We start from the raw sequence: 121,896 nt of genomic DNA, 5'->3' as shown, positions 1-121,896 counted from the left end.
GCTATTCACTGACTATCTGAAGGCATTTTAATGCAATTTTTGCAAATAGCTTAGAAGAATCAAGAACAGAAAACCACTTCTTCCTAATTAAAATATGCATTTTGTGAACATACACATATGCCACTGAAATTAAGATAAAGCAATGCATCATATTTCTGAGGTAAGACCATTGGCTAGCTACTCAACCACAATAATTCACACATCTACAAAATTAGCTCACCTTGTCCACAACTAAAACAAAAAAATTGCATTGTAAAAAAAAAAAAAAGGGGGGGTTGAAACCAAATGCAGGCTTAATATATATGCAGAGCTAAATTGCTTTATGAAATAAGGTTCTGTCATCAAAAGGACATTAAGGAGCAATATAGTACGTTTCTGGGCCAGATTCTCATCTCAAACTCGACAGGAGTTGGTGTTGTTGAGTTTTGGAGACTGTAAATATCCATAATGATTTTTCTGAATTAAAGATGTCATAAAATGTAAAATAATTCTTCATTAGGTTTCCATTAAAAGAAAACATGAGCTGAAATTCTGGTCTTTTATATAAGATTGTTTCTTTTGTTATCATCAGAATCCATTTCATTCACCAGTTGTTCTATAGACAACTGAATGGCATTCTTGACAAGCGAGGAAGCAGTTTCTATTAAAAGCTTCTCATACTGTTCAGAAGTTCTGCCCTCAAAACCATTAACCCCTTTGGATGACACAGCATTAGAAAATGGCTCACTTTGCTGATTTTCCACCGATATGAAGAATTTCTTAGGGACATTTTTGGATTTCTTTACGTCAAATTCGCTGACTTCAGTGTCTGTGACAATAATAGCAATCGGTTCCATCCTTCTGCTTTCTTCTAATGGGGGCATCTTCGGACCTCCTGTATTTTCTTCAAAAGCGGATTTCCTGAAGCACAATATGGTGTCTTTTGACTTGTTCTTTTCTGAAGCAGTCACTCCATCTTCATGTTCTTTCTCTTTTGGCTTCTGTTCTGTGACATCCTTCAATGTTTCTTCTGTGATCTGTGTCTCTGGGGTTGCAGGTGCCTCAGTGGGGGTTTCATTGGGTGCCACAACGCTACCAACCTCCGTATTCTCCTTAGGTAGCTGGTGTCCCATTTCTGAAATCTCAGGGAGGCTTCCTCGATGGAGGTTTACAACCTGTTTCTCTTCTGTCTCCTCAATACCTTTTTCAAGGATTAACGCTGCTGTTTGAATGGCACAAGATTCTGTATCAACGCCAAGTTCTATGGAAGCCACGTTCTCCCCAGAAGAGCTGATGTGACTAACTTGTGGCACGCTTACACTATCTGCCTGGGAGCTACCACCACTTACGTCTGCAATTAATTTATCCTTTACAGCTGGAGCATCCTGAGGACTCTGAATCTCTGTACCTAAACTGTCTGTAACTTCCTTTACTTTCATATTGCATTCAGATTCTTCAATAATTTGGGAATGGCTGCATTTTTTCTTGCTTCTCGAGAGTTTTATGCAGGGGATTTTAATCCTGGATCGAGCCGTTTTCTTAGCAAGTTTGGTGTCATAAGTGTTTTCTGTAGGTTGTGCTTTAGCATCTAAGGGGACTTCTTTCTTTGAAGATTTTGACCTTTTCCGACGAGTGACCAAGCGTCTGATTGCTGCCCATGTCCCCCCTGGTGACTGAAACTGATCTGAAGCTTCCACTTCTGTGGGATCCTTGGCGCCACACGGACCAGTGTGACGGAGTGCTTTTTCGGAACAATTCTTTGACTTCAAAGCTTTGGCTGATTTCTTTCTTCTTTTAAAACAAATCATGGATGCTTTTTCAACCTGCTCCTCATGCTGAGGACTTATCTCTATAGACTCCTTCTCATCCTTGCTTTCTACCTGAATTTCCGCCACCGTTGATTCCATTTTTTGCAACACACTCTTTCAGTCTCTAGAAAACAATATTTGCTCTTCTTTTATAGCCTTTTATGGGGAAAATATTGATACAAATATCATCCCAAAGGGCAGGGGATTCTTTTGTTCGTTTTTTATTTTATCCCTTTTATGAGTAGACGTGGGCTTGTTTCCACACAGATGTTTTTAGTGGTTCTTTCTGGGTAAAAAAAGTCCAGGTCCTCTTTTGTTGGTAGTTCTACTTTCTCCATGAAAGCAAGACCTTTCTAGTTGGGCTTCTTTGTTTCTTTCTTTCTTTTTTTTAAAGAGCTCTCTTCTGTACTGGTATGATCAGCCTGAAAAGGAAGAGAAAGTAGTATTTCATTTCACTGTTTTCTGTAGATGCTTCTGTTAAATAGCTCTATTTCTACCATATGGTTCTATTGTGAAAGCTGATGGCAGTGATGGAAAAATAAAAACAAATTGTCCCTTTTTGCCATGAACAAAAAGTTTTTCCCTGTTCTTTAAAAAAAAATTCCTTCCTTTTAATATGTTATACAAAATTTAGTGATGTATAGTGGCATTATTCTAATTATTTAATTTTCATGAGGTGGATGCTGATAGACATATAGAAAAGATGGCACTCAGACTCATTTCCTTATGAAATGTGTGTTCCCTAATGGAGATTATAAAGGCCTTATTTTTCTCTGTGAAAAAAAAAGGACTATTTTTAAAGGAAATTAGAATTCTTCCCTTTCTCCTAATTCTCTACTCCTGCTTGGTTTTGAGTGTGTATATATAGAAAAATCAAACTTTTCTACCATAAAGAACATAATGAAATTCTAAGTAGGTTCTGGGCAAAATGACCTGTTTTGAAGAATTAATCTGTTTTTGTTGTTTGGTCATTTCTGACTCTTTGTGACCCCATTTGGGGTTTTCTTGGCAAAAATACTGGAGTGGTTTGCCATTTCCTTTTCTAGCTCCTTTCACAGATGAGGAAACTGAGGCAAACAGGGTTAAGTGGCTTGCCTAGGGTCACACGTTAGTAAGTGCCTGAGGCCAGATTTGAACTCAAGAAGATGAGTTTTCCTGAGTTGTCCCTCATTAATCTGTAGTAGCCCTGTTAGTATAAATCTTACATGCTTGCTTGGGGCTACCTCCATTATAGAGTAATCATAAAATAGCTGTCAATGGTGAGGGAAGTACGTTTTTTAAAAGCAGGTTATTTTGGACCACCTCTTTCTGGGTATAAATGGGTTGGTTCTTCATTGTTTTTTTTTCTTCCTATTTTATTATTAGCATTTTAAAGTTCAATTCTGATGCTCACTTGAAAGCCGCCCGCTGAAATAATGCACTAGAAACAGAACATTTAAGAGTGATTCCACTCCATGAGAATAGTGTGACACAAGTAAAGAGAGAAAGTGTGCAAAACGTTCATCAAAATTTGAACTCAGAAAGATGGGTCTTTCTAGTTCCAAGCCCAGCACCATCCGCTGTGCTACCTAGCTGTCCTATCACTATGGTAATACATGTATATAATTTACAAATAAGTAAACATACACATACTGCATGATCAAAAAGGTTTTGCCGGTAGAGGTGTGTGAGCATAGAAGTCAAGAGACCATTGTGCTAAACAACCTCATAATTTGCAGAAAAGGTGCCACCTGCACCGTAGACTTTCCCCATCCAGGAGTTCCTTTTATCACTGAAATCACAGGTTCAGTCCTATCCAGTTAGTAAGTTCATGATTTTTAAGAAATTTTAAAAGAAGTCTTACGTGATCATGGATTTGGAGCTGGAGGGGTTGTTAGCGATTATCTGCTCCAACCCTCCCGTTTGACAGAGTAGGAGACTAAGGCTCCGATTGTCTGTCTTGTCCCCGGTCACAAAGGCAGTCGGCAGACATTTGTTAAGTGCCCACTTTGTGACAGGCAGCGTGCTAAGTGCTAACGATACCGAACAACAAGGACGAAAACCAACAGCCAAAGACGCCCAAACCCAGTGCCAGCTTCTCAAGAAGCTCAGTCTTTTAGGAGAGACAGCATGCAAACAACGATACAGAGCCAAGATACACATGGGATACACATCAAGGGAGGCTGAGAGGAGATCAAACCCCGGTACCGTCGATCCAAACTTGAGTATGCTTTCCACTAGATCACACACTGTTCCTTTCTTTACCTGCTATTTAAATTATTTTTGAAAATCTTCTTTACAGAAAGGCAATAACCTTGCAAGCTGTATCTTCCCACTGACACAGTAAGCAATCCCCCTTTTCCTTGTACAGTGTGCTGCCTGTAGCACTGCATTAATCAGAAACCAGTTACAAGGTTCAGAAAGATGTCTCAGCATGAAGAGATCCTATAGCTTCCTGGCTTTCTTACCATTCATTCTGGTTAGCCTACTGGCTGTCATTTCTCTCTTTCTTTTTTCTTCAAATAATCAGTTTATCAGCAGCTTTTTGTGAAACCATTAACTATCTGAACTGGCAAGTGACGTTGGAGGTCATTTAGATCATTTCACAGGTGAAAGCATGGTCTAATGAAAAGAGACTTAGGGTCAGAAGACTTGAGTTCAAATCCTACTCTCGACACCACCTATTCAACCTTAGACTGGTATCTGAGATCCCCTTCTACTCTAGCTCTGTGATTCTACAGCTTGTGTAAAGTCACAGAGCCAGTGTGATACACAGCCAGGAAATCACCTGACTCTCAGCCCAGTGCTATAACCACTCTATCACATTGTTTCTTATGGGAGCTTTGTTTTCCATTTACTCTCTGGAAGAAAATGTGTTCACACCTGCACAAAGTTTCCCTGCTTCACCTCCCCCCCATCCCTTACTTCCTTCAAACAAAGAGGGTGAAGATGGTGAAGAATCTGTTTTTCTTTTTCTTTCTTTCTTTCTTTTTTTTTTTAAAGATAGAACCTCACTGATCCATAGGGAAAAAATAGTGAAAGCACTATTAAAAGGCAAATTACAATTAACCTTGTGGAAAGAAAAATATGAAGCATTATAGGATCACAGATTTAGAACCGGAAGGGACTTCACCTTGGTCCTTCCAAAGTCAGAACAGAGGGCCTAAAACTCCATCCAACAAACACAAAAAACATATTACAATGCACAGTAACAGGTGTTCTCTTCCGATGCTACTAAAGAATTCTGATCAAAATGAATTTCTATCTAATGATGTAATTATAATTTTCTCAGTTCCAGTCAACTCCACCTGAACATGAGTGTACAAAATAGAATACACTTTTAAAAATGAGATGCAGTACAACACAGCTGATCAAGCATTGCCCTGCAAACTAGCTACAGTGACAATGTCACATATTTTCCAAAAAGAGGATTGTGGTAGAGGGAATCCCAATCAAACAGACAAAGATTCTACAAAGCTGTGATAAAATGGAGGCAGGTCCAACAATCTGGGGTCTTTTCTAGGGGCAAAATTCCTACTGGGTAGGAGGGCATTTACCCTTACCCATAGAGGGGGGCCTCTCTAAGGATATTTCACCATCTCCCTCATTAACTCTATATAGCCTGGGAAGTAGAACTCCCCACCCACTCTATCTCCCACAGGAAGACCGTCACATGTATTCTTTGCCACCCGCCCCTGAAACCTTTGGTGCCCTCAGCTCCTTACTTACCTACTCAAGGGTGGTCATGGTCCTTGGAAACTCACGTTTCAGAGCCCGGCCAGCGCACGGTGGGCACACGCCGTCTTTGAATCCAGATTTTCTGCTGCCACTTCAAACTCCTGGATCCTGGAGAGCTGCACTTGAGAGTACCCGGAGAAACACCCCGGGGCTCACCCCTTTTGCCTTTCCCAAGGCTACAGACGCCTTTCCAGTGGGAGCGGGAAGCTGAACCCACCACCGTACTGCAGCCCTGGACAGATGTGCAGCTCGAAAACGGGTTACGCCCCTTCCCCAGCTCGCTGCCGCGGAGCTAGCCCAGGCAGACTGGCAGGAGGCAGCTCCAATAGATGGGGAGCCTGCCCAATTGGAGGGGGCGGCAGCCTCAAGTGTAGAGGCGGCAGGGCTTGCAGCAGGAGGGTAGGACGAGGGAGGGAGAGAAGGAAGGAGACAAGGAGGGAAGGACGGCAGAGGGTGGGAGAGCCCTTTTTTCGGGGGCTAGGATCAGCTCCGGCAGAGGGGGAGTCAAGGGAGCGCTGGTGGTGATGGGGTTGAGGATGGGGATGGGGATGGAGGTAAGGATGAGGCTGGGGATGACGAGGGGCCGAGACTTCTCCCCTGCACTAAGAAGTCACCTCAGACTAGTGAGACTGACATTCAAGTCATCTACAGGGGAGACAGCGGACACTAGAGAAGGGGCGTGGAAAGAGAGCCTCCATGAGAACATGAGAACGCCCCTCAAAACAAAGAAATGGAAAAGACCCTTCTGGGAGGCTGAATTTATTGCTCCTTTCCATATAGGCTCTCTAAGGGAGGGGGAAAAAGATAAGGTGAGATGAAGACGAAGGAAAGATGTGGCAGGAAGGTGAGATAAAACTGGATGATGGATTTGTACAGGCGCCTGGCACTTAACATGCCGCAAGAGCATGTGACTTGGCAAGAAATAGAGAGCCCCTGAGAGCTCAGCAGGAAAGTGGTCTGTACTAATATAATCAGGAAGGTAGTTGTAGGCAACAGAGAATCCATGCGTGCCATATTCTTCTGCTGTCACTTAACCAACCAAGCAGCCAGTCAACGACCAGTAAGCATTTGTTACGTACCAGGTACTGTTCTAGGCGATGTAGATACAAGTATAAAGAAGGAAACATTCCCTACTTTCAATGAGCAAGTCATTTTTTTTATATGTACAGCATAAGCACAAATATATTCCAAGTCACTAAATACCAAGTAGTTTGGGAGGTGAGGCAGTAGCAGTCAGCTGTCAGGAAAGGTTTTATGCAGAAGACAGTGCCTGAGCTGAGTTTTAAAGACAGAGACAGGTAAGGAGGAAGCATCTTTTAGATACGCAGCATGGTCAACGCAAAGGGGCTGAGGGAGGAGATGGAATGTTATGAGCAAGAAGCAGAAGGAAGACCAGATTGGCTGGATTGCATTTACTGTCAGAATTGCTACCGAAACCCCTATCTTCTGACTCTGAAAGCATCTTTCTTCCCACTACACCAAGTGCTGTGTGATAGCTTCTTGAAAAGCTGAAGCGCCCTGGGGCTGAAAGCATCAATTCCCATTTTTGTTTTATATAAGATCCACTGGACTGCGGACAAGAAACACAGTCTAAAGGGTCATCCGTAGATTTCACGGGCCATCCATTCCCAACTCCTCATCCAAGTCCCATCCTGATTATCATTTAGCAAAATGGGAACTACAAACCCTTGCTAAGCTATTCTGCAAGGAGGGCATCTTCTGTGTTGGGCTCTGAGATTCAAGAAGGTATGAGACACAGCACCTGTCCTAGAGGCATCCTATGGCTTTGTTAAGAAAGCTAAGGATACTCTACTGAGTGGAACGGGGAAGAAAACAGGCCCAGAACTGTAATTAGGGAAAGCAGCTGAGGCTTTCCCCCAGGGCCATCTGAAATTTAGGGGTTGCTGACAGTTCTTGCTTGCCTTTCTTGTCTAGTTAGTAAGAGTAATTAAAATAGGATGCTACCAGGTCAAGATTTCCTGCCTTTTGGCTGTATCCCAGGTGAACATCTCTGCAGCCTGCTCCCCTCCCCTATGGGCCTCCAAGCAAATTCCTGGAATCTTTTTCCTCTGTCGCTGCATGGGATGGTACCCCTGGCTTTATCATCCTTTCCTCCAAGAGAACTGGCCTTGCACTAAATTTTCATCTGGGATTTAGGGCTTGGAATGGTACCCACCCTTTCAGACAACCTGTGCCAAGGACAGGACTTTCCCACATTCTGCACAAGGCAATGAAACTAATAATCTTCAAATGAGGTAGCTGAAGGGCCGACACAGTTAACTTTAATACTCTGACTTACAAGCAATAGTTCCCCACTGCATTTTCTTACTCTTTTCTTGGATGATCTATGATTTCATCCAAATGAATATTTTTTTCCAACAGCGCGGATGGCAAATCATCCACGCTGTCATCCGTACAGCTAGTGTCCATGTCATTCTATAAATCCTTCATGGGGGAAGGGTAGAGCACGAACAAGAGAATACGAGCACCGTCCACGGGTTATACTGAGTTCTTATTACGTGACTTTCTTGCCTTTTTCTCATAATTTTCACATATCTCCAAGGAGCTATCCTTGATGTTTCTTTTAGCTTGCAATTTTTCATTAGCACCATGTTGCTGCCCACTCATGCTCACCACGTACCTCTCCATTACACTCGGGTTGGCTTGCAACTAATTCTTCAAAGACTGTGGTATATTATGACTCATAGGCATATAGAATCACTAGAAGATATTAATTTTAAAAGGCCTATTTCAGGAAGAAGCTTACGGCCATTAAGTGCACCCTACAATTTCTCAAATGTAATATACCCTGATCTAATGAATTCTGGGTGCAATTCACGATTTCTATCTGCTTTCAGTCAATTAGTCTATCAACCAACAAGCATTTCTTAAATGCCTGTGTACCAGGTACTGTGCCAAAGCACTGGGACTACAAAAGAAAATTAAGCAGCCCCTGCCCTGAAGAAATTTACACTCCGTTTAGGGGATGAGGATGAAACGTTAAGTATATGCAAAAGAAATGAAGTATGATGAAGGATAGCAGGGTGGGGAGGATGATGGTCAAAAAGGCCTCATCTAGGAGGTGAGGCTTGAGATGAGCTTTGAAGGAAATTAGGTATTTCTAAGACGTGGGGCAGCTAGGTGGCAAAGTAGATAAGAGTGCCAGGCCCAGGGGCAGGAAGACTCATCTTCCTGAGTTCAAATCCGGCCTCAGACTAGCTGTGTGACCCTGAGCAAGTCACTTAATTCTGATTACCTCAGTTCCTCATCTGTAAAATGAGCTAGAACAGGAAATGGCAAAACACTCCAGTATCTTTGCCAAGAAAACCCCAAATGGGGTCATGAAGAGTCAGATACGACTGAAACAACTGAACAAGAAGGTGAGGAGGGATGAATTCCAGGGAGGGAGGGCAGCCTGTAAAAAGGCAGAGACATGAAATGGACTATCCTGTGAGTGAAACATCTACGCCAACTTCACTGGCTTGGAGTGTGTTTTTTGTATTTTTGTTTTGTAGGGGGGGAGGCTAGGCAATGGGGTTAAGTGACTTGCCCAGGGTCACACAGCTAGTAAGTGGCAAGTGTCCAAGACTGAATATGAACTCAGAAGTCTCCCTGACTCTAGGGCTACTGCTCTATCCACTGTGCCACCTAGCTGCCCCTGGAGTGTGAATGAAGGGGAGTGAGGTGTACTAAGTCTGGAAAGGGTAAGCTAGGGCCAGATTATGAAGGGTTATGTAAAACACAAGAGGTTGCATTTTATCCTAAAAGCAAGAAGAAACCTGCTGAGGCTTAGGCAGCTTTAGACCTGTGTTTGGCTGTTGTGTGGAAAATGATTTGGAAAGAGAAGACGCAGGGGCACCCGTGAGGATTTGGCAGTAGTCTAAGAGGTGAAGGGTCTCAGAAGAGGCAGTGGGCATGTGAGTGGAGTGGTGTCACATGAGATGTGATGGAAGTAGAACTGACAAAGAGGGTCTAAAGTAAGGTTCAAGTTGGCATCATATAGAAGATGGCTCCAAGGTTGTGAACCTGTATGATTGGAAGAATAACGATGCCCTCAACTGAAATAGGGAAGTTTGGAGAACTAGGGGAAACATTTATTGGACATGTTGAGTTTGAGAGGCCTAACCTAGTCAGGCAGTTGGTGATGCAAAAACAGAATTTAGGAAGAGGATTGAATATTCATAATTTGCAGTCATAATTGAACCCATGGGAGTCGATCAGGTCACTGAGAGAGAATGTGGAGACGAAGGTCCAGTATAGAGCCTTGGGTTTTAATGACAGGGGAAAGAAGAATGGATGATAATCCAGAAAAGAGAGGGCACTGAACGTAGACAGCTTTTCCTACAAGTCTGGCGGTGAAAGGGAGGCGAAATATAGGATACTAGAGAATCCAATCCACAGAGTCTTGGGGGCAGCAACGTATTTGGGCAGGCACAACAAATCAAAGCCTCAGCACAGCCCTCATGGAAATGAGAGGAAGGGAGCTAGGCTGTACCTCTGAATTAGACAAATTTAAGAATTTATATAAATACTAGCTATTGTTATTATTCTTTACTAAGCGTATAACTACTCAGAAAGCATCGTGTTATTAGTGCTTTTTGAGGCAAATGTCATCAATGGCAACACTCATAGCAAAAGCCTGCATACTTTGTGTTCGAGGTGAAATCCAAATGTTTTTTGGCATTCCCCATGTTTGGGGTTACCTACGAGCTTCTGTGACATGAACTGGCAGCTAGGTGGTGAATGCAGAGAGTACTGGACTTCAAGTCAGGAGTAAGGAAGACCTGAGTTTGAATCTTGCCTCAGACGCTTATTAACTCTGTGACCTGGCAGGTGTCCTCATCTGTAAAATAAGGATAAATAATAGCACCTACCTCCCAAGATGGTTATGAGGATCAAATGAGGTCACATGTAAAGTGCTATATAAATGCTATCTCTTATTAGATTTTTATTATGTATTAAAAGTGTTACAGGGCACCTGGGTGTTACAGTGGATAGAGCCCTAGCCTTGGAGTTAGGACCAGTCTGAGACACATAACATTTACTAGTTGGGTGACCCCAGAGCAACGGGTTAAATCCCTGACTGCCTCACCAAAAATATAAAAAGTTATTCTGCAGATCTGAGGCTATTTGGGCATCTCTTCTACAATGTTTCTGACCCTGATAACTTCAGTGTCATTTATTTTGAGAGAGATGAGAAGCTGCAGATAAATTATGGGCGTCAAGAGTTTCTCTGGCAATGCGTGGTATGGTGGAAAGAATCCTGGACTCAGGAGACCCAAGTTCTAGTGATGGCTTTGACCCTAACTCTATGTATGATCGTGGACAAGCCACGTCTTCTCTTGAAGCCTCAGTTTTCTCATTTGTAAAATGAGGGAGTTGGGTCAGATGATCTCAAAGGTCCTTTCTAATTTTAATATTTTGGTTATGAGACAAAAATAAGTAATAACAACTTTAAAGATATTAAAATTATTTTATTTAATTGCATTTCATAAGGACTGATAAAGACACTTCCATGATTTAAGCAAATCTATACATGATAATTAATATTAAGTCAGGCACTACAAATGCAGGTTTCTGGGTAAACTTCCAATGTAGCTCCTGGAAGATACACCTAATCTGTAGAGGAAAAGAGAAATTAAACTAATAATAATCATTATTCATTGTTGCCGAACATCACAATAAGAAATCTTTAATGTTCAAGAACCTTCATAAAAATGGAGGACTCCTCTTTGAGTATAACTTACCAATTCAGAACAATCCATTCACTTGTTCCGATACAGGATCCAAGTCAATGTCATAAAAACAGGGCCTCGTCGGGAGGCCAGGCATTGTACTCATCTAAGGAACAAGGCAGAATTGCAAAAATGAGCAATCTAACCTTAACAACCCTGCCTTTACCTTCCTCATATAGAGCAGAACCAAGGCACAAAGTCATATGGTGATTTTTCTCATTGTCAGTCAAGGGAGCAGACATAACTAGTTATGGAACTTCCCCTAAGAAGCCATTAGATATCATACCACTTAAAAAGTCTACATCATAGAATTACGAATATTAGAACTGGAAATGACCTTCAAGTTCATCAAGTCCAATGCCCTCATTTTTTAAGTGAGGAAACTGGAGGGTTTCATAACCAGTTAGTAAGAGCCAGGGCTGTGATTCTGGTTTCTTTACTTTTAGTGCAATGTTCTTTTTATAACACCAGACTGGCTTTTTGCTTTATATTTGAGTATTTTAGTAATGCCTTTTGCCTTTACAGAACATTAATTTCTGAATATATTCCCCCATCTACCCCTACACCTTGCAAGCCTTTTCTTGTAACAAAGATGAAGAACAACAACAAAAACAGTTCAGCAAAACCAACCAACACATTCCATACTAATAGTCCCCTATTCCCTCACCAAAGAAAGGAGGAAAGTACATTTTATCTCTTCTCTGGATCCAAGCTTGGTCATAAAATCCAATTTCATTTTACTGTTCTTTCCATTTACACAGTTGTACTCATTGTATATACTGCTTTCCTGCTTTTGTTTACTTTGTTCTGCACTGGTTCATTTGTGTTTTTCCATGTTTCTCATATCTGTCACTTCCTATGCCACAATAATGTTCCCTTACATCCATGTACTACCCCAGTATCTAGCCATTCCTCAATCAACGAATACAGTTTTTAATTTCCAGGTCTTTTTGACCACAAGACCTACAGTTGGGAATATTTTGGTATGTAGGGGACCTTTCTTTTGGCCTTTGACTTCCCTGGTGTATATGCCCACCGGGGGAATCTCTGGGGATGGATATTTTAGTCACTTTTTTCTGGATTATTCCAACTTGTTTTTGAGAATGGTCGGATCATAGGCTAAGAGTATGTCACGTGTGTCTTCCAGAAATGCCATCAACATCAACTACAACTATCTTTTATCTTTGCCATTTCTGCCTCCTATCACTTAAAAGGAAAAAACACTGAAAGCCCTCCACCCTATATAAATTTGTAATTCTTATAATTAACCCAATCAGCATTAGACCTGTAAGTAAGACTGCCTTTCAGGTTTTCAACAAAATTAAAGAACTGGATTCATGAAACTGTTCCGTGTAATGGTTTCTAGCATGGAAGTGAACAAAGATATCGGCTCAACAAGAGTTGAATAAGCAAAGTCTGAAAAGGATTCAATTGTCTTACTTAGTTTAAACAAAGTGGAATGAGAAGGGTAAAAGGTTTTTTTGTTCCCTCCTTTTTTTTTTTTTGAAGAATGGATTAGTCTCAGTAGGCAGATTTTCTAATTTACTTCCAAAACTGAATATATACCTTGGCAATAATTCTTCAAGACTTATGTGTATTTGAGCAAAAGCCTTTTTTTTTTAACAGAACATATAGTTTTACTGTCAATGATCTTACTAGTTTAAAGTGAAGAGATGCCATACCATAAATACATTATTAAAGCATTGAGGCTTTGCTTTTATTTCCATTTAATAATAATAATACCTTTTTTTGGTTGGATAGGCAGGGAAATCAGGTTAAGTGAAAATCAAAGAAGCTTGGCAAATCCAACTTCTACACAGTACATTTTGATTTTTATAATTTTTTGTATAATGACAAAATATGCAAGTGCTACTTTAAATACAGATTTGAAAACAAGACATTTGAAGAGGAATTTCTTAAAACTGACAAGTGGGAAAATATACTTAAAGTTGAATGATCTTCTATAATACAATGCAATTTAAAAACTATCATCTAATGTTGACATTTCTAAGCACAGCTAGGTCCCGATTACTGCTGATAATGAATCCTGGGAGGTGGTCACGTTACTGGAATTTGTACTACTCCAAGATATAATTAAGTAAAATATGGCAATTGGTTCCAACCCAATGGAAATATGCAGTGCAAATTCAAATGATGAGACCGCTCCATGGGATTCATTATTTGAACTAACTGGGATCCAATGGGATCAGCTATACTAATCAGCAATTCCTGAAACACAATCTAGGAACCCAAGAGTCCTCCAAAGTTAGCATCTGGTGCCAAATGTTATGACCAGAAGTTAAAATGATATGAAGCTGGAGTTTAAGGTGAAAGGGGGAAAACAGCACCAATCAGAAAATAAAGCTGTAAAGATCAGCAATTATATAAAGACAGGAAAGACACAAAGATGTTACAAAAGTAAAACTGAAAGAGAACAGCTCATATAAATGTCAAAACATATAACAGTATAAATGTTAAAACAATCCACAGGACTTTGTGAGGTACCCAAGACATCCCTCTGGTAAAAAGTAGTCAATCTGAAGAATAAAGGACAGGAGTTCTGATGGAACCACAATGGCTGGAAGAAGCCTTTCTGGGAAGTCTGTTACTTGATATCTTCACGAAGTGTTCCTAGGTGACAGGTAATTCCATAATGGAATTCTCTGAGTTGTTGCTAAATATTGTACACATGTGAATTTTGGAAACAAAATTACTGCTAACTCTGTGTGTGTCCAAGCAGATGAAAAGTTTATAGTCAGTTATAGTCACTACTCACTTAAAGTTTTAAAGTGTATTTGTTGCTACAGCTCTACTGACTTAGACATATAGGGCAAATGGTAAATCTGAAGCAAGGGGTTGCGCAGGCTGTTGTTACTCTTTCCCATCTGGCAGAAGGCTATTTTTACTGGTTTAAACTTCTTTTATTTTATGTCTTTATCTTTAATTCTCCATTAATATTTATATCTTATCTCTAACAATGCAAAATAATATAGTTGCAATAGTTTCATAGCTACTAACCTGAGTTACTTGAAAAGGAAAAATAAAATATATTATTGAGGGTGCCTGCTATTTAATATTCTTATTTTAAAAGATGCTAATTTGAAGCAATTTGGGATTAGGTAAAAAAACAACTAAAATATTCATACCCTTTGATCCAAAGATCCCACTGCTAGGCATGTATCCCAAGGTCAAGGGAGAAAGAAATTTCCCATATATACCAAAATACGCATAACACTAATAGTAGCAGAGACCTGGAAACAAAAGAGTGCCTATCGACTGGAGAATGGCTAAACAAATTGTAGTACATGAATGTAATGAAATTCTATTTATTGTACCACAGGAAACGTCAAATATAAAGATTTTTCACAGAATCAAGGGAAACCTTGTATGAACTGAAGAAGGAAGTAAGATGAAGCAGAAAAACAATATATAAAATGATCACAATATAAATGGAAAGAATAATTCACAAAATTGAATGCTGTATAATTATAATGACCAAGTTTGGCCCAGGAGAAGAGTTGAGAAAATGTACCTCTTTCATTTCATTGCAGAAGTAAAGAACAGCATATACCATCAGAAACGGTTAATATTTGGTTCGTTTTAATGAACTGCTTTCCCCACCCCCCCTTAAAACCTTTTTTGCTGCAAAGAATAGCTTACTGGGTGGTGGGGAGGAGGGATATATTCAGAAATGAATGTGAGCAACTAAAATATGATTAAATTTTATTTTAAAATGTCCATTTAAAATCACCTTCATTTGTTAATACAATTAACTGGCTCAAGCCATTAAGATGGGGGTTAAGCTTGTTAATTCCAGGAGAGGCATCAACACTGTCAGGATATGCCAATGAAAAAAATTCAGTCATCTCTTCCATTTAAAAGTTAATTTGTCTTCTAAAACAGAACTTCTTACCTTTCACTTGTATAATTTAAGTTGACTTAAATATGTCAACTTTTTTGTACAATGTGCTTTATAAATGTGTAAAAGAACTGAATGCATGCTGTGTGGTACCCAAAGGCAGTATGTTCAACTGTGAGACATCAGACATGGCACACAGAAACAGCAATTTAAACCAAGTTAGCTTCAGGCACAATTGTGAATCAGGACTGTGTATTAAGCACCCTCTTTCCCCTCAACCCCTAACTCCCTTTATAAAAAGTTCTCAACTGCTTCCAAGTTAGAAAGAACCAAGAAGACAAACACACTAAAATATAAGTAACTAATTTAATGCCTTATCCCTCCTGGGGTACCTACATTTCAACAAGGACAATTCCCCAATCCAAACGAATAAAATTCTAATGATAGAATTTCGGACTCCTGCCAAGAAACTCAGAGAGATACAGGTAGGGGGTAAGAAATGGAGCCTTCCTGGTGCTCCTAAATAATGCGCCACACCTACTTCTTCTGTGAATAAGGCCCATCTCGAACTCAATCAAAGTCACAATAGAAGTGTGGAAACTGGAAACACACTCCAGGTCACTATTCAGCAGAGGCAGTACTTGCAGCAGCTTAAATAACACCAAACGGAGTACCTCAGCAGGACTAATCATTCTGATAGGTCTAATTCCCATTTCCTCCTCTGGCAACAATGCTTTGGCCCATTTAGCCACTTACTGGTGACTACAGGAACAAACTTCAAATAGGAAGCATAATTACGAACAGCACACCAAGCATGGTTCTCTGTGCAGCACTTACCGTCCCTACCAAAGGGTACAAGAAGCCAGCGCCAACACTGGCCCGGATGTCACGGATTGGCAGAACAAAACCTGTGGGTACACCTTTCTTCTCTGGGTCATGAGATAAGGACAGATGTGTTTTAGCCATGCAGATAGGTAGGTTTCCAAATCCCTAGAGAGCAAGGAGGAAGGTGCGAAGGAATAACCAAGAAAAGAAATGTTGATATGAACTGAACAAAACAATCATTTAAGCACTGTAACTGTAATGATCTTTACATTTCTTTCTAAAGCCAAATGACTTTAATTTCTTTTGTATTTATCTGGCAGGACAGAAATAATTTCTACCTCAATGACAAGTATCTTCTGCCTAGTTATCAAAGACTAAAAATATCTCAGGCACTAGTTGGACGAGAGATTAAAACACTTAGAAATCTAAAACACGGCTAAAGAGTTTTGTTTCAAGTATTTAAATGATATAGTTTGGAGCAGCTGTATTGATAAGGCAAAAGATACAACATTTTGCCAGTGCTTTCCATATTTTTCTGACACACATCCATAATACATAGTGTGCCCACCATGGGGAAAACCTGAATGACCTTTCAATTAAAGCACAACACTCTTAAGAAGGAAGACATTTCAGGGCAGAATTGGCCAGGGGGGCGAGGATTGAAGCAGAGGAGGAAGGAGGGAAGTCTCAAAGATGATCTCATCTAAATCTCTCATTTTATAGCTGAAAAAACTGAGGCCCAGAAAAAACAACAACTTCCCCAAGGTCATATAGATACTGGTAAAGCTGGAGCCAGAATTTCTAGTTCAACGCTCCTTCTGCTTTCTCATCAAAGTAGCAAAAAGAAGAATAAAAACCATAAACTCCTACCTGCTTTGTGTAGACTTCGACTTTATGCTGAGCCTCTGGCAATAATTCAACATCATCGGCTCCATAGATTTTCTGTGCAATTATCCTGATCTTGTCTACAACAGGGAGCTGAGGGTGGGTGTATTGGTGAGGAAGGAGAGAGAGAGAGAGACAAGGGAATGATTGTCATATAGTCACTTATAAGAACATTCACATATTGAGGAGAGAGTAAGGCACAAAATATTCCTCTTTTCCAGATATGTCAGATTTTCCAATACTGTTCTACTATTACAGACATTTCTTTTGATACTGAACACAGGAATTACAAGCACAGTAGATGGCATGGAAAATGTCCACCAGAACAGGGGAGGCAATATGGCTCTCTATTCTCATAAGTGATGGAGAACTATAAATACCAAATGTTACATACAAATGAAGTGGCTTTGCTCAACTGGTTTTTAAAAAATTCTTTCTTGGTGACAAGGAAAGGTTCTATGGGATGAGGGCGAGAGACACTGGGGGAAATGTCTGTGGTGTAAAAAAACCCAAAGGCATCACTAAAACTTAAATCCATTAGCACCCTCTGGCTTTTTATTACATCAAATATCAGGATCTCCTAGCCTGCCCAGCCTGCCAATTGCCATCCATCATACTCACTCCATAGGTAATTTGCCTAAATCTGCCCTCAGGTGGGTACCTAGCCTGACCCCTTCCAGTTATACATCTTGAGGCTAAGCCCCTAGAGATGTTGATAACCTACCAGAACTTACTCCTCAATGACAAATAATCTCCATCCCACCATACCCTCTCCATCTCAATGATTCATTCCCCCTTTCTATTCAACCTTTTTTTCTCTCCCCACCTGACCTCTAGCTTACTCCCAATTCCCTTCAATACCTGCCCCAGGCCCCTCCCCACCCCATGCAATGTCCCATTCAAAAGCTCTCCATCCCTTCCACTGTACAATCTTGAATTCCAGCTCCGTAAGTAACAAACTTGCTTTCACCTTAAAACCTTTGTTATCTCACTCCTTCCATCTTCTGGCTCTCACCAAGACCTGGCTCCCTTCTGATGACACAGACACCCTAGCCACACTTTTCCAGCACTGGCTAGAGGTGGGGGACTTGGCATATTCCTTGCTCACCACTGCCACCGAGGTCTTCTCCTTTGAGGTTTACTCAATCCAAATTTGTCACCCCATCAAGATTCTGGCACCTGTTATCTAATCTCCAGGACACTTACGACTTCTTTTGTCAGTGAATATAGTGCCTGGCTCAGTCTTTCTCTCCCGCCTTCACATCAGCCTCCTTCATTTCCCACCTCAGCCACACACGGGGATCTTGATCTTGCCATTACCTAAAATCATTCCACTTCCACGTTCCCAGACCCTGAAATTCCCATGTCTGATGACATCGGTTGTCATTTCACCTCTCCCTCTCCTATGCAACCCCAACTTTGTTCTTCATCTTCCCCATGATTCCCAATCCCTCCACCCTTCTTCCCCGGACATCACCCCTGAGCTGGCTACACTGTCCTCCCTTCTCCATCCATCATGACCCCTTGGTAAACCAGTTGTGTTCTCTGGAGGCCCCAACAAGCCTCAGCCTTGGATTAGTCCCACTATCCACTACCTTCTCTCTTACTCACATGCTGGAGAAAAATCACAAAACTGTGCCCACTGGGTCCACTACAAATTTAGATTACATGATTTCAACTAAGCCCTCACTGCAGCAAGACAGTATTTTCAGTCCTTTATCCCTAATGACGAACTCATCACAGTGGCTTTTCTATACTTTTTACCCTTCTTCAAACCTCTCTTTCATGGCTTTTCTCTCCCCACCTTCCTACGTTGAGACCTCTGCCTCATGTTTTCCTAAAACAAAACAAAAACGATGTCATTTTCCAAGAGCTTCCTCTTTCTCCCTCCTCCTCCTCTCACATCACTCAGAGGCCTTTGGATAGCATTTCCTTCTTCACCCCATCTCACATGAGGAGGGGGTGTTGCACCTTGCCAAGACAAACCTCAGAAGTGATTCTAGTGCTTCCCGTTTTACTTGTCTTCAATCTTTCCCTTTCTACTGACTTCTTCCCTACTGCTTACAAACATGCCTGTGTCTTCCTTCCATCCCTGCTAGCTATCACTCTATTGTTTTTCCTTGAGAAGGCTGTCTACAATTGGTGCTTCTTCTTCTGTTCCTTACATTTTCTTCTTAACTCTCTACAGTCTCTCTTCTGACCTTATTAGTCAATCAAAATTGCTCTCTCCAAAGTCACCAATGATGTCTTAATAGTCAAATCTATTAACTTTTTCTCAATCCTCATCCTTCTTGACTTCTCTGAAGCCTCTAACACTGTAGCCCTAACCTTCAGACTTGCATTTCCAATTGCCCCCTGGGACATCTCAAACAAGATGCCCTGCAGACATCTTAAATTTATCATGTTCAAAATTGAACCTGTCTTTCCCTAAGTCCTCTACTTCTCATCTTTCCTCTGACTGTGCAGGGCACTATCATCTGCTCAGTCACCCAAGTTCTCAACCTAGGTGTCATCCTTGGCTCCTCTCTCTCTTAGCCTCCTCCCCCTCATCCAATCTGTTGCCAAGGCCTATTGATTTTACCTTTGTAACATCTTTTGCGTATGCCCCCTGTATGAAGATAAGCCAGAATGGGAACATGACCTATAACTCCACAAAAAAATGTAAACTACCTTGAGTAGATGTAAAAAGCAAAAGAAGTTCTAGCTATCTCATGGGAAAACTTGCACGTAACTCTGGGCCATCCTGGCACTATGCCTTCTTTGTTCTGTTTCCATATAACAACTGACCTGGCCTGGGCTGGTGCGGGGATCCAAGATATCACTTTGCCTGCTACCCACGACAATGGACCTCTTGTGAGTAAACTCCCTTAGACAACCCAATCAACCTAACTAACCCTAATAAAACCTATTAACTGCCAAGGTGATATGAGCCCTTCTTTCTTTGGTATCGCTTTATTCTCTCGAAGGGAACGCCATCCTACACTTGGCATAATCAGGGCAGGAAAGTCTGTCCCCTTATACTTCTTTCTTTCCTCTGACACTGCCACCATGCTGGTGCAGGCTTTCATCACTTCATGCCTAAACTCCACTGCAGAAGCCTTCTCCTTGGCCCTCCCTTCCTCATATCTCTCCCCTCTCCAGTCAAAATGATCATCTCTGACAATGCCACTCCTTTACCCCCCTCATTCAATAAACCCTGCTGGCTTCCTGTTACCTCCAAAATCAAATACAGAATCATTTGTTTGGCATTCAAAGCCCTTCATAACCTAACCCCCTCCTTCCAGTTTGCCTACCCCAGTGCTGAGCATAATTCCTGGCATATAGTAGGAGCTTAAAAAATGCTTGCTGATTTCATTTTGACCTAGAATGTGTTCTTTTGACATGCTTTATCCTTGACCTTTTTTTTCTCTCCTTCACTGACTGCACCCATTGCCATGGCTCTAAGTCTGTCTAAGTCCTGAGAGCCAGCCCATAGCTGCCCGATGGACAGCTTCCCCTGGATTTATTAACCCAAGTATTTCAAGCTTAACACATCCCAAACTCAACTTACTTTCTCTACAAACCTTGATCATCCTCCCAACTTTTCTTGCTTCTGCTTAAGGAATTCTCCTAGTTGCCCAGGAGAGATCTCTCAGTTCTTTTCAACTCCTTCCCCCTCATTTCCCCATTCAATTAGTCACTACATTCTTGTTGATTCTATCTCTGCCATGCCTCTCCTATGACTCTCTTCTTTTTCATTCACATGACTACTACCCTAATTTAGGTCTTCATTTCTTCTCAACTAGGTTCTTGCAATAGCTTCTAGTCTCTACCCACCACTTTAATTCATCTTATACAGTAATCCCAGAGTACATCTTCCCAAAGGATAGCTCTGATCCTACTGCTTTGCTGATTAAAGAAAATAAAAAGCAAAAACACACAAAACTTTAAAATCTCAGGTCCTTATCCTCGAATGTCATACTTTCTACAATCTATGACCTACTTTTTTTGACCTTATTTCACATTAATGTCTTAAAAGGATTATAAATTAGCCTTAGAGGTCATCTAGTTCATCCTCCTTATGTTACAGATGAAGACAAAGAGTGATTAAGTGCCTCGTCCATGGTGATTTGGCAGAGCTAGGATTCTTCAGACTCGATATCTAGTGTTCTTTTCCAGTATACCAAAATGGCTTCCACAATAAACTAGAAACTTCTTCTGTTTAGTTTTTTTTTTCTTTTTGGTGAGGCAACTGGGGTTAAGTGACTTGCCCAGGGTCACACAACTGAACTCAGGTCCTCCTGACTCCAAGGCCGGAGCTGTATCACTGCGCCACCTAGCTGTCCCCATTTAGCTTTTAAAACCCTATACAATCTGGCCGCAATCCACCTTTCCAGTCTTACTGGACATGAGTACTCTCTATTCCTGTCCTCTGTGACCTTTTTCTCTTTTCCTTACCCATGACACTCTATTTTCTGTCTCCATGCATTTGCCCAGGCTGTGCCCCATGCCTGGCATGCACTCCTCATTGACACCTCATAGGAGTATCTGTCTTCCTTTAAGGTGTAAATCAGACAGCATCTATCTTCTATATAGTGTTGTCTCTCCCAAACTACTGTGTATTTAACTACACTTTCCTGGTGCATGCATATATACATATATATGTATTAGCTTCATATTTACATGATGTATATTTTGAATATATTTGTTGTGTCCCCATTGGAATATAAGCTCACTCCAAGTAGGGACTTTCATTCTTCGTACTTGTATCCCTAGATACAGAAATGTTATTAAAACAGATCTATAAAGGCTGAAAGCATGACATTAAACTGTAATTCAATGAAGGCGTTTCTGTAAGAAGTAGTTTAATAAAGTGTGGTCAAAACAAGACAGACAGAGATCCAGAAGTCTATGGAGGATTAAGGAAAAACAACCATTTAACTAAAGGTTGAGAGGCCGATGGGTTCTTGCTCTTCCTTTCACCCCATTACCACACCCATATGGCACAATATGATCGGTTACTATTCTCTTAGCTTAATGAGGTTTCTCGACACATAAGATGTTGATTACTGCATTCAGAAGAAAAAGGGAGTACCGAAAAACAGAGAGAATTTCTCAATAGTTTCTCCCACCAAACTGTCCTACACAAGTATCATACCTCCAAGTCCACGGTGTAGAAAACAAATACCACCACCACCACCAAAAACCCATCTGAACTATCTAAGGAGGACTAAAATATCATTCTTATGTTCCAAACCAAGCTGCTGAGTATTGGTCTTGTTTTACATCCAGTAATATTCTGAAACATCTGGAACACAGGACTGCAAACAAAACAAGCCGCTCTTGTGAATTAAACTTATTTCATTACAGAGTTTATGCTACAAGAACATGGTTGCGGGGCCTGAGCAAATTTAATTTACTCACTAATGTCAAAAGTGATCAAATTCTGTGGGAGGCAATTCTGTTCTGCACCTGAGGGTTTCACTGAACTCTTGAGATACAGATATATCAGGAGGTGAACTGAAAAGCACACAATTCCTTTCCATGTCAGGCTGGTGGTAAGAAAAAGGTTTTCTATTTTTTAAGGTGCCCCTGGTTGGGCACAGCTACTCATTCTGTCTGCTAGTGGGTATGTATGGCATATGACGCCCAAAGGTCTTACTAAGTACAAAAGACTGAGCTCTAAATGTGACTCTAGGAGAGAAGACCCCTGCTCTAATGGACTATGTGAACAGCAGAATGCCTGTCAGTGGCACAAATGATTCCCCAGACTGACCTGCTGAGTTACTACTCTAGTAGCAGGGATGGAGATCATCTGATCCATCTACTTTCTTCCTATTCTCCTCCATCTGAATAGCAGAGTACATTTACAAGACAGCTAGCTGGCAGTCAGGGAACAACCTGGTCCACATGGGGATCATGGGATGAAGTTAGCAACACTAACACGATACTTGTAACCAATACTCTTACCACCCTGCTGAGTCATCTGCATAATGGAGATGACAGAACAGCAGAACACCCTGGACAGAGCCCAGCTGGTCATTCATGAAGAACCTCGCTTACCTCCACGTCATAGAGGAACTGGAAGTGACTTGGTGCCTGCGATGCATTCTGGACAGCATGAGCGAGGGCAGCAGCTCCCTTCCCTCCTTCTGCCCAGTGAGTGCACTTCACAGCATCAAAGGCTCCTGCTTCCTTAGCCAGACGGACAACTAACTCCACTTCTGCCTCAGTATCAGTCCTGTAAAGACAGCAATCACACAGCCGCCATGTTATGATATGACTAAGGTCATCTTTATGCAGGTTAGACTTTTGCCCATACTTTAGAATGTAAGCTCCTTGAGGGTAGAGATAGTCTTCCTTTTTTACTTCTATTTGTTTTCCCAGTGCTTGGCATAGTGCCTAGCACATACAAAGTTGTCGTTGTTGTCGTTTTTTTGGGGGTGGGTGGGCCAATGGGCAAGACAATAAGGGTTAAGTGACTTGCCTAAGGTCACACAGCTAGTAAGTGTCAAGTGTCTGGATTTGAACTCAGGTCCTCCTAACTCCAAGGCTGGTGCTCTATCCATTGTGCCACCTGGCTCCCCCAAATACTATTTCTTTTCTTTTCTTGGGGGGGGGAAGGAAGAAGGACATTGGGGTTAAGTGACTTGCCCAGGGTCCCACAGCTAGTGTCTGAGGCCAGATTTGAACTCAGGTCCTCCTGACTCCAGGGCTGGTGCCACTTAGCTGCCCCCATAGTAAGCTCTTTATAAATGCTTCTTGACTGACTACTAAATGTAAATTATTAAAAGGGATTAACTGCTACTAAACATAGTAGAGACCTATGACACAGACTTGGAGATGACAAAAGCCAAATACCTTCTGTGAAATATAAGGACCAACTCTAAATCACATGATCCTACAACAGATTTAGAGACAGAAGGGCCCTCTGCTACTAGGCATAGCATCAGCACTTGAATATTCATTTCAAGACTAAAGAATATTCATTTAAAGAACTGGAGAGTGATGGTTAGGTAACAACCCTGGAGTATCACTCCTTCCTCCACATCACTAATACAAAGGGACAACTTTACAGCTAAATTCTATCTTAGAGCTTCAGCTAAGACAATAGACTTCATCTTTTCCATTCATTGGGAGAAGTTTAGCTCTGCAGAGCAAAGGTTCTGTATAATTTAAAAAAAAAAAGCAAATCACTCCCTCCTGGGAGCCTGGTGACAGGAAAACTGAGACAGAAACATGATGTAATTAATCTACAATGCTTTAAGGTAGGTTATTCATTCTTGTCTGAATACGAGGGTCAGGATTTCTACACCCGTGTCTTTTATTCTTTTTAGTTTGGGCATATATTACACCTGACCTTGTGGCAAAATAAAAAACCGTTACGGCGAAGACATTCTGATAACCCCACTATGACCCAAGGCAGGATACATCAATCCTCCTGAAGGCATGTTCCATCACCCAATCTGCTTGCTTTGACATGAGTATCTGTACCTACAAAAGGCAGTCAGGTCCTTCTTGGAGAGTCAGATCACATCCAACAAGACTGCCAGTGAGATTCCCCCCAAAATAGCCTAGTAACCAACCCAACAAGAACATCTCACACTTGTATGCTACTTTAAGGCACAAAGTGCCATCCTCACAACAAACGTGAGATACAAATGCAAGTTATCATCAGCCCCATTTTACATCACACAAATAACTCAATTCATTTCAGGGCAATTTTTTTTTTTGAAGATCTGGGTTTCTCCATGTCAACCAGGCTGGAAGTACAGGGGCTATTCACCTGGCTGTAGGCCAGGTCCCACTACTGATCACCATGGGAGCTTTGACCTGCTCCAGTTTGGTCTTCCTTAGGCAAGCTGGTGGCACCTAGCTCCCAGAGGCTCACCATGTTCATGCCAAACTTAAGTGTGGACATTGGCTTAGCCTATTGCAGCTCACTCCTGAGCTCAAGAGATCCACCAGTCTCACCCTCCTGGTAGCTGGGATTACAGTCATGTGCCCCCACACCTGGCAACTTTCTTTCTTCATTGACTTCTCTTTCCACTTACTTGAATGCATTGACAGCCACTACTACTGGAATGCCAAATATCTTGGCATTTTGAATTTGTTTGCCCAAGTTGCAAAAGCCTTTTTCCAACAGCTCCAGGTTCTGTAAAAGAGTGAAAAATGTTTTACGAAGGCAAGAAAAGTACTGTTGAGGTAGCAGAGCTGCCTTCTTCAAAAGTGCCTCACTGTACAACGACCATTCCAGAAACAAAACAAGTTGCTCTGATGACTGACAATGAGAATAATGATGGTTTTGTACAGGTGAAGTCACAACCAAAGTCCTCATTCATATATGTATACCATTCAGTTACTTCGATTGTGTCTGACTCTTCATGACCCTGTTTGGGGTTTTCTGGGTAGAGATACTGGAGTAGTTTGCCATTTCCTTGTCCAGCTCATTTTACAGATGAGGAAACCGAAGCAAACAAGATTAAATGACTTGCCCAGGGCCACACAGCTAATAAGTGTCTGAAGCCAGGTCTGACTCGTGAAAATGAGTCTAACTCCAGGCCTAGTATCTTTTGTGTCACCCAGCTCATATGTGTGTGTATGTATATTATAAACACATTATATATAATACACACACGTAATAATATATTATACACACATTATAACACATAAATATACATATATGTATATATGTATATGCAAATACTGGACCAGAATGTCCATCATAGGTTCCTCAGAGTAACTTGGACGACAGTAATATAGCCTGACCCCTGTCAGAAAATGTGTCTGACAAATTTTCCATACCTTGGTTCCATTTCTGAAGAGCACTGTTCATACTTAATGAAAACAATTTAAAAGGAAGAAAAAAATCAAATTCTGATTGGAATATTTTCCCCCCTAACTATATGAGCACTCAATTTGTCAAGAATGACCGAGGATGAAGATTTAAATGTAGAGCTTTGCTAATGAAGACATAAATTGAAGTGGCCAGGGTGGTCCTTCTAATTGAGGAAAGAGATCTGTGGAGAGGCAGGAGGGCATAAATTTACCTCCTACACTTCAAATTTACAAAATAGCCATAAAAGACAAATTCAAGCTTATAAGGTTGACCTAAGGGTACAACAGATTTTCAGTGGCCTATTTCCTTTGTTCCAAATGGAACAGGGACGTAAAACTGAGTAGTTAGATGACTGCAGAAACTCATTAGAATGCAAAGAACTGAAGACTGGTGGCAGCAGCTGACTGCCCTCTCAAACAAACCACTTCTAAGCAAACATTTCAGCTTGCTTCTGGGAAAAAAAAATTTTTTTTGAGAGGCAAGTGGCTAACACAAATATAAACTGTAGTCAGGCTTGTGCTTCACAAACTTTTTTGAGGGGTGGGGTGGTCTCCTTGTTATTATAAATGGAAAAATCATAAACTTAGATGGATTTTTAAAAAAAAATGTTTGTTTCTGTGTTTTCTGTCCAAATCTTTGTACCCCATTTTGGGTTTTCTTGGCAAAGATACTGAAGTGGTTTACCATTTCCTTCTACAGCTCACTTTACAGATGAAGAACTGAGGCAAACAGGGTTAAGTGACTTGGCCAGGGTCACACAGCTAGTAAGTGTCTGAGTCTGAATTTGAACTCAGGTCTTCCTAATTCCAGGCCCAGCACTGTAGCTACCATGCCACCTAGCTGCCCATAAATTCAAATCTACAAAAGAATATATATATTTTTAAAAGAGCTAACATTTTTAAAGGGCTCTACTTTGGATCAGCCCACACACCAAATGGAAGAGGACCACGATAGGTAACTCATACATTTAAAACCACTGATGTACGGTAAAAATAATAACTAATATTTGCATTTTATGACATTTCATGTCTTTCCTTGCAATATGCCTTGTGAGACTGACAGTACAATTTCTATGACCATTTTACAGATGGGCAAACTGAGGTTCAAAGATGTACAGCAACGTGCCCATAGTTTTGTACCTACTAAGTACCAGAGCTGGGGTTTGAATTTAAGTTATCTAGTGCTCTTTCCAAAAACAGACAGTCTAGGATTCATGCTTAAGATTACCTCTTCTATGTAATCCTTTGGTAGAGGTACTCCAGCAGTGACCTGGATAGGGGAAAGGGAGAGAGAAAGAGAAACCAAACATCAGTAAACAATGAAGCATTTTCCATATGTAACTCTATTGTAGCTTTTAAATATAGGTCCTTACTCACAAAGACATACATTTCCCTATCCACAACATCTCCCTAGTTTTCACAGTTATTTGGCACCTATCTTAAATGCCTCACCATGGTGCGGCGGTGCTCTGAGTTCTAGCATGAACCCAGTAACTGTATGTTCACAGAGTTGAGTCATTAGAGGGGTCGGTCAGCTGATAACTGATTTTTTGGCTACACCAACTCAAAAATAACATCGAAGGAAAAAAGAAGTCACGGCAGGAACACAGCCACCACTGAAACCGGGGGTAGGGAAGTCCTGAGATAAGTACAGATAATTGTAAATGGATAGCAGCCGTACTGGTTGAGCACCTCTTTTCTTTTAAGGCACCAAGCTAAAGCCTCGGGGGAACACACGGTAGTGCATGATGAAAGCTGTGCTGTGAAGCCCATGCAGTCTAGCTGGGAAGACATATCTGCATGAAGAATCATATAATATGACAAGAGACATGGGATATACTTGTTATATGTTCACAAGGGTGAAACCAATGGGCTAGATTAAGGAAACCATCACAGAAGAGGTAGAAATGGAAAGATATGTGAGACTTGGACTGATAGAAGGAGGAATGCAATGCAGGAAAAATAACATGAGCCAGAGGCATGGTTTTGGGTGACCCAGTCTGACTGGAGTCAAGGGCTTATGTGGAAAGCTACAGTGGAGCAGCAAAAGAATGATCGGAAAGTGAGCTTGTGGGTCTTATTGGCACATGGAGACCTTGTGTTCCATGCTAAGGAGTTTACACTTTCCCCTGTGAACAACACAGGTCTTTTCTTCCCAACTACATTAAGCTATCTGAAGACATAGGAAAACAAACAAATGGAAGTGGCTGACATTTCCTGACACTTATATCAGTATTGTATGACTAACACAAACATGTCAGTTGCCTGAACTAAACCAGAAATTAGCATGTGTTCAGAATAAACATGAGTAAAAAAAAAAAAGCAAGAATCAGGGAGGAGATAGGAGGGCTATCTTTCCTGCAGGGCACCTTCAGTCAAAGATTAAGGTTCTAAAACCAAATGATCAAAATGCTCATTTTCTTGACAGAACAAATAATCCACTACTAGAAACAGCTGTCATCAACATGTGTCATCAAGATACCATTACTTTGCTCTCTCTGGATTTTTACTACATTTTGGTACAGAAAAAGAATCATCTGGTTGTAGTCTCTTAAGATGTGTAACTGAATCTTGTCAAATCAGCAAATCAGTAAGCATTTATTAAGTCTATACCACGTGCCACGCACTGTGCTAAGCATTGGTGATACAAAGAAAGGCAAAAATCAGGCCTTGCTCTCAAGGAGTTTACAGTCTAATGGGGGAAGACAACATGCAAACAAGGCAGACAAGAAAAACCAGAGATAATCAGGGAGGGAAAGCACTAGCATTATTGGGGTGGGGGGGGTGTTGATAAAGCCTTCTTCCAGAAAGTAGGATTTTTGCTGGGACTTGGAGGAAGCCAGGAAGGCAAAAAGCAGAATTTAGGAAGGAGAAAATTCTTGACATGGAAGACATGTCCAACTCTTCATGACCCCACTTGGAATTTTTTTTCGGCAAGGATAATAAGAGTGGTTTTCCATTTCCTTCTCCAATTCATTTTACAGAAGAGAAAACTAAGGCAAACAGGGTTAAGTGACTTGCTCAGGGTCACTACCTAGTATGTGTCTGAGGTCAAATTTGAACTCAGGAAGATGAGTCTTCCTGACTCGATGCCTGGCACTCTATCCACTGCTCCACCTAGAAGCCAAGAAGATGAGGTGTCTTGTGTGAAAATAGCAAAGAGGCCAGCATTGCTGGATTACAGAGAATACGGAAGGGAGGAACATAAGGAACAAGAACACTAGAAAGGTAGGAGGGGCCGGGTTATGTGGGGTTTATAATGCTAAACAGAAGATTTTATATTTGATTGTGGAGGTGAAAGGGAACCACTATTTTACTACTCTGAGTAGGGGTGTGTGTGTGTGTGTGTGTGTGTGCGTGGTGGGGGTGGTGACGTGGTCAGACTTAGCCTTCTGGAAGATCAATTTGACGTTGATGGACCAGAATAAAGAGAGACTTGAGGTAGGGAAACTTTATTCTGTTGTAAGAACAGTATCCCGTACATAAATGTTAAAAAAGCACAATGACTTACAGATTGACTTAAAGATAAAACAAGTCTCAGAGGAATAAAAGTCTGCACACATACATATGCGTACAGAATTCCATGCATGAAGGACTTAGAAAACAGAAAAAATTTTTTAAACCTACAGCTTTTTGATAAGTTGTACTATCAAGCAATTTGAACTCTAACATACAAAATGGACCAGAAATCCTAATATGGTGGAAGGGACTGCAGATAATTAGCCTATTTGTTAAAAAAAAAACTTAGCAAAGACAAAAAAAAATCATATATTTAACAATCATGGAGATCACTTGGTCTAATTCTCTCATTTATAGATTAGAAAACCAAGACCCTGAGAGGGTGAGTGATTTGTCCAAAGTGATACAAGTAATAAGTAGCAAGAAAAGGGATCAAAACCAAGCCCTTTAATACAAAGTCCAACCATTTTCAAGTATTTGAAGGGATTAAAATTTTTCTTCTTAGTCCCATGGGCAGAAGTATGACCACGCGTGGAAAAACTGCCTAACTATGAATAAGCTATCTGAGGCAGTGTTCTCCTCCTTCAGTGGAGGTCTCCAAGCCAGAGTTGGATGACTTACTTGTTAGGTATTGTAGAGAGTCTTCTCTTTTCCCATATGGGTGGGGCTATATGGTCACTGAGGTCCCTTCCAACTCTGAAATTCTGTGAACTCTCTCTTTAAGCTGGGGTAGGCAGCTTGTAGCACAGGTATCTTCAGTGATTGTTACTCTGCCATTCCCCAGCATGTCTGTCTGTCTCTCTTGCTAAACCTTCTTATTTCTTCTTCCTCACCTGGATCTTAGGTCTGCTAGTGGTACCTATCAGCTATTGAGAAAACGGAATCAAGGAGAATAGCCTGGGCATAAATGAGGGGTTTCTTATTTATTGTAACAGTCATAAGGGTGAGCGTACGATTGCACCAAATCACTTAGGCTAGAGAATCAGGGTTTAGATTTAGCAAGGTAAGCCTAGGAATCTTTTCTAGGAGAGAGTCTATGAAGTCAGATTCAAAAAGCATCAGTTAAGAGATCTGTCACATTTATCTCAATCACTTCTGAGGGCATCCAACTTTAGTTAGGGAGATTTTTTGGTTAAAAATTGTTCCCAAGGAACTTTGTACTGTGAAAGGGTAATCTTTTTTGTCATCTCTGTCCTTTTACTCATTTGAACACAAGATTCTGTTTATGGTCAAAGCTGCTTCTCTATGAAGTCTCATTCATTTTGTTCGTACCTGATCTAAACACCAGTCCCAGTTTATTTCTGGTCATTTTCCCCATTTCTCCATTCACTAAAGAAACAGTTTTAGTGTGAAACAACATCCATTTCTGTTAAACCATTAACTTCGAAGAGAAAATATTCCTTTGGAATTAAATAACCCATGTCTCATTTAACACAGTGCTGTTTTCTCTTGCATTTGCTCCCTTATCCACAAATTACTAATAGGGATGAGGCGCCCTCTACCCCCTCCCGCTCACACACCTGCGCATGCACGCGCACACATACACGCACATACAGAGTTTCACAATGCCCAGCAGCTCCTGAGTAAACAATTTAATTTACTAAATTATGGTGCTCTCAAGCAGTTATTCATCATGAGGGCTTGGTAAGAAAACATCCAATCAAAAGTAGGCTCTAGCCCTCTCACTGCTTCATCTTACAATGATGCCCAAGTACGATGCTCCACCTGCAGCACTTATTAGCCCAGCACTCTTCGCTGCAGCAGGCACTTGAGGGTTTGCTAAATGAATGACCCATTTATCCTAAATGTCACTGGATCTTACTACTTACTGTTGGGCCTCCTCCGTGCATTTTGAGAGCTCTAACAGTGGCGACAAGTACCACCACATGAGGACGGAGACCAGAATATCGGCATTTGATGTTAAAAAACTTTTCCATTCCGATGTCCGCTCCAAATCCTGCTTCAGTCACTGCAAAAAGGCAAGAGAAAACCCAACCTTTTCCCACTGTTGCTTAGTTTATAACAAATTCAAAAGGTAAGGTGACTTACCTTTTCTATTCTGAAAACTAAACTCTTACCTACAAACCCTTCAGGGCCAACGAGCTTCAGTGCAATCCTGTCGGCTATGATTGAGGAGTTTCCATGTGCAATATTGGCAAATGGTCCAGCATGAACAAATACTGGGGTGCCCTGTGGAAATTAAGAGATAGCAGTGAGATATAATTCTAACCTTAATTCTGAGATGAGAGCCTGGATTACAACAGAACACCAGAGGACCCAGTTAAATCCCTGCCCTGCCACTCACGAGACCTCTGCTTGAAGAAGGGTCTGGACTAGATTCAAGGGCCCAACCAACTCTAAATGAGAACCAGGAAAAACTGGCTCTCAAAGGGAGCTATTTAGTACTCCCTTTTTACCAAGGTTTACTGTTAAACTTCTACGTCTAACAAAAAGAAATGTGGGATGTCAACAGAATGTAAGCTCCTTGAGGCAGGGGACTTTTTTATTTTTGTCTTCATATTCCCAGTATCTAGCATGATTCTTGCACAGAGTTGGTTCTTAATAGATATTTGCCAAATTTTGTGGGCTGTGAAAAACTTGAGAAAATACATATGAATCAATTGGTGGGATGGAGAATATGCTATACACCAGTGGAACATCTCTTTAGACAATACTTGGATGTTTCACGTATGTTTCATTCTGTGCTAAAGCCAAATAGCGGGTGATTAAAACTGTCAGGCTCACCTCTAATGTCTGCATGAGATTGGGCTTGACTGCATCCTTCATCAGCACTGTCAAAGCACCGCTCACTCCCTATAAGCACGGACATACAGTATAAACTTTTAGCAACTCTCTTCTTCCAGAAAACAACATATTTCAGTAAGCAATTTCAAATAAATCACACCATTTTAAAAGTTAACCTAGATATGTGAAGTTACCACTGTTCTCTAAATAAGAAAGCTTCTTAGACAAAAATAACATTTAAGTAGACTTTTGGAAAAGTATCTGTCCTTGAGAAATGAGCCTCAGGAAGCTAGGGTGACCAACGAGCATACCTACAGATACAGGAATTGTCCTCACACTGGTTTGAACAGCAGTTAATTTCTGCTTTCTCTACTCAATGTCTGCTCTGATACCACATCATAGCACAGAGGTGACCCTGGAATTCTCCAAAAGTCATAGCACACTTGGAGAGTATCTTGGATTGTAGTACTCATGAAAAATATATGTAAGATCACCACAAAGATAACTGTCAAATATGTGCTGCAAACAAGTGGAGAAACCATAAGAAGAATTTAATCCATTTTAATGACTGTGATGTAAAAAACAAAAGATATCTATAAAACAAAATGCGACACCAAAAGAACTTGCTGTTAAGACCCACCAAATTAAATCAACATATACTTTAATGCTCATTTATTTCAATGCAAAGGTGGGTATAGAAAAAGAGGCTGGAAAATAGGGTTCAAGATTAAGAAAGGAATAGACAAATGAATTATGGTCATAAAAAATATGAGAGCAGTAGAAGTTATCTTTCAGAGTTACAGAGGGAAGAATTCCTAACCAAGCCAAGGTTAGATATCACAAAATATAGTTTATAATAAACTACTTTACAACATCTTTTAGATAAGAGAGCTGGAAGATTATAAGCAATATTATCTCCTAAAAGAAAAAGAAGCAGTAGAAGGAAAAACAAGTTTATAGAAAGCTTGTGAGAGACCTAAATTTGCCAAATAATCCTAAGAGTACTTAAGGTGGAATTGAGAGGTTAGCAAAGATGGGGAGAAAAAAGAAAAGATCTGCCCAGATTTGAAACTCTTTTCTTCATAAACGCCAGTGAAGCCACCACATCTGGACTCAACATCACATTCACTGAAGAACTACATGAGGAAGTAGAAAGTGCATTAAGTTGGGAGTGAGGGGGTGGGGGGTCGGGGAAGAGATGAGACAAGCATCTGGAAAAGACCAATAAATATATAAAGAAGTCCATTTTCTTGCCAAAGCCAATCTCTACATAAGTCACTGATGCCATCTCCTTCCAGGCTTCTCCAGTAGATTTCAACTTGCATCATCCCCTCTCTCCCTAATCTTCCACTTCTCCTATGGTCTTCAAACATGTCCAAGTCTTTTCATCCTTAACAAAACTGTCACTATATTCTACCATCTCCTCCAAGTTTTTGTCCTTCATCTCTCCTCCCGTTTTCAGCTAAATCCTAGAGAAAGCTCTTACATTTATTGTTTCTACTTCTTCCCCTCGTGTTCCTCTATTTTTTGCCATCTGGTTTCTACCTCATCACAACTAACACTACTCCTTCTAAACTTAACCAATGATCTCTCAGGTGTCAAATCTAACGGTTCTTGATCCTCATCCTTGTTGAACTCTGCTGCAAACAACACTGTCAACCACTCTCCTCCTTCCATTTGATACTATCTGGGCTTTTGTGACACTCTCTTCCTCTTATCTGTTCCTTCTAAGTCTTATTTGCTGGTTTGTCTCCATATTATGCTCCCTGTGAGCAACTCCATACTTCCTCCGAGGCACTACGATCCCCCAGTGACCACATCACTGAAATTAATCTAATAATTATCTCCCCCAACCACTTACAGGTACCTGCCAGCCCTAGTCTTTCCTCTAAACTTCAATCTGCACCAAATGACCCCTGGACATTTCAAATGGAATGCCATAGGAAATGTGCACAACAGAACTCATTCCCCCCCCACCCCCAAACCTCCCTTCTTTCTGTCAGTGTTCTTGGCATTATCCTGGACTGCTCATTCTCCCTCACCCCTACATAGCCAACCCAGCTGCTGAATCTTGCTGTTTCCATCCCACAGCATCTCTTATGGCCTCTTCTTTCTTCTCATTGCTACCAATTCAGTTTAGCCCTCTCACCCAGGTTACTATAATACCTTTCTAATTGGTCTCTCTGCTTGAAGATGCTCCCCATTTCAGTTCATCCTCCACATTGCTGTGAAAGTAATTTCCCTTAAACACTGATCTGACCATATCATACTCCTAACTAAATAAGACTTAATGGCTCCCTATTGCTTCCATGCTAAAATATCAACTCCTCTAATTAACTCTTCAAACCCTTCACAATCTGGCCCCAATCTACTTTTCCATCCCTACTGTATATGACCCTCCATCCTATACTCTGTGATCCAGTCAAACTAGCCTCTCTGTTCCTTACCTATAGCTTCTTTGCAGTGGCTGTTCCTCATGCCTGGAGTTTACTCCCTCCTCAATTTTTCCTCACAGAATCCCAGTATTCCTTCAAGAAGAAGTTCAAACACCACTTTCTTGAATCCTCTCAATTGCTAGTGCTTTCTTTCTGAAATTACCTTGTATTTTACCATTTTGTAATTATATAATATAAATATTTATAAAACATATTTACTTTAATAATGATACTTTCATGTGTACTTGTTAAAACACCCAGTAGGCATTTAATAAATATTTGTTGATTAATTGTGCTAAGGATATCCAGTGCAGTGTTCAAACCGAAAGATTCCTTATGGGCAGTGAACGTCTCCAGATGCTCCTATTCACCTATGACACTGTGCTGACTACAAAGGATCTCAAAGCATTGTGGAGGCTCCTAAATGAGATCTCATAATCATTCAAAGGGGGAAGCCTAACTATCCAGACAAAAAAACCCAGTGGATGAAGAACACCCATTATCCAGTTTCATTTGTGCCTATATCTATATCTATATCTGTCTATACAGCTATATCTTACTCATTTACTGCAAAACTAAGATTAGCCTACCTTTTTCCAAAGGTAAATATTTATTCTCCCAATCTGTAAAGGCTGATTGGTTTCTAGAACAACCATGAAAAGTTAGAACAGTTCACAACTAGATAGAGCCCACAGAGCTGGTGTCTGAGTGTGTATGTTGGACCATAGCCTGAAGATCAACAACAAAGAGGGCCCAGAATTTTTTAAGTAAGAGGAAGACAGTGGCCTTATTACATTTCAGAAATGATGTGTGCTTTTTTGGTGAGGCAATCGGGGTTAAGTGACTTGCCCAAGGTCACACAGCTAGTGAGTGTAATGTCTCTGAAGCCACATTTGAACTCAGATCCTCCTGACTCCAAGGCTGGTGCCCTATCCACTGAGCCACCTCACTGACCCTTGATGTGATGCTTTTAATGACTCCAAGTTTCATCCTGAAACACAGCCCTATCTTTTTAACACCAAGAAGTATTTCGTGATATCCCATGCCTACAAGTCATGGAATCATGGATATGTCTTCAAAGATGTAAAGTTCCAAATTCTCAAAGAGCAGCAAATTACTAATGAAGAATTACATACCAAAAGCGGAGGAAAAGAAGACTGTCACAAAGATGTAGGGACTAGTAAGAGTGAGGGATGGACAGAGAGTGTGCTGCTACATTCATACCCACGTAATGACAAGGGATCTAAAGAAGATCCCCAGCATATTGAGGAGACATTCTGTCAAGGAGTTATCAGAAGACACGGACAAGAATCACCCAGGATGAGATGGTGGCAATCTGTACTGTCGAAGGAAATTCCAACATTGATAAAAACCACAGATCCACTGAAATACCAAAGTATCAGTTCTAAAAATGTTTCCAAAACACTAGCTTGGTCTACATAATTTAATATATACTTTATCAAAACAGAAAAGTAAAAACTTTTTAAACTTTTTTTTTTTACATCCATTATAGCCATTTATCAACATTTCTGTTCAGTTTCTATATCATTTTTATTGCCCTGGGTTTAAAGCATCTAGAAGTTACATCACTTTTTTACCTGTCTTTAGCATAAAGTTAAACACAAAAAGCATCTTGAGAATTCAAGAAAATGAGGCTAATAATAATCAACTAGTACCTTTGTTTTTCTACCAATCACTTATGCCAAGGTTGCTAATGCCACCATCAAAATGTCAACGGCAAAGAATAAATCCCCAACATTATGACTAAGAGTGAAATTGCTAGCTACCTTTCAACAAAAGTTTTTTCTTCTCATCATTTGTCATAATGTCTCAGCTTGAAAGTAAATAAGGTAATAGTTGAAGTATCTAAAAGAATCTAAAATCCAGGTTCCTTGATTTTCTACATGATGATCTCAGGCAAGTCACCCGACAGTGCTAAGTCCTAGTAGCTTAACCTGCAGCAACATGACCTACGGTATTTATTTCATAGTCATTACCAGTGTAAAAATGAAATAAAAACATATGTTGGAAAAAAAAGTTAAATGCGCTCAACAAATGGAATGTATCTTAGACAAAATCCTTTAGGACTTCAAGAATTAAAAATGCATCTTACCAAATCTTCGGCACTGATCGGCTCTCCTTTCTTACTACTTGCCACCACCATCTTGCCCAATCTCTCTCTCATATCTTCTAGACTACTGGTAAGTGCCAAAACTGCCATGATTTCACTAGCCACAGAAATGTCAAATTGAGTCTGTGGGGGATGGAAATAAGGATTTAGGAAAAAAACCAGCTATATCAAGGTAAAGAGTTAACAGTAAAACCAAGATGACTATCTAGTTCTCTGACCAAGCAACAGAGACTATTTCTAGAGGAATACTTAATTTTGGTGAAGCACACTAGTGATCTGTGAGTAGTTATGGCTTCCCTAATAATACAGACCCACACAAGGAGCTGTCACACTGAATGACAGTGTCCACTCAACTCTAAGTCCTGAAGCTCTCTAATTTGATGGAATATACAACTAATTTTTAAAAGTTAGTTACAACCAATTGACATGCAAAGATATTCACTTAAGATTATCCATCTTCATGCAAAATATTCTGGGAAAAACTTTTCAGGTGATAAATGGAAATTCATTGCAAAAGCTGTCAGAGCTCTCTTCCACACACACCTACTCACTTTCATTTTAAAAGTGAGAAGGCAAAAGAAGCATTTGTTAAAACAGGGGTAGGTATGAAGTGGGGGAGGGGACAGAAGGGACAGGAAGTAGAACTTAATTCACGTAAGTGTTTTTACTTGAAACAAAAAAGCAAAAAAGAGTCACCGTTCGTGTGTGTCCTTTCTCAGTTGGTGACTGACCAATTGTGATTTTCCTTAGGAATCTGTCATTGGTATCCAACACTACCAAAGTGAGGGGAAGACAAAGAAAAAGTAACATTAAAAAAATTAAATAAGTTATGTCTTTAAGATACCATTTAAACTTTATGATCAAACAATGAATAATATCCAATCAATAGTTCATGGCCTATTGGGAACACAAGAGAACAATGGAATGAGGAATCCGAAAGAAATATCTAAATAATAATAAAATTTAAAATACTAAGTAAGGTAGTTTGCTAAATTTCATTCAGCTCACAAAAATTAAGACCTGAGTCCCCTAAGAAATATTTTTGTTACATATTTTCACAGGAACTAGGTTTTCATTTATGCCCTCAAATATATCACATATTTAATGCAAAACTGAGACTAGCTTACTTTTTTCCAAAGTAAGACTTATTTTGCCAATCTGTAATGGTTGATTGGTTTTCAGAACCACGATGAAAAGTTATAGTAGGTCATAAACCACACAAAAATGAGTGCATTTTGGAAAGAATTGGGTGTCAGCAACTGGAGTTCTCATGACCACAGTTTGAGTAACATATCCTATGAAGATATGGAGTTTATCAATGTAGCTGGTCAAGGAGGTCCTAATTAAACACAGTCAACAATGGGACTTGGTGGGCACTATGATGTGTTCAAATCCTTCCTTTTTGGGGCAGGTAGGTGGTGCAGAGGATAGAGCACCGGCCCTGGATTCAGGAGGACCTGAGTTCAAATGCGGCTTCAGACACTTAACACTTACTAGATGTGTGATCCCGGGCAAGTCACTTAACCCCATTGCCTAGTGAAAAACAAAAACAAAAAACAAATCCTTCCCTTTCTCTACCTCTACTTGAGGACAGAAAGTATGAATTACACATAAAGCAGAGAACTAAAGTGAATGGAAAACTAAATTTCAAAAGTAATCCTTAGAATATTCTTTGATGAGTCATTGTGCCATCTGTTCAAAGTTATTCTAGCGGACAGTTGAAAACTACCCAATGTTGTTTCTGACATTAAAATAATCACATTAATTGTCATTACCTAGCGGTAGTCACTGCGCCAACTACAATAATAAAAAGTCAATGATTTTGGCTTAAGTTTGCAAAAAGTCATGACCAAAAGAAAATTTTCCTCACTATGTGAATGTAAAAGGTATTTATTTGGGAGTGGGGAAGGGGAGGAGGAGGAAGAAAGGGACATTGGCTAATGCATCAAACAAAACTCTAGGTCATGGTAGTTTTGCATAAAAGATTAGGGCCATATGGAGAAGTCAGGCAACTCACCAATAAATGGCATGTTTTGTATTCACATTCACCAAGTTACTGAGACTTGAAGGTTACCTCACAGTTTGTGATAATAGTTGAATAAAATGAGATAAAAATGATTAGGCAAGCTAAGACTACAACTAAAATAAAGTCACTTATACTAGCTTTGAATTCTGAGAACAACCTCTGCTTTCTCATATCATCTTGCCAGCCTTTCTTTTCTAAGTGACCTTTACTACATCAACAATTCATAACATTTTTAAATAAAAAAGCAATAGTGGTGAACAATTATCTTATATTCACGAATGAAATTTCTCCTGGAAACCCTCATTCAATTCACATAGAACATCTGGAATTTAAGAATACTCAACCATTCAAGCAAAGTATTTCTTGATTACAGCTGATTAACAAGGACCAGTCAAATCCGGACAACACACATAACTTTAGAGGCTATCTGAGCTTAGCAATGTTTATGCTGGCTGTGACTCACACAAAGGTTAAAGGGACATTTTAAATCGCACACATTTACTTTTCTTGGCTTAAATGGAAACAATACAAACTAGAATGGTTTATCATTCTGATACCTCTTTGCCAGGTTATGGTTTCTGGATCAATATCCAATCTCACAAATCTATTTATTTCTTCATCTGTTAAGGTGGCAGGGTCATCTTTCTCAATTCCTAGTCTCTGGAAATGTGCGAAGAAAAAACGTATGTGAAATCTTTTATTTCTTTGGAAAATAAATACTTTCCAAGCAAAGTTAAGAGATGAAAGCAGAATTTCTAAGTCAGAAAAGTCAGTGGAATGATGATGAACCCTAGGAGACCAGTTTTGTTTATTAGACTGGGTCTCAACATCAACTGGGAAACACAAACTATTTTTGAAACAAATTTTACTCTTGGTTAAACTCCATAAACCTACTTCAGATTACTGATCATTACGTATTTGCATCTACTCCTTTAGAAAACATTCAGTAAACAAAATCTAGAAAGCACAGCTCCACTTCCCTCCCCAACCTGCACATACACACATGCACACACACTAACCTCACTCACCCAAAGCCTCCAAACACCAACATACTGACAGTATGAGCAATTTGCCAAGTTTTTTTTTAATGGGGCAGGGATCATTACAACAAACTGACTTCATTCAACTATTGCGCAACCTATTGGGTCCTTCTCATACCTATGAGGGCCTAAGAGGCATCCCTGTTTGTTTCGAAAAACAAAGAATCTGTTCTCCTTTGCTCCAATCTTGTGGCAAGACTAGACAAGAACTAAACTTTCTTAGTCAAAACTACACTCCATGATTTTTAGCCCACAATATCTAAAAAGGAATTTCACCTATCTTTAGTCTCTCACATGGGAATCACGTGAATTTTGTTGCTGACATACTAATATCCATATCAAGTCCCTTAATTGGGAGGGGACATTCATTCAAAGACCCTGGTATGGCTCTAATGTTTACTATTTGCAGTCTTGGACAGAAGACTTACTGTCCCTGGTACTCAGGCTCCTCATCCCTAAAATGAGTCTGGACTTTATGGCCTTTGGTGTTTCTTTCAGCTCTAGCCAGACCTATGACCCTGTGACCACAGATGACAGATATGCTAACAGCTGTCAAAAAGCATGCAAATGATTGAGTGGGAGGTATCAGGGGTTGCCTCCTGCTTTTATACTGGAAAAAATCTGGGTCTAGGGCTCAGGAGACCTAAGTGCAGGCCCTGACTACAATTTGATGCACAGTTTTAGGTACTGCACTTCATTCTTTTGTGCCTCAATTTCTACTTTTATAAAACTGAGACAGTACCCACTGCAATAGATGGTTGTAAAGCACGCAAAATAAAAGATGTGACAACACTGAAAAAAGCAAAAGTGCTATAAGTGTAAAAGCATTATTACCCTTAGCATATAAAATCTCCTTTTGGCTAGATTGTACAGAGATCATCTAGGTTTCATCTGAGATCTGGCTGCTTGAAATTTGTGGCTGAAATCATTAACAGTCTATACCAGTCCCTGTTACAGCATCATTTAAGTAAAATGAGATCTTTAGAACCCCAGTTGTAGATGCGACATGACTGACTCAACAACAGGCCATTAGAAGCTTCACTTCCTTTTCCTACCCCAATATGATTCCTTCAAATTACAAAACAAAATGGAAATTTACCTTCAGCCTACGGACTTGAATATCTGAGAACTTCCTCACTCCATTGACTGAAGGCACCAAACGATTAAAGAGAGCCTCAAAGAAAAGAAGAAATAGGACTTTTAAAGGCAAAAGCATCATCTTACGCATATTATCATCACTACCAAGAGCCGTATAAACAATACTTCAAATTCAGGTGATCTTTAGTTTTGTTTTCTAAATATTCTACCATACCTTGTCTGTCTGTGTCAGTTCGTGGAATATGCGGGCATCGATAGCAGCAGCAACCAAATTATTAGCTGCAGTAATGGCATGGATGTCACCAGTGAGATGGAGGTTGAACTAAAAAAAAATATTTTTCTTCACATCAGTTTTCCAACTTCTCATTATTTCTATAATATGCAGTCTGTGGCAACTGCACCAACTACTATGCTAAAGCCAGCAGAATAGTGACAGATCATAGTTATTGGGAAAATACTCCATACAACTTGCAAAAATGAAAAAAAATTACCAATAACCTACCCATATAAAGAACCCCTCCCAAATATGGTCAATGTGACATTTCCTAAATAACATGGTCCAGAACCCAGAAAAGACATATGCTGTTAGGGTAAGCTACAGGACCATTTAAAAAATTCAACTGTATTTGTCTTTCATGCCCCATAGGTGAGTAAAGTTCTGTTTACTATGTAGTTTATTTCACTATGTAGTTATATTTCAGCACAACTCATGTGTATTTATGAACTAGCTTATTCTTTGCTTGAGTCACAACATTTTAAAATTCTCTGAGTGTTGATATCTTCTTATATTTTATAAATATACATAAAGGTCTCCTTCCCAATCTCATGATCCAGTTCATTCACTGGCTTAGAAACTTTTAAAAATTAATGTTTAGGCAAAAGACATCCTTAACCCCTAAAGGCCAGGCATATGAATGAATCCAACAAGTTGACAAATTAAGAAGTGTTTCCTTTCAAGAAGTTTTGCTAAGTAGCAAATTGCTCACATACTAACAGAAAGCGATTACCTGCCAAATAAAAAAGCTTCAGTTTTAGAAAATCAAGAAAAATGAAAATTACCTCTTCCATTGGAACAACCTGAGAATAGCCCCCTCCTGCAGCTCCACCTAGAAATCAGGTCAAAAATAAGCTTATCTAATCAGCAGCTATACTGAAATTTCTCTCAAAAAAATCAGAAGAACCTTCTTATCATCAATTAAGACAACTGACTATATATTTTTTGCAATGATTTGGACAAATCTGTTCATGATTATATCTGCTTTCCATTTATGAATATTAAAATAAAGCCCTTTATCTTCATAAAAAGTAAAAATAACATTGGCATTGGAAATATGTTCCCCAATAGCACCAATTTGGAGAAAAACTAAATAAGCCCTAATCAAAAAATCAAGCATTCAATTAAGAGTTCCTTAATTATTTTGGTCATCAGTTTCCTCAACTGTAAAATTAGTATCTTAGAGTAGATGTTCTCCAAGTTCCCTTTTAGTGTTAATATTCTCCAATTAAACAATTCCACAAGAAAATGTACCAATGTTTTTTCCCCTTAAAGAGGAATTGGTATGAAATAAAGAAAGCAGAACTTACAAAAGGAAAATTCATTCAAAAATACATGGGCAAATGGACAGAGACAATGAAAGAAGATCCCTTCCACCGGGAAGGAATAATCAAGCTGTCAGGGGTAACTGCTTGCTGAAGAAATTTTTAAGCTCCTAATTCATTTAAAAACATAAAGGAGGCAAGGAATTATATAAAAGATTTGGAAAGTCATTCATTCAAAGTGGTTAAAATTTTAAAAACAGTAGTATCACAAATGCCATAACGATGTTGGAAAGGGATACAGAAACATAGAGAAAACATCTCTCTAAATATGCTGACATTGGTTAGAAAGCTCTTTCATGAAATGTTACTACTACTATATTTTTGCTTAGATCCAAAGGTCTCTCAATTGTAACCATGGATCAATAAGAAAGGTAAACTATTGTGATATACCAAAGATTTGGCCTAAGAAGGGATATCTGAGCTAGGGCAATCATTAATCACTGAAAAGATGATAAATGGGTCTGAGAAATCAAAGAGGAAGGTGCAAGGCTTAGAAAGACGAGACCAAATTTTTCTAGTTATATTAGCTGATGCTTTTAAGGAAAGGTTAAGATGAGGTAAAGGCAGAATTGTAAGGTAAATAAACTAATAAAAAATGTTTAAGAGATGAAGCTAAGAAGAGCATTGAGTAGTGTTAATGAGAATTGCTACATTAAACAGACTGTCACATAAGCAAGGATGAAATTATATTAGTAACCAACAAGAGTTGTATTAGAAGCCAATTAAAAGCTGAAAGTAAAAGGTTTCTGCTCTTATAATTATAATTAGAAGTATATGGCAATTATGTTGAGAGAGGTTTTTAAGAAAAGGGTACAAAGCCTGCTTAGAGCTCATTTTCATTCATTAGAGATAAGTAACAACCAAGACAGAAGGATGTAGTGGAAAGATAAATGGACTTGGGAGTTGGGGACCACAGTTCAAATGATTGTTCTGATACTTTTAACTATCTGACCATGGACAAATGACTGAATTTCAGTTTCCTTATCTATAAAATGGAGAAAATAACACCCCCCCATCTCACAAAAGTGCAATGAGGAAAGTATTTTTTAACACTTCAGAAGCACTACATTAATGATCTATATAGGTACATAAAAGGCGTGTCATTTGTCTTTGAGCACTAAGTTATTACCTCCTACAAACAGAATTCCAGAGGATCCTCTTGTAGTGCTGACTGCAAGAGCAATCAAGGAACAGGACTAACGCTGTTCCAGATCTGACAAGAACCCTTGCCCAGACTAATAATAACCAACTACACTGGGATTCCTCTAACCATCAGAAGATACCTGGCCCAGCCAGAATCTAAGGGCTCTACTTTAGGGAACAAAGATCCAATCAAATGAAACGAGAAGGTTCTCACTGACCACAGGATCAAAGACCAACGGATACCTTTTATTCCAAAGGTGGGGCCCTGAGATGGCTGTCGAACACAAGCAAAAACATTCTGGTGAAGATGCGCTCCCAGAGCTTGAACCAGCCCTACTGTGGTTGTACTCTTTCCTTCTCCCAGAGGTGTAGGGGTTATTCTTTAACACAGAAATGAAGAAAAAAAACAAGGAAGAGAAAAAACAACAACAACAACAACCACAAAACCCCAAGTTATTGACAGTACTTGGATTTCACTGAATCTTTTACTCAAACCTTAATAATTGTTTTGGTACAAGAGAAGTGGAAGGTGTACAGAATAAAAGGTTACTCACTGACACAGAGACCCCACCTCACACCACAAGTTCTACCCCACTCTCATCATGATATAATTCTACCATTAAAAAAAAAATCTGAGAAAGAAATGCCTAAAATGGCATCATTTCCATTTTCCATTTAGGGATCTGACACAGTTCCTAAAACTATGAAACTAAATCAACATCCTGCTTTGCTTCCACCCTTCACTAAGCAGCCACTATACTATTTGGAGAGAAGAGAGACTATAGTCATTGGTCTGTCTGCTAGTCCAGGAAACCGGCTGAGCCTCAAATTAGATGAAGATCACCGTTTTTCCATTTAACCTATAGTTCCTCTTACTAAAGTAGAATGGAAAAAGCACTGAACTGAAGTTGAGAGACCTTCATTCTAGTCCCAACCCCACAAATCACTTCATCTCCTTAGAGATAGTTCCCCGTCTATAAAATGAGGGCAGTTGAATTAACCTGTAAAATAAATTATCTCTTCCTCCATGTCATACAGGCTAGGAAAATCTGTATGCACTAGAAATGGTAGCAAGAGCTAGTCTTATAAGCTCTAAAATCCTGACTCTCACTAGAAACTGTACAGGTACTCTGACACAGTGATGCTATAACACGTAGAAACATACCTTAAAGAGATCAGAAATGGAGGAAAAGATTGTGTGTACAAAAAATATTTAGAGCATCAATGTGAAAACAAAGCCAGGACCTATCAACTGGGAGCTGTACAAATTCTCATGTATGAATGTAACAGAATATTATTGAGTTGTAAAACATGACAAGAGGGGCGGATTAAGAGAAATCTGGGAAGATTTGTATGAACTAATGTTGAGTGCAGTGAACAAAACCAGAACAATTTTGACAATGACTATGACAATATAAAGGACAACAGCTTTGAAAATTTTAAGGACTCTGAACAACATAAAAACCAATAATGACTCCAGGAGACTGATTATCAAACATGCTTCTTAACTTCTGGCAGAGAAGTAACGGATTACAGGTGTAGAATGAAGCTTATATTTTCAGACATGACTGACATACGAATTTCTTTCGCTCGTAGTATTTCCTTACAATGGAAAGGCTTTCATTTGGGAGTGGTAGGGGAGATGTAGGGAAGAGCAGATAAAAATAGGAATGCTATTAAAACAAAACAAAAATAAAGGAGTCAATGAAATGTTCATATATGTTGGTATTTATCAAGTTCATAATAAAAAAAGGGGAAAAAAATTTATGGTTTGATTTTGGGTTATCAATCAACTTTGTAACACGTATCAGAAAAACGTACCCCGTTACAACCACATATTTTCCATCAGGCTGGTGTTTCAGGCGTTCTAAGGTAGACAGCAGAACCTTGGCTTTTGTCTGACCATACATTTCCACTTCTTCAGAGAGCAAGCCAATTTCTTTAGCCAGGTAACCAATGGGCTTTGGTGTGCAAGAACGCGATATTTCAATGTCACTTTAAAGAAATGTGGAGGAAATTTTATGTGGTGCTTCATTCAGTCAATTTAATAATAGACTTCCCCTCAGAGTAAGTTACTTCTAGAAATACCATACACGTATACTAATCACATAATTCAGGATAGGTGGTTCTAATGTCAGCAGTAAAATTACCTTGGAACAGGGGTCTTGAGGCTAAGATGGTTATACTGGATGTTCCATTTTCCTGGTATACATTTCTCTAGGAAATGCTTTGCACTTTCTACTGTGCTCTGAATAAAAACATACACACATACACAAAAGATTAATATAACTTTACAAAAGGAAGTAATTATCTGATTTTCATAAGTGATGATGCTCCCTTTTTTGGTGTACCTTTCAGAAAGTATACATATATTTAAAATTATGAACTAGAAAATCAACAACGTGCACATTTCGATATACAAAAGACAAAAAAGGTGACTGTATGAGAAACCATTCATCTAGTACATAAAGTTCATAATTTAAAATATATACTAAATTTAAATTAGTTTTAACTTACATCACACCCTCACACTGTACGTTCCCTTCTAAACTTCCTCCTATTCTGTTGCGAATTAGAAATTTCAAAAAATATTCCCTTTCAAATGATCAACAACTTTCTCCTACCTTTCCCTAAACTCATCTGTTGAATGTGAGATAACGTAATTTTGTGGCAGCAGTCAGACTTTTCTTTAAAGTTTGCCCATATTGCTATTTTAGTTGATAACACAAACCCTACAAAGCAAGGTCCGACAGAACTAAGTTAAAGATATCAATGGAACAAAATGGCACAATCTGTTAAACTGGCAAGGGATGCTGTCTTCCAGTATACCATGCTATAGTCATACGTGGGATGGAAATACCAAATTAAAGGCAAATGACACTCAGAAAATTTGAAAGACATCTTGGAGTAATAATAACAATAATAATAACAATGATGATGATGATGATGATGATAGCTGACACAGAGTATTTTAATGTTTACAAGTATTTTTTACATCTATTATCACAAAACAAGTAGGCCTCCAGAGGCAAATGCTTGAAGTACAAAGGTATAAACTGAACAAGATGGGGAGGCATGGATGGGCAGTGATATACCTTGTCAGAAGGAATATCCACAAGAAAGTAGATTGTAGATCTATTGTAATAATGAAACAAAATTATCTCATTTTGTCCCTCACAAAAACACTGAAAGCTAAGTGTTATAGGTAATAATCCCCATTATACAGTTAAGGAAATTGAGGCTCACAGAGGTTAAGTACCTTGATCATAGTCACACAGCTATTAACTGTTAAGAGGTAGGATTTGAAATGATGCCACCTGACTCCTGGAACACTGTTCTCTTCACTACACTATGCTGCTCAGTTTAAAGGTATTCAAATTGTTGCATGGTAAACATCTTTTATCATTATTTTACTCTTACTAGCTATTGTCTACTCCCGTATATTCTTTAAGCCATTACGCTTAAAACCACACTAAGACTTTTTGGGACAACCTATATCTGTGAAAAAGTAAGAACAAGTAGCTTAACAGCATGTTAAGTAAATGTTATGAGATCTGAGTTATAATACTAATTCTGTCATTCACTGGGTCCTAGGGTAAGTCATTCCTTCCCTCAGGTTCCTCATCTGTAATATACCTGCCCATAGAAAGGCAGAACTAGGCAATTTCTATGAAGTTATCATGTCTCCTTAAAAAAAAATGCAACCAGGTATAATGGAAAGAACACTGAACTTAAGAGTCAGAGGTGGCCTAAATCTGAATTTTTTTTTCCAGTACTTAGTAGTTACATGATCCTGGCTAAGTACGTAACCTCTCAGAGCCTCAGTTTCTTTTTTTTTTTAATATATTTTTTTTCTTTTTAGGCAGTTGGGGTCAAGTGACTTGCCCAGGGTCACACAACTACTAAGGGTCAAGTGTTTGGTCCACAGCTGGATTTGAACTCAGGTCCTCTGTCTGACTTCAGGGCGGTGCTCTATCCACTGCGCCACCTAGCTATCCCTGAGCCTCAGTTTCTTCAACTGCATAAAGGGGTTAATATACCCACATGTCTGCCTCACAGGGTTGTCATAATTAGATGATATGTATGCAAACTGCACTGTAAGTGTTAAAGCACAATATAAATGCCAGCTATTGTTACTGCTGCAGTCATGGCTTTAGCTGATAGAGCTGGCAAGTCAGGAAGCCTTGAATTCAAGTCCCACTTTTGGATACAGACTTGTAACATGACTATGGCCTAGCTACAACTTCTCAACTGCTCTCCAGGCAGCAATCTAAGACGGAAAAGCTGAAAAATTTCATCAGTAGAGGGACTTATTTTCCTGGGAGTTCCCTATTTGAAAGCAATAACAAGTCTGGTTAAAAAGACCAAAATACCTTATCTATCCCCGGTAGGGGATAAAAAAAGAGGCACAAGTTGTATACCATAATGGAGCCCCACTTCTACCCCCAAAATCATTTGTTCATACCTAATTTTAGGAGACAGAGAGTATTTATAAAAACACTCCCTCACTCTCCTCTCCCACCTAGCTTGATTCAATGGCGGACAGACCCAAGATTCTTGGAATTATATTATTTTAGAATTGGAAGGGATCTTAGAGGACATCTAGTCATGTTTCTTCACTTTATAGATTAGGAAAGAGATGCTCAGCTTAAATGATTTTCCCAAGGCAAAAAGTGAGTTAGTAGAAGAACCAAGAACCCAAATCTCTGGACTCTATACGTAGTGTTCTTTCTATTACCTTACAATAAAGAATTATTCACTTTGTGCTTCATTTTCAACAAGTTTTCATTCCAGCCTAGCTTCAATACTGCCAGCCAGCAGACTCTTGGGCTGCCTCCCTCCATTCATGGATGGTATGTGTTGAGAAAGTAAGCAATCAACACTTCAAAATCAAATATAAATAATTTTAGAGATCATCTGTGCCATTGCTCTACTCCTTTAGAACAGATAATTAGCTCTATGTTTATGTATCTTAATCTCCACATAAATTTCTCTGCCAGGCTCATATAGTTATTTATCTTTTTGGGTCTATTCTCAAAACATTTCTGAAACCGAAGGATATATGACAAACAACTATTGTCTGTTGTACTGATTGTTATTACATAAAATGCTTAATTTTTTTTTTTACAAATGGAAGTACCTGCATTAACATTGCCACAGTCATGGGTCCAACTCCACCAGGAACTGGGGTGATGTAGGAAGCCTTCTCTTTTGCTTCATCATAAGCCACGTCCCCCACAATTCTTTTTCCATTAGGTTTTCTATTATCTACAAAATAATTTTTAAAAACAGAAAAATCCTTACAGATAAGGGAAATACCCAGACCAAATTCTCATGAATTTTCAGCTCTTCATCCAATGTTTTTATAGCTGTGTTTCCTGTAGTATCTAGTAGAGTGACAGTTATTTGAGAGTTTGTACTAAGATCTTGGGTCCTACCAGGTATAATTCCCTTTTCCTCTTGAAAGAATAAGACAGGGAGACAGAGCCAAGATGGCAGAGTAAAGGTAGGGACTCACCTGAGCTTTCCCCTAAACCCCTTCAAATACCTTTAAAAATGACTCTAAACAAACTCTATAGCAGCAGAACGCACAAAAAGACAGAGTGAAAGCACATTTCCAGCCCATGACAACTTGGAAGGTTGGCAGGAAAGATCTGTTGCACCAGGGTGAGAGAGGAGTGCAGTCCAGCACAGGCCAGGCCCCAGCAAACACGGAGCAGCCTCGGGGCGACTGAATCACTGGCAGCAGTGGTGGTTTTCAGATCTCTCTGCCCATAGATACTAAAGACAAGTTAGTCCAACACAGGTGTGCCATCATAGCCCCGGCCACAGCAAACCAGGAGCAGGCCTTGGAAACCACTGAATCAGCAGCAGCTGTTTCTGCAGCTCTCAGCCCACAGACGGTAAGGGAGTAGAACAACTAATCAGAACAAGATTACAGAGGGTCTCTTTGCTAGCACTGAGGGAGGACTCTGTTGGTCTGCACGTACTTGGATCCAGGTCCCAGTACTGGGTGGCAGTCTCAGAATGAGGAGGAGCGTCAGCACACCAGAGCTTGTAGCAGCAGTGTGTGTGTGGGGGGGGGAGAGAAGAGCCCTCACAGTTCCAGGGCAGAAAAGAGTGCTTATGGTCACTCACAGACCACAAGACCACTGGCAGAGGCCCAAAGAGTAGTAAATACGTCTCCTTAGATCATGCCACCTTGGAAGAACTGAAAATTTACAGGTCCCTAGAAGGATCTCTAAAAACAGTTGCACAAAACCCTTGAATCAGTACACCGTCCACACTGGAAGCAGAGCCCTATTTTGACAGAATTAAAAAGTCAACTAATTAGTTGGGAAAATAAACCCCCTCAGACTATAGAATCTTAGTTTGGTTACAAGGAAAATCAAAACATACAATCAGAAGACAACAAAATCAAAGCTCCTGCATCCAAAGCCTCCAAGAAAAATAGGAATTAGTCTCAGGCCATGGAAGGGATCAAAAAGGATTCTGAAAACAAGTAAGAGAGGTAGAGGAAAAACTGGAAAGAAAAATGAGAATGATGCAAGAAAATCATGAAAAACAAGTCAACAGCTTGGTAAAGGAGACACAAAAAAAAATACTGAAGAAAATAACACCTTACATAACAGATGAGGCCAAATGGTAAAAGAGGTCCAAAAGGCCAATAAGGAGAAGAATGCCTCAAAACCCAGAATTGGCCAAATGGAAAAGGCAGTCCAAAAGCTCACTGAAGAAAATAATTCCTTAGAAATCAGAATGGAGCAATTGGATTTTGTGAGAAATCAAGAAACAATAAAACAACCAAAAGAATGAAAAAAATAGAAGACAATGTGGAATATCTCACTGGAAAAACAACTGACCTGGAAAATAGATCCAAGAGAGACAATTTTAAAATTATTGTATTACCTAAAAGCAATGATCAAAAAAAAAAGAGCCTAGACATCATCTTTCAAGAAATTATCAAGGAAAACTGCCCTGATATTCTAAGAACCAGAGGGTAAAATAGAAATTGAAAGAATCCACTGATCACCTCCTGAAAGAGATCCCAAAATGAAAACTGCCAGGAATATCATAGCCAAATTCCAGAGTTCCCAGATCAAGGAGAAGATATTACAAACAGCCAGAAAGAAACATTTCAAGTATCATGGAGCCACATTCAGGATAACACAAGATTTAGCAGCTTCTTCATCAAAGGACTGGAGGGCTTGGAATATATTTCAGAGGGCAAAGGAGCTAGGATTACAACCAAGAATCACCTACACAGTAAAACTAAATATAATCCTTCGGGGAAAAAAATGGATATTCAATGAGATAGAAAACTTTCAAGCATTCTTGAAAAGACCAGAGCTGAATAGAAAATTTGACCTTCAAATACAAGACTCAAGAGAAACATAGAAAGGTAAACAGGAAAGGGCAATCATAAGGGAACTAATAAGGTTAAACTGTTTACATTCCTACATGGGAAGATAATATTTGTAACTCATAAGACTTTTCTCATTATTAGGTAGTTAGGAGTATATATATATATATATATATATATAGAGAGAGAGAGAGAGAGAGAGAGAGAGAGAGAGAGAGAGACAGAGGTCACATGTATGAGCTGACCATGAAGGGATAATCTCTAAATAAAATCAAGAGGTGAGAGAGGAATGTACTGGGAGAAAGAAAAAAAGAGGTAGAATAGGGGTAAATTAACTCACATAAAAGAGGCAATAAAAAGCTTTTACAGTGGAGGGGAAGAGGGGAGAGGTGAGGCAAAGTGAGTAAATCTTACTCTCATCAGAAGTAGCTCAAAGAGGGAATAGCATACATATGAAGTTGGCTCTAGAAATCTATCTTACCCTACAGGAAAGCAAGAGGCGAAAGGGATAAGGGAGTAGGGGTGGGAGTTTGTGGGGGAGAAGCAAAACACTTTTGAAGAGGGACAGTGAAAGGAGAGAGAGAATAGAATAAAGGTAGGAAGTGGAACAGGATGGAAGAAAACACAGTTAGCAATAGTAACTGTGAAAAATTTTTTGAAGCAAGTTTCTTTGGTAAAGGCCTCATTTCTCAAACACATAAAGAACTGAACCAAATTTATAAAAATAAGAGCCATTCCCCAACTGATAAACGATCAAAAGGCATGATTATTTTTTAGATAAAGAAATCAAAGCTATCTGTAGCCATATGAATTGATTGGAGAAATGCAAATTAAAACAATTCTGAGGTACTACCTCCTATCTGTTAGATTGGCTAACAGGATAGAAAGGGTAAATGACAAATGTTGGAAGGATGTAGGAAAAATGAGACATTAACGCACTATTGGTAGAGTTGTGAATTGACTGAACCATTATGCAGAGCAGTTTGGAACTATGCTCAAAGGGCTATAAAACCATGAATACTCTTTGACCTAGCAATACCACTAGTAGGTCTGTATCCCAAAAGATACAGATTTTGTTTTTCAACAAAAAGGAAAAGGACCTATATGTATAAAAATATTTATAGTAGCTCTTTTATGGAGACAAAGAATTAGAAGTTGAGGGGATGTCCATCAATTGGGGAATGGCTGAATAAGCTGTGGAATGTGATTATGATGGAATACTGTTGAACCATATGAAATGATGAGCAGGATGCTCTCAGAAAAACCTAGAAAGACTTGCACGGGCTGATGCCAAGTGAAATGTACTGTGTACAAAGAAACACCAATATTTTAAGATGATCAGCTGTGAATAACTACAATGATCCAAGACAACTCTGATGGACTTATGATGAAAAATGCTATTTATCCCCAGAGAAAGAATTGGTAGTACCTGAATACAGACTGAACTTTTGCATTCTCAATGAAGGGGGGCGGGGAGAGAAGAAGGGAGAGAATTTGGAACTCAAAGTTTTAAAAATAAATATTAAAAATTGTTTTTACATGTAACTGTGGGAAAAAAAAATCTGCTATGACCATGGTAAGCTACAGCTATTTTCAATTTCAAAAAGAATAAGATAAATGGCAGTTGCTAAATTATTAAAATAAACAAACACAAAAAGATGGAAAAACAATAAAATGCTTAGGCTTTGATAGACTAACAGGAAAATCCTTTTGCCTGATACCAGGCACTGAAGAAAACCAAAGCTGTTCTTTATTCTTTATGCCAATTAACAGTTCCATAATGAACCCTTCTTAAAATGTTAATTTACTACGGCCCACAAAGAGAGTTTTTAGGTGCACAAAGCCTGAACCCTGTCACAGCTGCCAGATCCCGTTTCTACAGCAACTGTCAGCATTCTCTTAAGCTTCCCTGCGTGAGTTGAAGAACAATCCAACATCCAATTCCAAAGATGAGCAGCTCCATAAATGTACGCAAAAGGCAAAGAATGTAATTACACTTCCCTCAAAAGGATGCCAAGAACAACTACAAATCTTATCAGCAAAGAATAGTTATTTGGAAGAACAAAAGCAAAGGATACACCATACACTCCCTCACACAAAGCACCTCCCACACTCAGTTTCACTGCTTCTCCTAGGAAAGGGGAAGGAGGTCTAGACTTTGCAGCTCCAAGGTTCAGAGCCAGAATCTGGAATTCCACGTGAGCAGGGCCTTCCAACATCTGCATGTAATCTTGTTCCAGTCACCACTTTTCTCTGCTTTCATTTCTCCAGGGATGAAGAAGGCTATATCGGTAAGAGCACTGAAGTAGGAGCCATGTCTCTTGACATGGCTAATCCATGCTCAGCCTTTATATCCTCTTCCTCTGCAATGCTGGGAAATGCCACCTCCCCTACCAAACTCACAGAAGTGTTTCTACAACTAAATAAGCTAATGTAATGGCAAGTGCTCTGAAAAGGATAAGACACATGCAAATATAAGGGATGCTGCTGTTGCTGCTTCTCTACCTTCAGAACAGCCAGAACTTCCTGTGAAAGCTTTAGATTTTGAGAAGTTTTGTTTGTCTGTTTGTTTTTGTGAAGATGTGGAAGCTTTCACAAAATTTCAGCCTCTAAAATTTGAAGAGGTCCTTAGAGGCCCTTTAATCCAACCTCTACAAGATGAAAAATCCCTTTTAGAGCTTACAGCAAAAAGTCCTCCAGCTTCTGCTAAAACACCTCTAGCCAATGAGGGGAAACTCACCACTTCCCGGCAAGGAGACCAGTGCCCATTCTACTTTGAGATAGTTCAAGTTGTCAGGAAGTATTTTTCTACATGGAACTGAAACTTACCTTCCTGAAACTTCTACCTCTGACTCCTAGTTTGGCTTGTTACAGACAAACACAGGAAGTCTAATACCTCTTCCACATGACAGCCCTGCAAATACTTGGAAATTGCTACCATATCCCCTTTAAGTCTTCTCTTCCACAGGATACACATTCCTGCTTCCATCAGATGATTCTTATATGGCATAGTCTCCATTCTTTTCACTAACCCAACCTCTCTCTTCTACTTTCAATTGGCACAGGCCCCTTGGGTTTTTGGTAGGACAATGTTACTTTATCCCTTGAATGTACTACAAAAGTAATAATTAAAGTAAAAGTAACTATCAAATTAATATTAATTTAGTTAAATGAATTGATAAATTAATGTCAAAAGTAATAATTAAAATAAGAACCAAGACATGAGCACCACTTTGTAGGGGACAAGGATCTATCCAAAAGGAACATCTGGAAAGTTTAGCCTTTGGATTCCTTCCCTCTACTACTGTTCTGTCATGTTTTTTATTCTTTATCATGGAACATGAGAACCAGTTTTGTAGACAATTATGTGCTTATATGTTCTGACCTAACAATAACAATTCACAGAATAACAACAGTAAGAAAGTGCTATTTTTGTTTCATTCATATTTACTCTAAGAAAGGGCAGACTGTAGGGAAGACAGGTAAAAGCTTCAAGTTCAAATAAACATTCTATGATAATCTACAATAACCAGCCATCATCTATTAACTTTCTTATTCCATCTCTCTGCATCTCATCTCACAAAGGATAAAGGTGAAGAATGGCAAAGGCTGAAATCTTGTTATAATAGAGGACATGTGATCTTAAAGAGAAGAAACTCCGATATCATCAGAAAGCAGTGAAAGTGATGAGTTGTAGGAGAGCAATTTCTTTATAATCCATTAGGTAATTGCACTGCAGGAAAAACGAGCTATCAATTATGAGTTACTGCTTTAAAAGCATGGTGAGAGAGTGGGAGGGAGATTAAATATGGTGAAAATTTGACAGTGACTAATTTTCTTAGCAATTTAATAACTATACCTCATATTTAAGACTAGAAGGGGAAAAGAAAGATTCTCTCTCACTTTAAGACTTGAAACAAAGCCTAGATGCTACACTGTATATTTACTCAATAAGACTAGATTTCATCAATGTCATCTAAAAATCGCATCTTTACTCCCTCCCACTCTCCATCACATAAGGTCCATAAATGGCACAAATTCTAGAATAGTTCACTTTTCAACATTTCATTCACCATGTGCGTTCTTGGCTTATTTCCAATGAGTCAAAGGATCTTCTTTTACCCTTCCCAACTTCCAAAAATAACAAGTGGCGCACCAACCTGGAACATAGTTGATTCCACAGTCTATTACTATAGCTCCAGGTTTAATCCATTCTCCTCTCACCATTTCAGGCTGTCCAGCTGCAACCACAAGAATATCAGCTTTATTCACCTGTCAAAAAAAGAGGGGAAAAAACAAAAACAAGCATAGCAGTAAATAGAAATTGATACTAGAAACAGTCTAGAAGTGGAAAGGGCATTGGAATGGGAAGATAACATTAGGAGTCTTGTCTTTTCCTCTAAGCTATCTCAGACAAGCCTTATAAGTCACTTAGCTTCTCAGGGTTTCAACTTCATCATCTATAAAATAGGGGATATGACCATGTTCTTTGTAGGGACATTGTGAAAAAAAATTTACTGGGGATATTTGGGGGGAGAGGTTGAGAAGAAAGTCTTACAAATGAGCCAAAGACATTACTAAAAATCCCAAGTGAAGCTATTTCTGAAATTTATCCCCTTCAGTTCTACAAGATACATCTCTGTTCAGAGAAGCATTAGCTTCATCTTATTATGAATACAAAAATCTGGCTGAACATCTTGATTTAGACATTTGCCTATGATCACAAAGACATTAGAATTTATTCCTGTTCTGTGCTAAGGATTTCAGTATAGTCAGAAAACAAACTGCCACTGCCCAAGTGCTACTTTGTGACATCCAATTCCCTGCACCCTTATGACATAGCCTACCTTGGACAGCTAACGCTGATAAACCTTAGGTATACACTATTCCCTGAAGATCTTACCTCCTCAGACAACTGGATAGTCTTTGAATGGCATGTGGTCACTGTGGCATTATTCCACAGAAGCAAGTCATGCATTGGTGCACCAACAATCTTGCTACGTCCAATCACCACAGCATGCCTACCAGCAATTTGTACTCCTGAAAGAAACCCCAGAATCGATCTCAAACACAGAGGCAGGAGGAATTTTTTGTTCATAATGCTACCTATATTTTACTTGGGTCAGAGGGAATAAGTGTACACGTATGGGCTGCTACCATAAGTCAGAAACTTTTCAAGTTTCTTCACCTCCCTTCACTTACCAGGTGGAAATTCTCTGCTTTTAAGTTTGAGTAACAAATTGAGACTTGGACATGTACTCCTTCTTGCTGTGGGTTTTCTGAAAGCAGCTTAAGCAAAATTCATTCACTGAGTCATAGCAGAGTGGGAAGAAAACCCACACACATATATGAAAAAAAACCAACAACTTGACACATAGCTAAACAGCTAAATGGAAGAAGGTACCAGATTAAATTACAAGAAACAAAAGTTATAAGCAACTAAGCGAGGGGTGGGGGGGGGAGAAGTAGAGGAAAGGGGGAAAAGGGTGATATCAAGCAGAGAAAGATTAATGAGTATTAGTTTTATTTTCCTTAATTTCAAGAAAAATGATATACTGAAAGAGTGTTAAGAGTTCTCCTTGCCCACATTTCCCTTGAAGTTGGGGGTCTGGGCAGAGGCTATTGCTGGAAAATGAGAAGGGTCCAGAGATTCAGGGCTGGAAGGGATCTTATATCTAGTCTAACACCTTTATTTTGCACAGGAGGAAACCGAGACCCTGGAGAGCCCAGATCTCCCAACAAACATCCCCCCAAAACTACAAATGTCCGTTATCTGGTGAAATAAGGAGAATCACATATAGAGTCCTGCACCAGGCCTATGGGTATACAGAAACACTGACTAAGTCCTGTAGGAACCTTGAAATGGACCAGCTGGAGCAGGTCAACAGAGCAGTACAAAGCAGACTTGGGCAACTGGAAAGAAATAGTGTAGCCTCCATCTGGGAAGGGGCCACTCCAGCCCACCGGCAGGAGAAGAGCCCTGAACAAAGAACAGCTGGAGGCAACCTTAAAGTCTTCTGGGAGGAGCTCAGTGTGGGAAAAGCTATAGCAGCACCAAAGGCAGGGAGAAAGACCAGGGCCATGTGGCGATAGGGAGTCCTCATAGAAGCTTAGGTAGGAGCGCTGGCAGTATGCCCCTGGACTTGGCAGCAAAGGGAAAGGCAAAGCCTGATACAGGAACCAGCCCAGGAGCCCTGTGGCAAGGAGGTGGATCTAGGCAAAGCCCAATGCTGGGGTAGCACTGGAATCCCTTGGGGGAATGTCCTAATCTTCTTTACCACATATGGAATCAGGAGAGGCCTGCTCATTTCCTTCAGGAGTGCAAGAACAGTGTCTGATCCAAGCAAAGAACATGCCCCTCCCTGCCCCCAACCGAGATCCTGAAACAGTCAATATGAACACACCAAGAAATACAAACATTATGAGGAAATACCTTGGACAGAGACACAAGGTGGGGTGTTAAACCCAAGGAAAAGAGCAATCTTACAATAAATAACACATTAACACCTTAGAAGACATGATGAAAACCTTTCCTAAGAACTGGATACCATGAAAATTAGAAAACATCAAACAGAAAATGATTCAATGAAACAAGAAAAATTAAAACAAAACCATAAAATGAGGGAAAAAACCAAAGAAATCAAAAAAAGAAAAGAAACTGAATATCATAACAACTGACTGGGAAAATAGGTCAAAGAAAATTAAACTAAAATTATCAAACTTTCTGAAAAATCATGACACTATCTCTCCAACAAAAAAGTCTTGCTACCATATATCAAGAAATTATAAATGAAAATTGCCCACAATGCTTAGAACCAGAAAGCAAAGTGGAAAGAGAAAGAATCTACCAATCACCCTCTAAAAGAAACCCCTATGAATGCAACAGCCTAAACCTATAGTTTCCTGGACAAAGAAAAAAAAATTAAGCAGCCAAAAAATAAGAGTTCAAATACCAAGGAGCCACAGTCAAGATCATACAAGATTTGACACCTGCCACTTTGCAGAAGAAGTGAGTTTGGAACAATATTCCAAAACACAAAAGACAAAGACTTACAATCAAGAATAAAATATTTGGCTAAACAAAGTTTAATCCTATGGGTGAAAAATGGACCATCCATGAAATATAATATTTCCAAGAATTTCTGATAGGCCAAACCAGAGTAGATATTTTGAAATAGAAACACAAAAGACACTCTCATACACTGTAGTATTTAGAAAAGGAGTTTCAAAGCATGATTCAGGTATAGGTGACCTGCATTACTCAATCAATGCATTAGGTAACTAACAGCCGACCTATTTCATGTGCAATTTATGTTATGGTTCTCTAACTTCACAGTAAATTAATTTTACACAGGAAATTTAAGTATTAGAGTCCACTTAGCAGACTGAAAACTAACTTGGGAGTAAGGAAGATCTGGGTTCAAGTCCAACCTCAGATATACACTAGCTGTCTGATTCTGGGTAAATCACTTAATCTCTCTGTCTCCTGGAAACCAAGACTATTGAGCTGCAGAAATGTTGCATCAGGAGCAGGGAGTCTCCTCACCAGAATTTCTATACATCAATGAAACTACAGATCAGGGAGAAAATATTAATGTCCTAAAGGATAAAGGGCAATAAGACTTGAGTTTTGTTGCCAGTTACAACCAAGCACCACTTATACTTGGGGAATAAAAGCTGGTCAAATAAAACTTGCCATATAAGATATGACTGCACCAACTTCTTGTACATATAACATTTGATTTACAGGAAAGTGTATGCAAGGATAAAGCATTTTCAGTAAAAAGTTTTAAAAACATATATGAAGGGCAGGCAGTTTTCTGAATATCACAAAAGCACACAGCTAAAACCAAAGTACTTGCAATGGAGAAATACCTGAAGCTTTCCCCATAAATGCAAGAGTAAGTCAAGGATGCTCCCTTTCTGATTCCTTTCATTTCATAGTTCTAGAAATGCTAGCACTAACAAAAAGACCAGAGAAAAATATTAAAGGTATAAACATAGGTAAAGAAGAAACAAAATTACCTCTGTTTCCAATGTAGTTCTTTATAAAACTAGACAAATTAATTACAATAAGCAGCAATCATAAAGAAACTATTTGATACTTAAAAAAATAGAAAAAAAACCAGATCAGTGGAACAGATTAGATAAGAACAGTAGCTTATAAATATAAGAATTATATATCTACAGTGCTTTAAGGTTTTCAAAGTGCATCACATACAGTATCTTATCTGATCCTCACAACAACCCTAAGAGGTAGATGCTATTATTATCCACAAGTGACAGGTGAGAAAAGTAAGGCTGAAAGTTAATAAGTGACTGAGGCAAGATCTGAAATGAGTTTTCCTGACTCCAAGCCTAGCTCTCTATATAGTACACTATTTTGTCTCAGAAACATCAAACTCAATAACACACAGTGCTTGATAAACCTGAGATCATACACTGCATGGAGAAGAACTCTCTATTTAACAAGAATTAATGGGAAAATAGCAAAGTACTACAAGAGAAATTAGAAGCAACTAAATTAGAAATTAATATCTTAAAGCCACATACAAAAAGCTCAAAATGGATATGTAACCTAAACATTAAAGGTTGTGATTAATATGGAAATATGTTTTTATGATTACATATGTATAACCTATATCAATTGCTTACTGTCTCAGGGAGGAAGGAGGGGAGAGATGAAGGAAGAGGATATGGCACTCAGGATTTTAAAAAATGAATGCTAAAAATTGTTTTTACACGTAATTGGTAAAAAAATAAAATTTATAGCACTTCTAGGGCTATATCCCAAAGAGATCAAACAAACGGGAAAAGGACCCACACGTACAAAAATATTCATAGCAGCTCTTTTTGTGGTGGCAAAGTATTGGAAATTGAGAGGGTGCCCATCAATTGGGGAATGGCTGAACAAGTTGTGGTATATGAATGTAATGGAATACAATACATTGTGCTATAAGAAATGATGAACAGGCTGACTTCAGAAAAACCTGGTCTGATGCTGAGTGAAGTGAGCAGAACCAAGAGGACTTTGTACACAATAACAGCACGTTATGCAATGACTAATATTGTTAAACTGAATCCTTCTCAGCATTACAAGGATCTAAACATCTGCAGATATTTCACTAATGCGAAAATATGTTTAATAGGAATGTAAATGTAAAGCCTGTATTAGATTGTGCACTGTCTTGGGGAGGGTGGCGGGGAGAAAGGGGGAGAAAAATTTTCAATTCAAAAGCATATGGAAGTGATTGTTGATAAATCACAATAAATTAATGAAATTTTTAAAAATATAAAAAATAAAATATTATTTTTTAAAAATTACCTTCCATTTGTTCTGTATATGTCTAGTTATTTACATGTTGACTCTCCCTTTAGAATGTAAGTTTCTTAAGGCCAGGAACAATTTCTTGGCTTTCCTTGTATTACCCAACCCTTAGCACAGAGTCTAACATGTAATAAGTACTTAATAAATGCTTGATGACTAACTGATGAATGAATGTAAAACAAAAAAACAAAAACAAACAAACAAAAAACAACGAAAGGATCCATTACTCTAAAAGATTAAAACAAAGATTTTTAATTTGTCATAAACAAACAGATTTCCAATGGTTATGATACATACAAGCTTGAGGAAGTATGTTTTTTATACAAACTTTGTAGCTCTCCAGCAGTGTCCAGTACAGAAAAGGTCTTAAATTAATGCATGCTGTCTTACGTGGAATCAATGAATAGAAAGTATAAACATTAATAAAAGACCTTAAAAAAAAGGGACACTCTGAAAAATTAGCCTTACCTGTCTTTTTGATAAGTTCCAAGCATCCTTTAGGTGTACAGGGAATGAAACAATCTTGTAGGTCACCTCTAGCAAGTTTCCCAGCACTGACACTAGTTAATCTGAAACAGTAAATTAAAGGCAGAATGAGCAAGAACAAGGCAATTTAGAGCTTTGAAACTTTTTAAACATTTGGCATGGAGTTTCCCTGAGTTACCAATACATGTTTTAAAGATACAACAGCTTTAAAACAAAGTGACTCAAAAAGTCAAACACACCCATCCACATCCTTTTCGGGAGTAATGGCATTTGTCACCAGCTCAGTGTTAATGGTCTTTTCTGCATCTAAAGGTAACTGGACCAGGAGTCCATGTACAGTAGGGTCTTCATTCAAAGATGTGATGCACTTTAAAACCTAAAAACAAATTTTACAGGTTAAAGAAGGCAGAGGGTAGGAATGGAGACTACTGTAAGGCAAAACATATCCAATCTCATTTCCCCTTAGTTTTAGTTCAGAGAGTTCAAAGAAAAAACACTATCATATGGGTCCTGCATATAGCTTTCCTGTTAGACCAAAACACCTCCCAATAATATCTCTAGATACTAGAGAGGTATGTTGAGACAATAGTTAAAGAAAGGTTTTTGGGCAGTGGGTGGGAGAGGTGGCATGGGAACCTCTTGGAATAAATGGTCTAGATCTGTGATTTCATTGTTCTAAGGCATTCTCAGTGAAGAAGCTCCTACCAATGCAGATAGTTAGATAGAAGACTGCAACTGCTACACTTTATAGTTCTACAGAGATGTCTGGGACACTGAGAAATTAAGTAATTTGCCCAAGGGCACACAATTAATGTGTCAGAGGTAATACTTGAATCCTGGTCTTCCTGACACTGAGGCTGGTTCTCTAATTAATATGCTGCTCTGCTTCTTGGCCTTCTTTCTTACTTAGCCATGTAGGGCCCTGTTATGAGCTTCATTTTTATTTCTTATTACTGGAATGCTTTTGTTCATGAGTCAATTGAATAAGCATTTATTAAGTGCCTACTATCAAGCAATCAATAAGCATTTATTAAGAATCTACTAAAAGAAAGTCTGAAAAGGCAAAAATGAAATTGTTTCTGCCCTGAGAGTTTTCTTTCTATAGGAGGAGACAACAAATATACATATAAATACATAAAACAGATACAAGGTAATTTTTTTTAGGGGAGGAGTGGTTATTAGCAGCCAGGATGATCAGAAAAGGCCTCATGTAGGGAATGGCATTTGGGCTGAGTTTTAAAGGAAACTACGGATTCAAAAGGTAAAGGCGAAGTGAGGAGGAAATGGATTCAAGGGCTCAGGGCCAGATGGAATGTCATGTATGAGCAACAGGACAGTAGGCCAGTCTGGCTGGAATGTAGACTACATAAACAGAGGAATATCACACCAGTCTGGAAAAGTTAGCTAAGGGCTTTAAATTCCAAACAAAGTTGTATTTTATTCTAGAGACAACACAGGTTTGTTGAGTAGGGGAGTGACCTATGTTTTAGGAAGGTGATTTTGGCACTTGTGCTGGGGATGAATGAGAGAGGGGAAAAAGAATGGAAGCTGAGACAACAATTAGGAAGACATTCCATACTCCAAGTATGAGGGTCTAAATATAGAATTTACCCCTTGGGGGTAAAGGAGAGGACATTTATGAGAAACAATGGATTCAATATAGATGTTAAACTTTTTATATAACTTCATATGTAGCACCTCTTATGTAGAACTAGGTTCTTTGTACCTCTTCTTATGTATTTGATGTATTTGAGTTATTTTATGTGACAACTGTATCTGTCATAAGCACCCCTTAGACTGTATGCTCTATGAGGACAGGGGTCAGGTATTTATTCTTTGTATTTCCCTTAGTTACTAGCACAATGCTCTAAACATAGCAGACACTTATAGATGTGTGTTCAATGTTCAATCCTGCATCACAGGATTACACCATTTATTCTGGGTTCCTTCCCTTGAAGTAAGAAGCCTTGAATATGGGCCAAGATATATACCTATCACCCCCCCCCCTTAGCCCTGAAAATGTCAATAAATCATAACCATGATATGGAACCATAAGAAGGTTTGTTCCACATGAACCCAAAAGTTTACCTCTGCCTCAGTTGAGGTTCTTGGTAGTTTAATATGGGTGGCTCTGATTCCAATCTATAAGAATGAAAATGTAAAACACGTTTAATGATCTAACTACCTAGAAAAGTGGGAGGACTGAGAGACAGAGATATTTCTTATGTAATTATGACTAGATATAGGTTAAAAGGTATTGTTTGCATTTTAAATTCCTATGTCCTAAAGGACTTTGTAGCATTCCAGCGATTCTGAAAGTGATGGACTGATCCCTGGGAGTACCCGGCACTTTCAAGCAGTCCACAAAGTCAAAACTATTTTCGTAATAATACTAATACTTTTAATTCCTAACATGGTCAACAATGATTGGATATTGTCTATAAGCTCTTCAGGTGGGGTCCTCAATAATTTAAGAGTGTAAAAAGATCATGCAACCAAAAAGTTTGAGAACCACTGCCATACAATTACCCATTTATTTCCCCACGATATTTCAGATTTATTGTGTTCCTTTAATTTTTCCATTCTAGCTTTCTGTTTAAGAAGCAAAGCAAGTAAATAAAAGACAGAGGCTCTAGTTAGAAGCCACTTATTTATAATTTGCAATACAAGTCAAATTAGGATAAAGGCATGAGAATTTTAATTGGGGGAGAGTGGAGAGAAGTGGTGATGGGATCACAGTGCTAGCTAGCAGTACCAGCGTAGATTTTACCTCCTCAGCAGCTTTTAGCTTCATACTTATATAAAGATTGGAATCAGCTCTATCTCCAACCTAGAGCAAGCAAACACAAGAGTACTTAATGAGGTATAATGCGTAGGAAAGCCATTAAATTTTGGGTTTTTTTATTGAAACGAACCTTACTACAGCTAACTTTGAGGAATGTACCTAATGTATCTAGGAGACTTTAACATAGAAATATACACCCTTTGGAAATCATTAATTAGATATAGCTTATAGTCCTGTGCTATCATCTAAAATCTGAGTAAATAAAGATAATAAGCAACAAAAAACCAGGGATCTAACATTCCCTCCTCCCTTCTCACATTCAGGGCTAAGGAAACTAGAAGGATTGCTTGCACTGCTTTTAGAGAAGTCTTAAGAGATCTATTAACCTCTAACTTGTTTCTAAGACAAAGAATTGTACAGCTTTTGTTGGCAATAAACATTTGCAGGAGAGTGAAACAACTTCAGTATCTTGTAATATAAAATCAATTTTACACAGAAGACTTACACATGAAGTAAGCAAAACCAGGAAAATAATACACACAATGATTTCAATAATGTAAATGCAAAGATTTGCACTGCAACTTATCTGAGTTCATCTGCCTTAGTTTTTTTTTTAATTTACATTATTAATAGGTGTCATTGTGTATACCAGAGATGTCAAACTCCTTGCCTGCAAAACTTCAGCAGGAAGCAGAATAAAATGTAATTAGAGAATATTCAACATAGATAATGTTAATTTCTGGTTTTCTAAGTCAATATGTGGCCCCCAGGGATTCATTTCTACCACTCGTTGGCCTGGTTCTGCATCTGTTCATAGAAACTTTCCTGTGTTTCTCTGAATCCCTCATATTCATCCTTTCTCACAGGGACAAAAGTATTCCCAGCACACTCTCCTCTCCTCTATGCACTGTACAACTGAGCTACTCTGGCCTTCTTTCTCTTCCTCAAACACAACAGGTCATCTCCAGACTCCTCATCTTTTCATAGGCAATCTCCCACGCTTGGATTTCTCTCTTTCCTCACTGGATTTCTCCAAGATCCTACATTTTGCAGGAAGCCTTTCCTAGTTCTCCCCCTAGCTAGTGCTTTCCCTCTAGAAATTAACTTTCATTTACATTGTACATATCTTGCATGCAAAAATTTTTTGCTTATTTTCTCCATTAAAATGTAAGCTCTTTTAAGGCAAGAACCACGTTTTTCCTCCCTCTCCTTTTCTTTTTTGGTATCCCCAACACTTAGCATAGCGCCTGGAACATAGCAAGCATTTATTAATAAATGCTTGTTGACCAACTGACGTTCACTTATACCACAATTTACTCAGCCATTCTCAATTTTATGTGAATTCATTTTATTTCTAGTTTTTTGCTATCACGAAAATGAACCACTGCCAGACAAATCTCAGTGTCCCAGGAAACTCTAACCTGTACTGGCAGAGGGAATTCCTCACCAGGAGTTTCCTATACCAATGGAATCCCAGGTCCGGCTATAAAAAAGAATTGCTATTTTAAAATTCATGTGACATGAGCCATCAGTAAAGAACCTGAGCAACTACCTGTATAATGGACAACAAATATTAAGAATGGGGTCATGGGAGTTCTGTGATTGGATTGTGTTGGTTTTTATAGGAAAAGACAAGGAATACAATCTGACTGAAATACACACAATCAATATTCCTAACAATTTCTGTGGAAATCCGGCTCCCTTACTCAGATTCCAAGGAAAGACATGCTACTCTAAAAATGGGCATTATCACTGTCATGTATTTTGTTCTTATGGGCAAAAATTGACTCAATATAGATCTTTTTTCTCTCTAGTCTGCTTTCATAGACTTTTTCATTTTACATTATTAAATATTAAATCTTGTAAATAAAAACTGCAAAAAAAAAGGGCTTTATATTTCAAAGCTGACCTACTAGATTAACCCTATTCGGTGCAGCCTCCTTAGTTGCTACTATTCTCATGTAATAAAGCAGTGGTGTAATAGAAGAAAAAATGACATTCAATTTGTAGCCAGAATACCTGGGGTGAAGTTCTAGCAAAGCTGCTTGTTTTTACAACCATCTTACTCCTGAATAATGCATATAAAAATCAAATTTGATATCATTGATTGCAAATGAATCAAATATTCCCGAATTACTATAAATACCTCACATGTCAGTCTTACTGTAGGTCAACTGTCCATTCAGACTCAACACGACTATCAAGCAGCTATTTTTTCACTTACCTGCCTGTGAAGTAGAAACAGGCCATTCAAGACATATATACAAAGCAAGGGTAAGTATTGTTAAAAGAGCCTAGAATCTTCTTTCCCCAATTCCTTGTCTAATCATAATCTGTATTACAAACCACTACCCTTTGTGTTAGCAGAGAAACATATCTGAGGTAAATCCATCACAGATACATTTCCTGGTAAATCCATGCAAAGCAGCCAAGTAGAAACAATGCTTTTTTGCTTAATGAAAACACTGAAGGTTAACCCATCCAAACAAGGAGGGTACAAAAGGGTCACATAGAAGCCTTTAAGCAAAGTACTGCTGAAGGAAAGTGTTATGGAAACCTGGATTTGCTCATGACATGCTTTCTCTCTTTAACAACTCTCCCCAAATAAACCAAGAAATAACCAGTCCCTGGGTGTTCTTAGCACAGTTCTATAACGTACCTTTGATTCTCACTCAGCAATTTCTGAAAAAATAAAAAACAAAACCAAAAAAATCACAGCAGAAAATACGTGCTGGGAATATAACCAGAGGCCTTCAAATTGTCTTTCTTTCTCAACAGCTCCAACCTTTCTAATGGGAAATAATTTGCAACAATAAGCAACAGTAGCAAGATAATAGGGAAGGAAGAAAATTATGTTATACAGCATCCATTCCTAGCAAAGACTTCACAAGGAGTAAGAGAATGTATCTGGAAGCTGAAAGTATGCATAGTGTGTGGTGAGGTAATTATTACAATTTTATAAAGTATTTAAAATGAAAACTACTTATTTCCCATGGGTCAAATTATTTTAATGGAGACATCATAATACCTGTAAAATCGCCAGGCCTGGCCTGAAACCTGGGACTTGCTCCTCCATCTGAGTAACTTGGCTCTTCAATCTCCCTCTTACTTGCCTAGGGAGATAAAAGGTTAGCCCCTTAACTAATTTTTTTTTATTTTTTAAAAGTATTTTATTTTTATTTTCCCCTGTAACATGTAAAAATAACTTTTAACATTCATTTTTGACAACTTTTGAGTTCCAAATTCTCTCCCTTCCTTCTCCCCCCATTAAGAAAGCAAACAGTTTGATAGAGTTTATACATGTATAGTCATGTAAAACATATCCCTATTATTCATGTTGTGAAAGAAAACAGACAAAAAAAACCTCAAGGAAAAATAAAGTTAAAAAAAGTATGCTTCAATCTGTATTCAGACACCATCAGTCCTTTCTCTGGAGATGGATAATCCTTCAGAGTTGTCTTGGATCGCTGTATCATCTTACAATATTGCTGTTACTTTGCATCTGCCCATGCAAGTGTTTTCAGGTTTTTTGAGAACATCCTGCTCATCATTTCTTATAGCACAATAGTATTCCATTGTATTCATGTACCACAACTTGTTCAGCCATTCCCCAATTGATGGGCATCCTCTCAATTTCTAATTCTTTGCCACCACAAAAAGAGCTACTACAAATATTTTTGTACATGTGGGAGAAAAGCTGACCTTCTTAAAACAAAGCCATTTCACAATTAAAATGAGTAGGAAAAGGATCATTTAAGTCCGAGGGAAAGCCACGTCGTCCACGTGCTTGAGACACCAGCTCAGCTGCCATTTAATCTACATTTCTACACCACCCATCAAGGCCCTGAGCTGTTTTACCAATATTCCCTGCGCTCTACTCTGGCAACAAGGGTTAGAAGCAGGCAGCCCTTAAGAGCCAGTTTCACTGAATACCCCCATTCCACTGTCCCAAACTGACAGCTCAGGAACAAAAATCAATAACCATTATTGAGAGGTAAAGAAGAGAAAAGTGGTTTGACAGATGCTAGTACAATCCAAGCATCTCACAGCACAAGGTAAAAAGGAAGCAATGAAGGAAAGAGGTAATTATCCATCCTACAATCCTTAACCTATTAAGCACAACTAACAGTGGGGAAATGTGATAAGTGTTACTTCATAAAGATGTGAAACAGAATCATGAGCACAGATTTGGGGGAACAAAAGGCTCAAAATGTAGACTCAACTCTTAGTACCATCAGTAATCTGACTCAAGAGAGTCTAAGGACGTTTCTCTAGGCTGGAACAGTAGACGAATGAGTGGCATTCACAACGTTACCCCAACCAATATACGCCCCACCCCAACCCAGCACCCTGGAAACTAATCAATATCTAAGCTGATGTTTAGGCTGCTCAAACTCTTGATAAAACATTTCACCAGGTGGAGGACCCCAGGACTAAACTGAGGCCCTGAACACCCTATTCACTTACCTTTCTCAACAGAACTCCTCCCATTCACTGATACAATACCTAGACTCACTTTCTCTGTGCATCCCGCCCCCCCCCACTGATACTGTCCTTCCATTGCTAAACATCAATAACTCCTGCTACCTGTACACTCTCATTCTCATCTACCTCAACAGTAGCCTTATAATGTCTCACTCAAGATCTACCTCAACCCTGTCCTACTGCCAATAAACCATTTCAGATCTGCCTGCCTCCTTCACTGTGCCCTTTGGAACTCTGGATCAATAATTAACAAAATTCTCCAGATTTAAGATGACTTCTGATTCTACTTCCATTTTCAGGCATTCACGGACACCTGCCTCCTCTAAGCATCCTTTTCACTACTAGCTGCATCTACTCTCATGATTCTCTGGAATTCTGCCTTCCTGGAAGAGGCATCAGAATACTCCTTAGTCTCCACTGTCATTTCCAGACTGTCTCTTCCACCATTACTCAACAACCTCTATTCCTTTGAGGTTCACAATCCAAATCCAGGTGCTGGTGGCTGTTAGCGGTAGACCCCAATCTCAGTCCTGGGCCCTCTCTTCTCTCTATATTCTCTGACTTGGTGATCTTATTAGCTCCAATTGGTTCAATTATCATCTCTATGAAATCCTAATGCCTCTTTTGACCTCTGGTCACACACAAGCAATTGCTTACTGAGCATTTCAAACAGGATACTCCATAAGTACCTCAAACTCAGCATATCCAAAAAGAAACTAATTATCCCCCCCTCCCCAGCTCTACCCTTTCCCTGAATTTCCCTAATATTACTGAGGGCACCATGTTTGCAATCCTGGGGTCACTTTCATCTCACATATCCAATCAGTGGGCAGATCTTGTCATTTCTGTCTTTATCTCTTGAGTAGGTGTCACTTTCTAGCCACTCACATGGCACCAGTTGAGCATCTCCTCATATCTCATCCAGACTATTTCAATGGCCCCCTAACTGGCCTCTTTGTCTCAAGTCTCTCCCACTCCAAGCCATTCTCCAAAGTTTCAGCAGAATGTCCCATAGTTTTGTACTCAGACTCTACCTGTTCAATATTCTATCAATCACCTAGATGCCAGCATGGCTGGCTGGCTTGCTTACCAAACTTATAGAGGCACAACGCCATAGGGATAAACTAACATGGTGGATGACATAAACAGAATACCCAAAGTTCTCAAAACAATAGATCTGCAAACTATGGTGTGAGGGCAAAATCCAGCCTGCTGTTGAGAGCTAAGAATGGTTTTAATATTTTTAAATAGAATAAAATTTTGTTTTAAAAATGTAAAAACCATTCTTAGCTTGCTAACTATGCTGCCATCTTTGCTGATGTCTGACTAGAATCATGAGCTCAATCTAATGGATGACATTTAACTAGAGGAAAATGTAAAGTCCTACCTTAGGGTTAAAAAATTTCAACTGCACAAGTATATGAATGGGTAGATAGGCCAAGATAACAATTCTGGTTTAAAGAAAAAAAAGACCTGGGATTTCTGTAGACTACAATCTTAATATGAATCAACAATGTGAACCGGAAGCAAAAAAAGCTAATGCAATTTTAGACTTCATTAAAAGAGGAGATGAGAGCCAGAGTCAGTCAAGTGGGTTCAAATTGTGGCTCTGACACATAACATGTAACTGATCATGGACAGCTGGTATGAGCCCTACATTCCTCATCTGTAAAATTAGGATAATCATGCCTGAGCATGTGTCTCACAGGATAGTTGAGGATAACACTACAAAATGTAAGTAAAGCACTCTGTACTAACACGTCCCGTAGTAATTAGCCTTGTTCTACCGGGCCTGAGAAGGTGAACTAGGAGCAACGGGAAGTTTCACGGACAGATTTCAGGTCTATATAAGGAAAAACCTCCTAACAACAAAACTCTGTAAAAGTAGAAGGGACTGTCCTGGGAGCTAACATGAGAGTGCCCCATCACTGGCGATCTTCAGGCGGACGGTGATGGGCACTTGTTGGAGATGCTGTAAAATTATCTGAGGTCCCACCCAACTTTCAAGTTCTGCAAGTTAGCGTGCAACTTCTCAAAGTATTTGTGTGAGACACTATGGGTCAGAAGTCTATGAGCCAATGAAAATCATACCAATAACTGAGGCATTAAATTAAATGTATCTGCTTGTGTCTAAAATGGGAGTTATAGTATATAGATGGGAATTACAGCATACAAATGTGTATGATTAACACTCCATAAATATAAAATATGTAACAAAAACCAAAGCGTTTTATAAGGTTAATAATCAGTAACAAAAAAATCAAATAAACTTACAAAGTGATAAAATCTTACATTAAATCCTTAGCCTTCACCAAAGTAGAACCAAATGAATTAACAGATAAGGAAAACGGTTTCTGTTTTATGTCCCCTTATAGATGTCAAGTCCTGATATTTCTGGCTTTATCTTTCTTTTTCATATAATTACAGTTATTATTAATCAAATTCTGGTTTGGCTGATCAGTGGTTTGCATAGGTTTTTCCATATTTCCTAGTATTCTTCATATTTATCTTTTTATAGCACCATAACATTCTATTACATTAACATATCACGATTTATTGTGTAAATCCTATTTCAAAGGGTTTTAGGGGAGAGATAGATAGAATTTCCAATGGACTAAACTATCACAGAGGAAGACAAGACTAGAGGAAATGAGAAATGCTCAAGAATGGTATTCTGAAGACAAAAAAGAAACAATTCCAACAATGAAGAAAAATGAGATCTGACCAATGAGGACACCCAGGTGTACGTAAGGTGGATTTTAGTGTGTATAAGGATGATTTTGTTATTCTTTTTTAGACAATATTCCCAGGATCCATGGCCAAAACGATCTCTAGTTCCCAGGAGTTCACGTTAAAAACTATGTCTACTGTGACTGCACAGTGAGATACAGGATGAAAATTGTAATATCTACTACTCGCGCTGTGCTAAGTTATGATAGTATTGCTAAAGTTAACCTGTGAAGCTATTGTAGGCAAACTGCCTTCTTTGCGTGCTTCTCTATAAATCAAGAGAGCACTGGTCAGTGAGGGGGGATTTGGGTAATGCACAGGGAATGCATGCGTGTCTGCCTTAACTGGCCCCCACTGAGGCTCGGGGGAATAAGATAGGAATTGTGCTTCTAGTTTGTATGTTCTTGCCCGCCCCTGCTAGAAGAATGATTAGGGAATGCTATAGGAGGTGGTGCTCCCACTATCAGTCTTGAAAAGACTAGACTAGAACAAAGCAAGCTTATTTAACCCCCCCGAAGCCATCTTCCTGTCCATCTGCTGCCCAGATCAAGAGTGAACCTGTTAGAGGCTGGAGTCCCAAACCTCCAGTGGCGTCTGCTGTGTCTCCCATGTTGTTACTTGTGTTACACCAGGGAATTCGTCAACCACTTTGGCTGTGAAAATGTAGAAAAGATAAAAGCAAGGTGAGGAAACAGAGGATGGATATAAATACCAGTATAAGGTATAAGGCATACTAAAGTTTAGAATGAGTGGAAGCAGGCAAGATAAGGTTTAAAAAAAAAAAAGCTATTCTGGAAGAAAAAGGAGGACTAAAGAAGGCAAAGGACCTTTGCTTGGTATAAACGGCATGATGACTGGCAGAGTTGCTCATTCTCATTTTGTTTCCAAACTGGACAGAGTACAGAGGAGGGCAACAAGGATAATAAAGGATCTTGAGACCATGTCATTTGAGGACTTGCTGAAGGAATTAGGAATATTTCCTTTGGAGATGAAAAGACTCAGGGATGCAGTGCTAGCTCTCTTCAAGTATCGGCGAGGCTGTGATGTGAAAGAGGGGTCAGACTTGTTCAGTTTGGCCCCAAAGAACAAAACTAGAAGTACTGGTAGAAGATGTAAACAGACAAATTTAGGCTTGATTTAAAAGGGAGGAGGGGATTGAAATATTTATTTCTAACAATTAGAGTGTCTAAAAGTTCTCTGAGAGGTAGAGGGTTACTTCTCCTTGGAGATCTTCAAATAGAGATTAGATGACTATTCATCCTGTATCACATAGTGGAGATTCTTTGTGTATGAGTTGGATTAGATGATCACTGAGGTCCCTTCCAACTCTCAAATTTTTTGATTTTCCTCTTTTTATGATGATTATTATTATTTGGGAAATAAAGTCTTATATTTTACCTCCTTTTCTCAGCCAAACTCATAGAGAAAACTGTTTATGGCATACTCACTAATTGGGGGAAGTAATTGGTGTAACCTTTGGGGGTGGAACTTCAGATATTTTGATTTGCATTTTTCTTATTATTAGTAGTAATTGTATTTTTTTCCACGAAGCTGTTGATTGCTTCCAGTTCTAAGAACTACTGCTCATAGTCTCATATTTCTATCTAAAATAAAATAATGACTATGTACACAAATATAAAATGAGGAGAGGAAGGAAATAATCATTTATATAGCACTGCCATCTAAATTGCTGCTAAAAATGTTTTTAAAAGCAAACTAATGGCCACTTGAAAAGATGTTCAAATTTACTTATAGTCAGAGACATTCAAATCAAGACAACCTGAAGATAACACCTCATACCTACTACATGGCAAAAATAATGAAGGCTGGTAAACATGGAGAAATGGGGAAATTTTACAATATAATTTTGTTCAGGGTCTGTGTCCTGGTACAAACATTTCGTAGTACAATATGTGAGACAAAACTGATCATACCTTTCATACAAGCAATTCCACTGCAATTAATCAGCAATTTATTGTTTACATGAACCAGGCACTGTGCTAGGTATGGAGATGAAGACAAAAAAAAAAAGGAAGTAATCTTCTCTCTCAAACAGCTTAAATTTATCAGGGAAGACAGCACGTGCACCTGTAAGTACAGGATAGGGCAAAGCTGGAGACTAGACATAATGACTGCATTGATAAGAGGGAACTAACTCCTGGGTGAGTAGACTCCCTCTATCAGTATAAATTGTCAACTTCTTAAAAGACTACTTGAGTCTTAATTGCCTAGGGCACTGAAAGGTTAAATAACTCAGGGTCACACAGGTAATTCTGTGTGTCAGTGGAAGGAATTGAACCTATGACTTCCAGGCTTCAAGGTTAACTCTCTCAGATTTTTTGCAGACAGGCAGTATGTTCCCAGTATAGTGGACAATCAGTGCAAAGGCACAGAAACGCTGGTGAGGAGACAAAAGGTGGTCTGGCGGATGGTGCTGCATGAGAATTGGAGCTGTGTATAATGAGGCTGGAAAGAGGTTGTGGCAGGCTTTAAAAGCCAAACAGGAGTTTAACTGTTAACCTCAGGGCAATAAGAAGGCCCTGGAATTTAAGTAGAGGAGCATGGTCAGAGCTGTGCTTTAGCACCTATGTGGAGGAAAGACTTGTGGTAGAAAGAGCAATGAAGAAGCCACTCTAGTACTCCAGGAGACCAGTGATGAGGATCTGTGTGATTAGTGAGGCTGAATAAGAAATGGGGATAATAGGTATTGCAGAGATAGAAATGTCCTTTATAATTACCATGAAATATATTAAACGTCTAGGAATTAATTACTGATAGTAGATAAGTGATAGTTGTCAAACTCTTTTATGGAATCATGTCTTGTATTTCCCTTCTAGGGAGAAGCAGGATCTGAGGTTAGTTACCTCATAACTGAAGTAGTGGGGTGTAGATGCAGGAATGAAGACGTGAAAGGTGAAGATGTGGGGAAGTGTGATGTGTTTTCTGGATGCTATTGCTGTTACACAGTGTGTGTGGTATTGTAGAAAGAACCTTGGCTGCAGAGTCAGGACCTGGGTTCAAATACCACAGCTGGTAGTAACCCTGTAAACCTGAACAAATACCTGATTTCCCTGAGCCTCAGTTTCCTCATCTATAAAATGAGGAGGTGGGACAAGATGGCCTTTGAACTCCCGACCGGCATTAGATCTATGATTGTAAGACCCTGGATGTCATCTGTTAGTTGACAATTCTGATGTTATTTTTTAACAAGGTCTACATAAGCTATTCTATTCCTTAATGCACTCAGAAGGCATTTAACACCTCATCTGGGCTTTCACTGCTGCCGGGCAATCCTTCTAGACTTTCCCAATTGACTCACTCCCATTATCAACAGTTTTTCCAAACCTTTTCATTCTTCCTCAAACCTCCCACGGCTCCCCTCTTTACCCTCTCAGGGGAAAACCTTGCTTATATTTTACTGCAAAAAATTGAGGCCTCTCACTAAGGGCTCCCTCTTTTCCCCTCCATCTCAGAAGATGCCTTCTGTGATTATCTCCTCCAACCCTGGCTCACAAGTAGAGGTGGTCCTTTTCCTTGCCAAGGCTAGCTCTTCCACCTGCAAAGGTGATCTCATTCCATCCCATCTTCTCCAGCAGATTGCCTTCCTCCATAATCCCCACTGTCTTCCTCTCTACTGGCTGCTTTCTTACCGCCTTTAGACATCCCCATGTCTCCTCCATTCTCAAAACCCCCTATTCGATCCTTCCATTCCCACTATCATACCATATCTCCTGCATCAACATAGGTGCCTCCCCTTCCTTCTTAACTCTCTACAATCTGACCTCTAATCTTATTATTCAATTGAAACTGCTCTCTCCAAAGTTACCAGGGATCCCTTAGTTGCCACATTCAATGGCCTTTTCTCAGTCCTCCTCTTTCTCCACCTCTCTGTAATCTGATCTTTTGATACTCTCTTCTCTCTAGATTTTCAGGGCACTGTTCTTCCCGGTTTTTCCTTCTACCTTTCCAACTGATCCTTCTCTGTCTCCTTTGCTGGATTTTTATCCAGGTCACACTTGCTAATCTTGGGTGTCCTACAGGGCTCTATCTTGGGGCCTCATCTCTTCTGTTCTATATTATTTCACCTGGTGATCTAATCAGCTCCCAAGGATTCAATTGTTATCTCCAAGCTGATGACTCTCAAATTGAATTATCCAATCCTAAGGGCTACTGACCTTCATCCTCACATCTCCAAATGTCTCTTAGATATCTCAAACTGTATGTATTGTAGACATTTTGAAGTCAACATGTCCAAAATTAAAATCATGACCTATCCCCCAAACCGTGCTCCCTTCCCTAATACTTTTAAAGGCAACACCACAGTCCTAGTCCCCATCTTTCACTGGCCATATCCAATCTGTTGGAAGGCCTGTTGATCTTGCTTTCCTAACAGCTCTCACATACGACCCTTTCTCTCCTCTGACACTGCCTCCACCCTGATTCAGGCTCTCTTCACCCCATGATTAGATTATTGCAATAGCCTGCTGGGTTAGGCTCCTTGCTTCAAGTCTCTAACCACTCCAGTCCATCCTCCATTAAACAGACAAAGTGATTTTCCTAAGCACAAGTCCGAGCATATCACTCCCATACTCGATAAACTCCAGTGGCCTGCTATCACCTCTAGGATCAGATACAAAATCATCCATTTGACATTAGAAGCCCTTCACAGCCTAGTCCTCTCCCACCGTTCCGTCTTCTTATACCTTACTATGCTCTATTTGCTCTCCGGTACAGTGGCACTGGCTCCTGGCTGCTTCCTGAACAAGACGCCATGTCTCTCAGCTCCAGGCATTTCCTCTGACTGTCCTCCATGCTGGAAAGTTCTCCCTCCTTGTCTCTGCCTCCCGGTTTCCTTAAAATCCCACCTTCAGCAGGAAACCTCTTCCAGTTCCTCAGAATTCTAGGGCCTGGGCTCAGTTGATTACATCCCATTTATCCTTATCTGTACACATTTACATATGAGCCCAGACACTTGCCCCTCACCCCAGAAAGAATTTGAGCCCTCTTGGACTAGAAATACCTTGGATTGTCCTTCAATTAATTCTCTTACTGGATCAAAAAAGTCTCTAGTGTTTGCCTGAGGTTATAATCCTATCAACTACCCTATCCTTATAACCTTAACCGGGCCCAGTCCTCCACTGTCTATTACCTCCAGATGGCCCCTCTCCACTTTTCACCCTTGATCCTATCTCCCATCAAGATTCTCCCCAGACCCTTCCTCCAGTCACCCCAAACGACTTAGCCACTCCTAGATCCCTTCCACATTCTTTCTGTATATCTTGTCTCCATTAAGAAGCTGAGATTCTTAAAATCTAGGCACTGCTCAGAGTCTTATAGTCTAGCCAATAGCTCACAAATGTGCAGATTCCTTAAGAACCTGGACAATATGGTGGACCTTTAATAAAACTTGTCTTTGGCTGAAAGAAGGCTTGGGTCGAATTCATTTGGGCAGGACCCATTTGTTGCGATTTTGGGGTCCCAGCACCTCTAAACCTCAACAGTAACATACAAATATGACCATGTCACCTTCCTACCCAAACTCCAGTGGCTCTCTATTATCTCCACAATCAAATATAAATTCTTGTTTGGCATTTAAGATCTTTTACAACCTTTACATTTTTAATGTGAGGGTCCAGGAACTTTAAAAAATCTATAACTATATTTCAATAAAATTTTATAATAATATTTCAATAAACTCAATAAAATTTATAATCTTATGTATTATTCTATGTGCATTTAAAAACATTGTTTTAAGAAGTTAGACTACTAGGGGGCAGCTAGATGTGTATAGAACACCGGCCCTGAAGTCAGGAGGACCTGAGTTCAAATCCGGCCTCAGATACATAATACTTCCTAGCTGTGTGACTCTGGGCAAGTCACTTAACCCCAATTGCCTCACACACAAAAAAACCCCGCAAAACAAAGCCCCGCCCCCAAGAAGTTAGACTACTATCAGACTACCAAAGGGGTTCAGACACAAAAAAGGTTAAGAACCCCTGCTGTATGCACACTGCACTTCAGCCAAACTCCTGCTATTTCTCATACCCAGCACTCCAACTCCCACATCTGTTCTTTGGCACTGGCCATTTCCCATACCTGAAAATGAGCTCCCTTCTCACCTCCATCTGTCAGAATCCCTAGTTTCCTTCAAGGCTCAGTTCAAGTACTACCTTCTAGGTGACTCCCTTCTAGAAACCCCCAGCTGCTAGTGCCTTCCCATCTCAATTCACCATGTGACTACTTTGTACCTACCTATGCAAGTATATATTGCCTCCCTAGACTGAATGTAAATTCCTTGAGGGCAAGAACCAGTATTACTTTTGTCCTTGTATCCCAAGTGCCTAGAACAGTCCTTTGTACTAAGCAGGTACTTAATAAATACTTAATAAATACTTATCGGTTGTTTATTAGGAAAGGATATTTTGGGAAATATAGGCAATAAAAATTAAAGAGTTGAAGACAGGGGAAAGGAATATAATATTATGCCAAATGCACCAAATCACAGGCCTAAGACGCTTCCTTTTTTGATCCTTAATCAAATGCTCTCTACTTTATTTCCTTATCTAGTTGCCCTATGACTCATGAATATATCTTCCTAATATAAAATGCTATTCCACAACCCCTTTTATCTTTTTTGTTCATTCCAAATAAGAAATGTCCTTCCAAGGCCATATTCCAGTTATAAATTCCATCCCAACACATCTCTGTTATACCTATCTGGTCAAATTTGTCTCTCAGCATTAGGTTTTCTAATTCATCGTTTATCATCCATACTTTGTGCACCTGGACACAGACATCTGAAGCTATGGGTTTTTGCTCCTAGCTCTCTTCTTTAATATTGTATTCCAAGAATTACTGGTCCTCTTTCTGCTATTCTTCTTCCTATGTTGTACCTGCTACTCTTTATGATAAGAGACTTGGTAGACGGATTTAAGCAATTTTCTCTCTCCTTCCATTTTCAGTTCAAAGGTCTCTTGATCAGATTACCTGAGCTAAAACAAATATTTTTATTGGCCCTAGTTAGGGACACTACTTTCCTAGTCAAAAGCCTACCCATCCAGTGAGGCAACAGATGAAAGTAAACAGCACATTTTTTTCTATTCCAATCAAATGAAACTCAGCCAACTGAAATTTGGCTTTCATGAACCTGGAATTTAGTTTTTCCCCATTTTCTGGCCAGTTTTGTTGGCCTGACTGCAAATGGTTAGGGCAGATCACATTTAGGTAAAGATATAGATATAAGTAACAAGTATAATTAACCACTTTTACTATTTGTTGTTTCCTGTGTCTAAAATAAATACTAATCTTTTTGCCAAGTGGAGCCATATTATTTCTCTGTATTCCCACTCCACTGTTATCTGGATCATGTTAGGAATCCTGTAGATTCTCAACTGAAGGGCCTTAAAACTTAAATTTAAAGTATCTAGGCCTGGGGTGGGGAACCTGTGGCCTCGAAACCACATGCGGCCCTCTAGGTCATCAAGTGCAGCCCTTTGACTGAATCCAAACTTCACAAAACAAATTCTTTTATTAAGTCCTGAGGAATTCAACTACAACCTGGACAACCTATTTTTAGAAGGCTCTAATTATTAGGAAAATTTCCCTCCCATAAAGCTAAAACTTAGTTAGGTCCAGAAAAGCAATTAAAATAATTATGCTCTCACTAGGGATTATATAAATACTTCTGTATTAAAAGTAGGACCACAGATACCAATACAAATACACAATCGGTTTTTATGGAAGCTATTGCAAATTCTACCCCTTTCAAATCTGTTCTTTATACTGCCATGAGCTTTTCTTTTGAGGAAAAAAACTCAATAGTAGTAGTAACTTCAATATAATTTACATAGTGGAGAAACTGAGAAGAGCTACACAAGTAAACAATACAACTTTGTGTGATCACTCTTGATAAGCTAAAAAAAAGCTGTCAGTTAAAAATGCAAAGAAACTTCCAAAACAGCATTTGAAACTTTCCACCCCAACTTTAATAGTTTGCCAGAGTCATTCTATGACTGAATGACTCAATTCTCCTGCCTGAAATTTAGTATAGTTTACTGTTTCTTTCTCTAAAGGTACAAATGATTTCATAATTACCTTGAGTATGCAGTGCCTACAGAGATAAACTTTATACTTAGCATAATGGACAGACTATTTGGGATCCTCAATCTTAGCTGTGACTCTTACTAGTTTGCTTCTTAGTGTCTTCTTGCAAGTCATTTAATTCCTTGAGTCTTGAAAAATGAGGACCTCGTACTATGACCTCTAACATTCCTTCCCGGTCTAATACTCTGTTGAGGAATCCCTTTTGTTCATTCTTACTCTGCCTCTGATGTTTGACTCTTTAATCCAATTCTGCCTGAATATACTTTATCATAAAATATGATAAAGCAGAAACACATGTAAACATAGGCCATTGACTGTGACACCACCTGGTGTTCAATGAAGTGCAATTTTTTTTAACTTTAGCTATCCTAGTTGAAAAGCACATGTGGTTATCAAAAACCAAAGTCAACTAAAATTTACCAAGCTAACTTCATATTGTAAAAGAAAATTGTTTATTAGCCTGATTCACTAATGTGACAGCAAAAATTATACTGATATACTAAAATATACTGATCAACAAAATAATGAGCAATTAATAAAATATTTTCCTCGTACAATGTTGCAACCTCTTCCCTGAGTCTCAGTTTTTTCATCTCTAAAAGGGGATGACATTACTTAGACTAGTCTACCTCACAAGTCAGTTGTGAGGAAAGCACTTTATAACCTCAAACTGCTTTAGAGCTTTTAGCCATCTTACTCCCAAGTGAACAGAAATGTGTAAGTTCTCTCACACCACACACAAGCCTAATTTGAAGGCCTAGTAAGGTCAAATGAACTAGTATTTGACATTCTGACTTACAATATCCTTTCATTCAAGGATCTCCAATTAATTTTTAAATAGATCTCCACATACTAAAGTGGTATCTACAATGTTGCTTTCTTAAACAGTTTTGAATGCTATGAAATATAAATTAATGAATCTTCACTTCACAGTGAGAGCTGGTATCACCTGCAGGTGCTGTCTCTGATCACCATCAGGGTTGAAGAAAGTATTGTATTGAACTGCTGTATCATCAGCTTATAATTTATCTACAAAACTTCACCAAACCATAAGTGATCGATCTTTGGATTCAGCCTTTGATATTGTCAGGTGGTCCAGTGGACAGAGTACAGGCCCAGAATCAGGAAAACCTGAGTTCAAATAGGTCTCAGACACTTGCTAGTTATATGACTCTGGGCAAGTTATTTAACCTATGTCTGCTTCAGTTTCCTCAGATATAAAATGGGTAAAATGACAACATTTTTTTACCTCCCAAGGTTCTTTTGAAGATTAAATTCGGTAACTATCAAGCTCTCTGTATTACTATGGCACATAGTAGGTGCTCAATAAATTCTGATTTCCTTTGTTACAGTAAATTCCTAGAGTCACTATCATTTTTGCATTAACCCCAAGAAAACACAAGAAATGGTACTTTTGCAGCTCTTGCCTTGGTTGGAGTGCAGGAGTAGAAATACATGGCTGAACACACCATTCCCTCATTCCAAAATATCAAATCATTGCCACTCTCTTCTTTTTTTAAGATGATTAGAATAGGGTTAACAGCTATTCCAGGAATGTGCCTAAAACACTGTAACAATGTTGCCTGTTCAAAAGATGTGGCTACATGATGGTTCAGAAGACCCAGCTCAAGATTCAGTGCCTCCAGATTGTTAACCAGCTCCTCATGACAACAAAGTGATAACCCAAATCACATTTAACTAGCTCAAAAATCAATGGAGTTCCTACTATAAGAGGGAAGGGACTGTTTTATATTGCTCTGCATTGGCACTTAAGTGCTTATTAGATTAGAAAAGTACTGAAGTATCACATACCTATGCTATTAATTCTATTATCAATAATAATTTTTTTCATATACAGGTTATGAAAGTATACAGAAAATAAAAATTATTTTTAAATTGAAACATAATACCAGTAAAGTCAGCAATATATGTTGATGATAAGCAGAAAGGAAGATGTAGGATTCCATGCAAAGAGAAACAGAAACTTCACACAAGGAGGGAAATAAGCATTTATTAAATGTCTGCAATGTGCTAAGTTCTGTGTTAAGTACTTTTAAAATATTATTTCATTTTATCTCACAACAACTCTGGAGGTAGTTGCTATTATTATTATCCCTTTGTTACAGATGAGTAAACTGAAGCAGAGGTTAAGTGACTTGCCCAGGGTCACGGGTGGTGTCTAAACCCATATCTGAACTCAGGCCTACATGACTCCAAGCCCAGCAGACTATCACTGTGCCATGTAGCTACCTCTTTTGACACTGATCATAGGATCAAAGGTTTAGAGCTGGGGGAACTTTAGAGATCACCTAATTCAGTCTCTTCATTTTACCTACAGATGAGGAAACTGAGGCCCAGTGACACTAAAAGACTCACCACTGGAAGGAGCCTCAGAGACCTTATTAATTATTCATCTTATAAAACAAACAAAAAACCCCAACAACTCAAACCAATCTTGCAGTCACATGGGTACTTCCTTTCATGAGACCAGTCAAAGGTCATTTTCACTGTTGCTCTCTTGAAAACTTCACTGGGTTTGGGGAACTGACAAAACCCACTAAGGCCACAGACAAAATTACATCTGAACAAGAATCCTTTCTAAAACACACCTGACCTTTGCTTGAAAACCTTCAAAATGAGTTAATAAACTACACTTTCAGCCCAAACCTGGCCTCAGACGCTTAAACCCCTATTTGCCTCAGTTTCCTCACCTGTAAAAAGAGGACAATAATAGTATTTTGATGGTATTTGATCCTCACAAAATTGTGAAGATCAAATGAAATTATATTTGTAAAGCACTTGTTGTAGTACTTGGCATGTAGCACATGCTCAGAAAATGATTGCTCTCTTCCCCACTCTACTTTTAGATAATTTCAATTGTTATTATCAAGTCCTGAAATAAAATCCTAGCTATGAGTTGAAGGATAAAGTGTCTTTAACTGAGATAAAAGGGTAGCAAACCTGCCACCCTGGGGGATGTCCCAAGTGTGCAGAGAACAATGGATTTCTCATCTAAGAGATCCAGGAAAGGTTCTTTATAATCTTAGGAAAAGAGGGGTAGGAGGTAGCATGAGGTAGCAAGGCCTGGTCATGAGACCCCAGTGGCCCTTGGCAATCAGGGCAAGGAAAACCACTTCACTCTGGCTGTTTTGCCTTTCATTCCATGAATCCCAAAGAAAGGGGGGCAAGGATATTAGAAGCTGAGATTCATTTTAATCTAGGTTCTTTTACAAGATAAAATCTCTGGGTGGGTGGGTAAGGGGCTTAGGGTATACTTCAACTCAACCTAGTCAAGAGTAAATATCTTAAGAGTAGGAATGTAAAGACTGAAATCCTGACATTACTAGCATCACTAAGGGAGTGGCAGTCCATATTACCTTTGGTGTTAATAATTTTCAGTCATAATATTAACAATTCTCTGTCATCAGGAAGCTTTTTCTTATACCAAGCCTCACTTAGCCTTTCTGTAACTTCTATCCACTGCCCCTAGTACTGCTTTGTAGGGACAAGCAGAATAAATTTATCCCGTTGAACATCACAACTTTTCAAATACTTGCATTCAATTCAACAAGCTTTTATCAATGTGCCCACTATGAGGAAAGAAAAAACGGTCCCTTCTCTCAAGTCTACTTGAAGACATCAACTCTTCAGCTACGTGATCTGTCCCCTTCGCCCACCAAGTTTTCAGTCCAAGACACTTCACCCTAACTGGCTATCTCTAATACTGTCCAGTTGACATTTCTCTCTGCATCTCTAAATCCCAAAGTATGGTTGGGAACAACTATGCTATCTATCAGCTACTTTCTTAGTACACCAAGGACAGCTTTCGCGGGACTTTGCTACTTGAGTTGTACCCGTTATTAAGTGACAGACGAGGTCAAGGGTCCCACAAACACGATTCAAAAAGAACGCATCTTCCTTGCCCGCAACTTCAACCTTCACATCTACAGTAAGGCATTAAAGCACTCCTCTACTAATGCAATCCTGGGGAACTTTAGGTTTTACACCTCCATGGAAAGGAAACACACGGCACGATCCCACAAGAAGCTTCTCACAATCACGCATTCAACAAGAGTACTTCTGGCCCAAGAAAGGACTGATCAGCTCCGGGTCCCGGGGGGCTCTGAAGGACAGCCACAGCGAAAATGATCACGGACCCGCCTTCAACACGAGGGGCTGGAAAGAGGAGAAAATGGCTTTTTCCTTCAAACAAGCGCTGAGATTCCCTGATGCCAGGAGGGGACCGTCCCAAAGGGCTGCCTGGATTCCAACAGTGTAGACACAGGAGGGGTCTGGGGAACCAGGGCGCAATCTGCGGGTCCTCCTATCTTAACTTTGGTCACAGGAAAGGGCAAGTCATGGCCCAGGTCACCGAGGGAGTGCCTCACTACCTGGGGAATGGGGACGCCCGGCCACGAACTGGGGCCCCCCTCTACGACTCCGGACACAAGCGCGCCCCTGATCACGTTCCTCCGGGGCCTTCGCTCCACCCGGGACAGCTCTGCTTCCTCCCCTCGCCCCCTCCTCAGCTGCGAGGGGGTGTGCGCCCCTCCCAAGCCCGCAGCCTAACCCTGCCCCCAAGCTGGAAGGACTTGTGGCTTACGCGGAGACCACCTTCCCGTCGAGGATTTCTGCCGGCGCCATGGCCCTTCTGTGCCCACCGCCCTCTTCGGGTCCCACAGTTCTCCAGCTGAAAGACACCCCGCAGCGCCGCAGGACAAACAGACCCCACGTGCTGGCCACCAAGAGGCTCGACCACTACTGCGCAGGCGCCGGAGGATTCGGGAGTGCTCGCGCGCGCGGTAAATCAAGAAGGGGGAAGGGTGGAAGAGTGGGGGCGGGGAGAAAGAAGACAGAAAGAGGAAGCCGCCAGTGATTGGCTGGAGGGAGAGTGGGTTTCGGGACGCCTCATTATAGCGGGAGGCGGAGGGCAAAGGACTCTGCCGCTACTGTATGTTCAAGCTCGCCCTCGAATCTTAGCCAATCAGGAGGCGTAGGAGAGGGGCGGAGGAGGGAAGGCGGGGTTGGGTGGGAGTGGGTGGGAACTGCTACTCGTGAGGCAGGGTTGGCCCGTGTGTTTGGCATACGTGCGTACATTCCTACATCCGGGGAAAAGGGTGAGCGGTAGCCGTTCGGGACCCGCTAGGGCTGACACGTGACTAAACGTCCCTAGGCTGGCGTCAGCGCCTCCACTACGGGGCAGCATAAGGGACAAGTGGGAACGATTCGGCTTTTAGGAGCAGCCGTGTCATAAACAACTGCACGGACTTCTCCGAGAAAACTGTGTACACTTTGATCTGGAGGGTCACGGGTGATATAATGAGCCTCTTAATTTACACAAGTATTTGTTAAGAGCCATGTCAGGCCTTTTCCTAGCGCGTGTGCACACACACACACACACACACACACACACACACACACACACTCACACACACTCACTCTCTCCAGATCAGGAAAGAAAGCGGAATATTAACAGATAACTGCGTTGTAATAATGACTAACAATGTAGGAGTTATTATCCCTGGTTTACAAATGAGGAAACTGAGGACTGAGGCTGAAACACTTAGGGGATCACGGCTTCCTTTCCACAGAAGGAACAAGCCTCCTACTAAGTGTGAGGTGGGAGCCATACCCAGCCCTCCCAGACTCCAAAGGGAGCATTTAATAACACCGTGCAATAGCAGGTAGATTTGGAGTCAGAGGATCTTCTACTGGCTACCTGTGTATCCTTGGACAAGGCACCAGCCTGGCTTCAGCTTCTTCATGTGTAAAATTGTTGAGGTCTGAGAGGTTGAGACCCCTTAAAGACTAGAGTATAGGACAGAGTCATGTTGAATGAATTCACAGACGCAAGCATTCTTTAAGTCAAGTTGGCAAAAAAGTTTATTGTTACGCTTTTCAGTGGGCAAGGATTCTTAAGGAATCTGTGAGAGACTGAGATGGAGCTAGGGTTTATATGGAAAAGGGCACGGGAAAGGAATGCCAGGGATACTGATTAGGTAATCTAAAGGTCCAGCTGTCTTTGGGAGCTATGGATGGGAAAGTGTAGGGAGAATATGAGACAGGGAGGGAGATGGCAGAGGTATGTATCTTGGGAATCTGGCAGGAGGAAGAGTCCCTGGGCCAGCCAGAGACAAAACTCCTGGGGCCAGACAAGACACCCCTCTCTCTCTGTCCTGATTAGAGAATGCTGTGCAACGAGGGAAAGTTTTGACTTCCACTTCTGGGAGCCAAGATGGCGGAGTAAAAAGGTAGTTGCTCTCACCCTCCCCTATCAACCTCTGAAAGCCCAGAAAACATCACCCCAGAAGTAACCCTGGAACAGCTGAACAGAAGAAAGATGGGGAGCAGCAGTGCAATAGCCCAGGTAAGCTGCCAGAACACTACAGCCTCCAATTGTCAACATAAGGGCCCCAGCACACAAAGCCAGTGACCAAGACCTAGGCTCCCAAAACAAGAAGCTTGGGTCAGTGCCCTCTGTTTCCCAGCAGGAGAGCTCAATCTCTTTAAAGGCCAGGGACTAAAGAAACACCATGACTAAAAAGAAACATACCATAGATTCATATTATGGGAAGAGTGAAGATCAAGACAGAAATTCTGAAGAGGACAACATTGTCAACAAACCCACATCTGCAACATCGAAAGGGAATATGAACTGGTCTGAAGTGCAAAAAGCCTTCTTAGAAGAGCTCAAGAAGGATTTTAAAAGTCAAATGAGAGAGGTAGAAGAGTCCTTAAAAAATACAATCGGCCAATTGGAAAAAAAGTACACTGAAGAAAACAAATCCCTTAAAAATATAATTGGCCAATTGGAATAGGAAGTACAAAAACTAACAGAAGAAAACAATCTGTTAAAAGTTAGAATTGGACAAATGGAAACTAATGACTCTGTGAGAGAGCAAGAATCAATCAAACAGAAACAAAAAAATGAAAAAACAGATGAAAATGTAAAATACCTCATGGGTAAAACAACTGACCTGGAAAATCGATCCAGGAGAGACAATTTGAAATTATTGGACTACCTGAAAATCATGATGAAAAAAAGAGCCTGGACAGTATCTTTCAGGAAATCACAACGGAAAACTGCCCGGAAGTCCTAGAACCAGGAGGGAAAATAACCATAGACAGAATAGACCTCTCACTACCTGAAAGAGATCCCAAATTGAAAATGCCAAGGAATATAATAGCCAAATTCCAAAATTACCAGATTAAAGAGAAAATACTACAAGCAGCTAGAAAGAAACGATTTAAATATCATGGAACCACAGTCAGGATTACACAGGACCTTGCAGCTTCTACATTAAAAGACCGCAGGGTATGGAACATGATATTCTGTAAGGCAAAGGAGCTTGGATTGCAGCCAAGGATCGACTACCCAGCAAAAATGAGAATGATCTTTCAGGGAAGGAGATGGATATTCAATAAAATAGGAGACTTCCAAACCTTCTTGGTAAAAAGACCAGAGCTCCAGAAAAAATTTGATCTTCAAGTACAAGATTCAAGAGAGACATAAAAAGGTAAATGGGACAGAAAGATACAATATGTTGTTAATAAGGGCAGACTGTTCACATCCCTACAAGGGAATTTGACACTTGCAACTCTTGAGAACTGTATTGTTATTACACCAGATTAAAGGAGTATACACAAAGAGGGTGGATATTAGTTGACTTTGATGTAATGATAAAAAAAAATTCTAATCAAGTGGGTTAAATGGATCCAAGTAAGTGGATTTGTCTGAACTAAGAAAATATACTGAGAAATGAGGAAGCAGATAAGGGTAAATTACATTACAGGAAAAGACACAAAAACCTATTACAGCAGAGGGAAAGAAGGTAGGGCCATGAACAATGTTTGAACCTTACTCTCATCTAGAAATCTAACTTGCCCTATAGGCAGTAGGAGGGAAATGGGGAAAGAAAAGGGAGGGGGGATAGAAGGGAGGGAAGAAGCAGTAAGGGTAAAGGGAAAGAAGAGGGAAATATCAACTTTTAGATATCAACTCCTCTGTCTTTCATAGACAACCTGGCCTCAATATATATTTTCATTCCCATTTTTAGGGTTTGAATTGAGGAAAAGCCATAAAATGCAGTAATAAGTGAAAAGCCATAAAACTTAAACTCTGTGAAAGATGAAAGCCTGAACATAGTGTCCTGTTTACAAATCATAACTTAGATACTAAATTACAACTTAGACACTGAGTCAAAACTTAACATACTATGACCTATGAAAGCCAAAATAAGAATCTTGTGACCGGGACATAATCAATTCACAAACTTATGTTTGGGCATAACAGTAGTTTAACTCCCAATCTTATTACTAAGCAGAAAACCAAAAATCTCCACCAATTAGTGGTGATGCACTCTCTAGCTCCTCCTGCCTTTGTCTGTTTTCTAGAATTACCATGAGGATTTTGGGGTTCTTCAATGGGGATCCACAGAACTGTCTGGGTGCTGCCCCAGACTGAAGATTGCCCCTTGTTTGTAAGTGTTCATAATGATTGATTAAACTACTACCTATAATCACTCTTGAGCTCCTTGTCCTCTTCCTTTGGTATTAAAAAGAATACCCCATGGTTATAGGAGAGGTATAGGGCTCCCCAGCTGGAAGAATTCCAGACCTTACATTTGGCATAGTCGGGGAGGATACCAATGGAGTGCCAAGGGGAGCTGGGATTAGCTAGGAAGGGAACAAGGATGACATGGGAACAGCCCTTCCCCTTGGCATTGAGAAAGAGTCACTACCAAGGAAGGGATCAAGGCTGGCAGTAGAAGTGGGACAGCCCTCACCCAGGCCATTAAATGGAGCCACCACCAAGGCTCTTTCTCTTTCTCTACCCCTCTCCTTCCCTCCCTGACTATACCAGCCTCAGAGGAGTGAGTGAAGGGAAGAGAGAGAAAGAAAATATTTTTAGTGAAGTATAGGTCATGATTGGTAAAGGCCAGTAGAGGAGGGCATGAGAAGTAGGATCAGAATAAGAGAGAAATAAAACATTTTGTCATATTAAAAGAGGCTTTAGTCAAAGTCCACCGGAGGGATAAGTAGATAGAAGGAAAGGCAAGAAAGTTTAAGCATGTAGGAATGAGAGGCGCATGGGCAGAAAGAAAGTTGTAATCTATTTGCATGAACAGTTTGAACAGAGGATTTGACAGTAAATGGTTTTGAAATTTTTGAAAAAGAAAAAAGTTTACCATCACTTTAAAACTCAACCGCCTGCATTTCCATGATTATCAAGAGGCAGGTCTGGGGGCTGTGTCAGTGAAAATTTCAAGGCGGAGAGAGGAAAGAAAAATAATAAGGCGTGCACTTTGGAATAGAACTGACACTTGAGCCTTTCCCAGGCACAAAAAGAGAAAAGACTTGTGTGAATTGGAATGCAACCAAAATGAATTCATTCTGGTCATATTTTAAATGAAATATCTTACTCCTAATTTAATGCCTAAGATAAGTCAGAATTTATTATACTATTTGGCACTAAGGCAAATTGGGAAAATACATAAATCTGAAATTTGTTAACTGGGTGACTTTAAGCAAGTTACCTCACATGATTGGAAGGTGCCTAACACAATGCCTAGTAGGGGGCAGACACTATAAATGTTAACTATTATTATTAATTCCTTAATTGGATGTGACCAGTATATAATGCCAATGGTGATGAGATGCCGGATTTTCTATGTAAGGTAATTTGAAAATGCATTTAACAGAATTGGAGTCACCCATTAAGTAATGTGTTTGTTTCAAGTTTTAAACACATGTTATTTCAAATTGGTAAACTTTTATATCAGTTATGTCAAACAACTTTTCATAATTTGGATGTTTTTAAAGTATGAACTGAAAAAAACCAAAAGATAGTGGGAAAATTATGTATAACTGGGTATGTTATTTTATCAGCCTGGCTAACCCTGTCTTATAATGTTTTATAATTGCTGTTTAGAAAACTGGGTATTTCCTCCATTGCCTATAGTTAAAGAGGAGGTTACAACTAAAACAATTTGTCTATCTCTTATGAAAGTTGTAAGATTGTTAACTAAATTATTTGGGGTTACTGTTTTAATGCTAAAACCCAAAATTGTTAATTGATTACTGTGTGTGGAAAGGAGGGGATTAAGTGAAAGCCTTGTCTGAATTGGTTCTGCCCATTCAGAACAGTCCTTCTTGGGGTATGAGGGTGGGCAGCAGGGTTAGTCTGTTCCACTCAGGGGGAGGAAGGGTGGTGGTGTCAAAGAGCACAGCCCAAGCTGTGAATACCCCCTGCTCCCCTCCCTTGGGAAGATGGCCAAGGTCACCTCTGATGCAAGGCTACAAGGGGTGACTGAAGGCCCCCATGTGCCAGTTACCATATACTGGGGTCCTAAAACTTAACAAACTGTGTCTGCTGTGGAAGATACTGGTGCAGAATGCACGATGTTATATGGGAACCAAGAAAGATATCCTGGGATTCAGGGGAAGTTCAGTCAGGGCAAAACAAACTAAATTAAGACTGAAAACAGGGGACTTGCTACCTAGAAAGTATGTGGTTTACATCAATCCAGAGGAAGAATATCATGGGGTGGATAGGCAGGGACACCAGGATCAGCCCCTCCCATGTCAGTTCCGCTTATTTTGTAAACTTGACAGGTCCCTGGAAACAAGGTCATCAGCCCTGGGAAAAGAGATTGTTTGGGTTATGGAGTTGCTAAATAATGAACTTGGCTTACTGAGAATTTGCAAGTTTATGTATAATATAGAAATTATTTCTGATGATTGACTTTTACACCAGGACAAATTTAAATTGAGATGAAAAGAAAAACAAGGAAAAGATGTTAAGTGAGATCTCTTAAATATGTGAGACTTGGTAATTTTTATTGCTTATTGCAACTTCGTGAAAGTAAAAATAATTTTATCTAGGCCTAATCTGTGGTTCTTGAAACTTGCTGTTTGAGGTAAAAGCTCTTGGGACTGTAACAGATTTTGTTTTGAGGTTTCAGTTTTGAATTCAGGTATAGTTGTCTGGTGGATCATAATAATCAATCAATAATCAGTAATCCATCATTTGAGAGAAACGCCACAAGCTGCTCAGAGGGAGTGTGATCCTGAACTGTGATAGGTGGCAGTTTGCGTCTGGGAAAAGATGAGAGGATGACCTTGGCCTAAGGTGGGATGCTCCTGGCTCAGTTTCCACATTGTATTCCTTTGAAAAGGAATGTGGCTCTTCCTGAGTCTAGCTATGAGGTGGAATTGATGCTACATGGTTGGGTGCCAAACTGGGACTCTTACCTGAGTTCAAACATAGCTAAGGATACTTTATCCTATCATATATGTGCCCATAGGCTCAAGCCTGAAGGACCCATTTTGATGCTGGCATAATCATATCCTTGCGTTTTCATTTTATAGAAATTTATATAATCAGAGCAAGTGGTCAGTAAAAGATATGAAAAGATATAAAAGATATGAGCATATAGAAGATATGGGCAAGTATGTGAAACCTTGCTGTTTTGACCTGAAGGTGTAGTCATTTCATAGCCTAAACAACTAGGTAAATTAGTACTTGGGCTTGTCATCTGCCTGCCTGAATAGTCATTGAAAAATTAAGTCCTTGAAATAGCTCATTCTTTCAGAATAATATGGGAAAAATTGGGAAAAGACAAAATAAGGTCCTTAAATCTTTCAAAACGATGTAAGAATAATTGAGTATTGGTACAACTGATTGAAGGATCTAGCTGTTATTCTATTAATGACTGAAACTAAATCAGAAACATCTTCAGTTTGGTTTGGGTAAGAGAATTTCAGTGCAATCACTTTTCTTAGAGAGAGGCAACTCATTACATTACTGGAAAAGTCAATTTCATTCAAAGTTTATTACTGATGGGGAAATAATACTGGTTTGTACTGTATGTCCTGTGGTACAAATATGTTTTATTATAAACAACTTATGGAAATGCACTGTTTTGAAACTAATTAGTGAAATATCCTCCTAAGTCTTTTATCATAATTGGAATAGAGTTACTCTCTTATAAATAAATTCATTTGTATAACCATTGAACCCAGAGGTGGAAAACTTTTACCTGCAAGAGTGTTGTTACTTAAATTTTCATATACAGGACTGAATTCCTAATTGCATCTGATCCTCCAAAAGGAGTTAGAATCAGAGTGGAAAATTTTGAGAAAGCAACAAGATCAGACAATCTTGTGTGTCAAATATAAATGGTTCTAATGAGGCATATAAAAAAAAACCCTAAATGTTTTTATTTTTCAAGCAAACTCAGGATTCCTACTTTGATGTTGTTAAGATCAGAGCTCTAAGGTTTGAGCTGGTGTTCACCATATGAACTAGTTATTGGAGAAGTAAAATTTGAAAGGCTATACTGAACTTGTATTGAGATCTGTTTTGTAAAAGATTTTAGCAGAAACATCTAAGAGCCTCTACAAGCAATATGGAACCAGAAAAACAATTCTACCGAAGAGCTGCCCTTGAGGACAAGACATTTTCCAGACGGCGCCAAGAAAAGATGTTCTTGAGACCAGACAACTTCATGGGATGTCTAGATTCCAAGTGGGTTGATGGTCATCATTGTACAAGTCTCTCTTTCACAAAAAAAGGGGACATTGAGAAAATCAAATTGTTCTGATCCCATTCTGTAATTGATTCTATTCTCTGTCACTCCCAATATGTTGTAAAACTGTCCAAGCCATGTTTCTTTGTCTCTGAACTAAGTTCAGAAATTCAGCTTACTCATTAATTCCTAAATGCCATTTGTTCTTCCTTCACCTCCCCTGGGGTGGGATGAAAGAAAATTGTAAGTATTGTGGTAATTTTCTTATTGGTCATGTTATTTTCCTATCTGTGTTTGTATTGCTTATGTGTTTTATGCTTACAAATGAGATCATTTTGGTTGTACCTAAAAAAGGCCCTAAACGCCCTAGTATAGAGCTGCCCCAGTGACATGGCAGAATATATTTGGAAAGATTGTATGGGTGGCTTTTCAGGGGTGGATCGTAGGGTTCCTATTGGGGAAAAAGCCCTAAAATACAGTAATAAGTGAAAAGCCATAAAAACTTAAACTTTGTGAAAGATGAAAGCCTGAACATGGTGACCTTTTATAAATCATAACTTAGATACTAAATCACAACTTAGACACTTAGTCAAAACTGGGACATGATCAGTTCGCAAACTTAACTCCCAATCTCATTAGTAAGCAGAAAACCAAAATTATCCACCGATCAGTGGTGATATACTTTCTGGCTCCTCCTGCCTTTGTCTGTTTTCTGTAATTACCATGGGGATTTTGAGATTCTTCAGTAGGGATCCACAGACCTGTCTGGCTGCCACCCCAGACTGAAGATTGCCTCTTGTGTGTAAGTACTCATAATGATTAAGCTACTACCTGTAATCAGTCTTGAGCTCCTTGGCCTCTTCCTTTGGTATTAAAAAGAACACCCTGTGGTTATGAGGGACGTACAGGGTTTCCCAGCCACTGGAATTCTGGACCTTACATGGTTGTACATTTCTCCCCTTACCACACTCTTCAGTCCAGTCAGAACGGCCCCTCAGCTGGTCCTTACTCATAACATCTCATTGCCCATCTTTGTGCCTTTGCTGTTGGTTGGTTTTTGTCCGTTCTCAAAGAGGACCAGGATGATACCACTGTGTTAGAGTCAAGTTGTCTGACTATGGCTGATCAGACCTATACAGACTCAGAATGTTCTACCACAGGTTGGCCACAAATAGTCCATGTGAACATTGGGGGTGGATTCTCTAAATCTGCACATCTCGCATTTCTTTTGAGCTACTTCAATTCTGCATTGCTCATGGAGCACAGCACCTTCTTGGTGAGGGATCTCTGTGCTAGGTGTTACTATGCAGTCCTGTGCCAGTATCTCCTATGTCACTCATGCAAGTATCTCCCATGTCATGCAATCAATTCCAAAGTTCTTCAGAGAGACCCTGAGAGTGTCCTTGTATCACTTCTTCTGATCACCAGGCGAGCACTTGCCTTGTATGAATTCTCCATAAAGTAGTCTTTTAGGAAAACATGTTTGGTATTCGAACAATGTAGCCAGCCCATCAGAGTGGTGCTCTCTGCAGTAGAGTTTGAATGCTTAGCAGTTTAGGACGAGAAAGGACCTCTTTGTCCTGCCAGGTGATCTTCAGAATCTTCCTAAGACAATTCAAAAGGAAGCGATTCAGTTTCCTTGCATGGCTCTTGTACTGTCCAAATTTGGTAGTCATATGACAATAAGGTCAGCACAATGTCTCTGTAGACCATCAGTTTGGTAGTCAATCTAAGACCTCCTCTCACACTTTCCTTCAGAGTCTCCCAAACATTGACCTAGATCTGGAAATGTGTGCATCAGCCACATCATCAATGTGTACATACCTGGAAAGTACATTGCTAAGGTAAGTGAAATAATTCACATTATTCGAAATTTCTCCATTTGGTTTATGCCTTTGTGCTGCCCATAACCCTTTCCTAGTGTGCACTCAACCTATGCCTCACTGAGTCCTGTCAATTCAAGACAGAGCTCAAGAACCCTTGCTGATTTCTGCCCCCCCCAGCTGCTAGTATCTTGTCTTCCTATCTTCTATTTAACTGTTTTTTCTTTATTCTTTTGATATTTATCCTGCATATAGCTCTATATGTGACTGTTGTTTCCCTCATCCAAATGCAAACTCATTGAGAGTGAGTGTTGTTTCATTCTTTGTATTTCTATCCCTAGCACCTAGCAGGCTCTTAATCAATGCTTACTGGCTGATTAATGAGAAATTGCTTTGCAGTACTTCACAGGAGATTAAAAAAAAAACGAAAAAGAACCCTGAAGAGTATTGAAAAAGAGAAAAGGATGATTATTGTATCTTAAGTGTTGCAGATAAAATTCAAGCTATTAATGAGGTGGAAGTGAAATGAGGAATTCTTCAAACTACACAACTATTTGAAAGAAGGAAGGGGATAAGAAGCTTAGAAAATCTCATTTCAGTAAAACCAAAGATCCATATTTAGAGTATGAAAGGAGGAGGTGGTAGGATGTATTTATGTCAAAGTGCAAAGTTATGTGCCCAGTAATAGTTAAAACTCAAATGGATTTGGGATGTAATCAATTTGGATAGTCATTGCAACCTTGGAACAGTAAAACATTGATATGGTTGAAAACAGTGTGGGAAATAAATTTAACAGTTATAATCCTTATAATATAAATGAGATGAACTTGTCATGCAAATAGAAAAGAGTGTAAGAATAGATTTTTAAAAATATTTCAATAAGAAGTTGCATAAGAGAAACAAACCTAAAGCCTGTATGCTATAACTATATACTGAAACCTAGAGGATATATACTGATTGAAAGTGAGAGCCTGGAATGAAATTAGCTCAGCTGACCATCAACTTAGGAGCATCAATGATGATTTCAAATAAGTAAAAGCCAAAATACAGTATATTACCAGAGTTAAACAAGAAAATGATTTCATTTTTAAAGGCACCACAAATAACAACAATAACTAAGAATTACATAGTAATAATTATATAGGTTTGCCATGTGTTTTTATGTATATCGTCTCATTTAAACTTCACAATCACCCAGTGAGCTAAGTTTTATTAGTCTCATTTTACACATAAAAAAACTGAGAATGAGAGAGGTTAGGTGACCTTCTTCAGGGTTGCATAGCTAGTAAGATTCTACGACAACATTTGAACACAGGTCTTCCTGATTCCAAGTGCAGTTCTCTATCCGTTATACCACCTATTAATATAAATATACATATATATGTATATATACATATATGTACTGTAAATGGCATGGGAACTAAGTATTCAAAAGAAAATTAAGTTGAAATTCAAAAAAATATCGACAGTAAGACACTTACAAAATCATAGAACTTCGGATTTGGAAAGTACTTCAGAGACAATCTGATCCAACCACACATGAACAAGGGCTTTTCTACAATATATCCCACAAGTGCTCATCCCAGCTATTAGTACAGTGTCTCGCACACAGTAAACACTTAATATATGCTTGTTGACTGACTGACTCATTCCAAGGAAACTGTATTACTCCAAGATAGGCCATGACGATATTTAGATAGCTCTAATAATTAGAAAGTTTTTAGGTGCATTAAAGCTGAATTTGCCTTTTTTTTTTTAACTTCAACCCTTTGCTTCTTGTTCTGCTCTCCACAATCATGCAGAGCAAGTCTAATGCCTCTTCCATGTGACTTGCCTTCAAATGCTTGAAGACAGCTGGTGTGTCATGCATACACACGTGCACACGTACCATACTAAATCTTCTCTTCTATTGGCTAAACATCCCCAGATCAAAGACTATCCTTGTGAAGACGATTTCTGCAACTATTTCCTTTGTTATAAAGTTCCAACTCTCCTGTTATTTAGTTTAAATATCCACAATTCTTTCACCTAGTCTTTACAAGTTATGGTCTTGAAGCTCTTCATGGTCTTGTTTGCCTTCATTTGGATATACTGTAGTTTATCAACATCCTTCCTAAAATTCGACACCCAGAGTTAACATAGTACTTCATCTGTGAGCTGGCCAGAACATTACAACAGCACTACCAGTCCTTAGTTCTGGATGTTACATGTCTCTAAATTCAGCCTAAGATTTCACAAGCATTATTGGCTATGGTATCATACGATTGATTCATACTGAACTTGCAGTCCTCCAGAACTGCTAAATTGTTATCTAGCCACACCTTCCCCACCCTATAGTTATGAAAAAATATTGCTCTCTCGGAATTGGAGAAGTCCAAACAGAAAGACAAATGAAGTTTAAGAATAGAACATTGAAAAAAAAAACTGGTTTGATATATGGAAAGAGCTGAATAGAAATATTAAACAATTTATTTTCTTCTGAAACAAACCTAGGATTTTTTAACAAAAACTGCTCATCCTTTAGTGCATACGGTATTTCCAAGTAAATACAAAAAGGTAAAATTCATGAAATTTACTTTACAAACAAAACATAATAAAATAGGACACATGGGGGGAAAGTAGAGTAAAAAATGGAAGGTAAATAAGGATTAAATAATGAATGATTTAAAAGCAAATCATAAAGACAATAAAAAGTACAACATAAAATCAATAGTTTTTTTACATATCAAAATTGATGGGTTGCCACTAAAACTTTTCTTGGAGGCAGATTTATAACTCTGAATATTTATAATAGTTTTAAAAGTGAAAGAGAAGATAAAGTAACTGAATATACAGTTTAACAAATCAGAAAAGCAACAAATTATCCCAAAGCAAGCACAAAAAAGAAAATAATTTAAAACTAGAGGTGATAAACACAATTGAAAACAAAACAAAAAAAATAAACTCGATAAACACTTAACAGCATTTGCTGAATTATCCTCCCACATTGCAGTTGCTACTTGTTTTTCCTCTGCATTTCCTATATTTTGAGGTGCCAAAGAATTGGGAAAAGAAGTGGGAGTAGAATGGCTCCAGATTAATGTAAAGGAAGCTATAATGTCACAAACCTTGGAGGTACTTTTTGATAGAATAATTCTGTCTCTCTGTCTCATATACAATACAGTACAAAAGTGTTAAATAGTTATACTGAAGACACCAGCAAAGTGTTATTGCATGTGCTTAATGAACTTCATTACTATTAACTGACACACCCCACATAAAATTAGAGCTTCATTAACGGATCGAGGGACTTATGACAAGGGAAGAGGGACATACTTGAACATATGGGGTGGGGGGAAACATAGATGAAACGCATGAGGAAGGTTGTAACCTGGGAAGCAACAGACCAATGCAGGCCTGGGAGGTTTTGCCCCGAAACGAACTGCATAAAAGGCCCCTCACTTTTGTACTCAGTGCTCTCTCCTCTTGAAGAGGGGTGGAGCCTGCTTCTGGCCAGAAATGTCTAAATACTCTGGACTTTGTAATAAACTTTTCTTGATGCTGAATTTTTGGTGTCAAGCGTGTTTCTAACAGCATTTAACTGTGGAAGTCAAGAAAGTTCACCCCATCCCCTTTATCTTTGAGACTGAAAATGCTTGTGGAGAACTCCTCGACTCTTACGACTTGGGGATCCACTTGTCTCTTGGACAGAGGTTCTTATCTTTTGTTTTGTTATGGTTCCTTTGGCAGTCTGGTGAAGCCAGTTTAACCCTCTCTTAGAAGAATATTTTTAAATGTATAAAATAAAATTCATAGTATTACAAAAGAAACTATATTTAGTTATCAAAATATTAAAAAAACCTAATTACCTCCTGGGGAGTAAATTAGTTGTACTAGGTGACTGTTTCATATTTTAATTATCTGTTAATGCTTAATTTTGAATCTTGTTTGTTTTAAGCATTTGCTTTATGGTGGAGGAAAGTAGTATTTGTCCTATACTTGATAATTACTTCTTACATGAGTTTCTTTTCTAGATAGAACCCTCCCTTTGGGGAAACTCTAGACATGAGCCATTCCTAAGATTCAAGAGATTTTCCAGGTTGAGGGTATATTGAGCCACAGAGAATGAGGAAAAGCCTACTTATTTCTCTTGGGCTTAGATCCCCCATAAAACAGGACCAAAAGATTAATTACACACTGATGTCTACTAAATAGAACAAGGTAATACCAAAGAGCTACAAAACTCTTAAATACAACGTCAGTGTTGGTGCTTCCTTGTTAATTTGTGTGCTCTTCATTTCTTTTGTCATTTGGTAAATAATGGAAGGGTGAGTATGCATGTACAACCATTAAAATGTTGTCACATCGAGGGCTTAGGTTTTTTCTTGTTTATTTTATTTTTTTTTCTAAAGGAAAAGTAATTTTTTAAAAGGCAGAAAGATCCAAAACACAATTTTCACCTTTTCTTGTATTTTGAATTTTAATGGGTCAGTTAGATGCTTTTTTTGAGAAACAACTTATTGAAACTACTTCGGGTTTTAATTCTACTACATGAAAAGCCATTATATCTGACATATTCTTCCCATCTTTCAAAATTCAAGTTCCACTTCCACTGTGAAGACTTCCTTGATCCCCGCAACTTGATATAATCACTCTCTTCTCTGAACAACCACGACACTTTGTTTTTAGCTCTCTTTGGCACATGCTATATTATGTGTTATAGCCATTGGTCTTATAAGACAAATAGCCATTTATAAGATAAATAGCCATTTATCTTATTTCCCCCTAACCTGATTGCAAGCCCCTTGAGGGCGAGGATACTTAAGTACAGAACTTGGAGCTAGAAGTTGGTTTCAAACATATTCTACTCTGTACTCCTCATTTTATAGATGAAGAAACCACAGATGAAAGAGAGATGAAGTAATGTGTTCATGTCCACACATGATTCAAATCATAATTTGAATCCAGAGCCTTAGTGTTTTACTCAATTTGGTATCTCTAGCCACATAGTAGGCAATTAATCAATATTTGTAAATTGAATTGAGTTGAAATCACTGTAAATTTCCTGACCGTTGATCCTTGTGATATCATCACTCAGCAACCATTTCTTTAAAATATCAACATTCTACTGGCATAGCAGTGTAGTTATTTAATAAGACAGGATCCTTCTATGAAATGGTCTTGGATTTACATTTTACTATTTTACCTGATATGGTAAAAAATTTTGACTTCAACTATCTTCTAGATAAAGCATAGTACATCATATACTTCTACTTTCAAGTCTTTATAGCATTTGTATGACTATTTTGGAAAAAGGTAAGGGATATATAGCCATCAAAATCATAGGAGGGTGATCTGATCTCCAAGCAGCTTCCTGTTTTATAGTTCTTATAGTTGGTCATTTATATGTGTGTATATGTGTGTGTGTGTGTGTATAGATATGTATGTATATATGTATGTATATGTATATGTGTGTGTATACATATAAGTATATCCGCACTTAATTGTAACCTCCTTGGGGGGGAGGGTGGCAGGAGGATGAGGAAAGGGGAAAAAGAACAAAGTAAAAAGCATACAGCAGAGAACAAAAGAAAACTTACAAGGAATCACCTAAGATGGATAGCTCTCGACACAATGAGTAGTTTTTTTTTTATATAGGCTTTCTTGAAAGGAAAATTTATTGCTGTATATTTTGAATCTTCTCTTACATTCTTCTGTGTACATGGCAATGCTTTTGTCCCCTTTTCTTATACCTTTTAGTTTTACTATTTAAGTTTGTTTCCTTTTTCCTTTCCCTTTTTGTTTTCTTTTTTCCTTGTATTTATGTTTAATAACAAAAAATTTACAAATTAAGATAAATAAATAGTCACACTACTATATTGTAGAACTTCAAAGACTCCAAAAACTGTTCAGTTAATAACTGGTGCCTACTTTATAGCACTAGTTTTTGGAGATAGGACTAAATCCTGCCATATAGGACAACTGAGTTATATTGGGACTTTTCTGATATATTCAGTATATTTTTGGGGACATAATATGTCCACATCTGGGTTTTTTCTCAGAAGCAAAATCAATGAAACTCTAATTAAGAAAAGTTGGCATTTGAAGCACAAAAGATTCATAAAGTGGGAACATAGAAAAATGAAAAAAGAATGTCCTCAAAGAATGCAACACCATGTATAGGGTCAGACCTAAGTAGAGTCAGAGTAGGAAGGTTCCTATGTGATATATAACCTTGGGCAAATGTTATAACCTTTGAGCCTCAGTTTCCTCAGCTGAAAAAATGGCAAGTAATAATAGCTTCCCTTTCTACCTCATAGCAATATGATGAGGATCAAATTAGACAAGATAATAATATCTTTGAAGGTATTGTATGAAGAATAAAAGATTGAACAGTAGAAAGGTACTGTTAAATCATCAGTATTTGAGGGACAGGCACCAGAAAACCCCAAATGTCTCAATGTATCCCCTCACTCACAATATAATACTAGAACCATCCCTGTTGGATTCATCTTCCAAATTCCTTAGGCTGAGAACAGTATTACATTAATAGTCATTAGGATAATAGAACCAATTAGTCTAGCATTGCTCTAGCATATAGTAGGGATCTGTTAGGACCTTTGGGCCTGAACAAGCTTTGAGTAAAGGGTAAAAGAGAGATGATTTGGAGAGGGTAGGCCAAAATGGGGTGTCACAATGAGAGTGAAAGGTATTCTGGGGCACTAGGTATCCTCCAGGGAGAATGCTGAAAAGAGAGGGCACCAAAAACATGCATTGCTTAATTATAGTACCAAATTTCACAGGGATACCTGGCCTGTTTAATCCATTCTTTTGCCCTCTTCAAGGTCAATCCCATTAAAGAAACACAAATTTAAATATGTCACCATTTTAACTTAACCAAAGATAAGCACCCTTAGGAAGACTTAGAGCAAAGAATCTTTCTTGGGACCATCCGAAAGAAGCTCCTCCAGAGTTATAATGGAATGCCCCATTGGAACAATCCTATACTGAAATATACATGGGTACTGACACATGGATACATTTTAAACAGGGATGGGCCTATGCTATGTTGTGAACTAGGTAAAGTTAGTCTTAAGGAACCTTTTTATTTCTACTCCTTCTTCCCATCTACATTTCTTTGTCACCTTCTTTCCTCTTGAAAGTGATGCCCAGTTACTCCCTACCAGCTCAGGGATTGTCATCATGCTTCACACCCAGGTCTGCCATCCTAGACACAATTCCAGTTCAGATGATATAATCCCCGGATTGGATTATACGTTTCTCCTTTCTCATCCAGCAAATTTTACATGACTGGCAAGATTTTGTTCTCAGGAACTGACTAATTAGAACAAAGATGTAAATGACTGATGTTATTCCTTTCAATTATCACTTGTTTTAGCTATGGAGGCCTACCCTCATGTAATAGGCACCTGCAGTTCTCTGAGGGTTCTCCCTCCTAGATGGATTCTTTTGTGAAGGCAGAATAGGCCATCTTTTACCTCATTTCTTACCTAGCCTTAATCACCGAATAGGTGTTGCCTCAAACAAACTGAGACTTGGGAAAGACCTTAGCTTAAAAAAGTCAAGGTCTCCCACTGCAACTGGTGCCACCTCCAGTGGTCCTGACCTATGTCTTGTCTGGAACTCTGATTACTCTGGAGCAGAGAGTAGAGCTGATGACTTTGCACAGCTCTTTCTCACTTAAATCCTATTAGCTCTCAAGTCAAGACATCACCCTCCTGATGTCCTGGTCCTTTTTGAGAATGAAGGCTGAACAACAATCAATGCCTATAACCCAATTGTATAGGTTAATATAATAATTTAATAGGTATAAGATCCATATGTTATTTATATATTTTTATATATAGGCAACTAGGTGACACAATATGTACATATGCAAATATGCATACCTACAGATATGTATATACACATATGTGTGTATAAACACAAGTTACTGCAACAGTTACAGTCTAAACACTGTGTTTTGATGATCTTTTTAGACGTAAAACCCACTTTCTTGGCTCCAAGTAGGACAGGTAGCATAGTTCAACTGGGGCACCTCCTCGGAGAACTTTCTAAATAGTGAGAGACTGAAGTGGAACCTCTCTGAAGACGTTGCTGTCGCCTCTAGGTGTACCTCATGGCCTCCTCTCTATTGACATATATATTGTTTCTTCACAGAACCAGCTGTATCACCAGAAGATCCATGTCATGCTTCTGCTATCTCTGGCACAGCAGATCCTCACCAGTTTTCAAGCCAATCCAATTCAGGGAAGTCTGCTGCGAGCTGAAGAAAAAGGCTCTATGAGACTGTGATGTCAAAAATCAGGTATACATTATCTCACATTATCCCGGAAAAACTGCACAGTGGTGGATCAGGTACTCTGCCTTTTTTTCCCACTTACTTTCCACACCCTTATGAGATATACCATTGTACAATAGTTTTCTGCAAATGTGATTGGTGTTTTAGCCTATGTTCTCACTGAAAAAGAAAAAAAAAGGTTCTTTTGGATGTCCATCTCACCATAACTGATGAGGCTGTTTCACAACTCCTTTTCTTTACATTACTAGTATAAGACACTAGAGTTAAGATTCTTTGAATCCTTGCCCCAATATAATCCTTGGCTTCATTGCTAGCAACTCTGAAGCAATTCACATTGAAACATTTTCTTCCAATGAAAATTAAAAGAGTTAATTTTTTTTTCAGCACTTATGCATTTTATGGCTGCCTCTAATTGTAGAAATAGTCAGTTAATACTGACTCATTCACCTCATCAATATATTTTATGGCTTATATTCTAAATAGAATGGCCTAGAGCTCAATAACAAAATGTCTTCTTGGACAAGAGGCAAGGGAAAAGGGGGTAAAAGGCTGAAAATATTAACTCTATTCTTCACCCTATTAAAAGTAAGGCCAGTGACCAACTTTAAGGTTACCAGTTAATCACGAACAGCCCGCTGAGCCTCACCCGCGGGAAGGACGCTTCGCCCGGGAAAATCTTTACACAATTCAAGTTTGTACGGGCTGCAACAGGGCTCCCAGCCGTTGATTGACTTTGGAGGTTCCCTTGAATTGATGCCCATATGAATCAAGATTCTGTGGAACGTGAGTATAATGCCCGTGCTGATGAATTATCCAAACTTCAAGGAAAAGCTTTAAAGGTTACCCCCAGAGAGGAAAACGAAACACAATTAGGAAAATGGGTCCATATCACCGCAGGACATCTTGGCGCTCTTGCATCTTACAGGTATTCCAGTGGGAAATCCTCAGCAAGGACCGCGTACTGATTCCATCTACGGTGGTGAAAACAACACCCAGATCATGAATTGGTCATACCCATTCAACGTAGAAGTTTGGGACGCCCCTTTATTTCCCCTAATGAGAATCAATTTAACTAGTTTTAATCTAACTGTTACTGCAGCAAACGGTACCAATATATCCTGTACCCTTACAAGTTGGCCACCTAGTCCATATTTTCCTAAAAGGTTAAGATCTGTAACATATAATTGGACACAAGTAAACTCCACCTACACTGTCTCACTATCACAAGCGGACGACAGAAAATATTTTTATTGTCGTAACACCTCCAATGGGCTGTATGAAGAATATCTAAACCAATTAGTATGGGTTGTACCTGTGACTCCGAAACCTCCTGGAATAATTCGTGTCCCCCGCTCATGTACTAACACCTCTATCTTGCAACACAAAATAGTGTTTCATTATAATGTAACTTTTCCCTCTTTAGAAAGTTGTGTCAGGAAAAAAAGAGCTTGGTATGATACATTACTTGGTGGTGCAGGAACTGGTTTGGGTATAGTTAATTCTATAGACCTTGAGACCTTGGCTAGCAGACTGCGCAGTGCTGGACAAGATGTTTCTCAAGCTTTGACTGTGAATGCCCAATGGTTACCCACAACGATCCTGCCACACCAAAATACATTACAATATCAAGGCCAATTTTTACAAGTCTTTAATAATAGCATCCTCGTTAATTTACACCTTATGAAAAACATTAGTGTTTTATTTAATTGGACTAAATGTTCCTTGCAAAACTTATATACCCTCATACAGAAGGAAAATGCCCAAAGATTACTACAGGAAGGTAACTCTCACATATGGAACGATATACTTGACTTGTCAGATGTATGGAAAAAGCAAAAACCTGAGAATGCTAGATGCACTCCACTTTGGTGCGCTGGAACTATTATACTCTACCAAGTTAAAACTTGGACTGTTATGTGTCAATTTCATGTAATACCTTTTGTCTTACATAAATACTTTGCTTTACCTTATATCTATGGAAACTATATAGATTGGTATAATGTAACTCATACTCTGTCTGATTGTGTTGTAACTAATGGAGGGATTGTTTGTGGGATGATGACTCGGCAGATGGAACCCTGCCTTCTCTCACATTCATCCAATTTGTGTGATCTAACTTTATACCCAGTGAGTAACTTTTCTATGATATATGAAGTATCTACTCAATATGTTTGTATAGCCTCTAATAATCACTCTGACCTTCTATCTGTAGATGTTACTACTGTTCCATTTTCTGGTTGCTTATCCAATGTATCTTTCCTACGCTGGCAAGGAAATGATTTTTACTTTCCACCAGACACTAACCTAGTTAAAAATTTTGCTTGGGTACCCCAATCTTTGCCTCTACCTCATGTGTCTCTATCTCTATATCCCCTTATGAACATCTTGAATCAGTCGACTGAAATCAAAAAGTTATTAGAGTCCAACCAACGCGCGTTAAATGAACATCGAATACAGACTCTTATAGCCGCAGGAAGACTAGTCGAAGCTTCTCATTTAGTGATCTCAGATACTAATCATCATTGGTATGATTTTCTTTTTAAATCTCCTACTGCTACTATGTATTTTAATTCCTTAGCTACCCCCATACTACTACTTGCTTTGTTCTTTTTATGTCTTTGTATATGCAATTGTTGTATGTATACCAAAATACGCACTATATACACTCATGTCACACCTTTGCCCCTCACCTATTATTCTCATGATCTTAAGGCCAAGTGAAATGGAAATTGGAAATTCCCCTTTAAATTAATAAGATCACTCAAATAAATAGGTTCAGTTCAAATCTCGGTCATGACCGTTCCATATCTCCTGAGTGTTCTTGGCCTAGCATTCCAGGAACTAGCCATTCCTAGGTCACGTTGACATGGAGGGTTGGCTCCTCTCCTTGTGAGACGTGATGTTATTAAAAAACAAAATACCAAGCCTCAGGCGGATGGGAGCGTGGCTAAGGTCAGATGTGTATTGACAAACCATGAATAGCGCAAGCATCAAAAAGGGCTTCTTGGCCCCAAGCCTTCTTTGTTTAGAACAATATAAAAACACTGCGTCCTGTAAGCCCGCTGAGCCTCACCCGCGGGAAGGACGCTTCGCCCGGGAAAATCTTTACACAATTCAAGTTTGTACGGCTGCAACGGGGCTCCCAGCCGTTGATTGACTTTGGAGGTTCCCTTGAATTGGTGATGTATTCTCTTCCATTACCGACTCTCTTGATCGGTGCTATATTATTGATTGTTCTTATTGTTATGCTTTCTATGCAAATTCAAACTATCTGTGCCTTGCTTCTTCTAAATAAACTATCTATTTCTTATTATTTTTTGGGGCATTGGAGAGTGTCATTTATAGGAGCGAATCCGAACCTCACTAAATCATATTAATACAAAATTGGCGTCACGAACAGCCAATACTGTGTAGATGTGTTCATTTAAAAAACTATGTCAACCTAAAATGTTCTAATTATATTATTTAATCTGGGATTGTACTAGAAGAAAGAATATCCAGTATTAATCCAAGTCACCAGGAAGAGATAACATACAGATTTTATTCCCTACCCTTTGAAAAAGATTGAATTAGGATTCAAGAAGTTTGAGGTTTAAGTCCTGGTACTGTTATAACTTTTTTTTCAGTTTTTTTTTCTTTTTAGGCAATTGGGATTAAGTAACTTGCCCAGGGGTCACACAGCTAGTAAATGTCAAGTGTTTGGTCTGAGGCTGGATTTGAACTCAGGTCCTCCTGACTTCAGGGCTCTATCCACTGTGCCACCTAGCTGCCCCTGTTATAACTCTCTGTGTGACTTTGAATGTTTGCTTGGAGAAGAGATAATTTAGGAGAGATTTTGCCTAATTCAAATATTTAAAGGGTTGTCATCAGAAAGTAGTGTTCTCAGTGGGAAAGGGAAAAATTAGGAAGCTACAAGGAGGAATATTTTGACTCAATGTAGAGAAAAACTTCTTGACAATTAGAACTTTCAAAAGAAGAATGGACTACCTTTGCGGTAGTGAGCTGTTACTGGAAATCTTCAAGCAAAGTATAGATGTCCCTTTGACAAGAATATCGTTAAAGGAATTCATGCTTGAGATGGGAAGTAGACTTAATCCCCCTCTGAGGTCCTTAATAACTCAATATTTATGGATGGTTCTTCATTTAGAGGCAGCATAATATAGAGGAAAGAATATTACCCAGTCTTAGCCTTTGAAGATCTAATTTGGAATCCCAGTTCTGCTACTGTATGATTGGTTTTTTGTCCAGAAAATAGTGATCTCTAAGATTCCTCAGAGCTCTACTCTTCAGTGACATTTGTTGAGGGATATAAATGAAAATTTTTTCTTCTCTGTCTCTCTGTCTTTCTCCCTCTCATGTCTCTCAGACTGATATAAGAACCAGGTATAAACAACTAATATTCAGGATAAATTGGAAATAGTCAAAGGGAAGGTGCTAGAATTAAGGAAATTACAAGAAAGTTTTGTTGAACATGGGATTTTAGGTGGGACTTTAAGGAAGCCAGGAAAGCCAGGAAATGGTTATGAGGAGGGGAAGGATACTGGGCATAGGGCACAACCAATGAAAATGCCTGGAACTGAGAGATAGAGTTTCTAGTTTGAACTACAATAAAGAGGCCGATGTCATAGGAACTCAAAGTATAGGGATGACTCTCCTTCCTTCCTTCCTTCCTTCCCTCCTTCCTTCCTTCTCCTTCCCTCTGTCTCTCTCTCCTCTGTCTCTTTTATCTAAGGACACTGTGGAGTTATTATATTCTTCTTTGTGTCTTAGACATCCCTGGTTCCATACAATTTCTTCATTGTCAGTGTCAACTTCTGTTTACTCACATTTTCAGCCTTTCCTGAATTGGAACTTTTGTTCAAGGGCAGCCTCCTCCCACTGTTGCACTCTTAGGCGGTGGGATCTTCCTTCATTTTGATTTGTATCATCTGGGCTCCTATCTTTAGGTTGTATTACTAGTGATATCTGTGCTTAGAATGCTGGCAGGTAGATCTGAGTTCAGATTGGTTCTCAGACACTTACTAGCTGTGTGACTCTGGACAAGTCCCTTTTCTCCTATTTGCCTTGGTTTCTCATCTGTAAAATGGGGACACACTGGAGAAGGAAATGGAAAACCACTTTAGTGTCTGCTATAAAACCCATGGACAGAATCCCTGGGGTCAGGGTGTGTTGGACATGACAGAATGACTGAACAACAATAACAGCAGCAACAGCAGAGCCCTGAGTTTTCTCCTTGGGGTCACTCAGTCAGAGTGCCGCAGAGAGCCCCGGGATGTGTCTGACTGATTTGTAACAAACAAAGCCAATTAAGGGAAAATCAACCATAACTGGAACCTAATCTGAGAATACAATCTATACTCTGCTTTTGTGCTACTCTATTGTCTTATAGGATTATTTGATTATCTGTTTTCTAGTACCAGTATTGGTCATTACAATTTTTTTAGGCTTTGATAGGCCTAAAATCTTGAAAACTGATACCTATGGAAGTATATTTTGGGGTTTCAAATTTTCATTTCACCAAGTTTCATGTGATTAATTCATCTTCTTCTGATGGTTATATAAATGACAGTAGAATATTTTTCCTTGTCATATTTTAGTTTCATAAATTTTCACTCAACAAAAAGTTAATGAGTTTTGAAATTGTTCTTCCCCTCATTGGACATGAGGGGGCACTCTTGTAACAAAGGAAAAAATATATCTTGGCAACTTAGCAGACAAATACAAAACTGTGACTCATAACAATGATGGTGATGGTGATGATGATGGTAGTAATAATAATAATAACCATGAGCTATAATATGTAAAAGTTTCCAATTAAATTAGTTGGAGATTGAACAAAATAAGCAAGCCACTTCACATTTCTGGATGTCAGTTTTCTCACATGATCTCTCACTTCCCCCCACTTCCCCAAGTCCTCTCTAGTTTCAAATCCTATGATCCTCTGAAATTAAATGGCATCTGCCTATTAACCAAAATAATAAGAAATCTTTATGGTTGACCATTGTGGCTTAATATCACTGCAAAATTTTATTGGATGTTACTAAAATTTTCCTCAGATTTTTTAAAATAAATTTTCATGGTCCTTATACCCCATAAATTTGTCTGGGTAGACGCATTCACTTGTAGGTAAAGTTAAGTCAGCCAGCATTTATTAAGTGCCAACTAAATGTCTGTCACTACGCTAAGCATGGGGGATTCAAAGAAAGGCACAGGACAGGGCCCTGCCCTCAAAGAGCTCCATTCTAACGGGGGAGGCAACAAGCAAACAGGTATGTTCACACGAGATAAATGTTCAATCTTCTTTCTCAGAAAGAAGGTAAAGACTCTTTACTGATAGTCATGGCTGGACTGCTTTGGGGGATCATTAATAAGGTGTTCTAGGTTATCAGGGAAGAGCATTGATGTTCCTTGTTTCCCATTTGAGTGAGTGTGGTGGGATGGTCTTTAGTTCTATCCATAAGGCTGATGCTAAAGGCTCACACACTTAGGCTGCAATTTCTCTTTTCAGTCTCCTTTTGACCCACCCCTTGAAGCAGTTTGCTCTCCAAACCATATGCAGTACTTCCGAAGGGGAGCTGACCCAGTTCATACTGACCATGCAAGCCTGCTGGGGAAAGAGAAGAGTCTTCAGAAAGAGGTGTGTGGATTATTTATATACAGAGTTTTCAGGGGAAATTCTTGCTCAGTAAATGTGAAAGAAAACCATGCTGATGAAAGGCTTTCCCACAACTTATTAACCATTATTTTTTCTGTGCTGCTGGCAGTGTACCTTCCTACAATTGTTTTTATAAGATCCAAATCTCTCTTCTCCTCCAAAGAGAAGGTCTGAATTTCAGGCAGATACTGGAGAATGAGCAAACTACTTCTTGGCAGGCATGAACCAAATAAAAACAACTGAGAATTACACAGGGCTTTAATTGTTTAGGGTGTCCCCAAAGCTGTTAAAATTTAAAACTGCACTAAGACTTTTGGGACACTCTGTATGGCACACTATGTAGCCCTACTACAACTTTGTAAGGTAGGCACTATAACCCCATTTGACAGATTAGGAAACTGAGTCTCAGAGAGGTTTAAGTGACTTGCCTACAATCTCACAACTGGTGTCTGTTAGAGGTGTCAACTGAACTCAACTTTCTGACTCCATACGCAGCACTCATCAATCATAACAGGCTGCCTGTCCTCACTAAGCAAAGTAACCAATGAATGTGAGAGGATTGGATGAGCTCTTCCCTGCACTTCCCCCTGGAATGGATGAACTCTCATTTTCAAATTTCAGCTGTATATCAAACATCTGCTTGCATCAGTGAATACTTTTATTAGGTGAAACATTAATAAGAGCAGATGGAAAAATAAACTTATGTAGGGAATATGCCTCTTGTGATAGGGGCTGTTGATGGAAATTAATTAATGAACCTCAATTTACAAAAGGCTATCTAATATCTTGGCATGAACTCCAAGATCAAAGTCAGGAAGAACAGCTAGGTGTCTCAGCAGATAGAGTCCCATGCTTGGAATCAGGAAGATTCATATTCCCGAGTTCAAATCTGGCCTATACTTATTAGCTATGTGACCCTGGGCAAGTCACTTCACCCTGTTTGCCTCAGTTTCCTCATCTGTGAAATGAGCTGGAGAAAGAAATAGCAAACCACTCTGATATCTTTTCCAGGAAAATTGTTTTTTTTTTTGTTACTGTTGTTGTTTGTCCTTCATTTCTTGAAGATGACCAATGACATTAAGAGGGTGATGTCTTGACTTTCAAGTGAATTGGATTTAAATGAGGCAGAGCTGTGCAAAGTCATTAGCCTCAATCTCTCTTCCAGAATCTACAGAGTCTAGGGGCAAGACATAGGTCAGAACAACTGGAAAGTCCCTTGATGCAGTGGAAGACGTTGGCCTTTAAGCTAAGGTCTTTCCTAGGTCTCATTTTGTCTGAGGCAACACCCATTCAGTAGTAAAAGGCTGGGACATGATTGAATAAGAACAATAATGGCTAAAATATTCATTGCAGAACTTTTTCAGTGGTAACATGTGACTGGAAATAAAGTAGATATCCATCACTTAGAGAATAGTTCAATGGATTACATAAAAAACCCAACAAATATTTCATATCTGCATGAGAAGGCTTAAATGAACCGATGCAGTATAAAGTAAGCAGAACCAGGAAAATGGTATGCACGATGACTTACAATAATGTAAGCAGAAAGAACAATAAAACAAAACTGTGTAATTATAACAACCTAGTTAAGCCCCAAAGAAAAAATGAGAAAATATCCTTTCCTCCCTTCATTGCAGAGGTGGGTGGGGGCTTATGGGGATAGAATGTTGTATGCACCGTCAGACCTGGTTGGTAAACTTGTTTTGTTGAACTGTTTTTCTTTTTAAGTTGTTGTTATTGGGAAATGTTCAATGAGGGTGGGGAAAGATAATAATAAATTTAAAATTCAATTAAAGAAATTTAAGAAATCTTTTTAAGGCTAAAAGGAATGATGATGAATGAAGTAATCAAGATCTGCAATGCACAGGTCTTCATAGAAATACTTCAACACCTTAAAGCACATTTGATCATTCTTTTGGTCTGTTTCTAGGAATATCTGAGTTTAAATCCTGCCTTAGACACTTACCTAGCTGTGTGACCCTGGACAAGGCACTTAACCTTTTCTCTGCCTCAGTTTCCTCATCCATAAAATGAAGATAATAATAGCACCTACCTCTCAGGGTTGTTGAGGATCAAATGAGGTCGCATATGTAAAATGCTTTGCAGACTTAAAGTGTTATGTACACGTTAGCTGCTACTGCTGCCACTTCCTGCTCTTGGGATGTTACTGCCTAGCTGTTTCCAGGGCCCCATCCCACGCAGAACATTCATGGGATCCTATTTTTCCCTTCTCACCAATCCAAAACCAGGTTTTAGGTTCTCTAAGTAATTCCCTTTGTGTCTTTATACTATTTACCTTAAAAATATTACTCTATTGACTTGGATAGTTAATGGTTGATTATGCTATTTCCATTGTATTAGTTTGTCTAATTCTATTTAAATATAACTTGAAAAAGGACAAGTATAATGGACCGATTACATAAGAGAGAAGTGACTTTTATATATACAATAATAGTTGATTATGCTATTTTCATTGTATTTATTAGTTTATTTAATTCTATTTAAATGTAACTTGAAAAAGGACAAGGAGTACAATGGACTGGTTACATAACAGAGAAGTGACTTTTATACATACAATTTTCCCTTTAAAAATCATTGAAGGCAATCTCTGGAAATTCTGATTTACTTCTTCATCTTCTTGATTTACAAAGCTGGGAAGAGGGAGGATTGATTGCATAGTAAACCTCAGTAGTATGGGCCATATTTATTTAGGATTTGAATTCATTGGGACATGAGTTGCGGTATTTACCTTTGTACTGTCGATAAGGAAAAGAATTACTAATCAAACGAATGATGTAAATCAAGTTAATTATGTACCTTTGGAGAAGATTCTAAGGGATGGGGTTAATCAAATTATTAGAACAATTTTCATGGCCTCTTAAGTATTTTAAGGAACATTAACATAAGATACTTAATATGCTAATTACAAAGTCATCCTTATCTATTTATTAAAGCAGGCCCACTAAAGAGATTCAGCTTCTGTGAATAACTTAAAACACCACATAATTCAAATTAATCTTCTCTAGAGTTAATTCCACAGTAGTGAGATTTTTATTACGTGTAGGAAAAAAGTCAAAACAAAGTCTATTTTTTATAATACGGCAAGACTTCCCCTGCCCCCACATTAGACTCCTGTAATAAGTGTACTAATTAAATATCTTCATGGAAATAAGCTTTGCCATCAGCCACTTAACTACCAGCTTGTATAAGACATGTCGGGAACATTTGTGACTGAATACACAAGAAGCCATTGAGGAGGTGATGAGCTGTGTAATCTTGGACATGTCAATCAATCAATCAGCACTCATGAAACACTTGCCATGTACCTGGCCCTGTGCTAAGTGCTGGGGACACAAAAAGAGGCAAGAGACAATCACTTAATGTTTCTGAGCCTCAGTTTCCTCGTGTGCAAAATGAAGAGTTTGCACTCGTTAATGCTCAAGGGTCTCTTCCAGGTCTAAAATTTCATGTGACTCTATAACTGCGGTGGGTACAAAGACCATGTGACAGTCAAATTCAAATGACTGACTCCTGTTGACAAGCTCTGTGAAAGATAACCCTGGCAGAAGCAGCTGCAGCTACCTACCTGCTGATAACAATAACTGAATTAATTATTTAAAAAAATAGGTCTCAGATGCTATAGTAACCAGGTTTGGTGTTTGAAACCTCAGCAAAATGTATCCATTCCAGTCCACATCAGTGGTCTATAGCTCAGTAATGTGAATCATCCCTCAAAGTGGGCAAGTCACAATCCATCCTCCCTTCTCATATCTCCTGAAGCATTATCAAAAGGGCAAACTATACCCCAGGGCTACCCTGTGTGAGCCAGTGGGTCAGATTGGAAGAGTCAGACTGGAAATCTTCCATTGGTTTGTCTTAGACCAAAAGCAAGGTTTTTTAATGCTTTTTTCATTTTATTGCATTGAAATTATTATTTTAAAAATTATCTTCTGCTCTCATGCTTTTAGCACTGAAACTTGATCTCCAAATGAGTCGTCTCTTCCTTTTTCTTCTAACCCTAATCATACATAAATTACATTTTCTTGCCAACCAATTTGTTTTTCTCTTTGGATGCCCTTTAAAATTTTTTCCTGAAATTAACCTAATCTGTTTCTGGAACACCTAAAATGAGCCACTGTGAACTTCTGTGGAATAATTAAGCAGTGTCTTTGGGGAAAATCATGGGGTAGGAGAGTGAAGCTCTGGGCACTTGACTGGTGGCTACCATGCCTTAAAATAAGTAAACACTTACCAGCTGGGTGGTATAAGGCCAGGTGATTGCATATGCTGTGAGGATAAGCTGCAAAAGCAGCTTAAAGTAAAAAATCATCTCTAACATGCCTTAAAAACCCAGGATTGTAAAAGGAAATATGTCACCAGATCTAAGAGAAACAGAATACACTCTTCTCCTTTTCAAATAGTTTTTATTTGATTTTCATGGAAACTCCCCTTTGTAGGGAAATTTTGAGTGTGTTTCATGTAGACAGATGCTGGTTTTTCCTTGAGCTTAATTGATTAAAAGAAGAGCAATAAGGAGATGAACACAGCAGTGGAAAAGGTGGGTCTTCAAGGCAACACATATTTTATTGGTCAAAATGGATTCTGTGGACTGCTGATCTTTATTTATTACAAGGTTAAATACTTGGCACAATCAATGCTGTTTGATTAATTAACTTATGTATGTTTGACATATTTCCAGAAAAATGCCCACTTTCTAATGAAAGCCCTTTCAAAGTATTTGATAAAATTGCCCCTTCTCATTCTCTATTTGCAAAGAGTTAGAAGGATGTCTAACTATGAAATCTCCTTGTTAATGGTTGTATGTCATCAACCTTCAAAGTGGAATAGCTTTTGTAAGTTTTTTGAAAGATTTTTTAAAAAGTGCTAATTTTGAATTTGGGGGGTTCTTTAAAGTGTTTGGTAAAAATTTTGGTGAAAATCAGTCAGAGTAATAATTTTGCAGTCTGATTTCCAATTTAGTTAACTGAAATTGCTTTCTCTTTCAAAGGTCACTAAGGACTTCCTTTCTAATTGACAACTCTAGTGACTTCTTTTAAAAAGTGTTCTATATCTGTGAATCCTCAGTAATGTTTGAGTTATTGACCACCCTACCCTACTGAATACTTTCTCCTCCCTTGGCTCAGTAAAAAGCACATATTCAACCAGGAATTCTCTTCCTACTTCTCAAGTTGTTCTCTTGTCTCCTTCACTAGCTGCTTGTCCTTTTACTGATTCCTTTAAGTGAGTCTTCCTTTTTCTTTTCTTTTTTATTTATATGAGTGACTTGCCCAGGGTCACACAGCTAGTAAGTATCAAGTGTCTGGTATGAGACTGGATTTGAACTCAGGTTCTCCTGACTCCAGGGCTCATGTTCTATCCACTGTGCTACTTAGCTGCCCCTTTAAGTGAGTCTTCCTTAAGGCTCACTTTTTATTTCTCTTTTCTCTTTGTATAATACTCTTTTCCTTTGTCCAATATTCATACTCATGGCTTCAATGATCATTTTAATATATACTCCCAATCTATATTTCTAGCTTTAATGTCTTTTCTGAGCTCTAGATCTGTATTTCCAAACCTATTTCATAATACTTAAAATTAAATTTCTCTGAAACAAAATCATTACCTTCCTTCCTAACCCTTCTTCTTCTGACTTCACTTTTTCTGTTATTTGAATCTAGAATTTTAACTAGGATAGGTTTATGAATACTTTGTTCAAGGGCACCAAATTTAGAGGGTACTTAATAGTACTTGCAGTGTTTTTGAAGCTATGAGTAGTGTAGTTTAGCACCTAGTTACTAAAAATAATTAAAATAAGTGAGGTGTCAGGCTGGGGCATGCTCCCTCTCCTGCTTGGTGGTCTCTTCAGCATCAGCTGTAGGATGATATCCCATGTATCTGTTCCCATACAGAGGTGGTGTACTCCACACTCCCCTCAACAGAGATCATGCTTTGAAGTACTTGCCCAGGGCATTAACATTTCCACATTATAACTCTGTCAGGAATGGGATTGTAGCCTGGGTAGATGGAACAATAATAATGAAGGAGAAAAGGATGGGAGAAGTTTCTTTGACACGCAGGAAAGAGCACTGGCTCTGGAGTGAGAGGAACTGGGTTCAAATCCACTCACATGCCCATGTTATTCCCATTGTGATCTTTGGCAGGTCACTCCACCACCTTCGGCCTCAAAGTCTGGGAGCAGGGAACAAAGGATCCCTGAAGTTTTTCCTAACTGCTGACCTATATCTTTTGAAAGAGAGAAACTCTAGGGCTGGAGAACAAAGCAGTTTACGAGGAATTTTCATCAACCAAAAAAGCAGTGTGCTGTGTAGGATTTGCTAGGGGTTGCAGTTGCAAAGACAAAGGAAAAAAAAAAAGGAAACAGTACCTGCCCTCAAGCAGTTTATATTCTGTTGGGGGAAATGACATGTACACAGATTAAATGAATACAAGGTAATTTTGAGGTGGGGGAATAATTAACCACCAGAGGAATCAGGAAAAGACTCATGTAGGAGTAGACAATGGAGCTAGGTTTTGAAGGAAGCTAGACTTTCTAGGATGAGCAGATGAGGAAGAAGACCATTCTAGGCAACAGGAACAGCCTTAGCAGAGATACAGAGATGGTAGAGGAAACGTGGGGTGTATCAGCAGGCAGGCCAGTCTGGCTGGAATATAGAGTGCCTGAAGGGGATGTGTAGTGAGCCTGGAAAGGTAGGTTGGAGCCAGATCATAAAGATTCCTATAAATGCCAGACACAGAAGTTTGTACTTTAACTTAGAAGCAATAGAACCAGTGGAGTTTTTTTTTTATTTGAAAATCAACTTTTTCTATTCAGCTCCGGTCTTGTCATCAAGAATGCTTGACAGTCCTCTATATCACTGAACATTCATTTTTCTCCTCAGTTTTCTGGGTAGGTTATTCTTGTTTGTAATCCTAGCTTCTTTGCCTTCTGGAATATCATATTCCAAGCCCTCCGATTCTTTAATGTAAAAGCTGCTAAACCTTGTGTTATCTTGACTGTGGCTCCACCATACTTGAATTGTTTCTTTCTGGCTGCTTGCCGATGTTTTCTCCTTGACCTTGGAACTCTGAAATTTGGCTTTAATATTTCTGGCAGTTTTCATTTTAGGATCTCTTTTAGGAGGGGATCCGTGGAATATTTCAATTTATATTTTACACTCAGATTCTAGAATATTAGGACAGTTTTCCTTGATAATTTATTGGAAGATGATTTCTAGGCTCTTTTATTGATGATGGCTTTCAGGTAGTCCAATAATTTTTAAATTATTTCTCCTGGATCTGTTTCCAGGTCAGTTGCTTTTCCAATGAGATATTTCACATTGGCTTCTAGTTTTTCATTCTTTTGGTTTTGTTTTATTGTTTTTTAATTTCTCATAAAGTTCTAAGCTTCTGTTTGCTCCTTTTTAATTTATTTTTATTTTTAAATTTTTAGGCAATTGGGGCTGTGACTTGCCCAGGGTCACACAGCTAATAAGTGCCAAGTGTTTGGTCTGAGGCCAGATTTGAACTCAGGTCCTCCTGACTTCAAGGCTGGTGGTCTAGCCACTGCACCACCTAGCTGCCACTCTCCTTTCTAATTTTTAAGGAATTATTTTCTTCAGTGAGCTTTTGAACCTCCTTTTTCCATTTGGCCAATTCTGCTTTTTTTGTTCTTCTTTTAGGCAATTGCCCAGGGTCACACAGCTAGTAAGTGTCAAGTGTTTGGTCTGAGGCCGGATTTGAACTCAGGTCCTCCTGACTTCAGGGCCAGTGCTCTATCCACTGTGCCACCTAGCTGCCCCTGCCAATTCTGCTTTTTAAGGCATTCTTTTCCTCATTGGCTTTTTGGACCTCTTTTGCCATTTGGCCTACTCTGTTTTTAAGGTGTTATTTTTTTCAGCATTTTTTTTTTGCATCTCCTTTACCAAGTTGTTAATTATTTTCTCATGATTTTCTTGCGTCACTCTCTTTTTTCTTTCCAATTTTTCTTCTACCTTTCTTACTTGGTTTTCAAAATCCTTTTTGAGCTCTTCCATGGCCTGAAACCAATTCCTATTTTTTCTTGGAGCTTTGACTTTGTTGTCTTCTGAGTGTATGTTTTGATCTTCCTTGTTACCATATAACTTTCTATAGTCAGAGTTTTTTTTCCTTCTGTTTTTGCTAATTTTCCCAGCCTATTACTTGACCTTTAGTTGTTCTTTAAAGTTGGGCTCTGCTTCTAGGGTGGAAGACATATTATCTCAAGCTTCAGGGGTTTTGTGGAGCTGTTTTCAGAGATACTTCTCAGGACCTATAAGTTTTCAGTTCTTCCAAAGTGGTATGATCTAAGGAGAGATGTTTACTACTTTCCTGGTCTTTGCTCTGGTCTTTGAGTGACTACAAGCTCTCTTTTTTGCCCTGGAATTATGAGGAGGGTCTCCCCTCGACTGTGGCCATGAGCTCTGCTATGCTAGTACTCCTCCTTGCCGTGGGATTGTTACCCAGGACTGGGACCTGAATCCAAGCATGGACAAAGCAATAGAGTCCTGCCTCAGGGCTAGTAAAAAGGCTCCTGTTATCTCCTTCTGACCCGTTGTTCAACCCCTTTACCATCTGGGGGCTGAGAGCTCTAGAGGCAGGTGCTGCCTCTGCTTTCAGTGATTCAATCTCCCCGAGACCTGCTCTGGGTTTGCTGGGGCCTGGTCTGCACTGGTATGGCCTGTGCTGAACTGTGCTTCTCTCTCACCCTGGTGCAACAGACTTTTCCTGTTGGCCTTCAAAGTTGTCTTGGGCTGGAAATTTGTTTCACTCTGTCTTTTTGCGGGTTCTGCTGCTCTAGAATTTGTTTAGAGTTACTTTTTAAAGGTATTTGGAGGAGTTCATGGAAGGGCTCAGTTGAGTCCCCGCCGTTACTCCATCATCTTGGCTCTCCCCTTCAATGTGTACACTGTTTAGGAATATTAAGGGGTCCCCTGAATTTGTCTTTTTGAGTTGCCATATGTTCCAGAAACACTGGACCCAGGGTACCTAGGAGGCTTGAATGTGTCAAGGACAAAGATCCATCCTGAGCTGACAGAATTTGTTATTTACATCCCAAATTGGACTCCCTGTGTGTCCTTGGAAGTCAAGACAGGTGCCAGTCAGTCTGCACTAGGCTGAGGAACTGCTTTTGCAGCTGGGACTCTTGTAGGTAAGCAGACCATCATATAGTCATGGTCTACCATGCTAGCAGAAATTTAAATCTAGAGAAGTCAAGTGACTTGTTCAAGGCACAACAAGCTCGAGTCAGGATTCACACCCTTTACAGCTCCATAGAACAAGATGCCCCTCCCAGGATAAACTCCACCTTCTAAACTTCTCACCATGCTACTAACTCAAGCCTTGATTCACGCCCTTTCTCTCAGCCTTCTGATTGGAGGGTTGGAAGGTAGAGTACCAAACCCCTCCCCAAGGCTTTCCTTTAGAGAGGGCAGAGACTCATCTCTCTTTTGCATCTGCTCCCCTACCTGGTTTCAACTCCATGGAACAAGATGACCCACAAGAAAACCAATAGACTTATTCCAACCTCTGCTTTCTTGCCTCCTCTTGTGTGTTGTCAACGACTTTAGATTGTAAGCTCCTTGAGGGCAGGCACTGCCTTTCTTTTAATTAATTGTATCTTTAGCACTTAGCACAGTGCCTGGCTCATAGTAGGCTCCTAATAAATGTTTATTGGATGGATTGGATTTAACATAATGAAATAAATATAATATAATATAAAAATATAAAATAATATGTCTCTATGCTATTCTTTGTTGTTGTTGGTCAGTCACTTTTCAGTCCTATATGACTCTTCTTGACCCTACTTGGGACTTTCTTGGCAGAGATACTAGAGTGGTTTGTATTTCCTTCTCCAGCTCATTTGACAGGGTTAAGTGACTTGCCCAGGGTCACACAGCTGGTTAAGTGTGTGAGGCCAGATTTGAACTCAGGGAGACATGTCTTCCTGACTCCAGGTCTAGCTGTCTATCTGCTGCTCCACCTTGCCGCTCATTACGATCCTATTATAATCTATGTAATCTGAGATAGGCTAATTATAACTTGGTATTTTTATAACCTTGTTTGGGATTAGACAATATGACAAAGAACCTAGTAGAATATAAAATTCTTGCAGGAAGGGATAATATTTTATTTTTGTATCCTTAGCACCCAGTGCAGTTCCTTTCATGTATCAGACACTTAATAAATGCTGGTTGAAATGCATATTAAATAGAACCCAAAAAATTGCATTTTCAGTAAATGAATGAAAAACCAATATTAGATTCCTTTGAATGCTAGATTGAGTGTCATTTGACAAGAATGTCACCTCCCAAATTGAATGTTCCTGGGAACGTTCACATCTATTTTTATCTTCCTCCATAATGATACTAATAGAACAAACCCCGTTTATTAATTTGAGAAATTGACTAAGGTTGAATATTTCCTTATAATCTTTCAAAAAATCCTTTATTTTAACTTCAGCAATTCTCATGGTTTTTTTTTTCTTTTACAAGTTTCTCTATAATTTGGTCTTTCATTGCAGTATTAATTTTAGATTAATTTACTTAAATGAGTAATGTATCTATTTAAGGTTCTTTCTTGGAATCCTCTGTCCTGGTTCTTTTCCCATCTATATTCTTTTTGGTACTTTAGTTATTTCCATTGCTCCATTTTAAACATTTTGTCAGCACTTTTTCATTTTCTGTTTGTTTGATTTTTATTTTTGTAGAGATATTTTTAAAAGCTTTTGTTCTATTAGTATTTCTATTGTTGTATTTTTTGAGAGGTTTCTGAGGAGCCTGGCTGTTTTTTAAGCCCTTCCTCTCATCATCTTGACTGGAAAATCTAAAATGGATTATATCTTAACACAGAAAATGTCTGGTTGCCAATTCAGGAACTATTTCGGAATCATTTCTTTTTGTTTAGACATAATATTGATTATTTAGAGCAAAAGCCAAAATCAATACAAAATGTGGAGAAAGATGAGAATCTATTTAAACAGGCTATCAAATCTGAAAAATAGGAAATGAACAAAAATAATGATTTTGACTTTATTACCATTGCTTGGAGACGACACCTGCAAAACTGCTGTCAAAGCAGGAAGCCCAAAGGGTCCAGAAATCACCACAGGCAGCAAAGACTTATCTCCTTCACATGAAGAAAGCTGTTGCAAAGACATGCAGTACTACTTATCAGTTCAATCTCATTTGTAAACCATTATGGAGAATGAGAAAATTATGAGTAGCATCACCTCACAAAATGATGAAATGCAGTTAATAAAAGAATGAAACACTATTTATTAAGTGCTTATTATGCACTAGGTGCTGGGCTAAGCACTGGGAATACAAACAACAAGAAGCATGGTAGTCTTTGCCATCAAGGAGCTTACATTTTATTCGGGAAGACAAGACAACACATAGAAGAGAATGGTAGACAGAAGAGCTGCCCCTTCCAGCAATATGGGGCAGCAAGGTAATACAGTGAATAGAGCACTGGGCCTAAAGTGAGGAAGACCAGAGTTCAAATCTGGCCTCAGACCCTTCTAGCTGTGTGACCCTGGGCAAGTTTGCCTGTTTGCCTCAGCTTCCTCATCTGTAAAATCAGCTGGAGAAGGAAATGGAAAACCAGCCTAGTATCTCTGCCAGGAAAGACCCCAAAAGGGGTCACAAAGAGTTAGACACAACTGAAAAAGAGTTATCCAATTCTCAGTCACTGCCATGACAGGCTAATTGACCTGCTGCTATTATTTCAGACTAGTGCATTCCTCATCTGAGGGTAGAAGTTGCTTTGATATGTTTTAATTTCTTTCATCCATTGTCTTTGTGGTTATTCCATTTTAGCTGATTATACAGCAGGTCTGAGAGGTTGAGACCCCTCAAAGACCAGAGTATAGGACAAGGTCGTCTGGAATGAATTCACAGACTCAAGCAAGTTGGCAAAGATTTATTGTTATGCTTTTCAAAGGGCAAAGATTTTTTTTTTCTTTTTAGGAGACCATCGGGGTTAAGTGACTTGCCCAAGGCCACACAGCTCGTAAGTGTCAAGTGTTTGAGGTCATATTTGAACTCAGGTCCTCCTGACTCCAGGGCCAGAGCTCCATCCACTGTGTCACCCAGCTGCCCCTGGGCAAGGATTCTTAAGGAACCTGAGAAAGACTGAGGATGGTGCTGGGGTTTATATGGAAAAGGGCATGGGAAAGGAATGCCAGGGATACTGATTAGGTAATCTAAAGGTCCAGGTGTCTTTGGGAGCTATGGATAGGAATGTGTAAGGGAGTATACCAGACAGGGAGGAAGTTGTTAGAGGCATGGATTTGGGGATCTGGCAGGAGGAAAGTCTTTGGGTCAGCCAAGGACAAAAATCCTTGGGCCAGGCACCTCTCTGTCCTGATGAGAGAATGCATTCTCACAGTACAGGAGCCTATTAAGAAATTGAGAGGCTTCCAGAGACATGATCTTAGAGCTGGGGTCTGAGCAGCCTATCACTCTCTCACCTAGCTTTGTGTAACTATACTGGAGAGAGAGATAAGTGTCTTGCTGGGGCTCACTCATAAGTGGGCACAGTGTCCTTGGGCTGGGGGAAACCGCCAGGGTTAGTGTTCTGAGGCTAGGGAGAAATATGGTCTTGGAATTGGGGTCCCAGTACAAGCACCCAAGCACCCCATCACTTCCTTCTAACATTTTGCTTGATAGGGTTATTGATAATTGAGTAACATCATTGATTTCTGCAACCTGCACAGTATATACCCCCAAATGCTCTAACAGAATGGCTTTTTACTTGTCCTCCATGAAATCCCAAGGTTCCAATGAAAGGACCTATATGGCTTAGTGAATAGAGTGCTTGCTGGCTCTGGGGTCAGGAAGACCTGAGTTCAGATCCAATCTCAGATACTTACTAGTTTTTGACCCCAGGCATCCTCTATTTGCCTCAGTTTCCTCATCTGTAAAATAGGGATAACAATAACACCTAGGGATAGCACCTATCTCCCAGGATTGTTGTGAGGATAAAAAAATGAGATGAACAAAAAGGCCAAGAGACAGAGTTTCTGGGTAACTGATAATCAATTTATTAATTAGGCTAGCTGGCGATCAATAAATTGATGGTCAATGGTTTCTGTCTGTTATCAAAGACACCTAATGGAGATACAGAATGCATTGATATGCTGTTAGAAAAGAGGGCACTCCTGATAAGTGAAAATCAACTTTGATTGGTGAACAATTAATTAAGAGGTTGACTTTCAACTGAAGAGGTGGGCTGAAAGCCTTTAGCAGCTAAAATTTAGCTCCTCCTGCTGAGAACTTGGCTTCATCATGAGACTTGGCTGCCTCCAGCAATCTGGACAAAGAAATCCATCTCTATCCAGACCACTATGGTTGGTTTTTGTCCTTCATGAACTAGGTTACTCTAAATCCCAATGAAGTGGTTCAAGGAAGGGCTTAATGCTTTAGGGCTAGAATGCACCTAGGTTAAATTCCTTTTACATTATAAATAAAAGTAAGGTCTCCTAGTTGGGTGGGATCTCTCTTAGGATCAGAGACCACATACCCCAAAGATTAGGCTGAATGACCTACACGGGCTGGTCCCTGAATAGAAATGAATATAGATAGAAATAGAAATGAAAAACCTTAATCCTAATTTAATAATTGAAAATAATTTCTCTCAATGAGTTAATATTTATGAAGTATTTTGTAAACCTTAAGGCATTATCTAAATGGTAGTTATTCCTTTGTTGTTATTATCATCATCAGATATCTCTAGAGTCCACTGAGAAGAAATTTTGGTCATCATGTATGAGTTTAAACTTAAACCCCAGAATCTCTTTGTAATTTAAAACAAAATAATTTAAGCCACTAGACAATTTGTTCCCTCACTAGCTGATGATGTCTTAATATTTCAGAATGCCTGACCTTATCTACTTTAGTCTTGATTGTATATGTTAGGGCTTAATCTACGTCCATCCCATCAGGTTCAGGTCTAGCCTCAAAACTTGTGTGCTGAAACATCTCAAACC

The 121,896-nt window shown here is 39.2% G+C and overlaps 2 protein-coding genes across 5 annotated transcripts; both read right to left on the bottom strand.

Annotated features, from left to right (window-relative positions):
- Positions 1-303: 303 nt before the first annotated feature.
- AKAP5 (A-kinase anchoring protein 5) lies at positions 304-5,791 on the bottom strand. Its single transcript, XM_021004842.2, has 2 exons — positions 5,496-5,791; positions 304-2,209 (listed from the first exon to the last, which is right to left on the bottom strand). Exon 2 carries the CDS (start codon positions 1,884-1,886, stop codon positions 540-542), a length of 1,347 nt encoding a protein of 448 aa, XP_020860501.1. The 5' UTR covers positions 1,887-2,209; positions 5,496-5,791; the 3' UTR covers positions 304-539.
- Positions 5,792-10,957: 5,166 nt separating this feature from the next.
- MTHFD1 (methylenetetrahydrofolate dehydrogenase, cyclohydrolase and formyltetrahydrofolate synthetase 1) lies at positions 10,958-83,414 on the bottom strand. Of its 4 annotated transcripts, XM_021004677.2 has the most exons (29): positions 83,185-83,410; positions 82,637-82,757; positions 66,292-66,376; positions 63,249-63,308; positions 62,567-62,620; positions 60,718-60,854; positions 60,461-60,561; positions 55,568-55,704; positions 54,825-54,936; positions 48,442-48,569; positions 45,452-45,549; positions 45,123-45,296; positions 43,545-43,681; positions 41,619-41,665; positions 40,774-40,881; positions 40,561-40,635; positions 38,979-39,081; positions 37,092-37,168; positions 36,378-36,518; positions 31,830-31,898; positions 31,163-31,274; positions 30,914-31,053; positions 26,854-26,895; positions 24,842-24,942; positions 22,851-23,028; positions 16,794-16,901; positions 15,936-16,088; positions 11,252-11,345; positions 10,958-11,123 (listed from the first exon to the last, which is right to left on the bottom strand). In XM_021004677.2, the coding sequence occupies exons 3-28, from the start codon at positions 66,337-66,339 to the stop codon at positions 11,256-11,258; spliced, it is 2,730 nt and encodes a 909-aa protein (XP_020860336.1). In that variant the 5' UTR covers positions 66,340-66,376; positions 82,637-82,757; positions 83,185-83,410; the 3' UTR covers positions 10,958-11,123; positions 11,252-11,255. The 4 variants fall into 4 exon arrangements, with proteins under 4 accessions (XP_020860336.1, XP_020860335.1, XP_020860337.1 ...); XM_021004676.2 differs by lacking the exon at positions 82,637-82,757 and having other exon boundaries at positions 83,185-83,414; XM_021004678.2 differs by lacking the exons at positions 82,637-82,757; positions 83,185-83,410 and adding an exon at positions 82,589-82,607.
- Between the last annotated feature and the right edge of the window lie 38,482 nt (positions 83,415-121,896).

The sequence above is a fragment of the Phascolarctos cinereus genome, unplaced genomic scaffold (genome assembly GCF_003287225.1).
Source record: "Phascolarctos cinereus isolate Bilbo 61053 unplaced genomic scaffold, phaCin_HiC Scaffold_3;HRSCAF=262, whole genome shotgun sequence".
In the NCBI taxonomy this organism is placed as follows: Eukaryota; Metazoa; Chordata; class Mammalia; order Diprotodontia; family Phascolarctidae; genus Phascolarctos; species Phascolarctos cinereus.
This window is presented reverse-complemented; position numbering and strand designations above follow the sequence as displayed.

Coding starts and splice junctions, on each gene's coding strand:
- AKAP5 (XM_021004842.2), bottom strand. CDS start 1,886: ATGGAATCAACGGTGGCGGAAATTCAGGTAGAAAGCAAGGATGAGAAG.
- MTHFD1 (XM_021004676.2), bottom strand. CDS start 83,225: ATGGCGCCGGCAGAAATCCTCGACGGGAAGGTGGTCTCCGC. Junction 60,562..60,717: donor CCCGAAAAGGATGTGGATGG/GTGTGTTTGACT, acceptor TTACTGTTTCAG/ATTAACTAGTGTCAGTGCTG. Junction 43,682..45,122: donor AAATATGTGGTTGTAACGGG/GTACGTTTTTCT, acceptor TCTGTGTTAAAG/AATAACCCCTACACCTCTGG.